The sequence below is a fragment of the Pseudophryne corroboree genome, chromosome 1 (genome assembly GCF_028390025.1).
Source record: "Pseudophryne corroboree isolate aPseCor3 chromosome 1, aPseCor3.hap2, whole genome shotgun sequence".
NCBI classification, from domain to species: domain Eukaryota; kingdom Metazoa; phylum Chordata; class Amphibia; order Anura; family Myobatrachidae; genus Pseudophryne; species Pseudophryne corroboree.
The window spans coordinates 196,453,738-196,597,916 of NC_086444.1; positions in this window are offsets into that span (position 1 = coordinate 196,453,738).

Here is a 144,179-nt window from a genome sequence, read left to right on the forward strand (position 1 = left end):
AAATCACCCCCATGGAACAAAAAAAGGCCCAAATTATGTGATTTTAGTTTTGTTTGTCAATTTTTGAAAACAAAAAAACAAAACCAGTCACGGCGTTGTGGCAAAAACCAAATACAAAGCCGGATGATGAATCAGAGCCAAATCCAAATCCAGCAAAAATGGTCCTGTGCACATCTCTAGCAATATTCTAATATCACATTGAGTTTGCTAGCATTGTATGCCTAGGGATGTGCTGTTATGATACATTGCCTTTAACTCCTGCTTGGGGTATTCAGAGTTTAATGAATTATTCCTGTAGTTTAGCTGGTCATTCAAAACTTCGGATCAGTGCTACCATATGGTCCCTACTGTTCTGCACATGTGCACTGATGTTGCTTGCTAACTGGTAGCTGCATTAGAAGAAGAGATGAGCGGAACCGAACCTTACCGAACATCACGTCCCGAGCCCGGATCCGAGTCCGGCTCGGGACTTCCCGCCAGACTCGGAAACCAGAACGAGGCAAAACGTCATCATCCCGCTGTCGGATTCTCGCGGGTTTTGGATTCCATATAAGAAGCCACGCGTCGCCACCATTTTCACTCCGGCATTGGAGAGTGTAGCGAGAGGACGTGTCTCTTTCCTCACTCATTGTCTGTGCGGGAAAGTGGGGTGGCGATTCCAGTGCTGTCTTGTGCTGCTCAGTCCAGTGTAGTGTCTTATGCAGCAACAGTGCAGTCACAGTGGTGGTGTCCTCTGCTGCCATATGTCCAGTGTAGCTGTTTAAGTCCAGTGCAGTGTTGCTGTGTTGTCCTGCATCAGTACAGTGGTAGTGTCTTGTGCTGCATCAGTCCAGTGACAGTGGCGGTGTCCTCTGCTGCCATATGTCCAGTGCTGCTGTATAAGTCCAGTCCATTGCAGTGGTGCTGTGTTGTCCTGCATCAGTCCAGTGGTCGTGTCCCTCAGTCCATCAGTCCAGTGGTACTGCCGTATATGTCCAGTGATACTGCCATATATGTCCAGTGATACTGCCGTATAAGTCCAGTGATACTGCTGTATAAATCCAGTCCAGTGGTACTGCCGTATATGTCCAGTAATACCTCCGTATATGGTGAGTGGTACTGCCGTATAAATTCAGTCCAGTGGTACTGCCATATAAGTCCAGTGGTACTGTCATATAATTCCAGTGATACTGCTGTATATGTTCAGTGGTACTGCCGTATAAATCTAGTGGTACTGCCATATAAATCCAGTCCAGTGATACTGCCGTATATGTCCAGTGATACTGCTGTATATGTCCAGTGGTACTGCTGTATAATTCCAGTGATACTGTCATATATGTCCAGTGGTACTGCCGTATAAATCCAGTCCAGTGATACTGCTGTATACGTCCAGTGGTACTGCCGTATAAATCCAGTGGTACTACCATATAAATCCAGTTCAGTGATACTGCCGTATAAGTCCAGTGATACTGCCATATATGTCTAGTGGTACTGTTGTATATATCCAGTGATACTGCCGTATATGTCCAGTGGTACTGCCATATAAATCCAGTCTAGTGATACTGCCGTATATGTCCACTGGTACTGCCGTATAAGTCCAGTGGTACTGCCATATAAATCCAGTCCAGTGATACTACCGTATAAGTCCAGTGGTACTGCCATATAATTCCAGTGATACTGCCGTATATATGTCCAGTGGTACTGCTGTATAAATCCAGTGGTACTGCCGTATAAATCCAGTGATACTGCTGTATATGTCTAGTGGTGCTGCCATATAAATCCAGTGATACTGCTGTATATGTCCAGTGGTACTGCCGTATAAGTCCAGTGATAATGCCATATAAGTCCAGTCCAGTGGTACTGCTGCATAAGTCCAGTCCAGTGGTGCTGCCATATAAGTTCAGTGGTGCTGTCTAGAGATGAGCGGGTTCGGCTCTCAGAGAACCAAACCCTACCGGACTTTGCCTTCCGAGTTCGGTTCCGAGCCCAGCTCGGGTTTTTCCCGCCTGACTTGGAAACCCGAACGCGGCAAAACGTAATCATCCTGCTGCCGGATTCTCACGGGATTTGGATTCCATATAAGGAGCCGCGCGTCACGGACATTTTCACTCCAGTCTCGGAGAGTGTATTGAGAGGACGTGTCCTCAGTGTTCAGTGTCTGTGTGGGGGCGGGAAAGTGGGGTGGCGAGTCTTGTGCTGTGTTGTGCTGTCCAGTGTAGTCAGTGTATAGTGCTGCATCAGTCCAGCCAGTCACAGTGTTGGTGTCCTCTGCTGCCATATATCCAGTGTAGCTGTATAAAGTGGTGCTGTGTTGTGCTGTCCAGTCCAGTGTAGTCAATGTATTGTGCTGCATCAGTCCAGCCAGTCACAGTGTTGGTGTCCTCTTATGCCATATATCCAGTGTAGCTGCTAGTTGTATAAAGTGGTGCTGTGTTGTGCTGTCCAGTCCAGTGTAGTCAGTATATTGTGCTGCATCAGTCCATCCAGACACAGTGTTGGTGTCCTCTGCTGCCATATATCCAGTGTAGCTGTATAAAGTGGTGTTGTGTTGTGCTGCATCAGACCATTGGTAATGTCCTGTCCATCAGTCATTCAGGTGACGATATACGCTGCTGCTGTATGTCCACTGCTGCTGTATAATAATTATAACAACAACCACAAGTCCCTTACAGTGTTTTTGTGTTGTGCTGCATCAGACCAGTCGTAGTGTCCTGTCCATCAGTCATTCAAGTGACGATATACGCTGCTGCTATATGTCCACTGCTGACGTATAATAATAATAACAACAGCAACCACAAGTCCCTTACAGTGTTGTTGTGTTGTGCTGCATCAGACCAGTGGTAGTGTCTTGTCCATCAGTCATTCCAGTCATTCCTGTACCGCATATTGTCTCATATAACTCCCAAAAAATAATGGAGAACAAAAATTTTGAGGATAAAATAGGGAAAGATCAAGAAGAACCACTTCCTCCTAGTGCTGAAGCTGCTGCCACTAGCCATGACATAGATGAGGAAATGCCATCAACGTCGTCTGCCACGGCCGATGCCCGATGTGATAGTAGAGGGCATGTAAAATCCAAAAAGCCAAAGTATAGTAGAAAGAACCAAAAAAGAAATTGAAATCGTCTGAGGAGAAACGTAAACTTGCCAATATGTCATTTACGACACGGAGTGGCAAGGAATGGCTGAGGCCCTGGCCTATGTTCATGGCTAGTGGTTCAGCTTCACATGACGATGGAAGCCCTCATCCTTCCGCTAGAAAAATATAAAGAGTTAAGATGGAAAGAGCACAGAAAAGAACTGTGCGTTCTGAGATGGTATCACAAATCCCCAAGGAGTGTCCAAGTGTGTCGGCGGTTGCGATGCCAGACCTTCCCATCACTGGACGGGAAGAGGTGGCTCCTTCCACCATTTGCACGCTTACTGCAAGTGCTGGAAGGAGCACCCACAGTCCAGTTGAGGAGGACGTTGACGATGAGGATTCTGATGGTGATGTGGTTTGTTTAAGTCAGGCCCCGGGGGAGACACCTGTTGTCCGTGGGATGAAGAAGCCCATTGTGATGCCTGGGCAAACTAACAAAAAAGCCACCTCTTCGGTGTGGAATTATTTCTCCACAAATCCGGACAACAGGTGTCAAGCCATCTGTTGCCTCTGTCAATCTGTAATAAGTAGGGATAAGGATGTTAACCACCTTGGAACATCCTCCCTTATACATCACCTGCTGCGCTTTCATCAGAAGTCAGTGTCAAGTTGTGAAACTTTGGGTAAGAGCGTAAGTAGTCCACTGACACCTAAATCCCTTCTTCCTCCTGTACCCAACCTCCTGCAAGCCACACCACCAACTCCCTCAATGTCAACTTCCTCCTCAGTCAGGAACGTCAGTAGTCCTGCAGGCAATGTCACTGTCAAGACTGAGGAGTCCTCTCCTAACCAGGATTCCTCCATAGGATCCTTGAGTGGTACGCCTGCTGTTGCTGCCGCTGCTGTTGTTGCTGCTGGGAGTCGATCATCATCCCAGAGGGGAAGTCGGAAGACCACTTGTACTACTTCCAGTAAGCAATTGACTGTCCAACAGTCCTTTGTGAGGAAGATGAAATATGACAGCAGTCATCCTTTTGCAAAGCGGATAACTGAGGCCTTGACAGCTATGTTGGTGTTAGACGTGCATCCGGTATCCGCCATTAGTTCAGTGGGACTTGTTTGAGGTACTGTGTCCCTGGTATCAAATCCCATCTAGGTTCCACTTCTCTAGGCAGGCGATACCGAGAATGTACACAGACGTCAGAAAAAGAGTCACCAGTGTCCTACAAAATGAGGTTGTATACAGTGTCCACTTAACCACAGAGATGTGGACAAGTGGAACAGGGCAGACTAAGGACTAAATGACTGTAACAGCCCACTGGGTAGATGTATGGCCTCCCGCAGCAATAACAGCAGCGGCACCAGTAGCAGCATCTCGCAAACGCCATCTCGTTCCTAGGCAGGCTACGCTATGTATCACCGCTTTCCTTAAGAGGCACACAGCTGACAACCTCTTACGGAAAGTGAGGAACATCATGGCAGAATGGCTTACCCCAATTGGACTCTCCTGGGTATTTGTGATATCGGACAACGCTACCAATATTGTGCGTGCATTACATCTGGGCAAATTCCAGCATGTCCCATGTTTTGCACATACAATTAATTTGGCGGTGCAATTTTTTTTAAAAAATGACAGGGTTTTACAGGAGATGCTGTCGGTGGCCCGAAAAATTGCGGGCCACTTTCGGCATTCTGCCACTGCGTGCTGAAGACTGGAGCACCAGCAAACACTCCTGAACCTGCCCCGCCATCAACTGAAGCAAGAGGTGGTAACAAGGTGGAATTTAACACTCTATATGCTTCAGAGGATGGAGAGCAGCAAAAGGCCATTTAAGCCTAAACATCCACCTACGATATAGGCAAAGGAGGGATAATGCACCTGACTCAAGTGCAGTGGAAAATGATTTCTGCCTTGTGCAAGGTTCTCCAACCCTTCGAACTTGCCACACGTGAAGTCAGCTCAGACACTACCAGCTTGAGTCAGGTCATTCCCCTCATCTGGCTTTTGCAGAAGCAGCTGGAGAAACTGAAGAAGGAGCTAAGACGGAGCGATTCCACAAAGTATGTGGGACTTGTGGATGGAGCCCTTCATTCGCATTGCCAGGATTCAAGTGTGGCAAATCTGTTGAAATCAGAGCACTACGTTTTGGCCACCGTGCTCGATCCTAGGTTTAAAGCCTACGTTGTATCTCTCTTTCCAGCAGACACAGAGGTGCAAAGGCGGTGATGCAGGGCAGTCAGGAGTGAAAGCTGACATCTGGTCCGGACTGAAGGACCTGCCAACGATTACTGACATGTCTACTGTCACTGCATATGATTCTGTCACCATTGAAAGAATGGTGAAGGATTATATGAGTGACAGCATCCAAGTAGGCATGTCAGACAGTCCGTATGTATACTGGCAGGAAAAAGAGGCAATTTGGAGGCCCTTGCACAAACTGGCTTTATTTTACCTAAGTTGCCCCCCCTCTCGTGTGTGTACTCCGAAAGAGTGTTTAGTGCAGCCGGTAACCTTGTCAGCGATCGGCGTAGGAGGTTACTTCCACTAAATGTGGAGAAGATGATGTTCATCAAAATGAATTATAAAGTCCTCCGGGAAGGCCTTTACCAGCAATTGCCTCCAGAAAGTACACAGGGACCTGTGATGGTGGATTCCAATGGGGACGAATTAATACTCTGCGAGGAGGATGTACACAGTGAAAGGGGTGAGGAATTGGAGGATGATGATGAGGTGGACATCTTGCCTCTGTAGAGCTAGTTTGTGCAAGGAGAGATTGATTGCTTCTTTTTTGGTAGGGACCCAAACAAACCAGTAATTTCAGCCACAGTCGTGTGGCAGACCCTGTCGCTGAAATGATTGGTTTGTTAAAGTGTGCATGTCCTGTTTATACAACATAACGGTGGGTGAGAGGGCCCAAGGACAATTCCATCTTGCACCTCTTTTTCTTCTTTGCATCATGTGCTGTTTGGGGACTAGTTTTTTTTAAGTGCCATCCTGTCTGTAACTGCAGTGCCACTCCTAGATGGGCCAGGTGTTTGTGCCTCACACTTGTATCGCTTAGCTTAGTCATCCAGCTACCTCATTGCACCTCTTTTTCTTCATTGCATGAGGTGCAGTTTGGGGCCTAGCTTTTAAAAGTGCCATCCTGTCTGACACTGCATTGCCACTCCTAGATGGACCAGGTGTTTGTGCCGCACACTTGTGTCACTTAGCTTAGTCATCCAGCAACCTCGGTGCACCTCTTTCTTTGTTTGCATCATGTGCTGTTTGGGGCCTAGTTTTTAAAAGTGCCATTCTTTCTGCCACTGCAGTGCCACTCCTAGATGGGCTAGGTGCTGCACACTTGTGTCGCTTAGCAAAGTCATTCAGCTACTTCGGTGCAACCTTTTGGCCTAAAAACAATATTGTGAGGTGTGAGGTGTTTGGACTGGAAATGAGTGGAAATGAATGCTTTTGAGGTTAATAATACCGTAGGATTAAAATTACCCCCAAATTCTGTGATTTTAGCTGTTTTTGTGTTTTTTTCAATAATCATCCAGATCCAAAAACAAAACCCGAAAGGGTGGTTTTGGCAAAACCAATCCAGATCCAAAACACGAGTGGGGATCCAGATCCAAAACCAAGACAGAAAAGTTCCCGCCGCACATCTCTATAAAAGATGCGGCTGACTCTAAGCAAGTGGAAATCCACATCTATTTTCCAGCAAACAATGCAGCTGCAGGTGCAGACAAATTGCTATGTGAGTTTGAATAAGGACTATTGTTTGACTAGAGCAGACGAGTATGTGCAGACATGTAAATGTTCCCTCAGGTGCTCCAGTGTCCCAGTACATCATTCATTTTCTCATTATCTTTGGCCTGTCTGGATTAGTAAAATAGTCCTCTGTACTCTAGGGGTAGGCCTATGGCTCAGTTAATGATCAATGAGAAGTTAGTCTATGGGGTATATGCAATTCCGGGCGAATTGCGGCACTTTTTCGCCCGTTTTTAAATTCTACACAATTCGACCGTCGAACTCCGGCAGGTGGGTGCCGGAATTCGACATATTCAATAAAAAACGAATTCGACAGTCCCGCTGTCGAAAAACGGCCGATTTGACGGATTTTGATTAGATTTTAAAAATTTTTTAAAAACGGTAAAAAAACAGAAAAAAAATTGCGTGGGGTCCCCCCTCCTAAGCATAACCAGCCTCGGGCTCTTTGAGCCGGTCCTGGTTGCCAAAATACGGGGAAAAAAATGACAGGGGATCCCCCGTATTTTAACAACCAGCACCGGGTTCTGCGCCTGGTCCTGGTGCAAAAAATACGGGGGACAAAAAGAGTAGGGGTCCCCCGTATTTTTTGGACCAGCACCGGGCTCCACTAGCTGGACAGATAATGCCACAGCCGGGGGTCACTTTTATACAGCGCCCTGCGGCCGTGGCATTAAATACCCAACTAGTCACCCCTGGCCGGGGTACCCTGGAGGAGTGGGGACCCCTTCAATCAAGGGGTCCCTCCCCCAGCCACCCAAGGGCCAGGGGTGAAGCCCGAGGCTGTCCCCCCCATCCAAGGGCTGCGGATGGGGGGCTGATAGCCTTGTTGAAAATGGAAGAATATTGTTTTTTGCAGAAGAACTACAAGTCCCAGCAAGCCTCCCCCGCAAGCCGGTACTTGGAGAACCACAAGTACCAGCATGCGGGGGGGGAAACGGGCCCGCTGGTACCTGTAGTTCTACTGCAAAAAAAATACCCAAATAAAAACAGGACACAGACACCGTGAAAATACAACTTTATTTCACACATGCCAACACATACATACTTACCTATGTTGACACGCCGACTCTGAGCTCGTCTCCAATGTCGACGTCCGGGGTACCTGAAAATAAAATTATACTCACCTGATCCAGTGTCCGGTTCTTTTATTGTAATCCACGTACTTGGCAAAAACAAACAAACACATTAACCCGAACCAGACGGACTGAAAGGGGTCCCATGTTTACACATGGGACCCCTTTCCCCGAATGCAGAGACCCCCCGTGACTCCTGTCACAGAAAGGTCCCTTCAGCCAATCAGGAAGCCACACGTCGTGGCACTCTCCTGATTGGCTGTATGCGCGTCGGAGCTGTCAGACGCGCATCGCACAGCTCCCTCCATTAGTTTCAATGGTGGGAACTTTGCGGTCAGCGGTGGGGTTACCCGCGGTCAGCCGCTGACCGCGGGTGACCTCACCGCTAACCGCAAAGTTCCCACCATTGAAACTAATGGAGGGAGCTGTGCGATGTGCTGTCTGCCAGCTCAGACGCGCAAAGCCAATCAGGAGAGTGCCACGAAGTGGCGCTTCCTGATTGGCTGAAGGGACCTTTCTGTGACAGGAGTCACGGGGGGTCTCTGCATTCGGGGAAAGGGGTCCCATGTGTAAACATAGGACCCCTTTCAGTCCGTCTGGTTCGGGTTAATGCATTTTTTTTTTGTGCCAAGTACGTGGATTACAATAATAGAACCGGACACTGGATCAGGTGAGTATAATTTTTTTTTCAGGTACCCCGGACGTCGACATTGGAGACGAGCCCAGAGTCGGCGTGTCAACATAGGTAAGTATGTGTGTCGGAATGTATGTAATAAAGTTATACTTTCACGGTGTCTGTGTCCTGTTTTTATTTGGGTATTTTTTTTGCAGTAGAACTACAGGTACCAGCGGGCCCGTTTCCCCCTCGCATGCTGGTACTTGTGGTTCTCCAAGTACTGGCTTGCGGGGAGGCTTGCTGGGACTTGTAGTTCTTCTGCAAAAAACAATATTCTTCCATTTTCAACAAGGCTATCAGCCCCCCATCCTCAGCCCTTGGATGGGGCGACAGCCTCGGGCTTCACCCCTGGCCCTTGGGTGACTGGGGGGGGGACCCCTTGCTTGAAGGGGTCCCCACTCCTCCAGGGTACCCCGGCCAGGGGTGACTAGTTGGGTATTTAATGCCACGGCCGCAGGGCGCTGTATAAAAGTGACCCCCGGCTGTGGCATTATCTGTCCAGCTAGTGGAACCCGGTGCTGGTCCAAAAAATACGGGGGACCCCTACTCTTTTTGTCCCCCGTATTTTTTGCACCAGGACCAGGCGCAGAGCCCGGTGCTGGTTGTTAAAATACGGGGGATCCCCTGTAATTTTCCCCCCGTATTTTGGCAACCACGACCGGCTCAAAGAGCCCGAGGCTGGTTATGCTTAGGAGGGGGGACCCCACGCATTTCCCCCCCCTGATTTTTACACCATTCAATTTAAAAAAAATAAAAATAAAAAATAATATTTTTAAAAATATATAAATAATACTTGTGCCTCCTAAATAGACAAACCAAGTATCTAATCCCTCCTAATATAAATAGATATGCTATTACCCCCCCAAAAAACACAAAAAAAAAACATGTTTTTAAATTTTTTTATTAGATTCCGCCAGCAAAGTGTGGCGGATTGAAAATGACGAATTTACTGTCTAAAAGCACTGTTGTCGAATTTACAATCTTCATTTGAATATACTTTTGTCGAAATGCCGCATTTGTACCATTGCAGAAATGTCGAATTTGACAAATGTCGAATTTCAAAAAGTCGAATTTGGAATGGCCGTTTTTTTTGCGAAAAGTACTGTATTGCATTGTCAAAAAAATTTTTTTGGGCGAAAATGTCCCGTTTTTCGACATTTTCGGGAATTCGACCGCAATTGCATATACCCCTATTCCTCTTATGCTGTAGCTAGGAATTTCTTGAGAAGGAGCAAAAAGGCTCTAAAGGCAGTAAAGAAGGCTACAGTATATTCAGAAAAGTAAGATGTCTTAATAAGTCTAAATTCTTTCTGACTTTATGTCTAAATATGCAATCAGTATGTTTTACTGAGAGACGGGATGATGTCTGTCAGTATACCAACAGCGGAATCCCGGCTGCCGGAATCCCGGCAGCGAGGCATCAAGTCCTCTCACAGGCTCTCACAGGCTTGCGGGCTTGCTACGCTTCGGGCCCGACGGCTCGCCACAGTTTATATTCCCACTCAGTTGGTGGCGTAGACCCACCAACCGAGTGTGACTACCCATCAGAGGTCGGGATTCCTGTGCGGCGGTATTTCACCGGCTGTCGGAATTCTGGCATTGGTCTTCTGTACGCCGGGATCCTGACAGCTGGTATTTTAACTGCATCCCCTAAACATTCTACACTTCTATACAAAAGGTGCCAGATTCAGTGGCATAGAGACAGATACTGGTAAGTTATACTACTAGTCACTCACCAATAAAAATGCTCTGTATTCTGTATTGCGCTGCCAGGGACTGGACAATGTATTACACATCTGTAATTCAGCCCGGCAATAAAGAAGGGTTATTCCTGGGCTATTACCGGATCAGGTACAGTGCGAACGGGTTTCCCGGGTCAATGCTACCCGGTACCCGTTCACTGCATAAGGAGCGGTGGCGCAGAGATGATCTCATCTCCTAGCGCCGCCTCCGCACCCAATGACGCCGCAGCCCCCGTCTCAGATGGCAACCCGACCCGGCAATATGCCGAGTCGGGAAGCCAGTTCTCAGGGTCCAATGCCATTAGCGATCTGAAAGCGGTATTAGTTACACAAAAGTAATCTGACACATTTTAATGGTAACTTCACCACTGACTTGAAAGTATGACATCGGACAAATTATTCACCTTATAAAGAGATAAAAGGTCTCCTCTAAAAGATGTCAGCCCATTAAACAATCATCTTACCTAAGATATTGGATTTTTGCTTGTTACGGTACACATGGGATGCCTGAAAGGCTTATACAGAGCCATAATTCTTGATAAGCAACACGGATTACAGAGCACTTTATGCTGTTGTAAATTGCTGGGGAAACTCTTAGTACTGCACCTAATAAAAAGAAGTAGCATTGATGCTAAATACAAATGCATAGGTAGTTAGGACAGCCAGCTTCCCTGCTTGGTTAGACATGGAAAGGATTGTATAGATCTGGCCTGCAATGAGGTATGTATTTTATAGCACTAGAACCATTCAATCTCAGTTTGGGAATATAAATCACTACAAACAATGCTGGTAACATGTGACTGGTGAGACCTCCATGGAACCCTCGCAGCTAACAGATGCTGCGCTGCGGTGGGCCCTTCTACAGTGCTCTTTAGCCCTGGATGCAGGTAGTGCCCAGTGTCCACTCTGCCGGTGGTGTCCTGGGAGCGGGGTTGCCAGCGCCTGGTGGTGTCCTGGGAGCAGGGTTGGCGACGCCCGCTGATGGTGTCCTGGGAGTGGCGTTGCCAACGGGGGGCCAGGGAGCGGGGTTGCCATCGCCCGGCAATGGTGGCCTATAAGCAGCGTTGCCGGCAGTGTCCTGGGAGCGAAGTTGCCGGTGGTGGACTAGTAGCTGGGGGGTGTATGGAGAATGTAGCCGCGGTGCCCTCCACAGTGTGGCACTCTGGCTGCATATCCCGTGTAATCGTTGGGCCGGCCATGCGGGTAAGATTCCACCGCAGGCTTCTCTTTGTGAATATTGTTAAATATCACCCCCATAGAAAACTATGGAGATAGATGTTGCAGGGTTCGCAGACAGAAGCTTGGAAAAATATTTCTCCTGCTTCCTGCATTACATATCAGTAACAATTAATTCTGCCCTTAAACATAAATAAACAGCAGATTTCACATATAGATGGCAGAACCGATTAATAAGTAGGTCCCATAATAGGAAGTGTTTTTACTGTACATGATGGGTAATGTACCCAAATTTCTAATCATAATAGACTGATAATTCAGACAAAAGGGGGAAATTTCCATAGTGTTAGCTCACTGTGACCTTGGACAAGTCACTTTTTTTCCCTATAGCCTAAGTAGACTGGCTATGGAAACTATGCCTGTAAGAGCCTATGTTTAGTACTATTGAAACTTTTTATAGCAACAAAAGGGTCGATCCAATTGTGGCACGAGCCACCGGGTGGCCGGCTAAAGAAATGGGCGTCTATCGGAGCTATTCACTTGATTCTTTTATAGAAACCCATTAGCCGTGGCAGTCACATTTTTTATCTCAGGAGGTGCAATAAACGCCCATTGCTGTAGTCGCTCAGCGAGGGGGCGCAGGACAAAGTGTATGAAGAAAAATATGAAGATATTGGTTCGGAACTGTGCTGTTGACCAAATTAACATTTATGAATCTTAACATGAGCATGAAATGTTTGCTATATCAACTACACCCCTTTTTCTCCAAAACCCCCGGTCAACCCGGAATTTTGAACCAGGCTTTAGGATTTAGATGCCCAACCAGGCTTTAGATGTTATTAAAAGTGGACTTTTTTCATGCTCACAAAGATGAGGTCACAAAAGGGAACAAAAGGGAGGGGTGGAAACTGCACACAGCATTGCAGCAATGATGGTTGACGAGTAACAGTGTGTAGCCCAGAGTTCCTGTTTGTTTGCAGCTTTCTGCTATTTTATACAGCCACTGAGAGCATGATGCAGCTTCTCACCCTGTGTCACCTTCTGCAGGGTTGGAGGAGGAGAGTGCAATTCTTGGCTGAGAGGGATAGAACTTGACGCCAGTATTTGCAGCGGAGGATATCATCCAGCATCACATCTGTCATGACACTGAGCAGCATGATAGAACAGAGAATGTGGGGCAGAGACTGCAGACATGGAGAAGTTTTCATGCTGCCCGTGGAAGCTTTTCAAGAGGAGCAGTGTATGTCCCACTTCCATGTGTCATGTTCTACTAAATATTGGATTTATTGGCATCAGCACTGAACAGGTCTACCACCAACTTCTGCAAGCCCATCGCCCCCATCAGATTAGTGATTGCCCTGTGGTAGTATGCTACCCCCAGAGAGTACCACACACTCATTGGCACAGTCTGCAAGATCACCTACCAGGTCACGCGGGCATTTATGGAAAACCTGCACCAGCTCTTCATTTGAAAGAAAAATATTTGATGTATGAACTGCTGCGCAATATGTGCGCTAAATAGACACACCTTTATACATGACCCCCACGTAGGTGCAAGTTGATGATTGTAGGTGCAGGTTGATGTGAAGAGGACATATTTTTTAAGTTCACCAAAGGGTCTAATTCAGACCCGATCGCTGCAACAGTTGACAGGCAGAGGCGGTCGCGAGGCTGAAGTGGGCATGCCAACAGCGTTAGAATGCCGTTTGAGCTGCGGGTAGCCGCCTGCCAGCGCAGCTAGGCTGCGCAGGTAGGGAGCTACTTGGCGGGTGCGAAAGCATCACCGACGTGCGCTGCTGGGGCCTGACATGCGGCGTGGACTAGCCATGTGCTGGGCGTCCCCCCGCATGTCAGAGAAACTGATCGTAGATGTGCTAAATTTAGCACATCTACGATCAGGTCTAAATCACCCACCAAATATCACATATATAGCTACGGTGGGTGTGGTATTGAAAGTCGACAGTAACTAGGTCGACAATGTCTAGGTCGACCACTATTGGTTGACAGTAACTAGGTCGACAGGGTGTCTAGGTCGACAGGGTCTTTAGGTCGTCATGTTCTAGGTCGACAGGTCAAAAGGTCGACATGAGTTTTAATGTTATTTTGGTGTTGTTTTCTTCGTAGAGTGACCGGGAACCCCAATTAGTGCACCGCGTCCCCTCGCATGCTTCGGGCATCCGAGTTGTTCGCTCTGTAATTTTCTTCGCATCCCAGCGATTTTACGCTAATTGCACATGCGCAATGTTCGCACTGCGACTGCGCCAAGTAAATTTGCTATGCAGTTAGGTATTTTACTCACGGCATTACGAGGTTTTTTCTTCGTTCTTGTGATCGTAATGTGATTGACAGGAAGTGGGTGTTTCTGGGCGGAAACTCGCCGTTTTATGGGTGTGTGTGAAAAAACGCTGCAGTTTCTGGGAAAAACGCGGGAGTGTCTGAAGAAACGGGGGAGTGTCTGGGCGAACGCTGGGTGTGTTTGTGACGTCAAACCAGGAACGAAACTGACTGAAGTGATCGCAGTTGCCGAGTAAGTGTGGAGCTACTCAGAAACTGCTAAGAAGTGTCTATTCGCAATTCTGCTAATCTTTCGTTCGCAATTTTACTATGCTAAGATACACTCCCAGTAGGCGGCAGCTTAGCGTGTGCAAAGCTGCTAAAAGCAGCTAGCGAGCAAACAACTCGGAATGACCACCATGGTGCCTTCGCTTCGCTCGGCACAGATTACCATTCCAATCGTAGTCCACGTGGATCGTTAAGTATGAAAAGGTTCAAAAAAAGAAAAAAATTGTGAAAAACTCATGTCGACCTTTTGACATGTCGACCTAGAACATGTCGACCTAAAGACCCTGTCGACCTAGACACCCTGTCGACCTAGTTACTGTCGACCAATAGTGGTCGACCTAGACATTGTCGACCTAGTTACTGTCGACTTTCAATCCGGATCCCAGCTACGGTACCTGTAGCAACACCAGTGCTGCAAGTATGGTACAGTACAGGTAAGAAATTGCCAGCAGGTACACAGTACCGCCAGCCTGACTGCCATGTTTGCAGTCTGTGTGTGAGCTCTGTTGTGTGTGAGGGGAGGAGGGTGCAGCGTGTGCCTCTCCTCCCCTCAGTGTTCAGTGTCTCCAGCGGTGGCATGTGTATCTCTAATGAGTTGCCGGTTCATTAGCCTGCAGACTGGCAGCTGCGGCTTCTGATTGGCTGCCAGACCGCAAGCTTTTATTAGCTCACAAACCGGTGCCTGATTGGAGATACACGCCGCAGGAGACCTGACTGAGGGGCAGGGGAGGCGCGTGCCACGCTCTCCTCCCCTCACACACAGCAGCCCGCGGCAGCAGCGGTGAACAGGGTAGGGGTGTACGTGTACCTGGGCACTGTGGGGGTGGGGGGGGTTTACCTGTAGCTGGCATTGGGGGCATATGTGTATCTAGCACCGGGGGCATGATTATTTACCTACATATGGTGATTTATCTTGTCAAAGCCAAATGTCTGTGACTTATTGACAGTCAATAGCTGATTATCTACTTACATATAGTGATTTGATTTGACAGTCAATAACTGATTATCTACCTACATATGGTGATTTATCTTGACAGTCAATAGTTGATCAGTTACCCACATATGGTGATTTATTTTGACTACTAATAGCTGATTATTTGCATACATATGGTGATTTATTTTGACAACCAATAGCTGATTATCTATCTAAATATAGTGATTTATCTTGTCAAAGCCAAATGTTTGTGACTCATTGGGGGAGATTCAATTCTTTTCACCCCTTTCCACACTCGTTCTGTTTCTGCCCTCAGGGACGTTGTATCATTATTTCAGCTCGCTACCCCCGGAGTAGTGAGGCACCCAACCCTTTACACAGTAAACCTGATTACTATGGGCGCAATTTGCGCGATAACGGAGATCATTTTACAAAGGAAATTGGGCGTGATATATCATTTGAATCTCACCCATTATATCAGTCCAGACTCCCTGGATGGTATCTGTGATTTATTATGTCAGTCCTGATGACTTATCCTTATATTTAGAGAGCCTTTGAGCTTCACCATTTTTTTTTTTGAGCCAGCGTTGAGCTCCAGGTGTACCAAATCCCGTATTTTTTTTCACACAGGTTAAGTAGAGGTGTGGATCCTCTCTGATAGAATTTCAGCACACCAATTCTTTACACTTCAATTTCATGTGTGCATAGCACTCGAGTCATTTTCTTACCAGAAAGCAGAAGTGGTATACTTGCCCCCATATCATCACACACCACCCTCATTTTAACACTCTCTCATCCTCTTGACAGTTACTCTGGCTGAGGCGATTCACCTCTCTCAGTACACCAATTACTGTCACAACAGAAAGCAGAAGTGTTCACACTCTCTCATTTGGAAAAGACACGGTTTTTGTCAAGTACAAAAAGCAGAAGTGTTTCTCCCATTCTTGAATTAACTTCCCACAGCCATACTATCCTGAATACTTTCAATACTGTCTGATCTCGTAAGCTAAGCAGGTAAGGCCTGGTCAGTACCTGGATGGGAGACCACCTAGGAATACTAGGTGTCGTGGGCAATTTTTCAAGAAACAAAAATCCCATACATACTACCATAAGATCCAGCTTTAGATCCTGTTACTATCAACAGAGATTGTCACTTAAAGATATCACATAGTTATAAACCACTCAGTGGTCAATCAGATTCCTTTTCATTAATATAAGGATCCACAATACATTCCACAGATTTTCACCTGCAGTTAATTTTGCAACTTCAAACTTATGTGTTAAAAAGGCAATCAAGTTTTTATATAATTGTTCAAAGACAATGTCAGATTTTATTGGGGAATCAATTAAAGGTTAAGTTTTATATTATTGCCACATTCAGAATTTTCTCATTCATTTCACTTACTTTATTATTACATAAGAGTGCTCCCAAAAATATTTTTTTGTCTGTCTTTCTCACTTTAAATTGTAGTTGTCTACAATATAATTGGGAGCACCACCAATCGCATACTGTTCTTTATTGAAGCTAACAGTTTGGATATTGGTCATTATATAATTATACAATTATTGACATCAATTATTGCGCTCGGCTAGTGCGGATCCACAATCCCTTGTAGCACCGGGGGCATGTGTACCTGACACTGCGGGGCATATGTGTACCCGGCACTGTGGGGGCATATGTGTACCTGGCACTGTGGGACATATGTGTATCTGGTACTGTGGGGCATATGTGTACCTGGAACTGGGAGTATATGTGTATCTGGCACCGGGGGCATATGTGTACCTGGCACTGGGGGTATATGTGTACCTGGCACTGTGGGGCATATTTGTACCTGGCACTGTGGGACATGTGTATCTGACACTGTGGGGCATATGTGTATCTGGAATTGGGGGCATATGTGTACCCGGCACTGTAAGGAATATGGGTATCTGGCACTGTGGGGCATATGTGTACCTGGCACTGTGGAGCATATGTGTACCTGGCACTGTGGGCATATATGTATCTGGCAGTGGGGGCATATGTATATCTAGCCCCCCATATGTGTATCACACCCCCATTTTCATTGGCCACACCCATTTATTGGTGCGCCTTTGGCACGCGCACACATTACCACTAAGGTATTTTTTCTACTTGCACCACTGAGCAACACGTACCATCTACAATTTGACCAAACAGAATTAAAATATGTCCTTCTAACTAATCAACATCCTGCACCTATAGGGAATGCCATCATGCACAGTAGGCAAATACAAGCAGCAGATCCCTGCACACAAGATTACTTACTATAAAGAAATAACACACAACATTAAACATCAAGTGGCAAATATCAACATTGTTTCGCCAGACAAGTAGGAGATCCTGGGCGACACTGTGGGCGGGATGTATTGCCACCCGAGTTCGGCAGCCATGTGGGATGCTGGCCGAACTCGTACTTTTTTTTAAAGGGGCAATCACTTACAAGGCATGGTTTTGCCTGGTAAGTAATTGCCCCTTTAAAAAAAAGTCACGTACGGCCGCCAAACTAGGGCGGCATTACGACACGCCTTATATTTAAAACATACACACGCATAAAAAACAACAGTTAAGGCATATTTCAAGGGTTAACCTAACTGGGCCCACAAGGTGGCCAACAGGCAATGTTAAAAATCAGCTTAAACCCATAAACCTGGGCTCTTAGGCTGCCTTGAGGATACAGTTTGGGAACCAGTGCCATACATCTTAATGTAAACACTATTTTACATTTTTAAAGTGTAAACATGTAAAATACTCTAATATAACTGTAAAAGTGCCAGTTGGCAGAGTAACAGCAATTTTAAGTTAGGCATGTTTAAGGCGATTGCCTATACACTGTACATTTAAGTGTATATTGGTTAGAGTTTGTTGGTGCGGGACTACTAGTGCTAGGGTTGTAGTAATTGGACGCCCTATACTGGCCATATGTGTGTTCTGGGTAGGCTGGGGCCTGAGTTATAAGTTGTGTTTGGTTCCCTAAAGCACAACCAAACATGCGCTCGTATAAAGTCATTTGTCTGTCCTGCATAGCCATTAGCTGCAACGTAAATGACTGTTATATTTGCCTTTCGAATTCCAGAAATCTCTCCACTCAGGCATTCACCTGGACCTGCATGTCAGACTCCAGTTCACGGAGATACTCGAGGATTATAGACATCATTGCTTTAGCCGCTTACTCAGGCTTGTTTGGCTTCTTCTTCTATGGTAACGCTGGTGTCACTGATGCTCGATTCCATCATACTGTTCTCTGTGGTATAATCACACTCAGGAGCAGAGGTGTAGCTAGGCGCCATGGTGCCTGGAGCAAGCCCCTACAGAGATGAACCCCCCCAAACTCTCAATGAAAATAATACACCAAAATTGCCCCCCTCCCCCGACTTTTGGCCCCGTCACCCCGCGCATGCGCTGACTGACTCCCGGGCCCAAATCCCAGAAGTCAGGCTGCCGCTGCACATCACAGAGGACAGCTCTTATCGGAAATGAATCTCCGCAATGCTGATTGCATATGTAAGTACATATGCGATCAGCATCGTGGCAATGGGCAGCGATGTACATTAGTACATCCCACCCAGAGAGAGATGCTGCAGCAGCGGGGGCAGAGAGTAGTGCTGCAGGACAAAAGTAACCCTACTGCACTGCTACAAGCTGACAGTGAGACATATAAAAAGGGCTGGCAGAGCTCCAGCATGTGCCGGCTGTCAGTGTCTCCTGCTGTTGCCTTTGGCCTGTCTTGTTCCCTACCTAGTCTCTGAGTCCGAGTCACTGTGCGCCCCTCTGCTCTTCCTCTTCCTGCTCTGCGGCTGCCAGTACAGTGGGCCATGGAAATGGGGGGTGATGGGTGGCAGTGCGCCCTCTAATTTTTCAGCGCCCGGAGCTCGCGCTCCACCGGAGCCACCCTCGCTACACCCCTGCTCAGGAGCAGTAATGGTGGAGGACATTGTGAGGATGGCAGGGTAGCCTGTGTTGCCAGTGTCTTTTGACTGTTCTCCATCTGGCTGGAGCAGGATGGTGCACTTGACAAGGACAGTTCTATGTGGTTTTTAAGTGATGTATTTCTAAATATGCTGTAGCACAAATCATCAAAGAACCGTACCTTATGTGCTGCTCTACTTTTCTTGTGGTTGTGCTTGCGCAAGGCCTTTAACTTATTTACCACCTGCTGTTGTAACCAATTTATTCCTTGGACGCCAGCATCTGAGAAATATACTGGTAGACAACCGCATCTTTGACAGTGCCAGCCATCTGGCGTCTTATTTCTTCCTCACCCCTTACGAACAGTAGCTGTCTTATCTCTGCCTCAGTCAAGCTAGTGAAGGACATGCTGCTGTGGGTCAGGCTGTGGTTCAGGATGTGGGTCAGTCTGTGGTTCAGGTTCTGGGTCAGTCTGTGGCTGTCTTTCTGCCTACATGTACACACTACATGATTTGTCATGCAGTCATTATACCTGCAACCACTCTGCACGACCATAGTGCAGTGTGTACACACAAGTCATTGTTTGATTAATTGTGTGGTCGCATTTTTCCATCTGATATGCTGCACATTAGATGGCAGCAGTAGCAGATTTTACCTATGGGCTGTAGGACTGCAGCCCCCAGTAAAATCTGCAGCCTCAGCTCAGTGAGCCAGAGGCAGTCCGTGAGACTGCATTGGCTACACTGTGATTGGCAGTGACTTCCTATTGGAAGTCCTATCTGCCAATCACCCACAGGACAGGCTGTACCATTGGGTGGTGTTTCCTCCCACTGGGACTGGCAGTACGGGCAGCAATTAGCAGGGCAGTAGAAAGCCTAGCTGGGCCCAGGTACTTTTCAGGGGGCGTGATGTAATCACAGGAGGCATTTTTTAAGCACCTCCTTGGCTGTACTGCACCCCCAACACAGCAGCATGTGCTGGGCTGAGGAGACGAGCTACAGCTGCTACTAACAGATAAACAGGGGGGACCTGGGTCCCTCCTTCAGACCTGGGCCTGGGTAATTAGTACCCCCTTCTCGGGTGCCACTGGTGATTAGCAGAAAGCTGGCTACCTGAAGTAAACTATTCCCTGCCTTTCATCCCTAGACGGCTTCTATGGGCTGCAGCCGATGCAGTCCATTGTTGCCGGGGTTTTGTGCATGTGCAGTAGCGTCGCTGCTACCGGAGGAAGTGAGAGACAAGCATCGACTCAGGTACAGTACTCTAGGGGGTTCGTGTAATGAGAGAGGACTACATTATAGATTGGTCCTTCATTGCCTTTGGTATAACTATAAGTGCCATCATGCTCTACCAGTCAATTAGGGAATCTTGGGACTTGCAGCAGCAGATTTATAGGTTTTGTGTAAATGTACTGCTGCACAGAGCTTACTTGTATGTTATTTGTGGACCTTGAGCTCTGCAATATATTATTACTGCTGCTTCAGTTTTCTATTGTGCGGGCTGCATCCACAATGTACATTCTTGTACAGTCACTGCTGCCCCATCACCAGAAGGATTAGGGATGGAAATCCGGTGACTGGGATCCTGGAGGTCACTATACCGACACGGGTTCCCGGCCGTCAGAATGCCAGCAGCGGGGCGAGTGCTAGAAAGGCCCTTTTGGACTTGCTGCGCTCGCCACGCTGCGAACTCGGTGGCTCGCTACGCTCGCCACAGGTTCTATTCCCACTCTATAGGTTCTATTCCCACTCTATAGGTGTTGACACCCACGAGTGGGAGAAGACCTGGTGCTGGCACAGCGTCTATTCACAAGTGACAGAGGGAGAGGAGGCATGCCAGCAGCTCATAGAACACTGGGCATGCCCCCTCTGTGATGATAAAAAGGGGTGTGTCTCGCAATCGCGGCTCTGACGTGAGGCCCCGCCCCCTTTCACATAGGCGTGCGACAAGGTCCCGCTTTGTGCTTTTCAAAAGTTGGGAGGTATGGTATTCAGTGTCTGCTGCCTCCCATTACCAGATATAGGGGGTCATTCAGACCTGATCGCACGCTAGCTTTTTTCACTGTGCTGTGATCAGGTCAGAACTGCGCATGCACCGCAATGTGCAGGTGCGTTGCACGGGTACAAAGCGGATTGTTGCTGTACGATGGGTTTTACGAAGAATCCATTCGGACAGCCGATCGCAAGGAGATTGACAGGAAGAGGACGTTTGTGGGTGGCAACTGACCGTTTTCTGGGAGTGTTTGGAAAAACGCAGGTGTGTCCAAGTGTTTGCAGGGCGGTTGTCTGATGTCAATTCCGGTCCCGGACATGCTGAAGTGATCGCAGCGGCTGAGTATGTCCTGGGCTATTCAGAAACTGCAAAAGATCTTTTTGTACCGCTCGGCTGCACAAGCGATCGCACCCTTGCACAGCTAAAACACACTCCCCTGTAGGCGGCGACTATCTGTTTGCAGCGCTGCAAAAAACTGCTAGTGAGCAATTAGGTCTGAATTACCCTCATAATGTACAGCAGCGGCGGCCCCTAATGATGTACAGTACACAGTTCATTCTTGCCTACTGACGATTTTTGGGGTAGTCCCCCGCACCCCCAGAAGAGTGGGCAACCCTCCCACATTCTGCCCACTTCGTAGTAAAAGTGGGCAAAACAGTAACAGAAATCCAGTCCCACGCGGAGGTGGAGGGGGGGGGTCGCCTAGTGATGCGATTCTATGTTAATTGCGTCATTAAGGCCCTGTATCCTATTCAAATTAGTGCAAATTACGGCACTTTGCCATGAGTGGCCGGGCCTGATGACTCAAAAGCTCCGGCCCCGCCCCATCACAGCCCACCTGCTAGGTAAGTATGATACACGCCCTGCTGCCTCCAATCATCACAGATAATGTACAGTATACAACACAACTCATTCTATTTGTGAGAACTAAAACTCTACAAAGTGACCAGTTGATCAGTCAGTTGAAATGTAATTTTTAAATTTTTATTTATTTTTAACATGCCCGCCAGTAGTACAATTTTTATGCTATCGGGTGCTGTGGGGTGATAGGCCAAAGCTATGTCTAGGGAGCCCAGAAACCTTGCTCTGGCTCTGGGCATATATGGCGCAGTGTGATTGCATTAAACATGTAACATGGTGTCATACCATCGATCATGTAGTGTTTAAGCCAATTCGATCTATCAATACATTGTATTGGACCGTCAAGAGATCACCATGTTGTGTAACCAGTCTGCCATTCAGAGCTTGGCGTTATCCTATTGTTCAGTTTTTAAAAACATTTTCATTCTCTGTTCCAGATTACTCATTTTAAAACAGTGGATATTACACCAGCACTTTGTTGATTAATAAATCCAATAAACTATATCCCTACAGCCAGACATTAGAGAAACTTGATATATGAATACCCTGGATGAAGTCGTTGTTTCCTAATAAACAACAGAAAATACATTTCAGTTTGCAAAATTGCTATCTAAATGAAGTTTTCTGTAAGGCCATTACATCCATAACCAGCTGCAAATTCATTTCAGAACTTATATTGCCACCTTGTGGCAGAACTTGTGTAGTGTACTTTTTCTGGTGAGCAGTGCTCACTGCAGGCGCCAGCTGCTATTGTATGAGAAATGTGATATGTGAGGGCATTGAAGTAGGAAAGTGTGAACAAAGGGGGTCATTCCGAGTTGATCGCTCAGTAGCTGTTTTTAGCAGCCGTGCAAACGCTATGCCGCCGCCCACGGGGAGTGTATTTTAGCTTAGCAGAAGTGCGAACGAAAGGATCGCACAGCGGCTACAAAATTATTTTGTGCAGTTTCAGAGTAGCTTCAGACCTACTCAGCGCTTGCGATGACTTCAGACTGTTCAGTCACGAACACGCCCTGCGTTCGCCCAGCCACGCCTGCATTTTTCCTGGCACGCCTGTATTTTTCCGAACACTCCCTGAAAACGGTCAGTTGACACCCAGAAACGCCCACTTCATGTCAATCACTCTGCGGCCAGCAGTGCGACTGTAAAGCTTTGCTAGACCTTGTGTGAAACTACATCGTCCGTTATGAAAGTACGTAGCACGTGCGCATTGCGCTGCATACGCATGTGCAGAAGTGCCTTTTTTTTGCATCATCGCTGCGCCGCAAACATTTTCTGCTGGCGATCAACTCAGAATGACCCCCAAAGTACGCAACTTCTTTTTAAATGAAAATATACGAATAAAAAAAGTACAGCGCCACTTGTGGGATACAATTCTAGTAAAGCCTGTACGGAATAGTCTATAAGAGTGCAGTACCATAAAACACACAGTCCCAATGATATTCGGGCGTCAGCGGAAATACAGTACAGATATAATACTGTGATGTGTATAGAGAATGGGGGATGGGGGTGCGGTAACCCGTGGTGTTCAAAAATCAATATATATACTTATGGTACGTTTTTTGGAGAATGCAAGATGCAAGAACCAATGATGCTAAAAATAGACAATTTAATTCATAGAAGAGTACAGAATATATAAAAATAATTCAATAAAATATATATAAAAATATATCTATAAACAATTTTTAAAAAGCAGGGTGGTCCTCCCTTCCTGCTTTTACCACTCTGCTTTTTAAAAATTGATTATATATATATATTTATTTTTATATATTTTATTGAATTCTTTTATATATTCTGTACTCTTCTATGAATTAAATTGTCTATTTTTAGCATCATTGGTTCTTGCATTTTGCACTCTCCAAAAAACGTGCCATAAGTATATATATTGATTTTTGAACACCACTGGTAGCTGCACCCCCATCCCCCATTTTATATATATATATATATATATATATATATATATATATATATAAATCACAGGATGTTGGCACTCTCCATATCCCAGACACTTGCTGGGGTGTCACTCAAAGTTCATGAGACAAGAGTAAAGATCCCTTCTCCATGAATGCATACAATCTTGAAAGGAGTGCACTCACCAGACGAATCACGTAATCAATCAGGATTTAATGTAGCATAGACATAATAATCACACCGACGTTTCGGTCCTTACTAGACCATTTTCAAGGTTCAAATGATACATACATAGTTCACCCTTTTATAGCCACAATAATAATCACAGTGTGATATATAAAACCCGGAATATCCGTGCACAACAACATATATTAAAAGACAGACTGGTGTGTAATACACAGTGTATGGACAGAACCCCCACCTTTTTGCACCACTAAATCCATTGCACATAATACTTAATTTTAACAAACTTACCCAGCCGCGCTGCAATCCACCGCCGCTGGTGACACGCACGCTAGCGGAAGCGGAAGTAACAGCCCGGCTGTAGTGAAACGCAAACACGTGTAAAATCACGTGATTTGCTGATCAGAGCATCACGGAAGCATATGATCTACAAGGCAACCAAATGATACGCAAGGACGCATCAGATGACTCACGGTCTCTTAGTAACCACATTAACAATATTGTACCATATCCATATATAAAGGAAAAGATTAGTAAAACAGCATTCATTTAAGTCATCAATACTCCCTGATAATGATTGGTGTGGAGTAATCAGACTATCATTAGGTCAAGTGATTAGACATCATAGAGTATCCTGCGTATTTGAACATTGCAATGTTTTGACAAATATAATACATATGGATCGTATAACAGGACTAGTCTCACTGATCAGAACACACTACCAAAAATGAAAACAAAGAAAGAAAAAATAAAAAATAAAAAATAAAAAAGGAAAAAATTTAAAAAATGCCCTTTAGTGGAACCACCACGAAATAACTATTACATGGTTTACAAGAAGATACTTAGGTGTACTGAGTCATTCAGACCCTTAGGATGAACAGTCTCCAGTCTATGGATCCAGTAAGCTTCCCGGCGTAATAAAATCTTCGCTCGATCGCCGCCCCTGGGTAATGGTGGTACTCTGTCAATCACCATATAGCGTAAAGCTGTTAATTGGTGCTTGTGTTGCACAAAGTGTCGGGCTACTGGTTTATCAGACCCGCCCATTTTTAGTGCTTGTCTGATATTCGAGCGGTGATTAGAGATCCGTTCTCGAAAGGACCTGATAGTTTTGCCCACATAAACTAGTGAGCATGGGCATGTCAATATATAAATGACATAGTCAGACGTACATGTCAAGCGATGTTGTATAGATATCCGTTTTCCATCATGTGGGTGTGGGAAAGAATTGCCTGTTAGCATACCCCTACATGTCGTACAATTTGGGCATTTATAGCACCCAAGCTTCTTTGGGGGTAGCCATCCTTCCACCTCCTTCACCACTGATTGGTCCGGACGCATCAACATATTACGTAGGTTTGGTCCACGTCTGTAGGCTATTAGTGGTTGTTTCGGGAGTACATCTTTGAGGGTATTGTCAGTTGCCACAATCCCCCAATTCTTTTTCATAGCAGTTCTCGTGGCAAAGCTACCTGTGTCATAAGTCGTCAAGAACACAAACGGTTTTTCCATCTTGCTTGTGGATTTTTTACCGCCCTTGAAGCGGATTTCAGCTTTGCGTAAACATTTCTCAACCACATTGGGGTGATATCCCCTCTCGAGGAACCGATGTTGCATCTCCAACAATTGGTCATTAAGGATCTGAGTGTCCGAGTTGTTGCGCATGACCCTAATGAATTGGGAAATAGGTAAGCTCTCTTTGAGTGGTTTTGGGTGGTAGCTGCCATAGTGTAGTAGTGTGTTCCGATCAGTGATCTTCCTGTATAACTTAAATCCATAACCCCTGTCAGTGGTGAATACAGTCACGTCCAGAAAATTAATACTATTAAGATCACATTCCATAGTAAAACGAATCGGTGTGTCTAATTGATTGAGGTGCGTCACCATACTCTCCAAGGCAGCTTTATCACCAGACCATAGCAAAAACACGTCATCTATGAACCGTTTATAGTAACCGATACTACCACCAAACATCTGGAATATATACTGTTGTTCATACTCTTCCATGTATGAATTGGCATACGCCGGAGCTATGTTACTTCCCATCGCGGTCCCAGATGTTTGGAGGTAGTATCGGTCACCAAATTTAAAGTAATTACATGTAAGAGTCATCTCTAGCAGTTCCAGCAGGAACTCAATCGGTGGATGACAATGGTGACTGCTTAGCAATGCTCTTCGGACTGCGGCCATACCTGCCTGATGAGGTATGACCGTATACAGTGAGGATACATCCATAGTGACTAGCAAAAAGCCTTCAGTGTCGACCACAATAGATTTTAACTCATTTATGAAGTCACCAGTGTCTTTGATGTAACTCTTTATTTTTTTCACACATGGTTGGAGGTAGGTGTCAAGATATCGTGCAACTGGTTGGAATAATGACCCCCGGGCAGAGATGATGGGTCTGCCCGGTGGAGTTTCCATATTCTTGTGCACTTTCGGCAGTGTATATATAATAGGGCATATAGGGAAATCTGTGTGTAAGAAGGATGACACAGTTTCAGTAATAATGCCCATATTTAATGCACCCTCTATCACCATATCCAACCTCCTTTTAAATATTGCAGTAGGATCACTATCCAGTATCCTATATGTGTGATCGTCACTGAGTTGGCGTATGATTTCATCATTGTACACCGTTGTATCTTGGAGCACCACTGCCCCACCCTTGTCTGCTGGGCGTATAGTAATGGTAAAATTTTCTTTTAGTTGTTTTAAAGCCATATTTTCTGCCTTGCTGAGATTAGGCCTACCCTGGGTGGAATTTTTCATACATTCAGTAACCGTTTGATCCATCATGCGAGAAAAGGTTTTTATATTGATATTATTAGATGATGGATCATAAGTACTTTTCTTTCTGAACTGGGAATCGGCTATCTCACGTTTATTGGAGGCAATTTCTCTTTAAGTCTAAGATTGCGAGCTAAACAATAATTATCAATCCTCCACCTCATAGGATCAAAATGTACAGTGGGGATAAAAGACAAACCACGTGAGAGAACCTTTTCCTGGTCCGAACTGAGGGTAACTGAAGACAAATTAATTACTTCGCCCGTGGATTTTTGGGAGGTTTTTTTGTTGTATTTTTTGTAGGACCCCCTCCTTGGGTGGGGCCTTTTGTGTCTATTTGTATAGGGTCTAGTTGTGACCGTGTAGCCACCCGAGAAAAAGGTTGACGTTGATAATTTCTAGAGTTGGAGTTTTCTCTCTCAGAACTGGAGGCAGTAGAATATTGATCAAATTGGTATTGACCCCTCCTGGATCTAAAATCTCTTGTTTTACGAGAGGGAAAATCATTCCCTACTAACCAGCCATACACCCTATGGTCCCTGTAGTCTTTTTCTACTTTCTCCAGTTTACTCCGCTTAAAATTGATCAAATCGGTTTTATATTTGTCAATCTGCGTGTTTAACTTAGAAAGCCAATCCTCAGATTTATCAATACGGAGTACACCCTCCAATTGTTCTTTATTAGTACTCAAGTCATTTCTAACCTTTTTGAGTTCAACTCCAACCTCCTCAATCACTAATAATAGTAAATCCAGTGAGCACTTGTTCAGAACTCCACACCATCGGCTACAAAAAACAGGATTATTGCGGCCGATGGTGGGGATATTCCGAACACGAAACCCACGTGGAATTTGTTTCTTACGAAAATAGTCAGACAAAAACTGACCATGTAGTAATAGATCAGTTTCACGCTTATTAAGATTCAATAGTTTATAATAAACGTCAATTGCCTTTTCTCCCGGTATGGTATTAAAATCAGCAAAATTAAAGAGAAGGCGTTCTGCATCATCATCAGTATAAGACACCTGACCATATTCCGCATTAGACAATAATTCTGGATTAACAAGGTTTTCCATCAATAAACCCTGCCCAGGTAACTAGACGTGAGTGTATCAACCAGAGACTTATGGGAAAAAAACTAATACAAAAACACAATAGCTATATAAATAGAAAAAAGAGAAAAAAAAGAAAAAAGGAAAAAATGTAGAAGTTATAAATAAGCACTATCAGTCCTGGCAGGTATCTTGATGTCCACCAATCATGGAACAATTAGTAAGTATCCAAAATCAAATAAGGGCAATAGCAGCATCCATTGGAAAAAATATATAAATCCAGCTTAAATCGGGGTGCACAACAAAAAAGATCCAGATGACCTCCACTAGGGAATGAGCATGAGGAAATAAATATATATAAATCACAGGATGTTGGCACTCTCCATATCCCAGACACTTGCTGGGGTGTCACTCAAAGTTCATGAGACAAGAGTAAAGATCCCTTCTCCATGAATGCATAAAATCTTGAAAGGAGTGCACTCACCAGACGAATCACGTAATCAATCAGGATTTAATGTAGCATAGGCATAATAATCACACCGACGTTTCGGTCCTTACTAGACCATTTTCAAGGTTCAAATGATACATACATAGTTCACCCTTTTATAGCCACAATAATAATCACAGTGTGATATATAAAACCCGGAATATCCGTGCACAACAACATATATTAAAAGACAGACTGGTGTGTAATACACAGTGTATGGACAGAACCCCCACCTTTTTGCACCACTAAATCCATTGCACATAATACTTAATTTTAACAAACTTACCCAGCCGCGCTGCAATCCACCGCCGCTGGTGACACGCACGCTAGCGGAAGCGGAAGTAACAGCCCGGCTGTAGTGAAACGCAAACACGTGTAAAATCACGTGATTTGCTGATCAGAGCATCACAGAAGCATATGATCTACAAGGCAACCAAATGATACGCAAGGACGCATCAGATGACTCACGGTCTCTTAGTAACCACATTAACAATATTGTACCATATCCATATATAAAGGAAAAGATTAGTAAAACAGCATTCATTTAAGTCATCAATACTCCCTGATAATGATTGGTGTGGAGTAATCAGACTATCATTAGGTCAAGTGATTAGACATCATAGAGTATCCTGCGTATTTGAACATTGCAATGTTTTGACAAATATAATACATATGGATCGTATAACAGGACTAGTCTCACTGATCAGAACACACTACCAAAAATGAAAACAAAGAAATAAAAAATAAAAAATAAAAAAGGAAAAAATTTAAAAAATGCCCTTTAGTGGAACCACCACGAAATAACTATTACATGGTTTACAAGAAGATACTTAGGTGTACTGAGTCATTCAGACCCTTAGGATGAACAGTCTCCAGTCTATGGATCCAGTAAGCTTCCCGGCGTAATAAAATCTTCGCTCGATCGCCGCCCCTGGGTAATGGTGGTACTCTGTCAATCACCATATAGCGTAAAGCTGTTAATTGGTGCTTGTGTTGCACAAAGTGTCGGGCTACTGGTTTATCAGACCCGCCCGTTTTTAGTGCTTGTCTGATATTCGAGCGGTGATTAGAGATCCGTTCTCGAAAGGACCTGATAGTTTTGCCCACATAAACTAGTGAGCATGGGCATGTCAATATATAAATGACATAGTCAGACGTACATGTCAAGCGATGTTGTATAGATATCCGTTTTCCATCATGTGGGTGTGGGAAAGAATTGCCTGTTAGCATACCCCTACATGTCGTACAATTTGGGCATTTATAGCACCCAAGCTTCTTTGGGGGTAGCCATCCTTCCACCTCCTTCACCACTGATTGGTCCGGACGCATCAACATATTACGTAGGTTTGGTCCACGTCTGTAGGCTATTAGTGGTTGTTTCGGGAGTACATCTTTGAGGGTATTGTCAGTTGCCACAATCCCCCAATTCTTTTTCATAGCAGTTCTCGTGGCAAAGCTACCTGTGTCATAAGTCGTCAAGAACACAAACGGTTTTTCCATCTTGCTTGTGGATTTTTTACCGCCCTTGAAGCGGATTTCAGCTTTGCGTAAACATTTCTCAACCACATTGGGGTGATATCCCCTCTCGAGGAACCGATGTTGCATCTCCAACAATTGGTCATTAAGGATCTGAGTGTCCGAGTTGTTGCGCATGACCCTAATGAATTGGGAAATAGGTAAGCTCTCTTTGAGTGGTTTTGGGTGGTAGCTGCCATAGTGTAGTAGTGTGTTCCGATCAGTGATCTTCCTGTATAACTTAAATCCATAACCCCTGTCAGTGGTGAATACAGTCACGTCCAGAAAATTAATACTATTAAGATCACATTCCATAGTAAAACGAATCGGTGTGTCTAATTGATTGAGGTGCGTCACCATACTCTCCAAGGCAGCTTTATCACCAGACCATAGCAAAAACACGTCATCTATGAACCGTTTATAGTAACCGATACTACCACCAAACATCTGGAATATATACTGTTGTTCATACTCTTCCATGTATAAATTGGCATACGCCGGAGCTATGTTACTTCCCATCGCGGTCCCAGATGTTTGGAGGTAGTATCGGTCACCAAATTTAAAGTAATTACATGTAAGAGTCATCTCTAGCAGTTCCAGCAGGAACTCAATCGGTGGATGACAATGGTGACTGCTTAGCAATGCTCTTCGGACTGCGGCCATACCTGCCTGATGAGGTATGACCGTATACAGTGAGGATACATCCATAGTGACTAGCAAAAAGCCTTCAGTGTCGACCACAATAGATTTTAACTCATTTATGAAGTCACCAGTGTCTTTGATGTAACTCTTTATTTTTTTCACACATGGTTGGAGGTAGGTGTCAAGATATCGTGCAACTGGTTGGAATAATGACCCCCGGGCAGAGATGATGGGTCTGCCCGGTGGAGTTTCCATATTCTTGTGCACTTTCGGCAGTGTATATATAATAGGGCATATAGGGAAATCTGTGTGTAAGAAGGATGACACAGTTTCAGTAATAATGCCCATATTTAATGTACCCACTATCACCATATCCAACCTCCTTTTAAATATTGCAGTAGGATCACTATCCAGTATCCTATATGTGTGATCGTCACTGAGTTGGCGTATGATTTCATCATTGTACACCGTTGTATCTTGGAGCACCACTGCCCCACCCTTGTCTGCTGGGCGTATAGTAATGGTAAAATTTTCTTTTAGTTGTTTTAAAGCCATATTTTCTGCCTTGCTGAGATTAGGCCTACCCTGGGTGGAATTTTTCATACATTCAGTAACCGTTTTATCCATCATGCGAGAAAAGGTTTTTATATTGATATTATTAGATGATGGATCTAGTGAGACTAGTCCTGTTATACGATCCATATGTATTATATTTGTCAAAACATTGCAATGTTCAAATACGCAGGATACTCTATGATGTCTAATCACTTGACCTAATGATAGTCTGATTACTCCACACCAATCATTATCAGGGAGTATTGATGACTTAAATGAATGCTGTTTTACTAATCTTTTCCTTTATATATGGATATGGTACAATATTGTTAATGTGGTTACTAAGAGACCGTGAGTCATCTGATGCGTCCTTGCGTATCATTTGGTTGCATTGTAGATCATATGCTTCCGTGATGCTCTGATCAGCAAATCACGTGATTTTACACGTGTTTGCGTTTCACTACAGCCGGGCTGTTACTTCCGCTTCCGCTAGCGTGCGTGTCACCAGCGGCGGTGGATTGCAGCGCGGCTGGGTAAGTTTGTTAAAATTAAGTATTATGTGCAATGGATTTAGTGGTGCAAAAAGGTGGGGGTTCTGTCCATACACTGTGTATTACACACCAGTCTGTCTTTTAATATATGTTGTTGTGCACGGATATTCCGGGTTTTATATATCACACTGTGATTATTATTGTGGCTATAAAAGGGTGAACTATGTATGTATCATTTGAACCTTGAAAATGGTCTAGTAAGGACCGAAACGTCGGTGTGATTATTATGTCTATGCTACATTAAATCCTGATTGATTACGTGATTCGTCTGGTGAGTGCACTCCTTTCAAGATTTTATGCATTCATGGAGAAGGGATCTTTACTCTTGTCTCATGAACTTTGAGTGACACCCCAGCAAGTGTCTGGGATATGGAGAGTGCCAACATCCTGTGATTTATATATATTTATTTCCTCATGCTCATTCCCTAGTGGAGGTCATCTGGATCTTTTTTGTTGTGCACCCCGATTTAAGCTGGATTTATATATTTTTTCCAATGGATGCTGCTATTGCCCTTATTTGATTTTGGATACTTACTAATTGTTCCATGATTGGTGGACATCAAGATACCTGCCAGGACTGATAGTGCTTATTTATAACTTCTACATTTTTTCCTTTTTTCTTTTTTTTTCTCTTTTTTCTATTTATATAGCTATTGTGTTTTTGTATTAGTTTTTTTCCCATAAGTCTCTGGTTGATACACTCACGTCTAGTTACCTGGGCAGGGTTTATTGATGGAAAACCTTGTTAATCCAGAATTATTGTCTAATGCGGAATATGGTCAGGTGTCTTATACTGATGATGATGCAGAACGCCTTCTCTTTAATTTTGCTGATTTTAATACCATACCGGGAGAAAAGGCAATTGACGTTTATTATAAACTATTGAATCTTAATAAGCGTGAAACTGATCTATTACTACATGGTCAGTTTTTGTCTGACTATTTTCGTAAGAAACAAATTCCACGTGGGTTTCGTGTTCGGAATATCCCCACCATCGGCCGCAATAATCCTGTTTTTTGTAGCCGATGGTGTGGAGTTCTGAACAAGTGCTCACTGGATTTACTATTATTAGTGATTGAGGAGGTTGGAGTTGAACTCAAAAAGGTTAGAAATGACTTGAGTACTAATAAAGAACAATTGGAGGGTGTACTCCGTATTGATAAATCTGAGGATTGGCTTTCTAAGTTAAACACGCAGATTGACAAATATAAAACCGATTTGATCAATTTTAAGCGGAGTAAACTGGAGAAAGTAGAAAAAGACTACAGGGACCATAGGGTGTATGGCTGGTTAGTAGGGAATGATTTTCCCTCTCGTAAAACAAGAGATTTTAGATCCAGGAGGGGTCAATACCAATTTGATCAATATTCTACTGCCTCCAGTTCTGAGAGAGAAAACTCCAACTCTAGAAATTATCAACGTCAACCTTTTTCTCGGGTGGCTACACGGTCACAACTAGACCCTATACAAATAGACACAAAAGGCCCCACCCAAGGAGGGGGTCCTACAAAAAATACAACAAAAAAACCTCCCAAAAATCCACGGGCGAAGTAATTAATTTGTCTTCAGTTACCCTCAGTTCGGACCAGGAAAAGGTTCTCTCACGTGGTTTGTCTTTTATCCCCACTGTACATTTTGATCCTATGAGGTGGAGGATTGATAATTATTGTTTAGCTCGCAATCTTAGACTTAAAGAGAAATTTGCCTCCAATAAACGTGAGATAGCCGATTCCCAGTTCAGAAAGAAAAGTACTTATGATCCATCATCTAATAATATCAATATAAAAACCTTTTCTCGCATGATGGATCAAACGGTTACTGAATGTATGAAAAATTCCACCCAGGGTAGGCCTAATCTCAGCAAGGCAGAAAATATATGGCTTTAAAACAACTAAAAGAAAATTTTACCATTACTATACGCCCAGCAGACAAGGGTGGGGCAGTGGTGCTCCAAGATACAACGGTGTACAATGATGAAATCATACGCCAACTCAGTGACGATCACACATATAGGATACTGGATAGTGATCCTACTGCAATATTTAAAAGGAGGTTGGATATGGTGATAGAGGGTGCATTAAATATGGGCATTATTACTGAAACTGTGTCATCCTTCTTACACACAGATTTCCCTATATGCCCTATTATATATACACTGCCGAAAGTGCACAAGAATATGGAAACTCCACCGGGCAGACCCATCATCTCTGCCCGGGGGTCATTATTCCAACCAGTTGCACGATATCTTGACACCTACCTCCAACCATGTGTGAAAAAAATAAAGAGTTACATCAAAGACACTGGTGACTTCATAAATGAGTTAAAATCTATTGTGGTCGACACTGAAGGCTTTTTGCTAGTCACTATGGATGTATCCTCACTGTATACGGTCATACCTCATCAGGGAGGTATGGCCGCAGTCCGAAGAGCATTGCTAAGCAGTCACCATTGTCATCCACCGATTGAGTTCCTGCTGGAACTGCTAGAGATGACTCTTACATGTAATTACTTTAAATTTGGTGACCGATACTACCTCCAAACATCTGGGACCGCGATGGGAAGTAACATAGCTCCGGCGTATGCCAATTTATACATGGAAGAGTATGAACAACAGTATATATTCCAGATGTTTGGTGGTAGTATCGGTTACTATAAACGGTTCATAGATGACGTGTTTTTGCTATGGTCTGGTGATAAAGCTGCCTTGGAGAGTATGGTGACGCACCTCAATCAATTAGACACACCGATTCGTTTTACTATGGAATGTGATCTTAATAGTATTAATTTTCTGGACGTGACTGTATTCACCACTGACAGGGGTTATGGATTTAAGTTATACAGGAAGATCACTGATCGGAACACACTACTACACTATGGCAGCTACCACCCAAAACCACTCAAAGAGAGCTTACCTATTTCCCAATTCATTAGGGTCATGTGCAACAACTCGGACACTCAGATCCTTAATGACCAATTGTTGGAGATGCAACATCGGTTCCTCGAGAGGGGATATCACCCCAATGTGGTTGAGAAATGTTTACGCAAAGCTGAAATCCGCTTCAAGGGCGGTAAAAAATCCACAAGCAAGATGGAAAAACCGTTTGTGTTCTTGACGACTTATGACACAGGTAGCTTTGCCACGAGAACTGCTATGAAAAAGAATTGGGGGATTGTGGCAACTGACAATACCCTCAAAGATGTACTCCCGAAACAACCACTAATAGCCTACAGACGTGGACCAAACCTACGTAATATGTTGATGCGTCCGGACCAATCAGTGGTGAAGGAGGTGGAAGGATGGCTACCCCCAAAGAAGCTTGGGTGCTATAAATGCCCAAATTGTACGACATGTAGGGGTATGCTAACAGGCAATTCTTTCCCACACCCACATGATGGAAAACGGATATCTATACAACATCGCTTGACATGTACGTCTGACTATGTCATTTATATATTGACATGCCCATGCTCACTAGTTTATGTGGGCAAAACTATCAGGTCCTTTCGAGAACGGATCTCTAATCACCGCTCGAATATCAGACAAGCACTAAAAACGGGCGGGTCTGATAAACCAGTAGCCCGACACTTTGTGCAACACAAGCACCAATTAACAGCTTTACGCTATATGGTGATTGACAGAGTACCACCATTACCCAGGGGCGGCGATCGAGCGAAGATTTTATTACGCCGGGAAGCTTACTGGATCCATAGACTGGAGACTGTTCATCCTAAGGGTCTGAATGACTCAGTACACCTAAGTATCTTCTTGTAAACCATGTAATAGTTATTTCGTGGTGGTTCCACTAAAGGGCATTTTTTAAATTTTTTCCTTTTTTATTTTTTATTTTTTCTTTCTTTGTTTTCATTTTTGGTAGCGTGTTCTGATCAGTGAGACTAGTCCTGTTATACGATCCATATGTATTATATTTGTCAAAACATTGCAATGTTCAAATACGCAGGATACTCTATGATGTCTAATCACTTGACCTAATGATAGTCTGATTACTCCACACCAATCATTATCAGGGAGTATTGATGACTTAAATGAATGCTGTTTTACTAATCTTTTCCTTTATATATGGATATGGTACAATATTGTTAATGTGGTTACTAAGAGACCGTGAGTCATCTGATGCGTCCTTGCGTATCATTTGGTTGCCTTGTAGATCATATGCTTCCGTGATGCTCTGATCAGCAAATCACGTGATTTTACACGTGTTTGCGTTTCACTACAGCCAGGCTGTTACTTCCGCTTCCGCTAGCGTGCGTGTCACCAGCGGCGGTGGATTGCAGCGCGGCTGGGTAAGTTTGTTAAAATTAAGTATTATGTGCAATGGATTTAGTGGTGCAAAAAGGTGGGGGTTCTGTCCATACACTGTGTATTACACACCAGTCTGTCTTTTAATATATGTTGTTGTGCACGGATATTCCGGGTTTTATATATCACACTGTGATTATTATTGTGGCTATAAAAGGGTGAACTATGTATGTATCATTTGAACCTTGAAAAATGGTCTAGTAAGGACCGAAACGTCGGTGTGATTATTATGTCTATGCTACATTAAATCCTGATTGATTACGTGATTCGTCTGGTGAGTGCACTCCTTTCAAGATTTTATATATATATATATATATATATATATATATATTATTAGTAAAACTACTACTACTACTACTACTACTACTACTACTACTACTACTAAATTGTATTAATATATAGCTTATTCAATAGCGTTTTACAATTGGTAAAATGCAGGCATCTAGAAAAGATGTTTTATGAAGAACATAAACTACTGCTTATATTTTGGGTAAATTATGGCATAAATTACCAATTTATCTGTCTCTTTTTGGTTTTTCAGATAATCATACAGCCAGACATGGTATGCAGTTAATTTCCCAACTGTTGGGATCCTGGCGGTCAAAATTCAGACGCTGGAATCCCGTCAGCGGAAACAATGCCGGCGGTTGAAATCCCGACAGATGCCCAGTATTCTCTCTAAGGTGGTGGTCCACGCCACTACCCGAGGGGGGAATAGAATAGTGTGGCGAGCGATGTGAGCCCGCGGGGGGACATGCTGTGCTCGATGTCGGGATTCCGTCATCGGTCTCCTGACCGCCAGGATCCCAACAGTTGGGAATTCATACTGAATCCCAGACAGGTAAAACAGGATTTGGTCAGATACTGTGGCTATCAGGCGCTTACAAAAAATGTATTGTTTATGTCCAAATTGAGGCTGTTTCAAAGTGATCTGTGAAAGTCATATTACATGGGTGAGCAGGGGTGTAACTAGAACTTTGTGGGACCCATAGCAAAATCTTGACAGGGATCCCCCCATAAAAAAAACAACACATTGGTCCCCACATGAAAAAAAAAAAAACAGGCTCACCCCCACACACAACTCCTGACTGGTGGTCACTAAGCTTTCTGTTCTGCAGTTGCCATGCCATGGTTCACTACTCGCAGGGTGGTCTAACCATCCTCCTTCCCTCCCTCCCACGAAGTCAGCAGCCGTGCCCAAAACCCGGGGTGCGCCAGTACCAATTAAAAAAAAAACACCAAAAGGGTGCAGTGGGATTGCTTGCACTGCCCCCAAGTGGCTGGTATGTTTTTTACATTTTATTGAAATATAATAGAAAATGCATCATTCTTGGATTTATTGCATGGTGAATCTGAGGGCAAATCTTCAGTTGGCGCTGCCGCAGAATCCGCTGTGCAGTATGTTTCAGCATTATAGATAAATCATATCCAGGCCTAAGGATAGTTTCATACACATATGATTACAGGTTTACATTACATTCGCTGTGGTTCTTAATGGCACACTCTGTGTGGTATATTTATTGATGTTCAGTTTTGGGTTTTGGGTGATTTTGCATTTGATTTGCAGTCGATTTGCATTTGGAGATTTTCTAAAGACAAAATCGAATACCCGCAAAACATCCATGTTTTTCCATAGAAGAAGATAGGATCCCCTGAGTTACTAACACTTGACTTGACATTCAAACACAAACTTGAACTTCAAATTCCCAAAATAATAGACTAATAACAGACAGGCGATTTTAGCTCCTGGACAACAATCCATTCCCTAAACCAGGGGTGGGGAACCTTTTTTCTACCGAGGGCCATTTTGATATTTATAAAATCCTTCGGGGGCCATACAAAAATTCTCAACTTAAAAAATTACCCTGCCCCCCAGTAGGTCTGCCCCTTAGAGGTACTGTGTGTGCGCGCCGGAGGCGCGTGCGCCAAAAAATGGGTGTGGCCAGTTAAAATGGGACGTGATACACATATGCCCCCAATAGTGCAGTGCCAGATCCACAATTGCCCCTCACAGTGCCAGGTATACAAATGCCCCTCACAGTGCCAGGTATACAAATGCCCCTCACAGTGCCAGGTGTACAAATGCCCCCCCACAGTGCCAGGTATACAGATGCCCCCCCACAGTGCCAGGTATATAGATGCCCCCACAGTGCCAGGTATACAAATGCCCCTCACAGTGCCAGGTATACAAATGCCCCCCCACCGTGCCAGGTATACAGATGCCCCCCCACAGTGCCAGGTATACAGATGCCCCCACAGTGCCAGGTATACAAATGCCCCTCACAGTGCCAGGTATACAAATGCCCCTCACAGTGCCAGGTATACAGATGCCCCCACAGTGCCAGGTATATAGATGCCCCCACAGTGCCAGGTATACAGATGTCCCCACAGTGCCCCCCCTCCCCCCCCCCTCCCGTGCTGCTTACCGCTCCTTTCGGCGGGACACGGAGTAGAGCGCGGCTATGTTGGGCGGCGGCGTGTAGGACTTGAAACCAGCCGCCGGTTCAAGAGCCAATCAGAGCTCGCGGACCGGCAGCCGCGGCTCCTGATTGGCTACCGGTCCGCGAGCTCTGATTGGCTCACGAACCAGCGGCTGGTTTCAAGTCCTAAACGCCGCCGCCGCCGCCACCCGTCATAGCCGCGCTCTCCTCCGTGTCCTGACAGCTGAGACACGCTGCCGCCGGACTGAGTGGCGGCGTGTCTCACTGAGAGAAGCGAGTGGGCCGGAGCAAACGGCTTCGCGGGCCTTATAAGGCCCGCGGGCCGGAGGTTCCCCACCCCTGCCCTAAACCTTCATTATGATGCCTATAAAGGGAGAGATGACGGATGCTATGCCAATGTTTTTGCACCTATGCGCATACACCAAAGCCTTATAGGCAGTGGTGTAACTATATAGGGTGCAGGGGATGCAGCTGCTATGGGGCCAAGCCGCTTGGGGGGCCCGAAGGCTCAGCAAACAACCCTACTGCACTTTTTTTTAGTGTAATTCGCCGGTATCTGGACCCGGACGTTTCCTTACTGATAGGAGGAGGGAGTGTGTCTCCACCTCAGCACTTTCCTCTGACCACCGTCGCCCTACTGATCCTTCTCCCGCCTGAGCTCCCCTCCACCTCACTTCCTGTGCTTGTCCCCACCTTGGAATTCATGCTTATCTCCGCGATGAGCAGACCTCAGCGCCGGGAATAAGAAGAAGTTAGTACTAGTGCAGGGAGCTGCAGGTGCCGTGCTGTACATCGCTCCCTGTCAGCGGCCAGCATCTGCTCTCCCTGCCGTTGTGTGCACCCTGCAGCCAGGAGTAAAATGAATCCTCTGAGTCCCACACAATAGAGGGAGATGGGGGGGGGGGAGGAATAATAAGAGTGATTTAAAAAAAAAAAAGTCAAACACACACAGCTCAGAGACACACAAACATAGAGGGCAAAGAAAACCAGATTTGGGGCAAAGGTGAACACATAGAAAATTAGAGAGAGATACAAAAAGAGAGAGAAAGAAAGGAATATAGATCAGCACTGCATGCAGTTCATGTGCAGCTGTGATTACTCAGAGACCGCTGTGGGCCTGTTATTATCTCTGCCCTGGAAGTCCACTGCCCTGCTTCTCTATATCCCCTCTCTACCGCTCTGAGTCTCTACCTATCTTCTCCATATCCCCCCTACTGCCCTGCGTCTCTCTATGCCCTCTCTACCACTCTACATCTCTCTATCACCTCCCTTCCAGCCTGCATCTCTCTTTCCCCTCTCTACCGCCCTGCATTTCCCTGCATTAGAAGCTGGATTTTTTCTGCATTAGAAGCTGCAGAGTAACATGTATAGGCGGCTTTACTGTGGTATAACGTGTATAAGCACCTCTACTGTGGTGTGAGTATAGAAGGCTCTACTGTGATGTAACGTATATAAGCGAATCTGCTGTTGCATAACATGTATAAGCAGCTCTCCTGTGCTGTGTAACGTGTATAAGGGCTCTACTGTATGGCACAATGTGTATAAAGGGTACTACTGTGTGCATAATGTGTATAAGGGACTCTACTGTGTGGCGTAAAGTATATAAGGGGTACTACTGTGTGGTGTAATGTGAATAATGGAAACTACTGTGTGTTGTAATGTAAATAACGGACACTACTGTGTGACTCTAGAAATAGCCCTTGACCAAGTGGCTCCAGCTACCCATCACACTCCACGGAGGCCTAGATGTCAACCGTGGCACTTTAAATTAACAAGACACTTACAAAAACTCCCACGGAAAGTTGAGCATCAGTGGCATAAATCTTGTATTCCAAGTTACTTCCTCAGATATAAGACTTTCTACTACTCTTCTTATCGTAATGTCCTGGACACTGCCAAACAAACATATTTCCAAACTCTAATATCTGCTCAAGCCTCTAACCCTAAACAACTTTTTAATACATTTAAATCACTTCTGAACCCTCTCTCACCCAATTCACGAGCCACTATCAAGGCGCAAGATCTTGTTTCCTTCTTCAAGGACAAGATTGATAAGAGCCGAGATGAAATGGTATGCTCTTAGTCAGCCAGAGACCTGCTCAATTCTCTACCTGAACCCTCTGGCACTCTCTCTTCATTTGATCCCACAAATGCAGATGAAGTGTCAACACGTTTCTCATTCTGCTACTCTACTACCTCTCCAATTGAGCCTATACCCTCACAAGTAAGTAAATCTCTGCCTCCTGTGCTCATCCCAACTTTAACTAACATCTGTAATCTCTCTCTCTCTACTGGTATCTTTCCTTCACTACTCAAGCATGCAGTGATTACTCCCATTCTGAAAAAGCTAAATTCTGACCCTAACTCTCTCTCAAACTACCATCCTAGCTCTCGGCTCCCATGCCTCTCCAAGCTACTTGAGAGACTTGCCTACACTCGCCTCACACACTTTCTTAATTTACACAACTTTTCAGACCCACTTCAGTCAGGCTTTCATTCCCTACACTCCACAGAGACAACACTGACTATAGGAGTGAATGATCTAGTCACTGCGTAGTCCAAAGACCATTACTCACTTTTTTTTCTTCTAGATCTGTCTGCTGCTTTTGACACAGTTGACCATTCTCTTCTCATACAAACACTACAATCCCTAGGTCTTCAAGACACAGCCCTCTCTTGGTTCCTATCCTATCTAATCGCATCTTCATTGTTCGCTTCTCTGAATCCACCTCCTCTTCACTACCTCTTTCAGTTGGAGTACCACAAGGCTCAGTCTTAGGTCCTCTGCTTTTTTCAATCTATACCTCATCTTTTGACAAACTAATCAGCTCTTTTGGATTTCAGTTTAATCTGTATGCAGATGATACGCAAATCTATCTATCCTCCCCAAATTTGTCACCACCTGTATTGGTCCGTGTCATTGAATGCCTTTCTGCCATTTTATCTTGGATGTCATCTCGCCACCTCAAACTTAATATTTCCAAAACAGAGTTAATTATATTTCCACCTGCCAATAGTAGTAACCCACCTGATATCGCTATCACTGTTGAGAAATCAACAATCAATCCTACCCCTCAAGCTCGCTGCCTAGGTGTCATACTTGTCTCAAAACTGGTCTCAAATCATGTTACATGCATCTAAAAAAATATATCCAAAATTACGACCATACCTTACACAAGGCACTGCAAAAACTCTAATCCATTCTCTCATTATCTCCCGCATTGATTATTGCAATAGTCTTCTTACCGAAAAGAGACTTTCACCACTACAATCCATTCTGAATGCAGCTGCGAGGCTAATCTTTCTCACTAGACGTTCATCGGCTGCAGATCCTCTCTATCAGTCCCTCCGTTGGTTACCTGTATTCTACCATATTTAATATAAAATACTTTTACTCACACACAAGGCCATTAAACAAACTACACCAATGTACATCTCTTATCTCAAAATATCTCCCAACCCGACCTCTCCGCTCTTCACAAGATCTACGTCTCTCATGCACACTTACTACTTGCTCCCATACACAATTGCAGGACTTTTTCAGGCTGCACCTACTCTGTGGAATGTCCTGCCACGCACAATTAGGGCCCCCATACATTATTGCAATTTCTCCTATGGGATCGCATGTGATATATCACGTGCGATCCTTTTGCATGTGACATAAAGCATGCGATCCTGTCCCCTACTGCCGGAGCCTTCCCTGAGTCTGTGGTCGGACGTGCAGCACGTCCGAACTCTGACTCCGATCCGATGCGTACGGGACTGCGCATCGGATCGGATGTAAAGCACATCCGATTTGCCCATTTTTCACCCGATTTCTTGGCCCAATCCGTTGGAATTTGGTGTAAAGTGGCCATATTGGACAAGTGTATGGCCAGCTTAAGACTCTCCCCAAGTCTCCAAACCTTCAAACCTGAAAATCCATCTCTTCAGGCTAGCTTATCACATTCCAGAACCACTCACTCAACCTTCATAAGCTTTCCTATCCAATCCAATTATATCCCCACTGTACAGTCCGCACATACTGTATCCTCCACATATTTTCTCTTTATCTACTTTCCCTTCCTTCTGACCCTGATTCATCATTGCTATGAGCCCACCTAGAACCTTTGCAATCCGGTGGACAACTATGCAATAGATAGCACCTATCCTTGTGTATCAATGCCTATTCTAAAGGCCCCCATCCACTAGTGCAATATGGCCTGTTTTTATGTGATTGAGACTAATTGCTGAGACAGATTCCATGAAAAGTGTCACATTGCATGTCCTTTTCGTGCGATTGCGATGCGAGGCGCGCTCCCGTGTGCCTCGCAATTGCAGATCACACGGGCTGACCGTGATATTTATCTCATTCACACAGAAATAGGATTAATAACGTTAGATCGCATGAGATAAATCACATGTAAAAAATACACTCAAGTAGCAAATCGCAATCGCAGGGCTCCCGGGAAGCTCCCAGCGAGACTGCAGGAAAAATGGATCCAACTCATTGCTGAGATAAAACTCCCTAGTGGATGGGGGCCTTTAGCTTGCGAGCAGGGCCTTCCTACCTCTATAGGAGAAGGGATGGGTGCAGATGCACTATGCAATCATTACTGTAAATTACAATATACAGGTTGAGTATCCCATATCCAAATATTCTGAAATACGGAATATTCCGAAATACAGACTTTTTTGAGTGAGAGTGAGATAGTGAAACCTTTGTTTTTTGATGGCTCAATGTATACAAACTTTGTTTAATACACAAAGTTATTAAAAATATTGTATTAAATGACCTTCAGGCTGTGTGTATAAGGTGTATTTGAAACATACATGAATTGTGTGAATGTACACACACTTTGTTTAATGCACAAAGTTACAAAAAATATTGGCTACAATGACCTTCAGGCTGTGTGTATAAGGTGTATATGTAACATAAATGCATTCTGTACTTAGACTTAGGTCCCATCGCCATGATATCTCATTATGGTATGCAATTATTCCAAATTACGGAAAAATCCCATATCCAAAATACCTCTGGTCCCAAGCATTTTGGATAAGGGATACTCAACCTGTATAATATATAATAAGAGGTTGTAAGCATATAATTGGCCATTGATATGGGCTGGCCCACCGCATCGAGGTCATCTCTTTCAAGCAAGTCCCTAACACTTTTAGGGTTCACATCGGGGTGCAGGGCACCCCCAAATCATCCCAGCCACGAAACCTTCCAAGGCATCACACTAGTAGAAAATAGTGAGGTGTAATAAAGTATAGGATAAGCAGAAGTAGTTACTCAGTGTAGAAAGTGTTTTAAAATTTAAACCTCTATAACTGTTTGTTATTACCCAGTTTTGTTTTCTCATTGTGTACAATTGTAAAACAGAACGTAATTTGCTGTACTATATAAGAAACTGTTAATAAATAAATAATGCCGTGTGGTGTAATGTGAATAACGGACACTACTGTGTGATGTAATGTGAATAACGGACACTACTGTGTGGTGTAATGTGAATAACGGACACTACTGTGTGATGTAATGTGAATAACGGACACTACTGTGTGATGTAATGTGAAAAACGGACACTACTGTGTGATGTAATGTGAATCACGGACACTACTATGCGATGTAATCTGAGTTGGTACTATTCTGTGGCCACGCCCCTTCTCCATTAATTCACACCCCTATATTTTTGGGGTGTGCCTTCGCCGTGCACTGACCCTATTTAAAACATGGGGGGCGCCCAAAGGAAATTTTCGCCCTGAGCTCTACAAGGTCTAGAACTGGCCTGGTCACCAATTTATGATTTTTAAATATTTTTTCTTTTCAAATGTAACATGCCCCCAATTCAGTACAGGGGAGGGGGCACTGAAACACCATTGCTCCAGGCACCATGGCACCTAGCTACACCTCTGATTGGAGGACTCACATTAATGTCTCATTCAGTGTGATTTTATTAAAACCTGTAAACTGTCCTGTGCCGTGACATACAAATGTGAATAAAAGGCCTAAATAATTAGCAGAATTTGCAATCCTTTGGATTGCATGCTGGGGGTTGCCCATCGCTAGGCAAGACCGTCCAGCATGCTGACTGCCGCCTCCCCCCGTTCATCAAGCAGAAATTGTGAATGCATCGCAGTTTCTGCTTGTTAGCAGAAACTAAGGCTCCTGCCAACACAGCTTAGCTGCGGCCGCAGGAGTTCCGCCGCCATGTTGTCGATCGCGGCGACTACATGTGATGTCACGCAGCTACTGCGACCACACCTCTGACATGCCCCCTTTGTCCGCCTCCACCCCCTGTTCGCGCCGCACCACAGACAGAGGCGATCGCATTTTCTGCACCCCTGTGCAACAAGTGCGGGCACATACACAGGACGGGCACTGTGCATGTGCCCACATATTTCTCTCAATATTTGCGGTTGGATCGCACACTGCGATCCAACCTGAATTAGGCCCAAAGTCACTTATTGTTGCGCCCTTTTAATAATCACTAATAGGCCTATTACACGTTTTATGTAATGGTTCCATTCATTATTAGGGCCTAGGAAACTTAAAGTTTTCTGAGTTTGCCTGCGGAGACCAGTGCCATCTTCAGAGCTTGCTGGTTGGTACTTTATCTCCGTCCACTTTACCTGCACCTAAGGCTTAGTAAGTAGACCGTTACTTCTGTAGCAGCGCGCGCCGGGGCCGAAAAAAGCGTCCACAGTCCGTCCCTGCCCTCCAGTGAATGCTGATTCTGCATGCTGCAGATAGCTGAATCTTGTGAGTCTGACCCTGACCCACCGGCCGGGGTTGCACCAAACTCCAACTTGCCTCCGGGCTACTAGAATGAACTGTCTTACGCCCCTGGCAGTATACCAGGTGGATGCCATAGAACTGCCGTTTGAATTAATATTACTTATTATAACTTATGCAAACATTTCACTGCAGCTGTTAGTCAGCAGTTTGTCTGACAAGGAAGTTGTGAAACTTCTTGTAGTCATCTAATTGAAAGCATGACTTCCTTGTTCAAGAATTCCCATGCAGCAATTCTACCCAGAAGAGATGTGTCAAGGAGCTATATACTATATAAATACTATATACTATTACTAACTACTATATTTAAAGGAAGGTTTGGTTTCCTCTTTACTATGTAAATGTATACATGCACTTACATCATTCAGCACAAAGCACATTATTCCCCACGTTTCCTTACACCATCATGAGAGAGATTATAATATTAATTTAAATATTTATTTTAATTGAATATGTCATTTGGACCAAATCATAAATTAATATAAGGATGACAGATTTGTATGATTTAGGAAAGGAATAGCAACCCTATATTTGTATCAAGTTTGATTTAATTTAAAGGATTAGGGAAATTGTGGAATTATAATGCCGTAGTTGGCATTGTATATCCGAAGGAGTGCTGCCCATACTGTATACATGGTATTGATAAAGACAATTTCTGTTTTCCCGTGAGGGCACCCAGGTACTTTGTAACTGTCTGTGGAGTGTCGGTCTGCTTTTCCCTTAAATACATTAGTACTAGAGATGAGCGGGTTCGGTTCTCAGAGAACCGAACCCTTCTGGATTTTGCCTTCCGAGTTCGGTTCCGAGCCCAGTTCGGGTTTTCCCGCCTGATTCGGACACCCGAACGTGGAAAAACGTCATCATCCCGCTGTCGGATTCTCGCGAGATTTGGATTCCATATAAGGAGCCGCGCGTCGCAGCCATTTTCACTCCAGTCTCGGAGAGTGTATTGAGAAGACGTGTCTTCAGTGTTCAGTGTCTGTGTGGGGCGGGAAAGTGGGGTGGCGAGTCTTGTGCTGTGTTGTGCTGGTCAGTCCAGTCCAGTGTAGTCACAGTGTTGGTGTCCTCTGCTGCCATATATCCAGTGTAGCTGTATAAAGTGGTGCTGTGTTGTGCTGTCCTGTCCAGTGTAGTCAGTGTATTGTGCTGCATCAGTCACAGTGTTGGTGTCCTCTGCTGCCATATATCCAGTGTAGCTGTATAAAGTACTGCTGTGTTGTGCTGTCCAGTCCAGTGTAGTCAGTGTATTGTGCTGCATCAGTCCAGCCAGTCACAGTGTTGGTGTCCTCTGTTGCCATATATCCAGTGTAGCTGTATAAAGTGGTGTTGTGTTGTGCTGCATCAGACCAGTGGTAGTGTCCTGTCTCATCAGTCATTCCAGTGATGATATACGCTGCTGCTATATGTCCACTGCTGCCGTATAATAATAACAACAACAACAACAACAACAAGTCCCTTACAGTGTTGCTGTGTTTGTGCTGTATCAGAACAGTGGAAGTGTCCTGTCTCATCAGTCATTCCAGTGACGAGGCAGTCACAATGGTATACGCTACTGCTATATGTCCACTGCTGCCGTATAATAATAATAACAACTACAAGTCCCTTACAGTGTTGTTGTGTTGTGTTGTGCTGCATCAGAGCAGTGGTAGTGTCCTGTCTCATCAGTCATTCCAGTGATGATATACGCTGATGCTATATGTCCACTGCTGCCGTATAATAATTATAACAACAACCACAAGTCCCTTACAGTGTTGTTGTGTTGTGCTGCATCAGACCAGTGGTAGTGTCCTGTCCATCAGTCATTCCAGTGACGATATACGCTGATGCTATATGTCCACTGCTGCGGTATAATAATTATAACAACAACCACAAGTCCCTTACAGTGTTGTTGTGTTGTGCTGCATCAGACAAGTGGTAATGTCCTGTTCATCAGTCATTCCAGTGACGATATACGCTGCTGCTATATGTCCACTGCTGCCGTATAATAATTATAACAACAACCACAAGTCCCTTACAGTGTTGTTGTGTTGTGCTGCATCAGACAAGTGGTAGTGTCCTGTCTCATCAGTCATTCCAGTGACGATATACGCTGCTGCTATATGTCCACTGCTGCGGTATAATAATTATAACAACAACCGCAAGTCCCTTACAGTGTTGTTGTGTTGTGCTGCATCAGACCAGTGGTACTGTCCTGTCTCATCAGTCATTCCAGTGATGATATATGCTGCTGCTATATGTCCACTGCTGCCGAATAATAATTATAACAACAACAACAACAACAACAACCACAAGTCACTTACAGTGTTGTTGTGTTGTGCTGCATCAGACCAGTAGTATTGTCCTGTCCATCAGTAATTCCAGTGATGATATACGCTGCTGCTATATGTCCACTGCTGCCGTATAATAATTATAACAACAACCACAAGTCACTTACAGTGTTGTTGTGTTGTGCTGCATCAGACCAGTGGTAGTGTCCTGTCCATCAGTCTCTCCAGTGACGATATACGCTGCTGCTATATGTCCACTGCTGCCGTATAATAATTATAATAACAACCACAAGTCCCTTACAGTGTTGTTTTGTGCTGCATCAGACCAGTGGTAGTGTCCTGTCTCATCAGTCATTCCAGTGACGATATACGCTGCTGCTATATGTCCACTGCTGCCGTATAATAATTATAACAACAACCACAAGTCCCTTACAGTGTTGTTGTGTTGTGCTGCATTAGACCAGTGGTAGTGTCCTGTCCATCAGTCATTCCTGTGCCGCATTTTGTCTCATATAACTCCCAAAAAATAATGGAGAACAAAAATTTTGAGGATAAAATAAGGAAAGATCAAGAAGAACCACTTCCTCCTAGTGCTGAAGCTGCTGCCACTAGCCATGACATAGACTATGAAATGCCATCAACGTCGTCTATCAAGGCCGATGCCCAATGTGATAGTAGAGGGCATGTAAAATCCAAAAAGTCAAGGTTCAGTAAAAATAACCAAAAAAATAAATTTAAATCGTCTGAGGAGAAACGTAAACTTGCCAATATGCCATTTACGACACGGAGTGACAAGGAACGGCTGAGGCCCTGGCCTATGTTCATGGCTAGTGGTTCAGCTTCACATGACGATGGAAGCCCTCATCCTCCAGCTAGAAAAATTAAAAGAGTTATGCTGGAAAGAGCACAGAAAAGATGAAGGGGATGAAGAAGCCCATTGTGATACCTTGGCAAACTACCAAAAAAGCCACCTCTTAGGTGTGAAATTATTTCTCCACAAATACGGACAACAGGTGTCAAGCCATCTGTTGCCTCTTATCATAATAAGTAGGGGTAAGGATGTTAACCTAGGAACATCCTCCCTTATACGCCACCTGCTGCGCATTCATCAGAAGTCAGTGTCAAGTTGTGAAACTTTGGGTAAGAGCGTAAACAGTCCACTGACACCTAAATCCCTTCTTCCTCCTGTACCCAAGCTCCTGCAAGCCACACCACCAACTCCCTCAATGTCAACTTCCTCCTCAGGAATGTCAGTAGTCCTGCAGGCCATGTCACTGCCAAGACTGAGGAGTCCTCTCCTAACTGGGATTCTTGAGTGGTACGCCTACTGCTACTGCTGCCGTTGTTGCTGCTGGGGTTGATCATCATCCCAGAGGGGAAGTCGGAAGACCACTTGTACTACTTCCAGTAAGCAATTGACTGTCCAACAGTCCTTTGTGAGGAAGAGGAAATATGACAGCAGTCATCCTTTTGCAAAGCGGATAACTGAGGCCTTGACAGCTATGTTGGTGTTAGACGTGCATCCGGTATCCGCCATTAGTTCAGTGGGACTTAGAGAATTGTTTGAGGTACTGTGTCCCCGGTATCAAATCCCATCTAGGTTCCACTTCTCTAGGCAGGCGATACCGAGAATGTACACAGACGTCAGAAAAAGAGTCACCAGTGTCCTACAAAATGTGGTTGTATCCAGTGTCCACTTAACCACGGACATGTGGACAAGTGGAACAGGGCAGACTAAGGACTATATGACTGTAACAGCCCACTGGGTAGATGTATGGCCTCCCGCAGCAACAACAGCAGCGGCACCAGTAGCAGCATCTCGCAAATGCCAACTCGTTCCTAGGCAGGCTACGCTATGTATCACCGCTTTCCTTAAGAGGCACACCGCTGACAACTTCTTACGGAAACTGAGGAACATCATGGCAGAATGGCTTACCCCAATTAGACTCTCCTGGGGATTTGTAATATCGGACCACGCCACCAATATTGTGCATGCATTACATCTAGGCAAATTCCAGCACGTCCCATGTTTTGCACATACAATTAATTTGGTGGTGCAGTTTTTTTTTTAAAATGAGAGGGGTGTGCAGGAGATGCTGTCGGTGGCCAAAAAAATTGCGGGCCACTTTCGGCATTCTGCCACCACGTGCCGAAGACTGGAGCACCAGCAAACACTCCTGAACCTGCCCCACCATCAACTGAAGCAAGAGGTGGTATCGAGGTGGAATTCAACACTCTATATGCTTCAGAGCATGGAGGAGCAGCAAAAGGCCATTAAATCCTATACATCCACCTACGATATAGGCAAAGGAGGGGTAATGCACCTGACTCAAGCGCAGTGGAGAATGATTTCCGTCTTGTGCAAGGTTCTCCAACCCTTCGAACTTGCCACACGTGAAGTCAGTTCAGACACTGCCAGCTTGAGTCAGGTTATTCCCCTCATCAGGCTTTTGCAGAAGCAGCTGGAGAAATTGAAGGAGGAGCTAACACTGAGGGATTCCGCAAAGTATGTGGGACTTGTGGATGGAGCCCTTCTTTCGCTTTGCCAGGATTCAAGGGTGGTCAATCTGTTGAAATCAGAGCACTACATTTTGCCCACCATGCTCGATCCTAGGTTTAAAGTCTACGTCAGGCCTGGCCAACCTGTGGCTCTCCAGATGTTTTGAAACTACACATCCCAGCATGCCCTGCCACAGTTTTAGCATTTCCTAATAGCAAAACTACGGCGAAGCGTGATGGGACTTGTAGTTTTACAACAGCTGGAGAGCCACAGGTTGGCCTGGCCTGGTCTACGTTGTATCTCTCTTTCCAGCAGACACAAGTGTGCAGAGGTGCAAAGACCTGCTGGTTAGTAAATTGTCAACTCAAGCGGAACGTGACCCGTCAACAGCTCATCCTTCAATTTCTCCCGCCACTGGGGCTGCAAGGAAAAGGATAAGATTTCCTAGCCCACCCGTTGGCGGTGATGCAGGGCAGTCAGGAGCAAAAGCTGACATCTGGTCTGGACTGAAGGACCTGCCAACGATTACTGACATATCTACTGTCACTGCATATGATTCTGTCACCATTGAAAGAATGGTGGAGGATTGTATGAGTGACAGCATCCAAGTAGGCATGTCAGACAGTCCGTATGTTTACTGGCAGGAAAAAGAGGCAATTTGGATGCCCTTGCACAAACTGGCTTTATTTTACCTAAGTTGCCCCCCCCTCCACTGTGTTCTCCGAAAGAGTGTTTAGTGCAGCCGGTAACCTTGTCAGCGATCGGCGTAGGAGGTTACTTCCACTAAATGTGGAGAAGATGATGTTCATCAAAATGAATTATAAATTCCTCCGGGAAGTCCTTTACCAGCAATTGCCTCCAGAAAGTACACAGGAACCTGTGATGGTGGATTCCAGTGGGGCCGAATTAATACTCTGTGAGGAGGATGTACACAGTGAAAGGGGGGGGGGGAATCGGAGGATGAGGATGAGGTGGACATCTTGCCTCTGTAGAGCTAGTTTGTGAAAGGAGAGATTGATTGCTTCTTTTTTGGTTGGCCCCAAACAAACCAGTTATTTCAGCCACAGTCGTGTGGCAGACCCTGTCTCTGAAATGATTGGTTTGTTAAAGTGTGCATGTCCTGTTAATACAACATAAGGGTGGGTGGGAGGGCCCAAGGACAATTCCATCTTGCACCTCTTTTTCTTCTCTGTATCATGTGCTGTTTGGGGACCAGTTTTTTTTTCTCGCCATCCTGTCTGACACTGCAGTGCCACTCCTAGATGGGCCAGGTGTTTGTGCCGCACACTTGTGTCGCTTAGCTTGGCCATCCAGCTATCTCATTGCACCACTTTTTCTTCTTTGCATCACGTGCTGTTTGCGGCTTTTTTTTTTAAATCTGCCATCCTGCATAGCTATCATTTACGTTAGCAAATTCCTCTGCAGTTCACGTTCATTGGCCCTCATTCCGAGTTGATCTCTCGCTAGCTACTTTTTGCAGCCGTGCAAACGCATAGTCGCCACCCACGGGGGAGTGTATTTTCGCTTTGCAAGTGTGCGATCGCATGTGCAGCCAAGCGATACGAAAAAGTTTTTTGCAGTTTCAGAGTAGGTCTGAACTTACTCAGCCCTTGCGCTCACTTCAGCCTGTCCGGTCCTGGAATTGACGTCAGACATCCGCCCTGCAAACGCCTGGACACGCCTGCGTTTTCCCTACCACTCCCAGAAAACGGTCAGTTGACACCCATAAACGCCCTATTTCTGTCAATCTCCTTGCGAACGGCTGTGCGAATGGAATCGTCGCTAGAAGCATTGCACAGCAACAATACTGTTTGTACCCAAACGACGCGCCTGCGCATTGCGGTGCATACGCATGTGCAGTAGTAACCTTATCGCTGCGCTGCGAAAAACGGCAGCAAGCGATCAACTCGGAATGAGGGCCATTGTCCATAAATTCTCTTGACTCTGCCAATCTGAATCCAGCTCACATAATTACTTGCACAGGATATTGGTCAAGGCTTTTGTAGCTACCTCTATTTTGGTCTTCTTTTTCTTATGAGCCAGGACTGTGTAAACTGAAACACAGAAATAATTTCGACCATCTCAAAGGTAACAATGGGATATGGCACAGAAGTGTAAATTGGTCAAATAGATTTATAAAAAATATGAATACATCTGTGCTTGCGGTTACCATACACTAGTACAATTTGAACGCAGCAACATGTACAGTTTAATAATAACACCCTATTACGTCACATAATATCATAGTCATTACTGTTAGTATACTACATAAAACTATTGTCATATACTATATGTTAAATATGTCTCTGACAGTGATAATACAGGAAACTTACTGTTTGAGCGTAGGGTAGGCTAGTCTCCCTGGGTCTGTGGTAGGGAATCGTCCCCCTTGCACTGCGACGATGCTGTCACATCTGTGGCCTTGTTTGGATCGATGATGATGGTGACATCCAAAATCACCGTCTGGATCATCAATAAAAAGGATCTGCAATGATGCCAGGCTCTGATGGCTGCACTCTAGAGATGATAGAACTGCGGCTGATGGTATAGCCAGCATCACTAGATGAAGATAGGGCAACGGGATTGTTAAGTGCTGTATGGTCAAACACGGTACTGCACAGTTCATATAAGGGCCACACCATCCTTCCCATACCACTGGGATTTCGATTGCGGTCATGGACCTTGGTATATTGTTTCTTAAGGGACTTTAGTTTGTTAAGAACTTGCTGTTGTGTCTTCACAATACCTCTGCTGGACAGGATCTTTGCAATGTTGCCATAGATCATGGCATCCTTAACAGTGCCTGTTATTTGTGATTTTATTTCCTCCTCACCCCTCACATGTAGTAGTTCCTGGACCTCCTCCTCCTTCCAGTGAGACATTATGAGCAAAATGGCAGTCTCTTCACTGGCACCCTCTGGCACACATACATGCACAGCTCTGTGTACCATTTGCACGCTGGCACTGCCACACTTCACAGCAAAGCTTTCTGCTTCCTCTCATGCAGCTGTGGCATCTGTTCCTCTCTGGTTGCCACTGATGAGGTCATCAGCAGGCATCAGGTGGCCCTTCCTGACCAAAGAAAAAAAATGTATGCATCCAAAGAGCAAATTCCTGGGTCGCGCCTGTCAGGCTTAACCCGGGAAGCCAACCCGGGAAGAAAGACCCAGTCAAATCCCAGGTCAATTGCAGGGTTGGCGACCTGGGAACACGTTCCCAGGTCAGTGCCTTTCAGACATACCAAAATCCCTGGTTGATGCGCGTTCATGTGCAAAATCCCGGGAATTTGGAGCATGTCTGAAAGGGGTGTTAGTAGCAGAGTACACCCAAAAAACTCTAATACATATACAAAACTAACATGGAAAGAACAAAAAATCCAGCGCTATAGGAATGCAACAGAAATAAAGTCCCACGTGGTCTACAGGTTTATCTTTCTCTATTTCAGACCAACACTTACAGAGTGGTTCTATCTTGCATGCACATAAAGGTATCTTTAATATATCGGTTTAGAAACTTCAGCTGTATGCACATGGATCTCCCTTTAGTATGACACTTACATTAAAATTCTGCCTGCATTCATGTAAAGGTATCTTTATCCTCCCTTTCCTTCACTTAAGGTGAAGAAATGGTACAGAAACGGTCAGCAGGCAGATCTCCAGATAGTGGAATTTTTTAATATAAAAAATATAGAAAGATTTATCTTTAAAATCACTTCACAGACATCAGGATACCAGAGGTATCAAGCAAATCTAACAAAACCAGCTGCAGGCAGGTAAGTGTGAAACATCCAAAAAAACTTGAAAAACTCTGATACAACTAGATCCTAGAAGATAGCAACTGAACGGCTTCAACGCGTTTCATGGAGTCCTCTCCCCTTTGTCAAGGAGTTCCGTTCTCTACACATGTCCGGGTTTTTATACCTAGTAAACCTCAATCACCTAACTCATTAGGGTCAGAGCAGGGCTGGCTCCAGGCATGTTCGAATTGAGCGGACGCACAGGCCACCACTCTTAATGGGCTCTGCACGCTGGCACTGCCATATTGGAGCCTGAAGCCAGCCTGCTAAACTGCTCAGTGTGCGCTATATGCGCTGTGCGTTGCCAGCGTCTGATGTCAGACACCGGCGCCGCACAGCACGCATAGCGCGCACTGAGTAGTTCAGCTTTAGTCCGCCCGCGGCCTACAGCACTCCCCCTCCCTCATCGCCGGCAAAGATACTGTGGGGGCATATCTGGCACTCTGGAGATGTGTATCTGGCACTGTGGGGGCATTTATGTATATGGCACTGTGGGGGCATATCTGTACCTGCCACTGAGGGGGCATTAATGTACCTGCCACTGTGGGGGCATTAATGTACCTGGCACTGTGGGGGCATTTATGTATCTGGCACTGTGGGGGCATTTATGTATCTGGCACTGTGGGCATTTATGTATCAAGCACTGTGGGCATATATGTATCTGGCACTGGAGGCATATATGTATCTGGCACTGTGGGGACATGTGTATCTCACACTGCTGGTGGGGCATATCATGTGTATCTGGTACTGATGGGGGCATATTATGTGTAGCTGGCACTGCTGGGGGGCATATCATGTGTAGCTGGCACTGCTGGGGGCATATCCTGTGTTAGCTGGCACTGCTGAGTGGCATATTATGTGTATCTGGCACTGCTGGGGGGCATATCATGTGTATCTAGCACTGCTGGTGTGCATATCATGTGTATCTGGCACTGCTGGGGGGCATATCATGTGTAGCTGGCACTGCTGGGGGGCATATCATATGTAGCTGGCACTGCTGGGGGGCATATCATGTCTATCTGGCACTGTTGGGTGGCATATCATGTGTAGCTGGCACTGCTGGGGGGAATATCATGTCTATCTGGCACTGCTGGGGGGCATATCTTGTCTATCTGGCACTGCTGGGGGGCATATCATGTGTAGCTGGCACTGCTGGGGGGCATATCATTTGTAGCTGGCACTGCTGGGGGGCATGTCATGTCTATCTGGCACTGCTGGGGGGCATGTCGTGTCTATCTGGCACTGAACTACTGTAGACATTATGTGTATCTGGCACTATACTGTAGACATTATGTGTATCTGGCACTATACTAGAGACATTATGTGTATCTGACACTATACTAGAGACATTATGTGTAAGGAACACTACTGTGGCTGTTATGTGTAAGGTTGCTAATTGTGTGCATAGAGGTGTGAAAATATATTTATTTGTAGTTTGATAATATGAAGTTGTAAGGCCATGCCCACTTTTCCAGGTGCGCACGCGCCTTTGGTGCGCGCATGCTAGGCGCTTTCAAATTTTCTCGCTTAGGGTGCTAGTAGGCCTGGAGCCGGCCCTGGGCCAGAGATTATGCCGCATGTGTATTAGTTCCAAATTTACAATATTAAACAAATACAAAACACTTAAAATACACCAACTTTGTTTGATTCTTTGCTTCAGTGGGTCCCGCAATTTCAATTGGCAGTGTGATATACGCTAAATATAACTATGGACAAATGTTCCTATAATAAATATCTGAAAATGCGTGACGTCTTTGCAATAAATCATTACATAATATACACATTATAAAAGAGAGGAATATAGTCTCTTTGCTATAAAAAACATTAGGGATCCAATCTCGTTAGTGTCAGCAGCCCCGATCATGTGACACCTTTACACCAATTGGAAGCAGTGTATACCGAAGATTCACATACATTATTAGAAGCTCTACCTGTACCTATAGAGCATTATAAAAACTAAAGCATAAAATATGGATCTTTTTTGGTCTTTTTTACCCCCGTTGAGACCTGCATCCGTCAAAACCAAAATTGCCCTATTCTTAATTGGGGCCATTCGCTCCCCTATAATTTACACTCATGGTTGCGTGATTTAATCTTGGGAAGAAAGCTCATGCACAATATAAGTACTGATTGAAACAGAAAAGCAATCTTTGCACACGAACCATGAAAATATATGTCTGTACTTAAATACATATATTTCTAATCCTGCTCCGATCACGTGACGCTTTTCCACCAATCCAATGATAGGAATGTTGGGGGTCATTCTGAGTTCATCGCTAGCTGCATTAGTTCGCTGTGCAGCGATAAGGCAAAAAAAGGCACTACTGCGCATGCGTATGCGCCGCAATGCGCACACGCGTCGTACTATTGCAACAAACGATGTCGTTTCACACAAGGTCTAGCGAAGCTTTTCAGTCGCACTGCTGGTCGCAGAGTGATTGACTGGAAGAGGGCGTTTCTGGGTGGCAACTGACCGTTTTCAGGGAGTGTTCGGAAAAACGCAGGCATGCTAGGAAAAACGCAGGTGTGGCTGGGTGAACGCTAGGCGGGTTTGTGACGTCAAAACAGGAACTGAACAGTCTGAAGTGATCGCAAGTGCTGAGTAGGTATTGAGCTACTCTAAAACTGCACAAAAAAAAGTTTGCCGCCGCTCTGCGATCCTTTAGTTCTGCTAAGCTAAAATACACTCCCAGTGGGAGGTGGCATAGCATTTGCACGGCTGCAAAAAAATGCTAGTGAGCGAACACCTCGGAATGACCACCCTTGTGTACTATCCCGTCTGTGATTTTCTTTAGGAAAGCCGTAATTCAATACTATGGGTTATCCAAAGCTTATTATTCCTCAGTGAATACTGCGGTAAGTATTTAGACAATTTTCACACAGGTCCTTTTCCATCCATTCATATAAATTTCATGCATGTGTAACCCATGATCACTTCCATTTCTTCAGGATAATGGAAAGCTTTTGATATGGAAGACCTTATCACTGTTATTTAATTTGAATCTCCTATATAATAGCCCAATCTGTGACTCTGTGCCTGTGTGTCTAATGCTGGGCGTGGCTAGGAGCTCTCATTGGGTTAGTGGCAGGTCTATCACACCCAGTCCACAGCTGATTGGGTGAGAAACGCCCTCCCACACAGGTTACATCCAATGGGAGGCTCTGCCCTTTGGCTGCTGTGTGTTCCCAAAGCAGGATTAACAATGGGGCTGATGGAGCTGCAGCTCCAGCTCCACACCCCAAAATAGGCCCACTGCATCTGCAGCAACATACTCTCCATCAATTTACACATAAAAATCGTGTCAAATTCGAAAAAGGATGCGTGGCCTTGGGTGCAGTGGCGTGGCCTCGCCCCTTTTCCTATACTTTCAATGGAAGTTTGGAGAGCCAAAAATCGGTACAGACCATAAAAGAAAGGTACTGTACCTGCCAAAAAGGTACAGCTGGAGGGTATGCCACTGCATCTGCAGCAAGTCTCTGCGCTGTAGATAGGGGGAAAAAATCCTTTTACTGCAGCGTCCTATGTCCTGCTGCCAGTCCGCCTGCCCCCTCCGGCATCAACAATCCCCACTCCCTAGCCGCAATGCAGGTGGAACAATAGCTGCTGTGCTCACCGGCATAGATGTGTATGAAAGCGGTTCAGCGGAAGGCTTTCATAGCCCTCCCTGCGCCGCATAGTCTATGAGCCCCGGAGCCTCCTCTGCGCGTGATGTCACAGAAGTGCCCAGATCCCCAGAGGCCCTGACTCCGCAACACTGCATCTGGGCTGCTGGCCTGGAAGCCCCGAGATGGCTAAAGTAACGGATAGAGTGGGTGACATTGCGGAGGGTAATGTCTGGACGCTGAATCAATGTAAAAGGTGACAGTGCTGTGCAGTGTAGTGCAGTGGTGCTGCAGTCACTGACACTGCACAGCACTCTCACCTTTTACATTGATTCAGCCAGTCAGTCAGTTCTGTTAGCCAGTCACTATTGTTAGCGCTGGTGTACCAACGCGTTGCATTACAGGGAAGTACACGCACTAAATAAACTACAGCTCCCAGCAGCCCTTAGTGCCAAAGCATTCCGGCCCTTAGGGCTGCTGGGAGCTGCAGTTTATTGAGTGCATCTTCTTCCCTGTAATGCGGCATGTTGGGACACCGCCGCTAACAATAGTGACTGGCTGCTTGGCTGCTGTGCGAGTCTCAGAGAGAGCCACTGCCAAAGGGAGGACAGCAGCTTAGCTGCTTCCAGGAGAAGAAGCAGGAGAAGCATTACCCACCCCTCCCCCACTCCAAGTACCTCCGGGACCCATCCACGGCATTCCCACAACCCCCCCTCCACCACCCGAGGTGGCTCCAGAACCCCTACCCCACCCGCAGCACCCCCGCACCCGCCCCTCCCCCACCCACCGCACCACCCCATCCGCCCCTCCCCCACCCATGGCACCCCCGCAACAGCTGCGGACCACACCCGCGGCACCCACGCACCCTCGACCACCCGCGGCACCACTGCACCAGCCCCCTCCTCCACCCGCGGCACCCTCGCAAGGAAGTAATATCCTCAAAAAGGAAGAAGAAAGGGAACAAAATATAAACCATTATAGACAAACAACCGAATCAATGCCTTTACTCATCAAATAAACCATTTTGTCTCAAACTCCATATTTAGACCATTGGGGGATAGCGTTCTTAGGAGGTAATTCAGACCTGATCGTAGCAGCAAATTTGTTAGCTAATTGGCAAAACCATGTACACTGCAGGGGGGGGGGGGGGCAGATATAATATGTGCAGATAGAGTTAGATATGCAAAGATACACTGTTGTTCGTATTCTTTAATATTTCTAACATGTTCATTCATGCAGTCTTTAAGCATTCTCCCCGTTCTGTCCACATATTGAGTGCCACAATGGCATTCTTAAAGATAGATGACATTCTTACTCCCACATGTGATAAAGTCCTTTATAGGAAATATTTGTTGAGTTTGATTTGATACATACTCTGTTATCTTCTTTTCCTCAGATTTACAGTTTTTACTAGTGATGAGCGGGTTCGGTTCCTCGGAAACCGATCCCCCCCGAACTTCACCCATTTTACACGGGTCCGAGGCATACTCGGATTCTCCCGTATGGCTCGGTTAACCCGAGCGCGCCCGAACGTCATCATCCCGCTGTCGGATTCTCGCGAGATTCGGATTCTATATAAGCAGCCGTGCGTCGCCGCCATTTTCACTCGTGCATTGGAAATGTTAGGGAGAGGATGTGGCTGGCGTCCTCTCCGTTTATTCATTGTTGAGTTGATGCAAATATTTGTGCTTGCTTATATCATTGTGGGGACTGGGGAGCAGCTTTATATTAATATAGGAGGAGTACAGTGCAGAGTTTTGCTGATCAGTGACCACCAGTTTTATCCGTTCTCTGCCTGAAAAAAATGCTCCTTATCTGTGCTCAGTGTGCTGCATATATCTGTGCTCACACTGCTTAATTGTGGGGACTGGGGAGCAGCTGTATTATATAGGAGGAGTACAGTGCAGAGTTTTGCTGACAGTGACCACTAGTATACGTTGTCTGCCTGAAAAACACTCCATATCTGTGCTCAGTGTGCTGCATATATCTGTGCTCACACTGCTTTATTGTGGGTACTGGGGACCACCAGTATAATATTATATAGGAGGAGTACAGTGCAGAGTTTTGCTGACCAGTGACCACCAGTATACGTTGTCTGCCTGAAAAACACTCCATATCTGTGCTGCATTGTGTAGTATATAGTAGGAGTACAGTGCATAATTTTGCTGACCACCAGTATATAATATATAGGAGTACGGTACAGAAGGCCACTGCTGTACCTACCTCTGTGTCGTCAAGTATACTATCCATCCATACCTGTGGTGCATTTAAGTTTTGCACAGTTTGCTGACCACCAGTATATAATATATAGCATTACGGTACAGTAGGCCACTGCTGTACCTACCTCTGTGTCGTCAAGTATACTATCCATCTAGATTCTATACCTGTGGTGCATTTCAGTTGTGCAGTTTGCTGACACAGTGACCACCAGTATATATAGCAGTACGGTACGGAAGGCCACTGCTGTACCTACAAATGTGTCGTCAAGTATACTATCCATCTACATTCTATACCTGTGGTGCATTTTAGTTTTACAGTTTGCTGACAGTGACCACTAGTATATATAGCAGTACGGTACGGAAGGCCACTGCTGTACCTACCTCTGTGTCATCAAGTATACTATCCATCTAGATTCTATACCTGTGGTGCATTTCAGTTGTGCAGTTTGCTGACACAGTGACCACCAGTATATATAGCAGTACGGTACGGAAGGCCACTGCTGTACCTACCTCTGTGTCGTCAAGTATACTATCCATCTACATTCTATAGCTGTGGTGCATTTCAGTTGTGCGCAGTATATATAGTAGTGGACATTGCTATTGATACTGGCATATAATTCCACACATTAAAAAATGGAGAACAAAAATGTGGAGGGTAAAATAGGGAAAGATCAAGATCCACTTCCACCTCGTGCTGAAGCTGCTGCCACTAGTCATGGCCGAGACGATGAAATGCCATCAACGTCGTCTGCCAAGGCCGATGCCCAATGTCATAGTAGAGAGCATGTAAAATCCAAAAAACAAAAGTTCAGTAAAATGACCCAAAAATCAAAATTAAACGCGTCTGAGGAGAAGCGTAAACTTGCCAATATGCCATTTACGACACGGAGTGGCAAGGAACGGCTGAGGCCCTGGCCTATGTTCAGGGCTAGTGGTTCAGCTTCACATGAGGCTGGAAGCACTCATCCTCTTGCTAGAAAAATGAAAAGACTTAAGCTGGCAAAAGCACAGCAAAGAACTGTGCGTTCTTCTAAATCACAAATCCCCAAGGAGAGTCCAATTGTGTCGGTTGCGATGCCTGACCTTCCCAACACTGGACGGGAAGAGCTTGCACCTTCCACCATTTGCACGCCTCCTGCAAGTGCAGGAAGGAGCACCCGCAGTCCAGTTCCTGATAGTCAAATTGAAGATGTCAGTGTTGAAGTACACCAGGATGAGGATATGGGTGTTGCTGGCGCTGGGGAGGAAATTGACAAGGAGGATTCTGATGGTGAGGTGGTTTGTTTAAGTCAGGCACCCGGGGAGACACCTGTTGTCCGTGGGACGAATATGGTCATTGACATGCCTGGTCAAAATACAAAAAAAATCAGCTCTTCGGTGTGGAATTATTTCAACACAAATGCGGACAACAGGTGTCAAGCCGTGTGTTGCCTTTGTCAAGCTGTAATAAGTAGGGGTAAGGACGTTAACCACCTAGGAATATCCTCCCTTATACGTCACCTGGACTGCATTCATCAGAAGTCAGTGACAAGTTCAAAAACTTTGGGTGACAGCGGAAGGAGTCCACTGACAACTAAATCCCTTCCTCTTGTAACCAAGCTCCTGCAAACCACACCACCAACTTCCTCAGTGTCAATTTCCTCCTTACACAGGAAAGCCAATAGTCCTGCAGGCCATGTCACTGGCAAGTCTGACGAGTCCTCTCCTGCCTGGGATTCCTCCGATGCATCCTTGAGTGTAACGCCTACTGCTGCTGGCGCTGCTGTTGTTGCTGCTGGGAGTCGATCATCATCCCAGAGGGGAAGTCGTAAGCCCACTTGTACTACTTCCAGTAAGCAATTGACTGTCCAACAGTCCTTTGCGAGGAAGATGAAATATCACAGCAGACATCCTGCTGCAAAGCGGATAACTCAGGCCTTGGCAGCCTGGGCGGTGAGAAACGTGGTTCCGGTATCCACCGTTAATTCAGAGGCAACTAGAGACTTGATTGAGGTACTGTGTCCCTGGTACCAAATACCATCTAGGTTCCATTTCTCTAGGCAGGCGATACCGAAAATGTACACAGACCTCAGAAAAGAGTCACCAGTGTCCTAAAAAATGCAGTAGTACCCAATGTCCACTTAACCACGGACATGTGGACAAGTGGAGCAGGGCAGACTCAGGACTATATGACTGTGACAGCCCACTGGGTAGATGTATTGCCTCCCGCAGCAAGAACAGCAGCGGCGGCACCAGTAGCAGCATCTCGCAAACGCCAACTCGTTCCTAGGCAGGCTACGCTTTGTATCACCGCTTTCCAGAAGAGGCACACAGCTGACAACCTCTTACGAAAACTGAGGAACATCATTGCAGAATGGCTTACCCCAATTGGACTCTCCTGGGGATTTGTGACATCGGACAACGCCACCAATATTGTGCGTGCATTACATCTGGGCAAATTCCAGCACGTCCCATGTTTTGCACATACATTGATTTTGGTGGTGCATAATTATTTAAAAAACGACAGGGGCGTGCAAGAGATGCTGTCGGTGGCCCGAAGAATTGCAGGCCACTTTCGGCATTCAGCCACCGCGTGCCGAAGACTGGAGCACCACCAAACATTCCTGAACCTGCCTTGCCATCATCTGAAGCAAGAGGTGGTAACGAGGTGGAATTCAACCCTCTATATGCTTCAGAGGATGGAGGAACAGCAAAAGGCCATTCAAGCCTATACATCTGCCCATGATATAGGCAAAGGAGGGGGAATGTACCTGACTCAAGCGCAGTGGAGAATGATTTCAACGTTGGGCAAGGTTCTGCAACCCTTTGAACTTGCCACACGTGAAGTCAGTTCAGACACTGCCAGCCTGAGTCAGGTCATTCCCCTCATCAGGCTTTGCAGAAGAAGCTGGAGACATTGAAGGAGGAGCTAAAACAGAGCGATTCCGCTAGGCATGTGGGACTTGTGGATGGAGCCCTTAATTTGCTTAACCAGGATTCACGGGTGGTCAATCTGTTGAAATCAGAGCAAAACATTTTGGCCACCGTGCTCGATCCTAGATTTAAAACCTACGTTGTATCTCTCTTTCCGGCAGACACAAGTCTGCAGAGGTTCAAAGACCTGCTGGTGAGAAAATTGTCAAGTCAAGCGGAACGTGACCCGTCATCATCTCCTCCTTCACATTCTCCCGCAACTGGGGGTGCAAGGAAAAGGCTAAGAATTCCGAGCCCACCCGCTGACGGTGATGCAGGGCAGTCTGGAGCGAGTGCTGACATCTGGTCCGGACTGAAGGACCTGCCAACGATTACTGACATGTCGTCTACTGTCACTGCATATGATTCTGTCACCATTGAAAGAATGGTGGAGGATTATATGAGTGACCGCATCCAAGTAGGCACGTCAGACAGTCCGTACGTATACTGGCAGGAAAAAGAGACAAATTGGAGGCCCTTGCACAAACTAGCTTTATTCTACCTAAATTGCCCTCCCTCCAGTGTGTACTCCGAAAGAGTGTTTAGTGCAGCTGCTCACCTTGTCAGCAATCGGCGTACGAGGTTACTTCCAGAAAATGTGGAGAAGATGATGTTCATCAAAATGAATTATAATCAATTCCTCCGTGGAGACATTCACCAGCAGCAATTGCCTCCAGAAAGTACACAGGGATCTGAGATGGTGGATTCCAGTGGGGACGAATTAATAATCTGTGAGGAGGGGGATGTACACAGTGAAAGGGGTGAGGAATCGGAGGATGATGATGAAGTGGACATCTTGCCTCTGTAGAGCCAGTTTGTGCAAGGAGAGATTGATTGCTTCTTTTTTGGTAGGGGCCCAAACCAACCAGTCATTTCAGTCACAGTCGTGTGGCAGACCCTGTCGCTGAAATGATGGGTTTGGTAAAGTGTGCATGTCCTGTTTATACAACATAAGGGTGGGTGGGAGGGTCCAAGGACAATTCCATCTTGCACCTCTTTTTTCTTTCATTTTTCTTTGCATCATGTGCTGTTTGGGGACAATTTTTTTGAAGTGCCATCCTGCCTGACACTGCAGTGCCACTCCTAGATGGGCCAGGTGTTTGTGTCGGCCCCTTGGGTCGCTTAGGTTAGTCACACAGCTACCTCATTGCGCCTCTTTTTTTCTTTGCATCATGTGCTGTTTGGGGACTATTTTTTTGAAGTGCCATCCTGCCTGACACTGCAGTGCCACTCCTAGATGGGCCAGGTGTTTGTGTTGGCCACTTGGGTCGCTTAGCTTAGTCACACCGCGACCTTGGTGCGCCTCTTTTTTTCTTTGCATCATGTGCTGTTTGAGGACTATTTTTTTGAAGTGCCATCCTGCCTGACACTGCAGTGCCACTCCTAGATGGGCCAGGTGTTTGTGTCGGCCACTTGGGTCGCTTAGCTTAGTCACACAGCGACCTTGGTGCGCCTCTTTTTTTTCTTTGCATCATGTGCTGTTTGGGGACAATTTTTTTGAAGTGCCATCCTGCCTGACACTGCAGTGCCACTCCTAGATGGGCCAGGTGTTTGTGTTGGCCACTTGGGTCGCTTAGCTTAGTCACACAGCTACCTCATTGCGCCTCTTTTTTTCTTTGCATCATGTGCTGTTTGGGGACTATTTTATTGAAGTGCCATCCTGCCTGACACTGCAGTGCCACTCCTAGATGGGCCAGGTGTTTGTGTCGGCCACTTGGGTCGCTTAGCTTAGTCACACAGCTACCTCATTGCGCCTCTTTTTTTCTTTGCATCATGTGCTGTTTGGGGACTATTTTTTTGAAGTGCCATCCTGCCTGACACTGCAGTGCCACTCCTAGATGGGCCAGGTGTTTGTGTCGGCCACTTGGGTCGCTTAGCTTAGTCACACAGCTCCCTTATTGCGCCTCTTTTTTTCTTTGCATCATGTGCTGTTTGGGGACTATTTTTTGGAAGTGCCATCCTGTCTGACACTGCAGTGCCACTCCTAGATGGGCCAGGTGTTTGTGTCGGCCACTTGTGTCGCTTAGCTTAGTCACACAGCGACCTTGGTGCGCCTCTTTTTTTCTTTGCATCATGTGCTGTTTGGGGACTATTTTTTGAAGTGCCATCCTGTCTGACACTGCAGTGCCACTCCTAGATGGGCCAGGTGTTTGTGTCGGCCACTTGTGTCGCTTAGCTTAGCCATCCAGCGACCTCGGTGCAAATTTTAGGACTAAAAATAATATTGTGAGGTGTGAGGTGTTCAGAATAGACTGGAAATGAGTGGAAATTATGGTTATTGAGGTTAATAATACTATGGGATCAAAGTGACCCCCAAATTCTATGATTTAAGCTGTTTTTTAGGGTTTTTTGAAAAAAACACCCGAATCCAAAACACACCCGAATCCGACAAAAAATTTTCGGTGAGGTTTTGCCAAAACGCGTCCGAATCCAAAACACGGCCACGGAACCGAATCCAAAACCAAAACACAAAACCCGAAAAATTTCCGGTGCACATCACTAGTTTTTACACATATTACAGCTTCCACAGCGGTAAAACCCCTTAGATATTATTCGGGTTTGCCTCTATTTGTAGGGCACTTTTAAGTAACACGTTCTTTTAAGTTATCCGTTTTTCTGTATATAAATCTAGGAACCTCCATTATTTGATCTTTAAGTAATGGATCCCTAGTGTTACATGTCCCTATGTTTCAATGTTTCTTCACAATGGCATCCATTTGTTTGTGCTGTGATGTGAATTTACTAATGAATGTCACCCCTGCATTCCCTTTCTGTTAACCTACCACTTTGTTATTGTTACTGATTCCATTCTGATGGAGGCTGTTCATTAATCTGGCCCTCTGTACTGTGGAGGTATCATATCCTTTACTAAAAGGGGCCGGAGAGACTAACCAGCCACACGTGTAATAGTGGCCGCAGCACTGAAGGGGTTAACCCCTAGTGCCCGGCACCATTAGATGGACAATGGGCGCTTGGCGCCACTTTTAAACTGTGCACTGGCGCTACTCGCCATCTTTAAATGTATTGTGGGTGCTAGGTACCGGGTATTTAAAATATGTTTAATAATGTGTCATATGTTATATCGCTGCGCAGTGCGCAGTTGGAGAATGATGAACTGATGGACACGGCACTTATGAGGAAAGTACAAGGCATTTTGTTTCTAAAAAGGCCTTGAAAATAGTTTGTAAGACACTTTTTGCATAGGAAGTCGTATGGTAATTGTCCTAGCTCCAGACTTGCTATGTACAAGTAAGTGTCAATTAGCCGGCCTCTTGGTGGCCAAACCTCTTTGAAATGCAAACGAAGGTGGAAGGAAGACTGTTTGTTGTGTTGCAGCCTTTCCTGTTGTAATCCCAAACACTGGGTTTGCATGGAGATGGGAATGAGACAGAAACATTTGTATTTTGAAGCTATGTGATAAATGTATCAATGGCGAAGTGTAAACTCCCAGGTGGTAGGAATTAGAGTTTAAATTATACAAAACTTTGTTTGTGCCAGGAAGAGGGAAATTGTTTTATTTATTTATTTGTATTTTGTAAGATTTCCTAATTGGATGGAAATTACTCAGGGGGGACATGACCCCCTGTGGTACTGTGTGGAAAATTGACATAAAAAGGAGACCTGCGTGCCTCCAGAGTGTATTATACCATCTTCATTCTGCTGTAACATCTGCTGTATTGCTCAGCCTTTTTGAAGGCTGTATTTGGGCAAATAAAGATCTTCTGCCTAAAGACAACGCTTCATCTTGTGACCTGCAGGCCTATGCAAAACATAGCCCCATTCTCCGGCTGTCCCGGGAGCACCCCAACGTCTCCAAGTTCCGCCAGCTACCGGTAGAGGACTAGTGGGGATTCATCAATACCACACAGGTGTGGTAAGGCAGTGTGTCGGCACATACAGAGCAGAACAGTGGTTCCAAACGCCACGGCAGGTTAGGAGTTTGGTGGTGGCAGCATAAACCCGCCCACAGTGCAGTGGGTGGATTCAGTAACAGGCGGTTACTGACGGTAAGCGGGAATCCCCTATGTGGCCAGGTCCCGTGTGACCTAACCTTCCATTCTGTACACTGGGGACGGGACGCGAAAGCGGTGAGTGCTTTCGTACGAGATCGTCCGGTCACACTAACAAAATGTGACTCCATTATATCATCTTCAATGTCAAAAGTCTCATCTGTTGTACAGTTACATCTTAGACATCTAAACTGACTGTTTGGTATACTTTTTATCCAGTTGGAGTGGAGGCTACTATTATAGTTTATATATGAGTTGCTGTCAGTTGGTTTTCTATAATTTCTAATTAGCAGCCAATGTCCTTCTGAATAGCTAGTGAGATCTAAGAAGTGTATTTCACTTTTAATGATCTTAAAACTGAGTTCTATATTCTTATAATTGGAATTCATATATGCACAAAAGGAGTCCAAAGTTGATCTGTCACCACTCCATATAAACACAATATCATCTATATATCGGGCCCAGAGCTCTAGGCTGGCACCCCACTGGTGACCAGTCCATACAGACTGGTCCTCCCAGTGTGCCATGAAAAGATTGCATAACTAGGTGCTGGCCTGGTGCCCATCGCAGGTAGAGCTGTTAATATTGTATGGGAATCTTTGGTATACACTGCTTCCGATTGGTGTAAAGGTGTCACATTATTGCGGCTGCTGACACTAACCAGATTGGATCCCTAATGGGGTTTTTTTTATAGTAAAGAGACTATATTTCTCTTTTTTTATAATGTGTTGATTATGTAATGATTTTTTGCAAAAGGAGAGGTCACGCAGTTTCCAGTGGTGGAACTAGCGAGCGGTGGGCCCAGGTGCGACAAAATGCTTTGGGCCCCCCCCCATCCCATCCAAGTCCACCCCCTCACCCCTGGAGAGGATCTGGTGAGGGGGACCTGCTCAGGGCCAGAGAAATGGATACCTAGCAACAGTGCCGTAACTAGACATTTTAGCACTGTGTACAAGAAACAGCATCGGAGCCCCACCCCTGCATGCAAAACAGGGGCAGTGCGAGCCGTAGGCGCGCGCAAAAATACATAGTGTCGTGGCTTCGTGGGGAAGGGGTGTGGCCACAAAATAATACCAATTCATAAAACAGTGCACAGTAGTCTCCATTATTCAAATTACGCCGCACAGTAGCACCACTACACCAGGTAGAGACCTTTTTACACCTTACGGCGGACAGATTCCTCTTTTTATACATTATGGCAGACAGCGTCCCTTTTTACACATTACGGCAGACAGCATCCCCCTTTTTACACATAACAGCAGACAGCGTGCCCTTTTTACACATAGCGGCAGACAGTGTGCACTTTTTACACATAACGGCAGACAGCGTCCCCTTTTTACACATAACGGCAGACAGCGTGCCCTTGTTACACATAGCGGCAGACAGCGTACACTTTTTACACATAACGGCAGACAGTGTGCCCTTTTTACACATAACGGCAGACAGCGTCCCCTTTTTACACATTACGGCAGACAGCGTCCCCCTTTTTACACATTACGGCAGGCAGATTCCTCTTTTTACACATTACGGCAGACAGCGTCCCTGTTTTACACATTACGGCAGACAGCGTGCCCTTTTTACACATTACGGCAGACAGCGCCCCCCTTTTTACACATTACGGCAGGCAGATTCCCCCTTTTTACACATTACGGCAGACAGCGTGCCCTTGTTACACATTACGGCAGACAGCACCCCCCTTTTTACACATTACGGCAGACAGCGTGCCCTTGTTACACATTACGGCAGGCAGATTCCCCCTTTTTACACATTGCGGCAGGCAGATTCCCCCTTTTTACACATTGCGGCAGGCAGATTCCCCCTTTTTACACATCACGGCAGACAGTCTCCCTTTTTGCACATGAAGAAAGAGAAAGAAAGAAAGAAAGAAAGAATTATACTTACCCTCTCCGCTGGCTCAGGCTCCTCGGTGCAGCTTCTGGCAGATCACGATTCCCGGGCAGGAGAGAAGGAGGAGGAGGGAGGTGGAGGAGGGAGCCGCAGTAGCGCTGTGTTATTGGTGGAGGCGCTGCTGCTGCTGTCCCTCTGCCGCTGTGAATGGCTGGGATGCGCTTCACAGCGGCGGAAGACAGCCTATAGTGAAGCAGAGGGACAGCAGCAGCAGCGCCTCAACCAGTAACAAAGCGCTGCTGCGGCTCCCTCCTCCACCTCCCTCCTCCTCCTTACCCCCGTACCGCTGCGCTCCTCTCCTGTGTCCTGCGGGCGGCGGTTGCCCGCAGCGGCATGTAATAAGTCAGTTTGACTCATTACATGCTTTGGGCCCCTGGACAGTGGCGGGCCCCAGTGCAACGCACTGGTTGCACTGCCGGTAGTTCCGCCTCTGGCCGTTTCATATATTTATAATAGACACATTTGATGTCTTGATACAGGCCCATGAAGGGCCAAAACGCGTTGACCAGCCGAGAGTGTGGACCATCATTGATACCATATGGGTATGAACTGACATTTTCTCTTTTTATATATTCAGGTTTTTTTTTAGGACTTTTATTATTTACCATCTTTTTCTGAGATCTGCGTGTTTCTATCCATTGTCACCTTTGGACTTTCAGTCAACTTGTATGCTGTTTGTTTTTTATCCTGTACCTCAATTATGTGAGGTTTTTTAATAAACTTTTTTTATATGGATTTTTGCTGTTAAATTCGTGCATGGTGTTCATCACTGAAAGTTCCATATACGAGGATGTCTAGTGTGGTGACTGTGTACTTGTTGAGTCTCCGAAAGAAACCCAGATACGTTTGAATACAACTGACCTTTCCGTGAGTAGGGTACTCCCCATATCAATAATAAGCATATTCCCCTGAACACAAAAAGAAACCTTTATGTGCTTCAACTCAGCTTGTTGTTGTGTGAGTGGGGTATGCCTTACCTGCTATTTAAGGGTCCTATTGCATGCTGGGGTTCCAGACACTGTGGTGGATAAAGATACCATTATATGTGTGACACATCTCTTGAAGTGTGAGTTAGGGTACACCCCTTGATTGAAATAGCCCACCATCTATTGACCATTCCGTTTGTGCATAACACAATAAGAGAGACTTTAGTAGTTTTCTTGATAAAAACTTTATTACACATATATACATTATTGTCTTTTTCACATATAGACAACACCTTGCGAGAAGACACCTGGTAAAGGAAGAAAAGACTCCTACATTGCTCTACGGAGATCCTTCCCACCAACAACAGGGATGTATTTTTTGTCCTAAAATTGTATTTTTGTAATCTTCATTGTTAAAGAAGCACCTTCCATTTGAGTCCTACAAATTGTTGTGTAATGTGTTACTGATTTTTTTGGTAATGTTTTATGTGTGAGTTGTAAACTCGCATCCTGTTACATTGCCCGAGTTGTATGTTTGCAATAGTAAAACATCTGGATGCGAGTTTTGCCATTGCGATTTTTTGGACTGCAGGAAAATTTGATTTTGCATGTTTCCGCAACCCATTACACTGGTTGACTTTGCAAAATTTGGCATTTAGCGCTAAAGTCGCAAATTTGTGCAAAATCGCACTCCATCATATTTAGCCCTTAGAGTTTTTCTGAGACTATACTCCAAAAGCTGGGATCCCCTTTTGGAGGACACTGGCAGTGTCTCTCTACTATGCCCAGAACCAGAGATATCAGCCTTCCAGCAGATGGTCCTTGCCCCAGCTCCACACGCCTGGTATGCAGTTTTATATTTTCGTCAGTGTATTGCTCTGGCTCCTGAACTCTGATCCCCAAGTCCACAGTACCTCCTGAAGGGCGGGACTGTCTAGTTTTTTATCCCATTGAACGCTAAGAGATCTATTTCCAGAAACTGGAGATACTGTATCTGCAGTCAAGCAAACTGCCTTCCCACCGTAAAATTATGAATATTACGCCCACTCCACTATCCACCCCTCCCCTGCATATTAAACACACCCAGTACCACCATGTCACGTACCGGGGCCCCTTCATTCAGCCCAATGCTCCCTTCCATAGTTTAGAGTTATCCCTCCCACCCAATCTCCCACCATCTTTGCAATAAAGGAGTAATTAGCTGAAATTACTGCTACAGGTCCTACATGCTGAGCAGAAGACAGAACACCCCTTACCGCCCGCGGGACATCACAGCTGACGCTGATTGCACCCCTACTGCTGGAGGATGGGAAGGGGTCCTAGTGCATTGCTTTGCCCAAGAGCCTACACTTCCGCTAAGACGGCCACGTGTGTACATGAGTGTGTGTGTGTGAACCCCGGTGTGTGTGTGAGACTCTGGCGTGTATGTGACCCCCTGTGCAGTGTCACCCCCCCCCTTCCCACCAGAGCCAGACACTGCATCTCCCAGCAGCCCTTGATCCTCTCAGTAGCCCCGGAGCCTTCCAGCAGCCCCCGATTCTCCCAGCAGCCCTTTCCCCAGTGAGAAGATGGAGGGGAAACTACTGGGACAGGTATTTTGTTTTTCACTTGGGCCGCGGGTTTTCAGCGTTGAAAATACTGCACCCATTTTTTCAAAATTGGATACCGCGGATATCAAAAGCGCAAATACCCACAGTAATCCCAAATTGTGCAAGGTTTTTTACCTTGCTAAACCTTGGGCCCAATTGAATTTCCCCCCAGTATGTTTGGTTTCATTTTTGAATCATTAAAGTCTGCCATCAGAATTAATGACATTCTCTCCCCAGTTTTTATGTGGAATGTTTTAGAAACAGTTTGATAATTTACTCTGCTTTTCCAAAGTGGTTGTTTTCTAGTGCAGTCACAGTAAATATCACCATTGAGGAGGTCATCTGGAGACACGGGATGTAGTTAATATCCCGGCGTTCGGGATCCCGGCGGTAAGCATACCGCTGGATTCCGACCCCTGAGAATGCCGACAGCTCTGCCAGGACTATTCCCACTCGTTGGTGTCCACGGCACCCAGAGTGGGAACAGAACCTGTGGCATTCTGGCGGCCGGGATTCCGGTGTCGGTATACTGACCGCTGGAATCCCAGCCGCCGGGATTCCATACCCAACCTGGAGACACAATGTATATTAGATACATTTCTCTGAGATTACAGGATTTTTTCTGTGAAAAGCTGCAGACAGACACTTCCAGTAGCCAGCATTATATAATAGTGGTGACACCATCATTATGAAGAAATATGCACATTTCTCATCTTGATTTATGCAAACATTTCTCCTCTCTGGATTCAGCTCATTGAGACATGCAGACAGTGTTACGAAATTACCGGTGAGTAAGTTCTTTTACCAAGTGCCTGAAATTTGTGTCTAAACCTAAAATACAAGGGGATAAATTTACTAAGGTGGGAGTTTTTTTTAGAACTGGTGATGTTGCCCATAGCAAACAATCAGATTCTTTTATCTTCTAGAAGCATCTAGATAAATGTTAAGAAGAATCTGATTAGTTGCAATATCACCAGTTCTAAAAAAAACAAACCCCTACTTAGTAAATTTACCCCAAGGATTCCAATCTTAAAACATATGTTGAAACCTTCACAGATATATTTATATATATATAGTTAGCGTCCAGATTTTATATTTGGAATAGTCTGCATTTAATGCAATGTCTTTGTTTTTTTATCAGTTACAGATTGAGGGGAGATGTATCAAACCTTGGAGAGATATAAAGTTACAAACAAACAGCTTCTGGGCGGGATGTACTAACCTCCGCCGCCGCGTTAACTGCCGGCTTCTCCACGATCTGAGTCACCGCTCCGCTGGCCGCCGCTACCCCTTAGCTCCCCATCTTCTTTCTCTACTCCTCTCCCTCCTCCTCATTACCGCCGCGGCTACTGAGTTCTGCAATCGGCTTAGAGCTTGGTCTGTGCTGCGCTCCCCCTGGCTCCGTTTTCTGGGAGTGTTTGGAAAAACGCAGGCTTGTCCAAGCGTTTGCAGGGCGGGTGTTTGACGTCAATTCTGGGACCGGACAGGCTGAAGTGATCGCAGCGGCTGAGTAAGTTCAGATTTACTCATAAACTGCACAAACATTTTTGTACCGCTCGGCTGCACATGCGATCGCACCCTTGCACAGCAAATATACACTCCCCAGTGGGCGGCGACTTGCATGGCTGCAAAAAGTAACTAGCGAGCGATCAACTCTGAATGTCCCCCAATATTTTGAACAATGTGCCCAATTCGATGAATTTGAATACAGCATGGCCCCCGCTGTCACTCTGTTGCCGCTGGCTTTGAAATGTATATAGGCACTTGCCGATGCTGCCACCCACCGCTCGGTCTGTCGCTGACGATATCACTGGGTACACACATTGTCTAGTGCAGAGATTTTCAACCTTTTACAACTCACGGCACACTGAAAAGATTTAAATATTGCCAAGGCACAATCAAATATAATGGTGATGCATGGTGCAGTTGCATGTCCTATGATGTCATGTCGCAGCTTCCCCATAGGTAACGCCTGAGCCACATCTGAGAAAGCCAGAAGAGCCCAACACTGCCCAGGACAGAAATTAGAACTGGCTCTGCAACCACTAAACCCACCAGTATTGATCGTTCCAGGGCCTCAGTAGCGGCAAAACACTGACGGGCCTGACTGTGCTTCTATGGCGGCACACCTGGAGAATGCTCAGGGCACACTAGCAGGGCCGCCATCAGGGTGGTGCTGCGGGCACAGCTGTCCTGGGCCCGGCCTCTCTAATGGTGAGGGGAGGGCCCGAGCTGCTCATGTCGCTGCCTGCCCACCGCCATCCGTCCTCTGTCCTCCGTCTGTCCTCCTGCCCCTGCCAATGTCGCCCGTTGGCTATTGAAAATGTCCCTCTCAAGATGGCGCTGCTTCTGAGGAGACAGTTATTAAAGATACTAGAGGAGGCTCTAGTATCTTTAATAACTGTCTCCTTCGAGGTGGCGGCCATTTTGGAAGGGACATTTTCAATAGTTTTACTTAAAGAAGGCTGCTGAACAGTCGGCTGTGGCTCCAGTGGCTCCAGGAAAGGAGGGGGGGAGGGGGGGGGGGGAGAACAAGCAGAACCCCTGACAACAAGCAGCTTCCCAGTGTGCAGGTAATGGGGCAATACTGTGTGGGGCATAATATGGTGCTGGGGCAAAAGTCTGGGGACATAGATATTTTTTTTTTCTTAAAAAAATCAAATACATTATATATATATATATATATATATATATATATACATACAAGTTGTGCTTATAAGTTTACATACCCTAGCAGAATTTGTGATTTTCTGGCCATTTGTCAGAGAATATGAATGATAACTCACAAACTTTTCTTTCACTCATGGTTAGTGGTTGGGTGAAGCCATTTATTGTCAAACAACTGTGTTTACTCTCTTTAAATCATAATGACAACAGAAACTACCCAAATGACCCTGATCAAAAGTTTACATACCCCAGTTCTTAATACCGTGTATTGCCCCCTTTAACATCAACAACAGCTTGAAGTCTTTTGTGGTAGTTGTGGATGAGGCTCTTTATTTTCTCAGATGGTAAAAGCTGCCCATTCTTCTTGGAAAAAAGCCTCCAGTTCCTGTAAATTCTTGGGCTGTCTTGCATGAACTGCACGTTTGAGATCTCCCCAGAGTGGCTCAATGATATTGAGGTCAGGAGACTGAGATGGCCACTCCAGAACCTTCACTTTATTCTGCTGTAGCCAATGATAGGTCGACTTGGCCTTGTGTTTTGGATCATTGTCATGTTGGAACGTCCAAGTACGTCCCATGCGCAGCTTCCGGGCTGATGAGTGCAAATTTTCTGATAACATGCTGCATTCATCTTGCCATCAATTTTTACCAAGTTTCCAGTGCCTTTGTAGCTCACACATCCCAAAACATCAGCGATCCACCTCCGTGTTTCACAGTAGGAATGGTGTACCTTTCATCATAGGCCTTGTTGACTCCTCTCCAAATGTAACGTTTATGGTTGTGGCCAAAAAGTTCAATTTAGGTCTCATCACTCCAAATGACTTTGTTCCAGAAGTTTTGAGGCTTGTCTCTGTGCTGTTTGGAGTATTGTAAGCGGGATGCTTTGTGGCATTTGCGTAGTAATGGCTTTCTTCTGTCGACTCGACCATGCAGCCCATTTTTCTTCTATTGTGCATCTTGAAACAACCACACCACTTTTTTTTTCCGAGAGTCCTGTATTTCAGCTGAAGTTATTTTTGGATTTTTCTTTGCATCCCGAACAATTTTCCTGGCAGTTGTGGCTGAAATTTTTGTTGGTCTACCTGACCGTGATTTGGTTTCCACAAAATCCCTCATTTTCCACTTCTTAGAGTTTGAACACTGCTGATTGGCATTCTCAATTGCTTGGATATCTTTTTATATCCCTTTCCTGTTTTATACAGTTCAATTACCTTTTCACGCAGATCCTTTGACAATTCTTTTGCTTTCCCCATGACTCAGAATTCAGACACGTCAGTTCAGCACTGGATGAAAGATGCAAGGGTCTTTCAGGAGTCCAGAAACTCACTGACCTTTTATACACACACACTGATTACAAGCAAACAGATCACAGGTGAGGATGGTTACCTTTAGTAGCCATTCAAACCCGTTTGTGTCAACTTGTGTCATGTTATCAGGCCAAAATCTCCAGGGTATGTAAACTTTTGATCAGGGTCATTTGGGTAGTTTCTGTTGTCATTATGATTTAAAAAGAGTAAACACAGTTGTTTGACAATAAATGGCTTCACCCAACCACTAACCATGAGTGAAAGAAAAGTTTGTGAGTTATCATTCATATTCTCAGACAAAAGGCCAGAAAATTACAAATTCTGCTAGGGTATGTAAACTTATGAGCACAACTGTGTGTGTGTGTGTGTGTGTGTGTGTGTATATATATATATATATATATATATATATATATATAAATTATTTTTTGTGTGTGTGTTGGGGGCGGCCCTGCCTATTTTGCCAGTCGTGGGCCCCGTAATTTCTGATGGCAGCCCTGCACACTAGTGTGCCACGGCACAGTGGTTGAAAAACACTGGTCTAGTGGCTACCCAGCTTTAGGGTCAGTTATTTGATTGTGGTCAGGGCTGCACTTCTGTTTGTGCACACATTTCATGACTGCCAACCACCAGCTCTGGTTTTGCCTATTAGATTGACCATAAATAATTTGATATGGTCCCGGACCACCAACCCGTGTCACCCCTGCAAGTGGCCCGTGCCATGGCTCCCAGTTTGAGAACCAGTGCACTAGGGTGTAATTTACAGTGAGAAAATTGCCAACTCTACAGCATATACATGAAAATGTGCTTTTATTTCCACCCGTTAGTGGAGTAAAATGCCCACATCTGCTGAGCAGCCCTGTTGCCCTACAGTACTAAAATGAATCAGACATTGAGGCCTATTTATCCAAGGATTTATCCAAGGATGCAGACACACAAATGATCATGCTGGCTGGGTCCCGCACAGCTTTCTTTGCCAGGGGGCAGAGAAAGCTGAGCAGAGGCTGCAGATCGCAGTGCTGTTCTGTGATTTTGCCAGCCTGAGCTGGTGTTAATATCACAGGGCACACAGCAGTGTTTCTTTAAAAAAAATTTTTAAAGTAAATTCGGCCACATCGCATTTCCCATTATAACAATTAAAAGGTTTTGAACAGTTTTTCATGGAAATTGCTCCAAATGTTCTATAATGCATTGGAGTGATACTAAAATACATTGAAAAGGGTGTGAAAATACCCTTTTTTCACATTATTTTAGTAAAAAATAATGTTAATAAATAGGCCTCTCTGAATTGCAATGGAGTGCCTATATATTCTGACCTTTGGTGATATGCTGCCATCTTGTGGATAGCAGCAGTAGCTATCATTGTTGTATATTAAGTTGATCTATGAACAATTTGTATTGTGTATTATTTATTACCAAGGTATCATATTGTCACAGTCTGTATTAAGCATTTGTTCTATTTTCATGGAGTCTGCTGCTTAATTTCTATTAGTTTGTGTGAGTTTCCTCCAATTGTTCATGTTTTCCTATGCAGTCCACAGTCATAATAGTTGGTTAATTTGTTCATTGACTAAAGTTCGTAAATAAAAATTCCCTGAATGTACATCCCTGCAGAATATGCTGATGCTGTATAAATAAAACTAATAATAATTATATATTCATTATGTAATATGTCTGATAATTGTGGTTTTACAGCTGCCACACAACATTGTGCTTGTCTGCTCATGCACACGCAGAGAGGAGCCCTGTGAGGGGTCAGCTGGGGACTGCTGAGAGAAAAGGAGAGGCAGATGGTGAGTGGTAGTTGGTGAGTGGTAGTTGGTCTGAGGAAAGTGTGAGGAGGAGAACTGCTGTGGTGTCCATCTTATGAAGTGGAGACAGTGGTGGAATTAGCAGCGATGCAGCTGGTGCATTGCACCGAGACCCGCCACAGTGAAGTAGCTTGCAGTCAGCTTCACACTGATTGATTATATGCCACCTGCATCCTGACGCTGCTCTGCTTACCACCAATCCCAGCCTTTGACTCACAGGGAAATGTATTATACTCTCATGTAATGTGGCGAAACAGAAAGCAGTAGCATCTAGATGTATAAACGGGTGGTATTCATGTGACCGCCGGTCAGCTGACCGACAGTCACATGACCTCCTTCACCAGCCCGACGGGTCACTGTCCTGATGGTCGGCATGCCGACCAACAGGGACTATTTCCACTCGTGGGTGTCCACGACACCCATAGAGTGGGAATAGAACCCGTGGCGACCGCAGGTCGCCACCGAGCCCGCAGCGTGGCGAGTGCAGCGAGCCCGCAAGGGGCTTTCTGCACTCGCCCCTCCCCGCCGGTATGCTGCCGGGATCCCGGCGTCGGTAAGCTGACCGGCGGCCAGGAGACCGCCGGTCAGCCGTACTACACCCGTATAAACTTCTCGGATGTCAAAGTGGGTGGAAATACGTGCCAGAGCCCACAGTGCATCAGCCTAGTACTGATGCACTGTGTCTCTCCCCCATTGAAATCGACTGTTCATACATTGCCCCGCATATTGGCACTCTATCTTAAAGATGATAATGGTGCCCCTGTCACCTTGCACACACGGCAATGCTGTGTGGTATAATGTGAATCAGGGCCACCACTATGTGCTGTAATGTCAATTGTTGGCACTACTGTGTGGCGTGACATGAATTGTGGCCACGACTGTGTGGCGTGACATGAATTATGGCCACGACTGTGTGGCGTGACATGATTTGTGGCCATGACTGTGTGGCGTTACATCGATTGTGTCCACATTTGTGTAGTGTGACATGAATTGTGGCCACTTTTATGTGGTGTAACATGAATTGCGGCCATTTTTGTGTGGCATAATGTGAATCGTGGGAACTACTATGTGACGTAACATGAATTTTGGGCACTGTTGTGTGGCGCAATTTGAATTGTGAACACTGGTGTGTGGCATAACATGAATTATGGGCATTACATTACAGTACATATAATAATAATAATAATAATAATAATTTTATTTATATAGCGCTCTTTCTCCAACAGGACTATAATGTAACTGATTATTTAAATGTTGTATTAATGATGTGTATATAACTGTATACATCAGCTTCAATGATGCATCCAAAATGTTGCTCTTCTGCATTGAATTGTGCCCCCCTGAGTTGTCAGCACCTTGCCCAAAAAAGAAAAATCTGTGTTGGGGAGTAGGGTCCAATGCATATTGTTGCACCTGGGCCTACTATTTGCTAGTTCTGCCACTGGGTGTAGACATCAAGGCTGTGTGATATGCTCAAAGGGCAGCACCCAGGGACCCACAATTCTAGTGGCCTTCGAGCTGGGGTGGGCTTTGGTCACACAGAGCAGTGAGGCAGCATTATCTACATTAAAATGAATTTTATAGGTTGCTGCGCTGTAAAGAGCTGCTCAGGTTATGAGGGTAAGGAATAAAGTTAATTTGGACCGAGCGCTGTGTGGTGAATGTGAAAATAATGTGAATAATAATTGAACAAAAATTAAATAATAAAAAAATGAAATAAAATGATAAATGATAAATAAAATGAATAAATAAATAAATAAATAAATAAATAAATAAATAAGGGAAAAAGGATTGGGATTAATGCAATGTTTACAGCTCCTTTATGGATATATGGAGCCGAGTGACACTGTCTCTGCAGGAAAAGGATTCAGTCTTTTGTATTCAAAACTGTCCCTGTCTTACCCTGAGAGTTGCTTCCGATGGTTCAAGGGAAGGTATAGCCGTGACAGTTCCACTGTGTTATCTCCCGCTGGCCGTACTTGGTTGTTATTCCGCCTAAATCGCCGCGACCGGAAGTTTTTTATTTAAAAAATTAAATAAAAATAAAAATGAAATAAAATAAATGAAAAACTTTTATTTTATTTTATTTTAATTTTTAATTTTAATTTTTTAAATTTAATTTTTTAATTTTTATTTTACTTTATTGAAATATAATTTCCTTCCCCCAATCCCCCATTTCCCATCCTCAAATGCAATTTTTAACTTTGGGAATACTATAGAATATATTCCCTTATTTTACCATGAGGATGCCGCCGGAAACCTCACTTCCGGTTCCGGCCACTTCCTGTTTTTTAATAAAGTTTTTTCCTATAAAAAGCAAAACAACGATAGAAACTCCATTACTTCCTTGAGAAAGAATCCGAATAGGATTCGAAACGCGTTGGACAAAAGGAGCTGACACAAAGGACACTAGAACCGCTACCACCAGCCGTTTCACGAACAACCGGAAGCGGGGACCCGAACTTCCGGTCGCGGCGATTTAGGCGGAATAACAACCATGTAGCATTATCTACATGCCTTCCAGCCTGCAGCCAGACAGTGAATAGATGTCAGCATACTGATTGGTGGATTTTTTGTTTGTTTTTTACCGGCAGTGCTGTGCTGCTCCATTGAGACAGCAGACAGCTCCCAGGGCAATGTACCTGACCCACCTGTCTGCCCACAGCTGGCTCCAATGCTGTGCGGGTGAGCTCCAGTACCTGGGATCTCTCCCATGTTGGCTACTGTCTTAAACTCTCTTCTTTGCCATGCAGTGCTGCAACTAGCGTGCGGTGCACTATACAAGCTATAGAAGCGCATTGTGCTCCCAGTTAGCAGTATCAACATCCGCTTTGCCTTCCATATGTGGGGATTTGATGTAGCTTATAGGGGGGTGTAGTGCAGTGATGCCGTGTACCATATAGGGTATGTAATGTAGTAATGTATTGCAGTATATAGGGGCATGTAGTGCACTGATGTGATGTAGCATATAAGGGGATGTAGTATAGCATATGTGGTATGTAGTGCAGTGCATAGGGGCATGTAGTGTAGTGATGTAGTTCAGCGTGTAGGAGATGTAGTATAGTGATGTAGTGCAGTGGATAAGGGAATGTAGTGCAGTGATGAAGTGTTATGATATAGGGGGTCATTCCGAGTTGTTCGCTTGTTGACGATTTTCGCTATACTGCGATTAGTCGCTTACTGCGCATGCGCAAGGTTCGCAGAGCGCATGCGCTTAGTTATTTTACACAAAAGTTAGGTATTTTACTCACGGCATACCAAAGCTTTTTCATCGTTCTGGTGATCGTAGTGTGACGCTGGCGTTTCTGGGAAAAACGCAGGAGTGTCTGAAGAAACGGGGGAGTGTCTGGCCGAACGCTGGGTGTGTTTGTGACGTCAAACCAGGAACGAAACTGACTGAACTGATCGCAATGTAGGAGTAAGGCTGGAGCTACTCAGAAACTGCTAAGAAATTTCTATTCGCAATTCTGCTAATCTTTTGTTCGCAATTCTGCTATGCTAAAATACACTCCCAGAGGGCGGCGGCTTAGCGTGTGCAATGCTGCTAAAAGCAGCTAGCGAGCGAACAACTCGGAATGAGGGCCATAGTGCAATGTATGGTGACACACAGAGGGAGGAGCATGTAGTTGAACACGCTGGCGGGGCATGTGACACATAGGGCATTTGAGGCACATAGGGAAATATTGTCCAGTAGTATCCCCTTTTTTCAAAAGTTTTGATAATCTGATTATTTTAGTCTGATAGGTTTTTTTTTTTAAATTACTGCCTTGCCCCGGATGACGAAAATCCTAGTTTCGGCCCTGCAATGGGGATGACTGTCTCCGGGCTCCAAGCCTTGAAGGGGCACCTGCATGTACAGCAGCTACTGTGTGGTTCATAGCAGGATCCAAGTGTTACCTCTGCTCTTGGCTGGTACTGGTCAGCCTATGCTGCAGCAAGAAATGGTGCACCCATCTCTGCTGCTGGACTATGAGATGGTACCCACCGGTGAATGTTGATTCTGCATGCTGTATATGGCTGAATCTCGTGAGTTTGACTCCGACCGACCGGCTGTTGTCATTGTCACACAGCGTAGCTGGGTTCTTGCCAATTCACTGTGGGCTCTGGTCCCTGTAGACAGCACTACTTATGTAATAGAGAGCACTATATCTATATAATTCTGTAAGTCATGTTTATATATAATAAGATTTTAAGCCTACCGGTAAATCTATTTCTCCTAGTCCGTAGAGGATGCTGGGGACTCCGTAAGGACCATGGGGTATAGACGGGCTCCGCAGGAGATAGGGGACCTAAAAAGAACTTTGACTATGGGTGTGCACTGGCTCCTCCCTCTATGCCCCTCCTCCAGACCTCAGTTAGATTCTGTGCCCAGAGGAGATGGACAATACAAGGCAGGATTTAGAAATCCAAGGGCAAGATTCATACCAGCCCACACCAATCATACCATGTAACCTGGATCATACATAACCAGTTAACCGTATGAACAACAACAGTAACGGTCCAAGACCGATTTCAACTGTAACATAACCCTTATGTAAGCAACAACTATATACAAGTCTTGCAGAGTTTCCGCACTGGGACGGGCGCCCAGCATCCTCTACGGACTAGGAGAAATAGATTTACCGGTAGGTTTAAAATCTTATTTTCTCTTACGTCCTAGAGGATGCTGGGGACTCCGTAAGGACCATGGGGTTTATACCAAAGCATCCAATCGGGCGGGAGAGTGCGTATGACTCTGCAGCACCGACTGAGCAAACGCTAGGTCCTCATCAGCCAGGGTATCAAACTTGTAGAATTTAGCAAAAGTGTTTGACCCCGACCAAGTCGCCGCTCGGCAAAGTTGTAATGCCGAGACGCCTCGGGCAGCCGCCCAAGAAGAGCCCACCTTCCTAGTGGAATGGGCCTTAACCGAATTTGGTACCGGCAATCCAGCCGTAGAGTGAGCCTGCTGAATCGTATTACAGATCCAGCGAGGAATAGTCTGCTTCGAAGCAGGCGCGCCAATCTTATTGGCCGCATACAGGACAAACAGAGCCTCTGTTTTCCTAATTCTAGCCGTCCTGGCTACATAAATCTTTAAGGCCCTGACTACGTCCAGAGATCTGGAATCCTCCAGGTCACTTGTAGCCACAGGCACCACAATAGGTTGATTCACATGGAATGAAGAAACCACCTTAGGCAAAAATTGCGCACGTGTCCTCAATTCAGCTCGATCCACATGAAAAATCAAATAGGGGCTTTTGTGTAACAAAGCCGCCAATTCTGATACTCGCCTTGCCGATGCCAAGGCCAACAACATGACCACCTTCCAAGTAAGAAATTTCAACTCAACCTTGTTAAGCGGTTCAAACCAGTGTGATTTTAGGAACTGCAACACCACGTTGAGGTCCCACGGTGTCACTGGAGGCACGAAAGGAGGCTGGATGTGTAGCACTCCCTTTACAAACGTCTGGACTTCTGGAAGAGAAGCCAATTCCTTCTGAAAGAAAATCGAGAGGGCCGAAATCTGAACCTTAACAGAGCCTAATTTCAGGCCCATATCCACTCCTGTCTGTAGGAAGTGGAGAAAACGACCCAGATGAAAATCTTCCGTAGGTGCATTCTTGGTCTCACACCAAGACACATACTTTCGCCAGATTATTAAAGTAGGGATGACCTCTTCCGGAATCCCCTTTTTCGCAGGATTCGGCGTTCAACCGCTATGACGTCAAACGTAACCGCGGTAAGTCCTGAAATACACAGGGCCCCTGTTGCAACAGGTCTTCCCTCAGAGGAAGAGGCCAGGGATCTCCTGTGAGCATCTCTTGTAGATCTGAGTACCAAGCCCTTCGAGGCCCATCTGGGACAACGAGTATCGTCTGTACTCTTCTTTGCCTTATGATCCTCAACACTTTTGTGACGAGAGGAAGAGGAGGAAACACGTAGACCGATTTGAACACCCACGGCGTTATCAGAGCGTCTACTGCCACTGCCTGAGGGTCCCGAGACCTGGCACAATACCTCCGAAGCTTTTTGTTGAGGCGTGACGCCATCATGTCTATTTGAGGAGTTCCCCAAAGATGTGTTATGTCTGCAAAGACTTCTTGATGAAGTCCCCGCTCTAGTGGATGGAGATCGTGTCTGCTGAGGAAATCAGCTTCCCAGTTGTCCACTCCCGGAATGAAGACAGCCGACAGAGCGCTTACATGATTTTCCGCCCAGCAAAGAATCCTGGTGGCTTCCGCCATCGCGACTCTGCTTCTTGTCCCGCCTTGGCGGTTCACATGAGCCACTGCTGTGACATTGTCTGATTGAATCAGAACCGGTAGGTTTCGAAGAAGACTCTCCGCTTGTCGAAGGCCGTTGTAAATGGCCCTGAGTTCCAACACATTGATGTGTAGACAGGACTCCTGGTCTGACCAAAGTCCCTGAAAGTTTTTTTTTTTTCTTTTCTGTGTGACCGCTCCCCATCCTCGGAGGCTCGCGTCCGTGGTAACCAGGATCCAGTCCTGAATTCCGAACCGGCGACCCTCCAGCAGGTGAGCACTTTGCAACCACCACAGGAGAGACACTCTGGCCCCTGGGGACAGAGTTATTTTCCGATGTAAGTGCAGATGGGACCCGGACCACTTGTCCAGAAGGTCCCCTTGAAAAGTCCTTGCATGGAACCTTCCGAAGGGAATGGCCTCGTAGGCCGCCACCATTTTTCCCAGAACTCGAGTGCATTTGTGAACTGACACCCTTTTCGGTTTTAGCAGGTCTCTGACCATTTTCTGGATGTCCTGGGCTTTCTCTATTGGGAGAAAGACCTTCATTTGTTCCGTATCCAGTATCATACCTAGGAACTGTAGTCGAGTTGTCGGAATCAACTGTGACTTCGGTAGATTTAGAATCCAACTGTGTTGCTGGAGCACTCTCAGAGAGAGGGCCACACTGCTCAGCAATTTCTCCCTTGATCTCGCTTTTATCAGGAGATCGTCCAAGTATCGGATAATTGTGACTCCATGCTTGCGCAGGACCACCATCATTTCCGCCATTTTCTTGGTGAAAATCCTCGGGGCCGTGGAAAGTCCAAACGGCAACGTCTGAAATTGGTAATGACAATCCTGTACAGCGATTCTCAGGTATTCCTGATGGGGGGCATATATGGGGACATGAAGGTACGCATCCTTTATGTCCAGAGACACCATAAACTCCCCCTCCTCCATGTTGGCTATTATCGCTCTGAGTGATTCCATTTTGAATTTGATCTTTTTATGTACAGGTTTAGGGATTTCAGATTCAAAATAGGTCTGACCGAACCGTCCGGTTTCGGGACCACAAATAGGGGAACCTTGATTATCACTTGCTGTATACACAGCGTTTGAATTACAGCTAACACTACATCCCTTTCCGATGTGGAAGCTGGTAGGGCCGATTTGAAAAATCGGCGCGGGGGCACCTCCTCGAATTCCAGTTTGTACCCCTGGGGAACTATTTCCAACACCCAGGGATTCAGGTCTGATCTGACCCAGGCCTGACTGAAAAGTCGAAGACGTGCCCCCACCGGTGCGGACTCCCTCAGGGGAGCCCCAGCGTCATGCTGTCGGTTTTGGATCAGCCGGGGAGGACTTTTGGTCCTGGGCACCTGCCGAAGCAGGTGCTCTTTTGCCTCTGCCCTTACCTCTGGTGAGGAAAGAGGATCCCCGACCTCTTCTGGACTTGTGCGACCGAAAGGACTGCATCTGATAGGGTGTTACTTTCTTTTGCTGTTGGGGAATATATGGTAAAAAATTTGATTTACCTGCTGTAGCTGTGGAAACCAGGTCTGTCAGCCCATCCCCAAACAATACCTCACCCTTATAGGGTAGTACTTCCATATGTTTTTTGGAATCCGCATCACCCGTCCATTGGCGAGTCCATAAGGATCTTCTCGCCGAGATAGACATGGCATTGGCCCTAGAAGCTAGCAGTCCAATGTCCCTTTGAGCATCCCTCATAAATAAGACTGCGTCTTTAATATGGGCTAGAGTTAAGAATATAGTATCCTTATCCATATTTTCAAATTGATCTGTCAGCTCATCTGTCCAAGCTGCAATTGCGCTACACACCCATGCCGACGCAATTGTCGGTCTTAGCACAGCACCCGTATGAGAATAAATACATTTTAAGGTAGTTTCTTGCCTGCGATCTGCAGGGTCCTTAAGGGCCACTGTGTCAGGAGACGGTAGCGCCACTTTCTTGGACAAGCGCGTCAGGGCCTTGTCCACAGTGGGGGGTGATTCCCAAATCTCCCTGTCCTGCTTAGGGAAGGGGTATGCCATATAAATTCTTTTGGGGATCTGCGGTCTCTTTTCCGGAGTCTCCCAAGCTTTTCCAAAGAAATCATGAGATGTGGGAAAATTAATAATCTGTTTCTTTTCCTTAAACATGTGTACCCTTGTGTCGGGGACCGAGGGTTCATCCTCAATATGCAACACATCCCTTATTGCCACAATCATACACTGAATGGTTTTAGTCACCCTAGGGTGCAATTTTACTTCGTCATAGTCGACACTGGAATCAGAATCCGTGTCGGTAGTAGTGTCTTGTGTTAAGGGACGCTTTTGAGACCCCGACGGGCCCTGTGAGTCGGTCCAATCCGAGGATTGACCCCCTGATGTCCCCCCTAATTCAGCCTTATCAAGCCTTTTATGTAAAGATGCCACACTTGCATTCAACATATGCCACATGTCCATCCATTCCGGAGTCAGCACAACCGACGGGGACACACCACTCATTTGCTCCACCTCTTCCTTGGAGAAGCCTTCCGCTTCAGACATGTCGACACCACGTACCGACACCCCACACACACAGGGATTAACCTACAAGGGGACAAAACCCCAACCAGGCCCTTAGGAGAGACAGAGAGAGAGTATGCCAGCACACACCCAGCGCTTAATAACACTGTGGAAAAATATGACCAGATAGCGCTTTTTTATATAATAATATTCCAATTCCCACTCACTGCGTCGCCAATGTGCCCCCCTCCTCTTTTTTCCAGCCTGTGAAGTTCAGCAGGGGAGAGACCAGGGAGCCAGCGTTCAGCATGCAGCTTCTGTGGAGAAAATGACGCTGGTTAGTGCTGAGGATCAAGCCCCGCCCACCCAACGGCGGGCTTCGGTCCCAGTGCTTTTTTTATTAAAATGGCGGGGATATTCTTGGATTTACTGCCTCCGCAGCCTAATCCATCTTAACATGCTCAGAAGTGAGGAATATTGCTGCCCAGGGCGCCCCCCCCAGCGCCCTGCACCCTTCAGTGCTGCTCTGTGTGTGTATAGTGGGAGCAATTGCGCGCAGCTTACCGCTGCGCGCCTTACCTCATGAAGATCTGATGTCTTCTGCCGCCTGATGTCTTCTGCCTTCTCATACTCACCCGGCTTCTATCTTCGGCATCTGTGAGGAGGACGGCGGCGCGGCTCCGGGACGAACCCCAGGTGAGACCTGTGTTCCGACACCCTCTGGAGCTAATGGTGTCCAGTAGCCTAGAAATAGAGCCCAACCGTAAAGCCAGCCCTGCTTCTCTCTCCTCAGTCCCACGATGCAGGGAGCCTGTTGCCAACAGGACTCCCTGAAAATAAAAAACCTAACAAAATTCTTTTAAAACAGAAAACTCTGGAGAGCTCTCTGCAGTGTACCCTTTCTCCTCTGGGCACAGAATCTAACTGAGGTCTGGAGGAGGGGCATAGAGGGAGGAGCCAGTGCACACCCATAGTCAAAGTTCTTTTTAGGTGCCCTATCTCCTGCGGAGCCCGTCTATACCCCATGGTCCTTACGGAGTCCCCAGCATCCTCTAGGACGTAAGAGAAATATATATATTGGGATAAATTTACGCCCCTGGGCTGTATATGTAATGACTGATAAGAAGAATATAACTCGTTGATAAATCTGCCCCACAGTGTTATACTCCTGCAAGATATGCTACTGGACTTGCATTAGGGGGCAGATTTAACAACGAGTGATATTCTTGTTATCAGTCATTACTAATCTGAAATGGTGCTCCAGCCAATCAGCTCCTGTCATGTGTTTGAAAAATGGCAGGAGCTAATTGGTTGGAGCACCATTTAAGATTAGTAACAAGTGATAACAAGAATATCACTCATTGTTAAATTGCCTCTAAGTTCCATTGCTGTGACTGACTAGTGAGACACAAAAGCATAGAAAAAATTATCTACTAAAAATAACCCTTTTGTAATGAAAGAGGACTGTATTTCTAGGCTAGCCAACGTACAAAGGCCTCATCGTGCACGAACTGGCTGCATCGTCTGTTTATGGGTTGGTATAGATATCCCAGTGGACAGAATCTTGACGATCGAAATCCCAACGGATTTTGGTAAGTATTTTAAACCTAACCCTAATCCGTCCCCTCCCACAGCCTAATCCTAATCATTTTCTCCCACGCCTAACCCTAACCATCCCCTCCTGCAGCCTAACCCTAATCGTCACACATCCGTAACCTAACCCTATCTGTCCCCATCCGCTGCCTAACTCTAACCTCCTCCTAGTGAATAACTCTAAACCTATCCCTAACCCCAGTATACACTGTCGGTATCTGTCAGGGATCTGACTGTTGGGATGCTGTTGTCTGTATTCTGATTGTCGGGATCGGGAGTGCTGCGATATAAACTACATTCCCTGTTTATAAGAACTAAGCTATAACCATGTTACCTTACAAGGACCTTGTTTACTGTTACATATTTTACTTTAATGTTACATAGCGACTTTCCTGTCAGTGTGTGCGGTGATCCTCAGTGTTAATAAGTGATAATATATGCCACTAGCCCTATAGTGTATTGGAGATTGAAAGACACTGTGCTTATATTCATACTTTCTCTGACGTCCTAGTGGATGCTGGGTACTCCGTAAGGACCATGGGGAATAGACGGGCTCCGCAGGAGACTGGGCACTCTTAAAAGAAAGATTAGGTACTATATCTGGTGTGCACTGGCTCCTCCCTCTATGCCCCTCCTCCAGACCTCAGTTAGAATCTGTGCCCGGCCAGAGCTGGATGCACCTAGTGGGCTCTCCTGAGCTTACTAGAAAAGAAAGTATTTGTTAGGTTTTTTATTTTCAGTGAGATCTGCTGGCAACAGACTCACTGCTACGAGGGACTGAGGGGAGAGAAGCAAACCTACCTGCTTGCAGCTAGCTTGTGCTTCTAAGGCTACTGGACACCATTAGCTCCAGAGGGATCGAACACAGGGCCCGACCTCGATCGTCCGTTCCCGGAGCCGCGCCGCCGTCCCCCTTGCAGAGCCAGAAGACGGAAGAACCAGGAGAAAATCGGCGGCTGAAGACTCCGGTCTTCAATAAGGTAGCGCACAGCACTGCAGCTGTGCGCCATTGCTCCCACAGCACACCACACGCTCCGGTCACTGGTGGGTGCAGGGCGCTGGGGGGGGGGCGCCTTGGGCTGCAATAAGTATACCTTTTGGCACAAAAAGCACATAATACAGTGTATAACACTGTATATGTGCAAAAAACCCAGCCATTAACATTATAAAAAGCGAATAATTGAGCCGCACTGGGTCTGCAGACATACTGTACTGTATCACAGTTCTTTTATATACCACCCAAATAATCTATTTGTGGGGGAGATGTACCAAGCCTTGGAGAGGGCTCATAAAATAGAAATAAATGTTTCTATTTAGTAAAAAGTATGAAAATACTATGAAATTTACTGCTTGCTTTTGTGGCATATCACCCTGTGAACTGAAAGATGATGCCGGGACAGATCTTGCAGTAAAGGTCTGTCCCAGTGGATTTATAGGACATCAAACTTGCTTCTACAAAGCAAGGTAGATCATTGTGCATGTGAAATGCCGGCTGCTGCTGCTGCCTTTGTTATTCCTGGCCATATCAGGCACCAAACCAGTTAGTGTCCAGGACTAGTGATGACAGATCTGGGAGATGGGGGTCCTCACTTTTCAGCCCAGATACAGCTCAGAAGGTGGTGGCTGGGGAAGTGGGTCCAGCTCAGCGGGTGGTGGTGGTGGCTGGGGGGGCTCATTTTATAGTACTACTTTTGTGTGTTTTTTATCTATGTATTTTGTCACATACTCTTTATTCTTATACAGGGTCGGACTGGCCCACAGGGGTACCAGGGAAACCACCGGTAGGCCCCATTGCCTGAGTGCCCACTCCTTCTTCTAGGGATCAGGTTCCAGACTGTGCACTTGTATTATACATGGTAGATATGTTGCATTACACTGCACTAGACTATTGTGTATTTCAAGCCTCTGTGGAGACTGGCCACACCCCCTTTGTAGGCTGGCCACACCCTTAAGTATGGGCCCCTATCACAGCAGTCCCCCGGTGGGCCCTTCATGCCCCAGTCCGACACTGTTCTTAGAACACTTGCTACACTGAGTAACTACCTTTGCATACCTGTCCCACTTCAAGCAGGGCCGGTTCCGGGGCTTCTTGCGCCCCGGGCGGCATTAGGGGGCATGGCTTCATAAGGGGGCGTGGTCAGTTACGTCCCCTGTACTGTAGTAGGATGTGCGGTGCGCGATGACGTCATCGCGCACCCCACAGCAAAGGTCCTCTCCACGAAGGAAAACTAGACGCTAAGCGTCTAGTTCCCTTCGTGGAGAGGACCTTTACTGTGCGGTGCGCGATGACGTCAACGCGCACCGTACATCATTACAGTTAAGGTCCTCTCCAGGAAGGGAAACTAGACACGTAGCGTCTAGTTTCCCTTCACAGCGGGCAGCCTACGAAGGGAAACTAGACGCGTAGCGTGTAGTTTCCCTTCACAGCGGGCAGCGGCAGCGGGGGGCACCACAGCAGCAGCGGATCTTGCCATGGTGCGGCGCCCTCCGGAAGGCGGTGCCCCGGGCAAAAGTCCTGCTTGCCCGTGGCAAGATCCGCTACTGACTTCAATGCTATCTTTCACTAGTTTTCGCTGGGCTGGTTTGGGGGTGCCCTGCGCCCCAGATGTGAATCCCAGAGTATTAGGGACTTGCCCGACTCCGAAGCTGGCGGGGGCCACACTTTCTGACCAGGATATATATTAGGCAGTGACATGCGGTGGGGTGAGGCAGGTGAGGCAGAGCCTTTCCTATCAAAGTAACATATAAGTCAGAGTTTAGACTATATAAAGTATATGTAAAATGCAAAAAACATATTACAAATATCTTCTTTGTATTATTCTAATCATTTTTACAGTCAAAACTCTGGAGTAAAAAGTCTATGGCCTCACCTGCCTAAATCTTTCCCGCAAAATCTCTGATCAAAACTAACCAAACTCACCAAATTTCCAGGAGTATATATTGCTGCACCTGTGTATAATGCCAACATGAACCCATGGGTTCATATACTGTGTGTAAATCTGGCTCTGGTACTCTTTATTCTTATAACACTCTACACTGAGTACCTGCATACCTGACACTCTATAACACCATACCTCCCAATATCCAAAAGGCGGTATTCAATTCTTTTCACCCCTCGTTCTGTTTCTGCTGACAGGTATGGTATAATTATTTCACCTTGCTACCCCCAGGGTAGTGAGGCGCCCTAACCCTTTACGCAACTAAACCTGATTACTATGGGTGCGATATGCGCAATAACGGGGATCACTTTAGAAAGGAGGTTGGGCGTGATATATCATTTGAATACCGCTCATAGGGGGAGATTTAATTGTTTGAAAAGTCAGTTGAGTGTCTGTTTTTTCTTATCTCATAGACAGGAAAAAACAGACACCCAACCGACTTTTCAAACATTTGAATTCCCTCCATAGAGTGAAACCCGTTACACCATTGCGCGGCCGGCCGAAAAGGGGCATGGCTTGTGGGAAAGGGTGTGTGGCTAAGTGGGAGTAGCGCGCTTGTGAGCCACACCTCTGTATTTAGTCACTGTGGGGGCATGCCCAGCACTCTGTGAGCTGCTGGCATGCCCTCTGTCTCCTGTGAATAGACGCTGTACGCATGCGTACAGCATCTATTCACCGCTGCTCTGCTAAGCAGGTCAGCGAGAGACCGGAGCCTCCCAACTGCCCCTTCCCAACCACGGGACACTGCAGCCTGCGGGTGGGACAGCGGAACAGTCCCCAAAAAACTGGATTGTCCCGCGAAAATCGGGACAGTTGGGAGGTATGGTAACACTCCACTGCTATCTTTCACTAGTATGATGCCCTGGTTTTTTGGGGACAGGGCTGGCTTGGAAGTGCCTTGCACCCTGGATGTGAACCCCAGAGTGTTAGGGGCTTGCCCGACAGAGGTGACCTGGAAGTGGTGGGCAGGTCCATATCTTTGGCCAAATATATGCATACAAACCTCTGATGATATTTAATTACTAATAGCAATGATTGCATAGTGCATCTGCATCCATTTCTTCTATAAATGAGAGATTAGCCTGGAAGTCTTTGTTATAAAATTAGCATTATAAAATCAGCACGCTCATGCAGCTTCTCATTCATTAATTTTTTCATTATTGTCTCATTTTGGCTAATCATTTTTGTAAGATCATATGTTTCAGTTTGCAGACTCTTATCATGCTTAATATTTATATGTTTGAAAATAGTTTTTGAATCTGGGGACATGTTACTATGACACTGGGCCTAATTCAGACCTGAGCGCTAGGCTGAGTTTTCAGTACAGCCTGTGATCAGGTCTAAACATGTGTATTCACCGCAATGCGCAGGCGCGTCGCACAGGTACAAAGCTAATCGCCGCTCAGCGATGGGTTTGTGCGAAGAATCCATTCGCATGGGCGTTCGCAAGGAGATTGACAGGAAGAAGCCGTTTGTGGGTGGCAACTGACCGTTTTCTGGGAGTGTTTGGAAAAACGCAGGCGTGTCCATGTGTTTGCAGGGCGGGTGTCTGACGTCAATTCTGGTCCTGAACAGGCTGAAGTGATCGCAGCGGCTGAGTAAGTTCTGGGCTACTCAGAGACTGCACAAGATCTGTGTGTACACCTCTGCTACACATGCGTTCGCACACTTGCAAAGCAAAAATACACTCCCCTATGGGCGGCGACTATGCGAACGAAGGACTGCAAAAAAACCCTAGCGAGCGATCAGGTCTGAATTAGGCCCACTGTCATTGTGCATGTCTATATCTGTTGCTCTAGATATGTTTTTTTTATCCTTTGTTGCTCTTCTTTCTGAATTTCCTGCAATAACAGTGACCGGCAGCGGGGGAGTGTTTATTGTTGGCATGACAACTGCTGGGGAACAGAGCTGGTGATGTCATAGCGGCGTGTCGCTCAACTCCTTGGATGCGTGACCCGACTCCGAAGCTGGTGGGGGGCTGCACTTTCCAACCAAGATATATATTAGGCAGTGACGTGCGATGCGTTATAGCAGGTGAGTCCGAGCCTTTCCTGTCATACTAACGTATATGCCAGAGTTTTGACTATATAAAGTATAGGAAAAATACAAAAAATATATCTTCTTTGTATTATCCTAATCATTTGTATAGCCAAAACTCTGGAGTAAAAAGTCTATGACTGGTGATGCACGTTATCCTATCTTTAGGTCAACTACACTTGGGTTGACAGTCATTAGGTCGACCACTATTGGTCGACATGCTTTTTGTTGACATGTTCTTTGGTAGGTCGACATGGCAAAGGTTGACACATGAAAAGGTTAACATGACTTTTTCACAATTTAATTTTTTTTTTTTACAACATTTTCATACTTTACGATCCACGTGGACTACAATTGGGAATAGTAACCTGCGAGCAAAGCGAGCTATGCAAGGGGACATGATGCAATTGGGGTTCCCGGTCACTTTACGAAGAAAACGACACAAACCTTCCCTCATGTCGACCTTTTTCTGCGTCGACCCTTACCATGTTGACCTGATGATCGTGTCGACCTATTTCAGTTGTCGACCTAGTCACTGTCGACCAATAGTGGTGGACCTAATGACTGTCGACCTAGTTAGGGTCAACCCAGTGAACCACACCCAGTGTTTCAAAGTATGACAGGAAACTTATCACAGAGGAGCATATTTCACTGGTTCAGGAACCTGGAGGAAAGTACATTGAGCATATTACTCCTGAGTCAGGCAAAGTAAACAGTATAGCCACAGGAATCCTCACTCACTTTAAAGATGAAGGACAAGGAAGAATTCTTGACAGTGTGCGTGTCATCGGGAGTGATGGCATGAACACAAATACTGGCCGTCTTTGAGGTGTTATTACACTGATAGAAAATTGCTTGCAGAGAAATCTTCAGTGGGCAATATGCCTTCTCCATGTCAATGAATTGCCACTTCGTCACCTCTTCAAGTTACTTGATCGGCGAACAACTGCTGGCTCCGTACCCGAAGATCTTGCTAATAGAGGGGGTCATTCCGACCTGATCACTCGCTAGCTATGTTTTGCAGCGCTGCGATCAGGTCAAAACTCGGCAAAACGACGCATGCGTATGCACCGCAATGCGCAGGCACGTCGTACGGGTACAAAGCGGATCGGTACTGAGCGATGGATTTAACGAAGAATACATTCGCACAGCCGATCACAAGAACACTGACAGGAAGAAGGCGTTTATGGGTGTCAACTGACCGTTTTCAGGGAGTGGTTGGAAAAACGCAGGCGTGTCCAAGCGTTTGCAGGGCGGGTGTCTGACATCAATTCCGGGACCGGACAGGCTGAAGTGATCGCAGCGGCTGAGTAAGTTCAGATTTACTCATAAACTGCATAAACTGTTTTTGTACCACTCTGCTGCACAAGCGGTTGCACACTTGCAAAGCTAAAATACACTCCCCGGTGGGCAGCGACTATCTGTTCGCAGCGCTGCAAAAAATAGCTAGCGAGCGATGAATTCGGAATGACCCCCAGAGTCCCAAGGCCGCTCCATCATGCCAGATGGCTGACATCTGAGAATCGCACTCTTCACTTGTACATTGCCATGTTACGCCCTTCACAAAACCTAGTAACAATTACAAATAACATCATGAAGGTATGGCAAATAAGACATGCAAGCATACATAAAATACACTAAGCGCTTAGGTGAGTGAGACTGCAATATGATCGTCAGCCGCCTCTTGTATAAGGGGATTGCCAATCCCTTAATCCACAAAAGTAACAAAAGAAAACCAAGTGGCGCTTAACAATCATAAAGTATAAAATATTTAATAGAAATGCACATTAAATACAATTCAACAACCCCCCGGGGGTGTGTAATAATTATTAAAACATCACAATAATGTTATGCAGCAATGTGATAGATCAAAGTACCTAGTATTTGGTTAGAATACAGGTTACAAACATGAAAAATAACCACTGTTAGCACTAGAGTCTCAGGATTGCTCAGAGAGCAATGTATAAACACTTAAAGGTGCAGCTGCAGAGTAGTTTCCAACTGGGAGACTCACAGTGGCATGTCCACAGGGTGGTACCCGTGACCCGGGTTGAAGTGGATATGTTCACCAGGTATTTAGCAATGTAGACAGATATTTAAAAAATATGTATATAAAAAATAGTAATAAATGAATGAAATAAAATAAATGCACCTGTTACCGCTGGGCAGGAGCTTTCGATTCCTGCTCCCTGGTGTTGTCCCGTTAGCCAGGGAGATGATGTACACCAGAGCCTCAGCGGGATGAAACAGAATTGTGTTGTATGGGAGACTTGATTCAGGCGTCCTCACCGAGACACTGCTGCCAGTGGGAGCTCCGTGTCCCCTTCCACATAGATCGTTTGCCGTGTGGGAGACTTGGTTCAGGCGTCCTCACCGAGACACTGCTGCCAGTGTGAGCTCCGTGTCCTCTTCCACATAGATCGTTTGCCGATGGAGCCGGAATGACGGGGGCCCGGCCAGAAGCACCAATGAGTAGCCCGTCTAGCGCTCGTGTCACCCGTCAGTGTAGTAGCGGCTGTGACTGAGAGCCGCACGGGGTTGAGCCTGCGAGCCTGCGGGCTGTGGCGCTTGTGCTGTAGCCGTCGATCTAATTTCCCGTGCACGGCTCAGACGGCAATGAAAGTACACAGCGGTACCAGTCCTAGTGAATTTTCCTGAATACAGGAAAATTCACTAGGACTGGTACCGCTGTGTACTTTCATTGCCATCTGAGCCGTGCACGGGAAATTAGATCGACGGCTACAGCACAAGCGCCACAGCCCGCAGGCTCGCAGGCTCAACCCCGTGCGGCTCTCAGTCACAGCCGCTACTACACTGACGGGTGACACGAGCGCTAGACGGGCTACTCATTGGTGCTTCTGGCCGGGCCCCCGTCATTCCGGCTCCATCGGCAAACGATCTATGTGGAAGAGGACACGGAGCTCACACTGGCAGCAGTGTCTCGGTGAGGACGCCTGAACCAAGTCTCCCACACGGCAAACGATCTATGTGGAAGGGGACACGGAGCTCCCACTGGCAGCAGTGTCTCGGTGAGGACGCCTGAATCAAGTCTCCCATACAACACAATTCTGTTTCATCCCGCTGAGGCTCTGGTGTACATCATCTCCCTGGCTAACGGGACAACACCAGGGAGCAGGAATCGAAAGCTCCTGCCCAGCGGTAACAGGTGCATTTATTTTATTTCATTCATTTATTACTATTTTTTATATACATATTTTTTAAATATCTGTCTACATTGCTAAATACCTGGTGAACATATCCACTTCAACCCGGGTCACGGGTACCACCCTGTGGACATGCCACTGTGAGTCTCCCAGTTGGAAACTACTCTGCAGCTGCACCTTTAAGTGTTTATACATTGCTCTCTGAGCAATCCTGAGACTCTAGTGCTAACAGTGGTTATTTTTCATGTTTGTAACCTGTATTCTAACCAAATACTAGGTACTTTGATCTATCACATTGCTGCATAACATTATTGTGATGTTTTAATAATTATTACACACCCCCGGGGGGTTGTTGAATTGTATTTAATGTGCATTTCTATTAAATATTTTATACTTTATGATTGTTAAGCGCCACTTGGTTTTCTTTTGTTACTTATGCAAGCATACATACCTGGAATCAGAGGCGGATTTAGACCTCCTGAGGCCCTAAGCAAGACAAAGATTTGGGTTACCCCTTCCTCCAACAATCCATAGCACTATTGTATATGGGCCTAATTCATGATTGCATGCTGCGGGCCCAAGGTCACGCAAGTGAGCGATTACTGGCAGACTGTGCTTGTCTGTGTGGAAGTGCCTTTGTGATCTCGCTTGCAATGAGGGGTGTGTGCATCGATCTCTACAGCTACTGCCATGAAATAATATAGGGGGTCATTTCGAGTTGTTCGCTCGCTAGCTGATTGTCGCAGCATTGCACACGCTAGGCCGCCGCCCTCTGGGAGTGTATCTTAGCTTAGCAGAATTGCGAACGAAAGAGTAGCAGAATTGCGAATAAATAGTTCTTAGCAGTTTCTGAGTAGCTGTAGACTTACTCTTACACTGCGATCAACTCAGCCCGTTTCGTTCCTGGTTTGACGTCACAAACACGCGTTCGGCCAGCCACTCCCCCGTTTCTCCAAACACTCCCCCGTTTCTCCAGACACTCCCGCGTTTTATCCTGGCACGCCTGCGTTTTTCCACACACTCCCAGAAAACGGTCAGTTTCCGCCCAGAAACACCCACTTCCTGTCAATCACACTCCGATCACTTCAACAATGAAAATTCTTCGTTCGGATGTGAGTAAATCTACTAAGTTTTGTGCTAAAATACTTAGCGCATGCGCGCTGCGTACCATGCGCATGCACATTTTCGCCTTAATCGCTCCGTTGTGAAAATCGGCAACGAGCGAACAACTCGGAATGACCCCCATAGTACAATTATAAAGCACCACTGAGTCAGTGTATGAGAGGGTATTAGGACAGAGCTGTGAGTGCAGAGAGGGGTAGGACAGGGCTGTGAGTGCAGAGAGGGGGTATCAGGACAGGTCTGTGAGGGCAGAGAGGGGAGTATTAGGATAGGGCTAAGAGTGCAGAGAGGGGGGTATTAGGATAGGGCTATGAGTGCAGAGAGGGGGGTATTAGGATAGGGTTATGAGTGCAGAGAGGGGTAGGACAGGGCTGTGAGTGCAGAGAGGGGATATTAGGACAGGGATGTGAGTGCAGAGACTGGGATATTAGGACAGGGCTGTGAGTGTAGAGAGGGGGGTATTAGGACAGGGCTGTAAGTGCAGAGAGTGGGTATCAGGGTATCCTGTGAGGCCAGATCGCATATTTCAATTAACACAGTGACAGGCACAACTTTTATTTTACAATTAGAAGTTGGCAATGTATGCATCCATACTGGGACTTGTAGTCCCACATCCATAGTAGCTAAAATGGTGCACTTTAAACAGTACAAGCACTACCCAATGGGTTGCTCAGTACACCTCGGTGTCAGTCAGTGGTGCAAGTAGAAATAAATTCTTATAGGTACTGTGTATGCGCACGCGCCCAAAAAAAGGGTGTGACCAAATGCCACATGGGGCATGGCCAATGAAAATGGGGGCGTGATACACATATGGGGGGGCCAGATACACATATGACCCCAATAGTGCCAGATACACAAATGCCCCCACAGTGCCAGATATACATTGCCCCAGAGTGCCAGATGCACAAATGCTCCCACAGTGCCAGATATACATTGCCCCACAGTGCCAGATATACATTGCCCCACAGTGCCAGATACACAAATGCCCCCACAGTTCCAGATATACATTGCCCCACAGTGCCAGATACACAAATGCCCCCACAGTGCCAGATACACAAATGCCCCCACAGTTCCAGATATACATTGCCCCCACAGTGCCAGATATACATTGCTCCCACAGTGCCAGATACACAAATGACCCCACAGTGCCAGATACACATTACCCCCACAGTGCCAGATACACAAATACCCCCACAGTGCCAGATATACATTGCCCCACGGTGCCAGATACACAAATGCCCCCACAGTGCCAGATATACATTGCCCCACAGTGACAGATATACAAATGCCTCCACAGTGCCAGATATACATTGCCCCATAGTGCCAGATATGCATTGCCCCCACAGTGCCAGATACACAAATGCCACCACAGTGTCAGATACACATTGCCCCCACAGTGCCAAATATACATTGTCCCACAGTGCCAGATACAGAAATGCCACCACAGTGTCAGATACACATTGCCCCAGAGTGCCAGATACACGAATGCCCCCACACTGCCAGATACACAAATGCCCCCACAGTGCCAGATATACATTGCCCCCACAGTGCCAGATATACATTGCCCCCACAGTGCCAGATACACAAATGCCCCCACAGTGCCAGATACACAAATGCCCCCACAGTGCCAGATACACAAATGCCCCCACAGTGACAGATATACATTGCCCCATAGTGCCAGATATGCATTGCCCCCACAGTGCCAGATACACAAATGCCACCACAGTGCCAGATACACAAATGCCACCACAGTGCCAGATACACAAATGCCCCCACAGTGCCAGATACACAAATGCCCCCACAGTGCCAGATACACAAATGCCCCCACAGTGCCAGATATACATTGTCCCACAGTGCCAGATACAGAAATGCCACCACAGTGTCAGATACACATTGCCCCAGAGTGCCAGATACACGAATGCCCCCACACTGCCAGATACACAAATGCCCCCACAGTGCCAGATATACATTGCCCCCAGTGCCAGCTATACATTGCCCCCACAGTGCCAGATACACAAATGCCCCCACAGTGCCAGATACACAAATGCCCCCACAGTGCCAGATACACAAATGCCCCCACAGTGACAGATATACATTGCCCCACAGTGGCAGGTATGCATTGCCCCACAGTGCCAGATATGCTTTGCCCCACAGTGCCAGATATGCATTGCCCCAACAGTGCCAGATACACAAATACCCCCACAGTGCCAGATACGTATACATTGCCCCACAGTGCCCCCCCTGCTCACCGTTGCCTCTGTTTGTGCTGTGTGAGGGGAGGAAAGTGCAGCGCGCGCCTCTCCTGCCTCTCAGTGCTCGTGAAGTCCGGTCTCCGCAGCTCCGACGGCGGGTATCTCAAATGAGGCGCCAGTTCGTTACAAATCAGAGATCGCGGACTGGCAGCCAATCAGGAGCCGTGGCTACTGGTCCGCGAACTCTGATTGGCTAGCAAACCGATGCCTTATTGAGATTCACCCCGCCGCCGCAGCCGCCAGAGACCGGACATCACAGAGAATTGAGGGGCAGGAGAGGCGCTACGCTCTCCTCCCCTCACATAGCAGCCAGCGGGATGCAGGTATGGTGGATGGCCCGGCGGTAATTTCTTACCGGTACACTGTACCGCCCCGTGCCGCCATACTTGCAGCACTGGTGTCAGTGCAATGTGCCCATGGCTGCTTGTACTCTTCCCATATATTAATATAATACAGTCAGATCCCCAGAATTAGGGATGTGCACTTGAAATTTTTCGGGTTTTGTGTTTTGGTTTTGGGTTCGGTTCCGCGGCCGTGTTTTGGGTTCGACCGCGTTTTGGCAAAACCTCACCGAATTTTTTTTGTCGGATTCGGGTGTGTTTTGGATTCGGGTGTTTTTTTCAAAAAACCCTAAAAAACAGCTTAAATCATAGAATTTGGGGGTCATTTTGATCCCAAAGTATTATTAACCTCAAAAACCATAATTTCCACTCATTTTCAGTCTATTCTGAATACCTCACACCTCACAATATTATTTTTAGTCCTAAAATTTGCACCGAGGTCGCTGGATGACTAAGCTAAGCGACCCTAGTGGCCGACACAAACACCTGGCCCATCTAGGAGTGGCACTGCAGTGTCACGCAGGATGGCCCTTCCAAAAAACACTCCCCAAACAGCACATGACGCAAAGAAAAAAAGAGGCGCAATGAGGTAGCTGTGTGAGTAAGCTAAGCGACCCTAGTGGCCGACACAAACACCTGGCCCATCTAGGAGTGGCACTGCAGTGTTACGCAGGATGGCCCTTCCAAAAAACACTCCCCAAACAGCACATGACGCAAAGAAGAAAAAAAGAGGCGCAATGAGGTAGCTGTGTGAGTAAGCTAAGCGACCCTAGTGGCCGACACAAACACCTGGCCCATCTAGGAGTGGCACTGCAGTGTCACGCAGGATGGCCCTTCCAAAAAACACTCCCCAAACAGCACATGACGCAAAGAAGAAAAAAAGAGGCGCAATGAGGTAGCTGTGTGAGTAAGATAAGCGACCCTAGTGGCCGACACAAACACCTGGCCCATCTAGGAGTGGCACTGCAGTGTCACGCAGGATGGCCCTTCCAAAAAACACTCCCCAAACAGCACATGACGCAAAGAAGAAAAAAAGAGGCGCAATGAGGTAGCTGTGTGAGTAAGATAAGCGACCCTAGTGGCCGACACAAACACCTGGCCCATCTAGGAGTGGCACTGCAGTGTCACGCAGGATGGCCCTTCCAAAAAACACTCCCCAAACAGCACATGACGCAAAGAAGAAAAAAAGAGGCGCAATGAGGTAGCTGTGTGAGTAAGCTAAGCGACCCTAGTGGCCGACACAAACACCTGGCCCATCTAGGAGTGGCACTGCAGTGTCACGCAGGATGGCCCTTCCAAAAAACACTCCCCAAACAGCACATGACGCAAAGAAGAAAAAAAGAGGCGCAATGAGGTAGCTGTGTGAGTAAGCTAAGCGACCCTAGTGGCCGACACAAACACCTGGCCCATCTAGGAGTGGCACTGCAGTGTCACGCAGGATGGCCCTTCCAAAAAACACTCCCCAAACAGCACATGACGCAAAGAAGAAAAAAAGAGGCGCAATGAGGTAGCTGTGTGAGTAAGCTAAGCGACCCTAGTGGCCGACACAAACACCTGGCCCATCTAGGAGTGGCACTGCAGTGTCACGCAGGATGGCCCTTCCAAAAAACACTCCCCAAACAGCACATGACGCAAAGAAGAAAAAAAGAGGCGCAATGAGGTAGCTGTGTGAGTAAGATAAGCGACCCTAGTGGCCGACACAAACACCTGGCCCATCTAGGAGTGGCACTGCAGTGTCACGCAGGATGGCCCTTCCAAAAAACACTCCCCAAACAGCACATGACGCAAAGAAAAATGAAAGAAAAAAGAGGTGCAAGATGGAATTGTCCTTGGGCCCTCCCACCCACCCTTATGTTGTATAAACAGGACATGCACACTTTAACCAACCCATCATTTCAGTGACAGGGTCTGCCACACGACTGTGACTGAAATGACGGGTTGGTTTGGACCCCCACCGAAAAAGAAGCAATTAATCTCTCCTTGCACAAACTGGCTCTACAGAGGCAAGATGTCCACCTCATCATCATCCTCCGATATATCACCGTGTACATCCCGCTCCTCACAGATTATCAATTCGTCCCCACTGGAATCCACCATCTCAGCTCCCTGTGTACTTTGTGGAGGCAATTGCTGCTGGTCAATGTCTCCACGGAGGAATTGATAATAATTCATTTTAATGAACATCATCTTCTCCACATTTTCTGGAAGTAACCTCGTACGCAGACTGCTGACAAGGTGAGCGGCGGCACTAAACACTCTTTCGGAGTACACACTTGTGGGAGGGCAACTTAGGTAGAATAAAGCCAGTTTGTGCAAGGGCCTCCAAATTGCCTCTTTTTCCTGCCAGTATAAGTACGGACTGTCTGACGTGCCTACTTGGATGCGGTCACTCATATAATCCTCCACCATTCTTTCAATGGTGAGAGAATCATATGCAGTGACAGTAGACGACATGTCCGTAATCGTTGTCAGGTCCTTCAGTCCGGACCAGATGTCAGCATCAGCAGTCGCTCCAGACTGCCCTGCATCACCGCCAGCGGGTGGGCTCGGAATTCTGAGCCTTTTCCTCGCACCCCCAGTTGCGGGAGAATGTGAAGGAGGAGATGTTGACAGGTCGCGTTCCGCTTGACTTGACAATTTTGTCACCAGCAGGTCTTTGAACCCCAGCAGACTTGTGTCTGCCGGAAAGAGAGATCCAAGGTAGGTTTTAAATCTAGGATCGAGCACGGTGGCCAAAATGTAGTGCTCTGATTTCAACAGATTGACCACCCGTGAATTAAGGGCTCCATCCACAAGTCCCACATGCCTAGCGGAATCGCTCCCTTTTAGCTCCTCCTTCAATGCCTCCAGCTTCTTCTGCAAAAGCCTGATGAGGGGAATGACCTGACTCAGGCTGGCAGTGTCTGAACTGACTTCACGTGTGGCAAGTTCAAAAGGTTGCAGAACCTTGCACAACGTTGAAATCATTCTCCACTGCGCTTGAGACAGGTACATTCCACCTCCTATATCGTGCTCAATTGTATAGGCTTGAATGGCCTTTTGCTGCTCCTCCAAGGATGCATCGGAGGAATCCCAGGCAGGAGAGGACTCGTCAGAATTGCCAGTGACATGGCCTGCAGGACTATTGGCATTCCTGGGGAAGGAGGAAATTGACACTGAGGGAGTTGGTGGGGTGGTTTGCGTGAGCTTGGTTACAAGAGGAAGGGATTTACTGGTCAGTGGACTACTTCCGCTGTCGCCCAAAGTTTTTGAACTTGTCACTGACTTATTATGAATGCGCTGCAGGTGACGTATAAGGGAGGATGTTCCGAGGTGGTTAACGTCCTTACCCCTACTTATTACAGCTTGACAAAGGCAACACACGGCTTGACAAATGTTGTCCGCATTTCTGGTGAAATACTTCCACACCGAAGAGCTGATTTTTTTGGTATTTTCACCAGGCATGTCAACGGCCCTATTCCTCCCACGGACAACAGGTGTCTCCCCGGGTGCCTGACTTAAACAAACCACCTCACCATCAGAATCCTCCTTGTCAATTTCCTCCCCAGCGCCAGCAACACCCATATCCTCCTCATCCTGGTGTACTTCAACACTGACATCTTCAATCTGACTATCAGGAACTGGACTGCGGGTGCTCCTTCCAGCACTTGCAGGGGGCGTGCAAATGGTGGAAGGCGCATGCTCTTCACGTCCAGTGTTGGGAAGGTCAGGCATCGCAACCGACACAATTGGACTCTCCTTGTGGATTTGGGATTTCGAAGAACGCACAGTTCTTTGCGGTGCTTTTGCCAGCTTGAGTCTTTTCATTTTTCTAGCGAGAGGCTGAGTGCTTCCATCCTCATGTGAAGCTGAACCACTAGCCATGAACATAGGCCAGGGCCTCAGCCGTTCCTTGCCACTCCGTGTGGTAAATGGCATATTGGCAAGTTTACGCTTCTCCGACGACAATTTTACTTTAGATTTTGGAGTCCTTTTTTTACTGATATTTGGTGTTTTGGATTTTACATGCTCTGTACTATGACATTGGGCATCGGCCTTGGCAGACGACGTTGCTGGCATTTCATCGTCTCGGCCATGACTAGTGGCAGCAGCTTCAGCACGAGGTGGAAGTGGATCTTGATCTTTCCCTAATTTTGGAACCTCAACATTTTTGTTCTCCATATTTTAATAGGCACAACTAAAAGACACAGAGGTAGCTACAGCCGTGGACTACCGTACTGTGTCTGCTGCTAATATAGACTGGATGATAATGAGATGAAATCAATATATATTATATCACACTAGTACTGCAGCCGGACAGGTAGATATATTTATTATGTAATGACTGATGACGGACCTGCTGGACACTGTCAGCTCAGCAGCACCGCAGACTGCTACAGTAAGCTACTATAGTAGTATGTATAAAGAAGAAAGAAAAAAAAAAAACCACGGGTAGGTGGTATACAATTATGGATGGACGAGCGACTGCCGACACAGAGGTAGCTACAGCCGTGGACTACCGTACTGTGTCTGCTGCTAATATAGACTGGATGATAATGAGATGAAATCAATATATATATATATATAATATCACTAGTACTGCAGCCGGACAGGTAGATATATTTATTATGTAATGACTGATGACGGACCTGCTGGACACTGTCAGCTCAGCAGCACCGCAGACTGCTACAGTAAGCTACTATAGTAGTATGTATAAAGAAGAAAGAAAAAAAAAAAACCACGGGTAGGTGGTATACAATTATGGATGGACGAGCGACTGCCGACACAGAGGTAGCTACAGCCGCGGACTACCGTACTGTGTCTGCTGCTAATATAGACTGGATGATAATGAGATGAAATCAATATATATATATATATATATAATATCACTAGTACTGCAGCCGGACAGGTATATATATTTATTATGTAATGACTGATGACGGACCTGCTGGACACTGTCAGCTCAGCAGCACCGCAGACTGCTACAGTAAGCTACTATAGTAGTATGTATAAAGAAGAAAGAAAAAAAAAAACCACGGGTAGGTGGTATACAATTATGGATGGACGAGCGACTGCCGACACAGAGGTAGCTACAGCCGTGGACTACCGTACTGTGTCTGCTGCTAATATAGACTGGATGATAATGAGATGAAATCAATATATATATATATAATATCACTAGTACTGCAGCCGGACAGGTATATATATTTATTATGTAATGACTGATGACGGACCTGCTGGACACTGTCAGCTCAGCAGCACCGCAGACTGCTACAGTAAGCTACTATAGTAGTATGTATAAAGAAGAAAGAAAAAAAAAAACCACGGGTAGGTGGTATACAATTATGGATGGACGAGCGACTGCCGACACAGAGGTAGCTACAGCCATGGACTACCGTACTGTGTCTGCTGCTAATATAGACTGGATGATAATGAGATGAAATCAATATATATTATATCACACTAGTACTGCAGCCGGACAGGTAGATATATTTATTATGTAATGACTGATGACGGACCTGCTGGACACTGTCAGCTCAGCAGCACCGCAGACTGCTACAGTAAGCTACTATAGTAGTATGTATAAAGAAGAAAGAAAAAAAAAAAACCACGGGTAGGTGGTATACAATTATGGATGGACGAGCGACTGCCGACACAGAGGTAGCTACAGCCGTGGACTACCGTACTGTGTCTGCTGCTAATATAGACTGGATGATAATGAGATGAAATCAATATATATTATATCACACTAGTACTGCAGCCGGACAGGTAGATATATTTATTATGTAATGACTGATGACGGACCTGCTGGACACTGTCAGCTCAGCAGCACCGCAGACTGCTACAGTAAGCTACTATAGTAGTATGTATAAAGAAGAAAGAAAAAAAAACCACGGGTAGGTGGTATACAATTATGGATGGACGAGCGACTGCCGACACAGAGGTAGCTACAGCTGTGGACTACCGTACTGTGTCTGCTGCTAATATAGACTGGATGATAATGAGATGAAATCAATATATATATATATATAATATCACTAGTACTGCAGCCGGACAGGTAGATATATTTATTATGTAATGACTGATGATGGACCTGCTGGACACTGTCAGCTCAGCAGCACCGCAGACTGCTACAGTAAGCTACTATAGTAGTATGTATAAAGAAGAAAGAAAAAAAAAACACCACGGGTAGGTGGTATACAATTATGGATGGACGAGCGACTGCCGACACAGAGGTAGCTACAGCCGTGGACTACCGTACTGTGTCTGCTGCTAATATAGACTGGATGATAATGAGATGAAATCAATATATATATATATAATATCACTAGTACTGCAGCCGGACAGGTATATATATTTATTATGTAATGACTGATGACGGACCTGCTGGACACTGTCAGCTCAGCAGCACCGCAGACTGCTACAGTAAGCTACTATAGTAGTATGTATAAAGAAGAAAGAAAGAAAAAAAACCACGGGTAGGTGGTATACAATATTATATATATATTATATATATATATATATATTAAACTCACTGGTGGTGATTATTAAACTGGTGGTCAGGTCACTGGTCACACTATCAGCAACTTGCAAGTAGTACTCCTAAGCAGACAATCACAATATATATTATACTGGTGGTCAGTGTGGTCACAATGGCAGTGTGGCACTCTGGCAGCAAAAGTGTGCACTGTACGTTATATGTACTCCTGAGTCCTGCTCTCAGACTCTAACTGCTCCCCACTGTCAGTGTCTCCCCCACAAGTCAGATAATACAGTCACACTATCTATCACTTCAGCAAGTAACTACTAGTACTCCTCCTAATGCTCCCCAAAATTACTACTGTGTCTCTCTCTACTGTCTCACTCTCTTCTCTATAAACGGAGAGGACGCCAGCCACGTCCTCTCCCTATGAATCTCAATGCACGTGTGAAAATGGCGGCGACGCGCGGCTCCTTATATAGAATCAGAGTCTCGCGATAGAATCCGAGCCTCGCGAGAATCCGACAGCGGGATGATGACGTTCGGGCGCGCTCGGGTTAACCGAGCAAGGCGGGAAGATCCGAGTCGCTCGGCCCCGTGTAAAAAAAACTGAAGTTCGGGCGGGTTCGGATTCCGAGGAACCGAACCCGCTCATCCCTACCCAGAATCTTACCCGACACTTACCTATCCCACTTTCCAGCCTCATTGGACAGCTAGATGATGATCCCCCATTCAGTGCTGGCATCTATCACCCTGCCGGCAGGACACACGAGGGGGTGAGGGTGAGTCGGCAGGGGGTGGTTGGTGTTCATGGGCGGGGGTATGGGGTTGCTATCATATCTGGACTCAACATCTGATGGGGGGGTGCTATTATCCACAGCTGCGACCTCCACCAGCGGGGGTCAGGTGGGGGAGCACTGTCAGCGGTGGCTGTTTTTTTGAGCGGGGGAAGGGGGTGTCATAAAGTGTGGGAGCGCGGTGGTGTCATGTGTTCAGTGCGCATATGCTGGCTGGCATTTTTGAGGGAGGGACCAGCCACAGCATGGACCGGAGCTCCAGCAGAGGCGGGCGGTTAGCACACACTCACACACACTGCCACATACACAACACACACACTGCCACATACACAACACACACACACCAACCCATCCAGTCCCAAACACTAAGCTAGTGTGACCTCCTGTATGCACTTTGTCACTACCCAGGTAGGCTACTTCCAATCTCACGTGGTGCTCCTGAGTCCCAACACTGCTAAATAGCCTGAGCGGCGGCAGCTGTGCGGCGGTGGGACAAAGGGCGGGTGCCCGTGCGGGAGACAGGCAGCAGGCATGTAAGAAGGAGGGTGACGATGCCTGCAAACCCCGCCTCCTTCCCTACCACTGCTCTGAGCTAGTGAGTGCTGCTGCAGCGCTGCTCAGCGTATGAATGTAGTGACAGGGCAGTACACAGGAGGCTAGCTCAGATGTACAGTATTGTCTCTTGCAGCGCTGCTTCATCACCACGGGTGGCCGCGGCCGGGCCCCCTAACACTCGCCGGGCCCTAAGCGAGTCTCTGTGTTGTCTAGCAGTAAATCGGTCCCTGCCTGGAATGCTATACAATACTCACGATACTTACCTGATCGAGCAGGACGAAAAGTCGATGAGGTCATCCTGACTAATACTTACTTTTTGCATCCAGAAAATGTACTCGTTAGCATTATTAGCATGCTGTTCGATGAACGGTGAGATATCAAACATTTGGCTGTGAAAAGAATTATGAATACTAGAGCCCAGGAAGATGCACAAAGTGTGAGACAGTTCCAAATTCCTACACTTAGGGGGTCATTCCGACCCTTTCACACGCAGCGGTTTATTGCTGCGGTGCGGAATGCGCATGCGCGATGTTGCCCAGCGACAGGGGTCGCCAGGTTACGTCACGACTTACAAAGGAAGCGGTCGCAGAGCCGACCGCAAAGAAAATTGACAGGAAGAAGGCATGCCAGGGTGGATCCGGACCGTTTGGAGCCGTTTTCGGAGAGTGGTGAGTAAAATGCAGGCGTGTCCAGAAGAACGGAGGGTGGATGTCTGACGTCAAAGCCGGCTCCATCATCGCAGGGATCGTCGCACAGGGTAAGTAGGTATAGGGCTAGTCACCTTTTGCTTGAAATCTTTTTAGCATAGCAGGGCTGCACAAGCGTTCGCAGCCCTGCTAAGCTAAAACACACTCCCCATAGGCGTGTAATAGTTGAACGCAGCAGCAGCTAAAAGTTGCTGGCTGCGATCAACTCGGAATGACCACCTTAATTTCAAAGTCAAAGACTATACTAAGATAATAGACAGGGAAACAAGTGACTCCACCTCCGCTCCTCATGTCTGAGGAAGAACTGATGTTATCACTCATGGACCCAGTTGCATTTGCATCATGGGGTATATGTCAGTTTCCATGCCACACAGGCCGTTGAGAGGACTGTGATGCTGGTTAACATGGCAACAGCGTCTGTATGTGTATTTAGTGCAAGAGAACAAGAGACGGTATGATCAGAAATACTCTAAAATCAAGAGAGGAAATGCCAAAATTTACAAAAAAATCTTATTACAAATATGCTACAAAATAACTTACCATCTCTTTCTTCATGTACAGATGACACATGTACATGTACTACATGTAGAAACATTATTTCTGGCTCCATGGTTGGTTGGTTGGTTGGTTGGTTTGTTGGTTGGTTGGATATATTCTGAAAATATCTTCAGAAAAAATAACTAAGATCTGCTGGCCAGTATTACCAGAATTCCACCAAATTATGGTCAAATCTACATGATTTTTCAAGTCTACTTATGTAGCATATTTTAGTGTCTGGAAATGCTTTCCACGCTATGTGAGACAAGATGTGTGGCGCAGCGCGACCCACTGGTGGGATTGCTTATGCGGACCAAATTTCAAAACTTTGAGGCAATTATGGGAGCTGACAATATTGACCTAGGATGACGAACCTTCGGCAATGAATTACTACCATTTTCACTACACCCTAATTACCCTTATGCTGCGCCAGAGGTACAAACAAAGCTGCTCCCCTTAAGGAGTCCCCATATATATAATACAGTATCTGTATTATATATATGTTATGGTACACTAATAGGATTGCCTTAGTATTAGTATAAGTTTAGACCTGCACTTTGTTTGATGGATGAGATTATAACTTTTTAAACATCTGACACCAATTTGCCCATAAAGGGGGTTTGAATAGCATGTATGCCACAATGAGAATCACTTCTGATGAAGCTGGGTGACCAATGGCAAACACAGGATTTCTAGAGGAGGGTTTGCAAACGCATTTCTACAATCTCCAACTTTGCGGAACAACTGAGCAAAAGCAGGTGTTTGGGCAGAGGGGGAAGGGGGGGGGTGGAGTAATGACCCTGGACATTAATGTAAACATTGGTCTGTTTATAGACTGGAAACTCTATGAAATACAGTATTACTATGTAACAATATAAATGGTCTATAGTATAGGCTGTAGCAAACATTTAAATAGTATAAATAAGTGGTCAGGAAAAGGTTATACTTTCCATAATAAATAATGGAACCAGTACTGCACTTTCTAAGCACACGTTCTCCCACCTCATGGTAAGGCTCCTGTCACTTCTTCTGATAGCTACTCTCTGGTCCAGTGCACTGATTGAGGATTCAGATTCACAAAAACAACAAACTTGGTTGAAGAAGCTGCTACCACTATGCATGTGCACAGGCTTGGACTGGCCCACAGGGGTACAGGGGAAACCACCGGTGGGCCCCACTGCCTGGGGGCCCACCTCCTGCTCTAAATATCAGGTTCCAGACTGTGCACTTGAATTATACATTATACATATGTTACCTTATACTGGACTATGGTGTATATTCTACAGTGCATTGCTGTTACTAATCTGTTATTAATCTGGTACATTATCATGCATGCAGCAGCTTAATATACTGTATATATTTATGATGGGGCCCAGACGTTGCACTCTCTAATGGTTAGTCAGACTAATGAGGTGGCTGGCCACACACCCTCTGCAGACTGACCACACCCCTAACATGGGCCCCTACCACTGCATTCCCCCCCGGTGGGCCCTGAATGCCCCAGTCTGCACTGTCCATGCATGTCACCCTTCCAGTTTATGGAGTAATGTCAAAAAGTTGAGCGTGTGAGGAAGCAAACAAGACGTGTAAAATAGTATATTTTTTCAACATTCACGTCATCTTTTTCGTTAAACAGAGCAGCACATACTGATAAATCTGTAGGACAATGTACAATACACATCTTTGTGGATCGTAGCATATATCTATAGGACATCAACATGGGCATTATAATGTTACACCATAATGGCGAATGATAGGTCTAGAGATAAAAAGCTCAAAGTTCAGATTTAGGAGGTGCAGTAAGGCAGGTTTGGACTGGCCCACAGGGAACAGGGGAAACCACCCGTGGGCCCCACTGCCTGTGGGCCCTCCTCCTCCTCTAGGGATAAGGCTACAGACTCTACCCAAGTGCACTTAAATTATGCATTATATTTATGTTACATTATACTTCACAAGAATATGGTTTATTATACATTTACCAAGGGGCACAGAACATGTACACTGTAATGGTTAGCCAAACCTCTGTGGTGGTTGGCCACTCTCCCACTGGAGCCTGGCCACACCATTAAGTATGGGCCCCTACAACAGCATTCCCCCGGTGGGCCCTTCATGCCCAGTCCAACACTGCAGTAAGATTTGTGAGCCTAATTCAGATATGACTACTGGGCTGCGTTTTTTGCTGCCCTGCGCTCAGATAGTTGCCGCCTACAGGGGGAGTGTATTTTCGCTGTGCAAGTGTGCGATCGCATGTGTAGCAGAGCTGCACAAACTGATTTTGTGCAGTCTCTGCGCAGCCCAGGACTTACTCTTCCAGTGCGATTGAATCCTGTTGAACGAGGCCGGAGCTGACGACAGACACCCTCCCTGAAAACGCTTGAACCCGCCTGCATTTTTCCGGACACTCCCTGAAAACTGTCAGCTGCCACCCACAAACGGCCTCTTCCTGTCAATCTCCGTGCGAACGCCCGTGTGAATGGATCCTTCGCACCATCCCGTCGCTGATCGGCGAAGCCCATTGTAGCCGTCCGACGTGCTGGCGCATTTTGATGCATAGGCATGCGCAGTTCAGATCTGATCGCCCGCTGCGCGAAAGCACACAGCAGCAATCATATCAGATCTGAATTAGGCCCTATATCAAGGTTACAGATACATGTTAGTTTTACTTTTGTGTTATAATTATTTGAAATAGCAGTTCTCTTAGAATAACCTTGGTAAAACACTTTTATAGAAAGAGAAGCTTCTGCTCTTTGAAACTAGACAATTTGTGTTCCTATAGGGCAGGGGTGGGGAACGTCTGTATAAGGCCCGCAAATCCAATTGATCCGGCCCGGCCAGGCTCACCTAACCGAGGGAGATGTTGGGTGCCCGCTGAGATTGTGTTACCAACAGGCACCGGCTCTTTCCCCTCAGTGGCAGCCGAAAGCCGGAGCTCACTCCTGAGCTCCGGCTCTGACAGTGTGTGGCTGTGCGCTATGAGAGAGACGTCGTGATATCTCTCCCATAGTTCCGAGGAGCGGACTGCCAGGCGGTGTGCAGCAGTCCGGAAGTAGGAACGGGGCTGGTGAGTATTGTGTTTTGTTGTTGTTTTATTTATGTTTGTGTGTAAGCGGCGCTACTAGAGGGGGCACATCTAATGGGGCATAACAAGTGACTGGGGGCATATCTAATGGGGCATAACAAGTGACTGGGGGCATATCAAGTGACTGGGAGCATATCTAGTGGGGCATTAAAATTGACTGGGGGCATATCTAATGGGGCATAACAACTGATTGGGGGCGTATGTACTGGGATATAACAACTGACTAGGGGCATGTCTACTGGGGCATAACAACTGACTGTGGGTATATCTACTGGGGCATATGTACTGGGGCATAACAACTGACTGGGGGCATATGTACTGGGGCATATCTACTGGGAGCATAACTACTGACTGGAGGCAGGCTAATTTTTAAGTTGATAATTTTTGTATGGTCCCCGAAGGATTTTATAAATATCCAAATGGCCCAGGTAGAAAAAAGGTTCCCCATCCCTGCTATAGGGGCTGCTTCAGTAAGGCATAGCACTGGTTTTGCCTATTATATTGACCATAAATAATTTTAATTGGTCCTAGACCTAGACCACCAACCCAGGACACCACTACAAGTGCCTAGAGACAACACAGTTTGGGAACCACTGTGGGAATAGATGTTCTTTGTATGAAGCTCATTTTGCAATAATCCTTCTGCAGTTCCAGGACTTTGGCGCTGATTTCTTTTTTGGTCCAGTCATGTGCCGCGGCTCTCAGGACTCTGCAGGCCAGTCGTTGGTCAAGTCCTAGGAAGCAGGTCAGATTCTGTACCGCAGATCACATCCAGCACTGTTTCATCACTTTTTCTTTATTGATACTGGTTTTTAAGTGAAAATAGATTAAAACTGTACGATATTATCTCCACTGTAGTTGTTTAGAATGTAATTAACATTTGTTTACGGGTCTCATAGCACTTGTATTTGTCTATTTTGCACAGAAACAAAGTCTGTGTCACTGGAACCCTTACCACAGCTCAGAGTTATCACATACGTCCTGAGGTGCCAGTAATCCTTGTGGGCTGGTATTTAGTTTGCCGGCTGTTGGGATCCTGGCGCCAGAATCCCGACACCTGGCATACCGACAATTTTCTCCCTCTTGGGGGTCCACGACCCCCCTGAAGGGAAAATAAATAGAGTGGCGAGTATAGCGCACCACCGTGCCCATAGCGTGGTGAGCGCAGCGAACCCACAAGGGGCTCATTTGCGCTCACCCAGCTGTCGGTACGCCGGCTGACGGGATTTATTTTTTTCTTATTTTTTGGTCAGATAATTATTATTTTTTGTAAATTATTTCAACATCTAACTGGAACTTTTTTTGTTATTTTCCCCATAGCTCACTTTAAATTTTTTATAAAGGAGAACATTTTCTGAAAGCAATTACAGAGCAAGACCATTTTCCTTACTATGTAAGCTGCAGAACTAGGTGTTCTGTTAGTTGCTTTTCTTTGTACCCTTGTATGCCTTACTGCCATGTTTTGCTAATCGCACAATGTAACCTATGTAGTGCGCCCAACATGGCTCCCTTGCCTGGTACTCTCTTAGGATAAACAATACATGGTTCTGAACTCTCCTAATATTTTTGTCTCCCCAAATATGTGTAATTTCTTCACTTTTTTAGAGGATTTAATAATAAAATAAAGACAACTTCAATCAAAGTATATTTAAAAAATAAATGTCTATTTTTATTTTAAGTAAAATGCTGCCTGTTTTTTTCTTCTTCTCCTTCTTCTTCTTCGTCTTCTTCTTATTACTATTATTTGTAAATATTATTATTATTTACTCTGCTAAGATTGGTCCAGTACTCTTACAAACTTGTCCTATAAGAGGAACAAGATGACGTAAGCCTCATGACTCATGAAGAGTCATCCTTCAGCACTCAGGAGAAAAAAAACCCCCTTGTGGAGGAAACCTCTGGGGACCCATGGCTGAAGGACTGCCCGTCCCTCTAGGCATTAAGAGACTATTCAGAGTTTGCCCAGACCACCCGCCCAGACATAAAGGTCCCGCTGGCACCTGTAGTCCACCTGTAAAGAAAATATTAAAATAAAAACACCACACCATCTTTAAAAAAAAGTTTATTAGTCAGGGTCTTCACCTGGGGGCGGCGGCCTTTAAGCTCTTTTGCACGGCCGCCGCCTCCCCAGGGCTTCCGGCGTCTTCACCTGGGGGGAGCCACCGCCTCCCCAGGGCTTCTGGCGTCTTCACCTGGGAGGCGGCGGCCTTTAAGCTCTTTTACATTGCCGCCGCCTTCCCAGGGCTTCCGGCGTCTTCACCTGGGGAAGGGGGGGAGCGGCTGCCTGTAAGCTGTTTTGCATAGCCGCTGCCCATCCAGGACTTTCAGGCATCTTCTGTCTTCAGGAGCTTTTCTCTGCTCCTCCTCTGCCGTCGGACTGACGCCACTGCCTCACGCTGACTTATATAAGTCAGCCGGTGGGGGCAGGGTGCTGACTCAGCGAGTCGTGATTGGCTCGCAACGGCCATCTTGAATTTAAAAAATTATGCTGAGGCGCCATTTTTGAAATTGGTACCGTTCCGCTGCCAAACTCTGGCAGGCAGGGATCTCGGATCCCTGTCTGCCGCTAATACTCTCACCGCCACTGCACCTCCGTCACCTCCTGCCGACCGCATCTCCGCCGCCACCGACGCCCGCACCTCTGCCGCACCCACATAGTCATGACAGCGGATCCAGTGACGGATCCGTTGGCCAGTCACTGTGGCCTCACTGACAGGGGCGTGCTTTCATGGGTTGCCGCTTTTTCATGTACTGTATTTCCAATGGACTTTTAATGCCCATGACTAGGCCCCGCCTGCGCCCGCCCCTCGCTCCCACACTTTTCCCCATTCTCAACGGGATGCACCACGATCGGTGTCTCCCAAACACATTTAAACAGGGATAATGATTAGGAAAATATAAAGCAGATGCTTATGACACATGAATATGTGTCATAAGTATCTTCTTTATATTATTTTAATCATTAATGACAGGGGAGGCACTGCTTCCCCTGCCTCCCCTGACTGCACGTCCCTGCATTTACCTCAGATGTAACCATGACCAGCATGGCTACATCTGTATATAGTATTGGATAAAAACAAAAGTAATGATTAAAGCACAACATAATTCTCTGCACATTAATAAAAACGGATCAGCCTGCAATACTGGCATACTGCGATTTAGGCAGGCAGAGAGAGAGAGAGAGAGAGAGAGAGAGAGAGAGAGAGTAAAGTATTTAATTTGCAACATTATAGGCTCACCAAACAACTCCAAGGAGATGTCATAGGTGTGGCTGCACATAAAGGATTAACCTGTAATTAGGAACATTATAGGCCTATCTAGACAGTGCGCTTCAAATTTCTCCAATTGCCCAGTTGCAGGCACATGTGGTTGTTAAGTAATGGTGCTGTCCCAGTAGGTGTGAGATTTTGTTTTAATCCAATACTATGCTATCCCCAAATTCATATGTTATATATTATAATAGTCATGCTAAAAGTCTGCCGAACTAAGCGGCCCCAATATTTGTTTAGTCACTAACCTTCTGCCAATGTGATATGCCATCCCAGGTCTCTGAAGGCATATGTGAGAGACAGCAACTGCACAGTGCTGATAGAGGCAGTTGCCACTATGACATCAGCATGACCTCACACACCCCACCAGACCAACCAAACACGGTTATTTCTGGTTTGAGGCCCCTGTTATGTTTTAATTGACTGACCTAAGGGAAGTGTGATTCATTGTTAAACAATCATTGTATCACAATATTGGAATGGTGTCATTAATGTAATGCCCTCAGATCTGTATATATATATATATATATATATATATATATATATATATATGAAAAACTATTCTGAGGGCACTAGTGGTGTTTGTTAACAACCACATGATAATAATGTGTAAGACAGCTGTATAGTACCAGTAATCTAAAAGTCTTTATAAAACACAAACTCCTTTAAATAAATAAAAATTATTTTATAGAACCACACATAAGAGCAGTTAAGTACAGATTAACAGCAGATTTTACATTGATGTATTGATAGATTCAACATGAACAGGACAAATAGCTTTTGTCAGATATTCATTCAGATGGTGATAAATGAAAAACAAAATTACACAGAACCCAGCGCATTTCGTCCCAAAGGACTTCTTCAGGGGCAAGTATCAATATTTATAGGCAAATATGATATACAGGAGTATGTCGCTAGAAGGCCAGTTTGAAATAGTCTGAAAACAGATCGTTTTCCATGTGGGAAATTACTACAGAATTAATTAAAATCGGATAAAAATCTTCAATTAATGAAGGTCCCTAACAGGAACTTTATATATGGTTACCTATGATTATATTGGACCAATTAAGCATATGAACAAAGGAAACACTATGGAAAAATTACTGTTTCCAATGGGCGATAAATTGGATTCGCTGAACCAGCACCATAAATAATAGCAGCCTGGTGTGTGTCTGTCAGAGTTCCAATATTGGGGGGGCAGCAATTCTCTTTCTGGCACAGGGCACCAAAAAGTCTAAAAGGCCCTGATTACCAGTGCCTTCCCCAGCTGGTCTCAACTCTTTTATTTTATTGTAATATTGTTCCCTTATCAATCCAGTGTAATCCAAACATTGGCACTCACACATAGTAACATAGTAACATAGTATCTGAGGTTGAAAAAAGACAATTGTCCATCGAGTTCAACCTATTTGTGGTGTCCTATGCAAGATGATTTGACTAAAATTTCTGACTGATGCTGCTGTCAGCCATTGCATTTTATCCCTATTTATAGTAACTATAATGCATGACTATGCACCATACCCCTGGATATCCTTATCCAATGGGAATTTATCTAACCCATTTTTAAAGGTGTTGACAGATTCCGCCATTACAACTCCCTCGGGCAGGGAATTCCAAACACGTATTGTCCTTACCGTGAAAAAGCCTTTACGCCGTATTGTGCGGAATCTCCTCTCCTCTAACCTGAGCGAGTGTCCACGAGTCCTCTGTGTTGATCTAACCAAAAACAGGTCCCGCGCAAGCTCTGTGTATTGTCCCCTTATATATTTGTAGATGTTGATCATATCCCCTCTTAGTCTCCGCTTTTCCAATGTAAACATGCCTAGTCTTTCAAGCCTTTCCTTGTATTCCATCGTCTCCATGCCCTTAATTAGTTTGGTCGCCCTCCTCTGTACCTTTTCAAGCTCCAGGATATCCTTTTTGTAGTACGGTGCCCAGAACTGTACACAGTATTCAAGGTGTGGCCTTACTAGTGATTTATATAACGGGAGTATAATACTCTCGTCCCTAGCATCAATACCCCGTTTTATGCATGCTAATATCTTATTAGCCTTCTTTGCTGCAGTCCTACTTTGGGTACTACTGCTTAGCTTGCTATCTATGAGGACACCTAAGTCCTTTTCCAGTACAGAATCCCCTAATTTTACCCCATTTAATAGGTAGGTGTAATTTTTGTTCTTGTTACCACAGTGCATTACCTTACACTTGTCTGTGTTGAAGCGCATTCTCCATTTGGCTGCCCATGCTTCTAATTTAACTAAGTCGTTCTGAAGAGACTCGGCATCCTCCTCTGTATTTATAGCCTTACACAATTTGGTATCATCTGCAAAAATTTACACCATGCTCTCTAGACCTTCTGTTAGGTCGTTAGTGAAAATATTGAACAATAGCGGTCCTAATACTGAGCCTTGCGGCACACCACTTAGCACTTCAGTCCAAGTTGATAAAGATCCATTAACCACAACGCGCTGCTTCCTATTATCTAACCAGTTTTTGACCCAAGTGCATATTGTGCTTCCTAGCCCTGATTCTTGTAGCTTGTATATAAGTCTCATGTGTGGTACAGTATCGAACGCTTTGGCAAAGTCTAAAAAGATTACATCCACGTCTTTACCCTGATCTAGGTTTGCGCTTACTGTTTCATAAAAGCCAAGTAAGTTGGTTTGACAGGATCTGTCCTTCATAAACCCATGTTGATTCCTTTTAATGACCTTATTGGTTTCAAGGAACTTCTGAATACTATCTCTTAGAATACCTTCCAATACTTTCCCCACTATAGATGTAAGACTAACTGGTCTATAATTACCTGGTTCAGCTTTACTTCCCTTTTTGAATATAGGCACTACTTCCGCTATACGCCAGTCTTTGGGAACCATACCTGATATAACTGAATCCTCAAAGATCAAAGATAGCGGTTTTGCCAGTTCAGAGTGAAGCTCCATTAGAACCCTTGGATGAATACCATCGGGCCCTGGTGATTTATTAATCTTTAAATGTTTTAATCGGTCACAGACTACTTCCTTGCTTAAATAAGTACCTATCAGTGTGATATTCTCATTATTGAGATTGTGTGCCAGTCCCTGAATTGGGTCCTCTCTAGTGAATACTGTTGAAAAAAACTCATTTAGTGTGTCCGCTATGTCATTATCATTTTTGCTTAAGACTCCCAACTTGTCTTTCAAAGGGCCTATACTCTCCTTTTTTAATCTCTTGCTATTAATGTATTTAAAGAATTTTTTGGGATTCGCTTTGCTTTCCTTTGCTACTAGTTTTTCAGTTTCTACTTTAGCCGCTCTTATTTCCTTTTTGCAATTTTTGTTACATTCCTTATAGTGCTGAAATGACTCTGCTTCCCCGTCAGATTTGTATTTTTTAAATGCTCGCCTTTTCTTGCCCATAAGTTCCTTAATCTTTTTGTTAAGCCACATCGGTTTATGATTTTTATTCCCTTTTTTGCTACTCATAGGAATATATTTGAGTGTATTTTTAGCTAGCAGGAATTTTAGTACCTCCCATTTCTCCGTAGTATTTTTTCCTAAAAACAAACCTTCCCATTCAATATCCCTGAAAAATACCCTCATCTTTTCAAAATTTGCTTTGCTAAAGTTTAAAGTCCTAGTTGAGCCAGTATAGGGCTGTTTGTAGAAACTGATATTGAATGTGACCATATTGTGGTCGCTGTTTCCTATGGGTTCCCCTACTATAATACCCGATACCAAATCCTGATTGTTTGTTAATACCAGGTCTAAGATTGCATTGTACCTAGTTGATTCCTCAATTAGTTGGACTAGGTAGTTATCATTTAGTGTGTTTAAAAACATACTGCCCCTAGCAGTATCACATGAATCGTTTTTCCAGTTTATCTCTGGATAGTTAAAATCTCCCATCACTACTATGTCTCCTACTCCTGCTGCTTTTTCAATTCGCTTTAGTAACAATTCATCATCAGATGCGTTGATACCAGGCGGCCTATAGCATACACCCAATACTAACTTTTTTGTTCCTTTTTCCCCGCATGCAATTTCTACCCATAATGTCTCAACAGTGTCTACAGTCCCCTCCTGAATATCTTCCCATATATTAGGTTTTAAAAACGGCTTTACGTACAGACACACCCCTCCACCCTTTTTATTTAGTCTTTCTCTCCTAAACAGTGTATAGCCCTCTAGATTGACTGTCCAATCATGAGATTCATCCCACCAAGTTTCAGTAATGCCTATAATATCATACTGTTTGCTTGCTGCAAGTATTTCTAGTTCACCCTTTTTACCAGTAATGCTTCTGGCGTTTACATACATACAACTAAGATAAGTTGTATGTATGTATTTTCCCTTGCGTTAGGGACATCTTTCACCTTACTTGTCTGCCTGTAATGACTTGTAAGGTGATAGCTCCATGCACAGGCTTGGACTGGCCCACAGGGGTACAGGGGAAATAACCGGTGGGCCCCACTGCCTGGGGGCCCACCTCCTGCTCTAAGGATCAGGTTCCAGACTGTGCACTAGAATTATACATTATACATATGTTACCTTATACTGGACTATGATGTATTTTCTACAGTGCAGTGCTGTTACTAATCTGTTATTAATCTGGCACATTATCATGCATGCAGCAGCTTAATACATACTTACCTACTCTCCCGGAAGCTGTGGGAGGCTCCCGTTTTTTGGGGTAGCCCCCTGCACCCCCGGAAGAGTGGGCAGGTCTCCCGCATCCTGCTCGCACCCTAGTGATGCGAGCAGGATGGAGGGATAACCTCCCGCATTCGCGGGTCCGTCGGGTGGAGAAGGGGTTAAAATGACGCAAATCGTGTCATTTTAGCCCCGCCCCCTTCCCGCGGACCCGCAAATCTCGGCATTTCCCGATGCGGGGGCGGGGCTTAGTGATGTCAGAGTCCGCCCCCGCCCCCCGAAGACACTGCAGCGTCTCCTCTCCGGGCTTCTCCCGGAGAGGAGAAAGAAAATGTAGGTAAGTATGGCTTAATATACTGTATATATTTATGAAGGGGCCCAGACGTTGCACTCTCTAATGGTTAGTCAAACAAATGAGGTGGCTGGCCACACCCCCTCTGCAGACTGGCCACACCCCTAACATGGGCCCCTACCACTGCATTCCCCCCGGTGGGCCCTGCATGCCCAAGTCCGACACTGCATGTGTAGCAGCTCTGCTCTGTCCCTTACACTGCATGATGTGGCTGCTGCTCTAGTAATTGTAATACATACTATTGCTATTTTTCTCATAATTTCCCCCCTGCGTTTGCCTATGGTGACTGAGCCCTGGGAAACACGTTAAGGACACGAACTGCCATTGCTTTCACTCACTTCCACCTAAAGGAGGATCCGGATATGGACTTTTTATGATCATCATTGTGTACGGCTACCTTCAGAATGCCCCACTGCACTTCAGCAGCACCTATTTATTTATTACCAGTTATTTATATAACGCACACATATTCCGCAGTACTATACAGAGAATATTTGGCCATTCACATCAGTCCCTGCCCCAGTGGCGTTTACAATCTGTATTCCCTACCACATGTAAACGCACACACATACACGCTAGGGTTCATTTTGTTGGGAGCCAATGAACCTACCAGTATATTTTTGGATTGTGGGAGGAAACCGGAGTACCCAGAGGAAGCCCACGCAAGTACGGGGAGAATATACAAACTCCACACAGTTAGGGCCATGGCGGGAATCGATCCCATCACCACGGTGCTGTGAGGCAGTAATGCTAACCATTACACCATCCATACTGCTCATCTACAGTATATGGAAAGCCAGTGTTTCTTCCTACACAGATGAACCTCAGTCTGCATACCTAGAGACTGTGTTGAGCGCTGCCTCACCGTGGATTGGGTAATACCAGCTGCTTTTATTCTAAGTGCTTATTTACTGGAGACTTTGAAATTACCACAAAAAAGTCCGGGATCCCAACCTGTGGATTATTTTGTAATTGGCATTATCCACTAATGGTCTTCAATTCTCAGATATTCTCTTTTTAAATGTATCTTTTAATAATGTTTCTAATTTAATTTTATCCATCCTATGCATTTATTTTAGATTAACAGCATAGCGCCGGTCTTCTATAAATACTCCTGTCACCTTGGTCTGTATAGCAGAACAGCAGTGCATAGATGCTGTGCGCAGCTCAAAGACCATCACCCCGCAAAGTCACGCCCCTTTTCCCAAGGCCATGCCCCCTTTCAGGTGCGTAAAAGTCCCGACTACCTCTTCATTGACGTTGGGAGGTATGTCTCCTATATAATAGCCCAGATCTGTGACTCTGTGCCTGTGTGTATAACGCTGGGCGTGGCTAGGAGCTCTCATTGGGTTAGCAGCAGGTCTATCACACCCAGTCCACAGCTGATTGGGCGGTACAAATGTGAAAAGGGGGCGTGGCCACGGGTAAAGTAGCGTGGCCACGCCCCTTTCCCTATACTTTCAATGGAAGTTTGGAGAGCCAAAAATCGGTACAGACCATAAAAAAAACGGTTCTGTACCTGCCAAAAAGGTACAGTTAGAGGGTATGCCACTGCGTCTGCAGCAAATCCTTTTACTGCAGCGTCCTATGTCCTGCTGCCAGTCCGCCTGCCCCCTCCGGCATCAACAATCCCCACTCTCTAGCCGCGGCGCAGGTGGAACAAAAGCTGCTGTGGACACCGGCACAGATGTGTAAGAAAGCGGCGCAGCAGAAGACTTTCATAGCCCTCCCTGCACCGCATACTCTCTGAGCCCCGGAGCCTCCTCTGCGTGTCATGTCACAGAAGTGCCTCCCCACCACAGCCGCGTCCTGATCCCCAGAGGCCCTGACTCTGCAACACAGTACCTGGCCTGCAGGCCTGGAAGCCCCGAGATGGTTAATGTAAAGGATAGAGTGGGTGATATCGCAGAAGGTAATGTCTGGATGCTGAATCAATGCAAAAGGTGGCAATGCTGTGCAGTGCAGTGGGTGTGCAGTGTCACCGACACTGCACAGTACTCTCACCTTTTACATTGATTCAGCGAGTCAGTCAGTTCTGCCAGCCAGTCACTATTGTTAGCGCTGGTGTCCCAACGCATTGCATTACAGGGAAGTAAACGCACTAAATAAACTACAGCTCCCAGCAGCCCTTAGTGCCAAAGCATTCCGGCGCTAGGGGCTGTTGGGAGCTGTAGTTTATTGAGTGCATCTTCTTCAGGGATGTGCAGTCAGGGGAGGCAGTGCCTCCCCGGTCATTAATGATTTAAATAATACAAAGGCTAAAATATATTGTATTATTTAAATCATTTATTTCTCTAACGTCCTAGTGGATGCTGGGGACTCCGTAAGGACCATGGGGAATAGACGGGCTCAGCAGGAGACATGGGCACTTTAAGAAAGAATTTATATTCTGGTGTGCTCTGGCTCCTCCCTCTATGTTCCTCCTCCAGACCTCAGTTTGAAACTGTGCCCGGACGAGCTGGGTGCTGTTCAGTGAGCTCTCAGTGAGCCGCGCCGCCGTCCCCCTCGCAGAGCCGGAAGACAGAAGCCGTGTGAGCATAAGAAGCAAGAAGACTTCGAAATCGGCGGCAGAAGACTCCGGTCTTCACTGAGGTAGCGCACAGCACTGCAGCTGTGCGCCATTGCTCCCACACACACCTCACATACTCCGGTCACTGTAAGGGTGCAGGGCGCAGGGGGGGCGCCCTAGGCAGCAATTGGGACCTCTTTGGCAAAAGTTTAGCATATATACAGTTGGGCACTGTATATATGTATGACCCCCCGCCAAAAAATTGTACATTGAAGCGGGACAGAAGCCCGCCGCTGAGGGGGCGGGGCTTCTGCCTCAGCACTCACCAGCGCCATTTTTTCTCCACAGCTCCGCTGAGAGGAAGCTCCCCAGGCTCTCCCCTGCAGAGACACGGTACAAGAGGGTAAAAAGACAGGAGGGGCACATAATTAGGCGCAAAAATCACCATAAACAGCGGCTACTGGGTTAACATTAAGTTACTGTGTTATTCCTGGGTTATATAGCGCTGGGGTGTGTGCTGGCATACTCTCTCTCTGTCTCTCCAAAGGGCCTTGTGGGGGAACTGTCTTCAAAAAGAGCATTCCCTGTGTGTGTGGTGTGTCGGTACGCTTGTGTCGACAAGTTTGATGAGGAAGGCTATGTGGAAACAGAGCGGGAGCTAATGAATGTGGTGTCTCCGCCGACGGCGCCGACACCTGATTGGATGGATATGTGGAAGGTTTTAAATGATAATGTTAATTCCTTGCATAAAAGGTTGGATAAAGCTGAAGCCTTAGGACAGTCAGGGTCTCAGCCCGTGCCTGATCCTGTGTCGCAGAGGCCGTCAGGGTCTCAGAAGCGCCCACTATCCCAAATTGTTGACACAGATACCGACATGGATTCTGACTCCAGTGTCGATTACGATGATGCAAAGTTACAGCCTAAATTGGCTAAATCCATCCGTTATATGATTATAGCAATTAAGGATGTGTTGCATATCACAGAGGAAACCCCAGTCCCTGACAAGAGGGTTCATATGTATGGGGAAAAAAGGCAGGTGGTGACCTTTCCCCCTTCACACGAGCTAAATGAGTTATGTGAAAAGGCTTGGGAATCTCCAGATAAAAAACTGCAGATTTCCAAACGGATGCTTATGGCGTATCCTTTCCCGCCAACGGATAGGTTACGCTGGGAATCCTCCCCTAGGGTGGACAAAGCTTTAACACGCTTATCCAAGAGGGTAGCCCTGCCGTCACAGGATACGGCCACCCTCAAGAAAGCAAGAGGGTACCCTGATATCCATTTATACACATTCAGGTACCTTACTGAGGCCAGCGATCGCGTCGGCCTGGGTGTGTAGTGCTGTAGCAGCATGGACGGACACCCTGTCTGAGGAACTTGATACCTTAGACAAGGATACTGTATTAATGACCCTGGGGCATATAAAAGACGCTATCCTATATATGAGAGATGCTCAAAGAGACAATAGTCTGCTGGGTTCTAGAATAAATGCTATGTCGATTTCTGCCAGAAGGGTCCTGTGGACTCGGCAATGGACAGGTGATGCCGACTCAAAAAGGCACATGGAGGTTTTACCTTACAAGGGTGAGGAATTGTTTGGGGAGGGTCTCTCGGACCTGGTCTCCACAGCTACTGCTGGAAAGTCAAATTTTTTGCCATATGTTTCCTCACAACCTAAGAAAGCACCGTATTACCAAATGCAGTCCTTTCGATCACAGAGAGGCAAGAAAGTCAGAGGTGCATCCTTTCTTGCCAGGGGCAGGGGCAGAGGAAGGAAGCTGCACAACGCAGCTAGTTCCCAGGAACAGAAGTCCTCCCCGGCTTCCACTAAATCCACCGCATGACGCTGGGGCTCCACAAGCGGAGCTGGGCCCGGTGGGGGCGCGTCTCCGAAATTTCAGCCACAAGTGGGTTCACTCCCATTTGGATCCCTGGGCAATAGAGATTGTGTCTCAGGGATACAAGCTGGAATTCGAAGAGATGCCCCCTCACCGATACCTCAAATCGGCCCTGCCAGCTTCCCCCCTCGAGAGGGAAATAGTGTTAACTGCAATTCACAAATTGTATCTTCAACAGGTGGTGGTCAAGGTTCCCCTCCTTCAGCAAGGAAGGGGTTAATATTCGACCATGTTTGTAGTACCGAAACTGGACGGTTCGGTCAGACCCATATTGAATTTAAAATCCCTGAACATATACCTGAAAAGGTTCAAGTTCAAGATGGAGTCGCTCAGAGCGGTCATCGCAAGCCTGGAAGGGGGGGATTTTATGGTGTCTCTGGACATAAAGGATGCGTACCTTCATGTCCCCATTTCTCCACCTCATCAGGCGTACCTCAGATTTGTGGTACAGGATTGTCATTACCAATTTCAGACGTTGCCGTTTGGTCTCTCCACGGCACCGAGAATATTTACCAAGGTAATGGCGGAAATGATGGTACTCCTGCGGAAGCAAGGGGTCACAATTATCCCATACTTGGACGATCTCCTCATAAAAGCGAGGTCAAGAGAGCAGTTGCTGATCAGCGTAGCACGCTCTCTGGAAGTGTTACGACAACACGGCTGGATTCTAAATATTCCAAAGTCGCAGTTGATTCCTACGACTCGTCTGCCTTTCCTGGGCATGATTCTGGACACAGACCAGAAAAGGGTTTATCTCCCGATGGAGAAGGCTCAGGAACTCATGACACTGGTCAGAAACCTATTAAAACCAAAACAGGTGTCGGTGCATCACTGCACTCGAGTCCTGGTAAAGATGGTGGCATCATACGAGGCCATTCCCTTCGGCAGGTTCCATGCGAGGACCTTTCAATGGGATTTACTGGACAAATGGTCCTGATCACATCTTCAGATGCATCGGTTAATCACTCTATCCCCCAGGGCCAGGGTGTCTCTCCTGTGGTGGCTGCAGAGTGCTCACCTTCTCGAGGGCCGCAGATTCGGCATTCAGGACTGGGCCCTGGTGACCACGGATGCAAGCCTCCGAGGGTGGGGGGCAGTCACACATGGAAGAAATTTCCAAGGTCTGTGGTCAAGTCAGGAGACTTGCCTTCACATCAACATCCTGGAACTAAGGGCCATATACAATGCCCTACGTCAAGCGGAGACCCTGCTTCGCGACCAACCGGTTCTGATTCAGTCAGACAACATCACCGCTGTGGCTCATGTAAACCGACAAGGCGGCACAAGGAGCAGGGTGGCGATGGTGGAAGCCACCAGAATTCTTCGCTGGGCGGAGAATCACGTAAGCGCACTGTCAGCAGTGTTCATTCCGGGAGTGGACAACTGGGAAGCAGACTTCCTCAGCAGGCACGACATCCACCCGGGAGAGTGGGGACTTCATCAAGAAGTCTTCACGCAAATTGCAAGTCGGTGGGAACTGCCACAGGTGGACATGATGGCATCCCGCCTCAACAAAAAGCTACAGAGGTATTGCACCAGGTCAAGAGACCCTCAGGCAATAGCTGTTGACGCACTGGTGACACCGTGGGTGTTCCAGTCGGTCTATGTATTTCCTCCTCTTCCTCTCATGCCCAAGGTGCTGAGAATCATAAGAAAAAGAGGAGTGAGAACAATACTCATTGTTCCGGATTGGCCAAGAAGGACTTGGTATCCAGATCTGCAAGAAATGCTCACAGAGGACCCGTGGCCTCTGCCTCTAAAACAGTACTTGTTGCAACAGGGGCCCTGTCTGTTCCAACACTTACCGCGACTGCGTTTGACAGCATGGCGGTTGAACGCCGGATCCTAGCAGAAAAAGGCATTCCGGATGAGGTTATTCCTACGCTGATAAAGGCTAGGAAGGACGTGACGGCTCAACATTATTACCGTATATGGCGAAAATATGTTGCTTGGTGTGAGGCCAGGAATGCCCCTACGGAGGAATTCCAGCTGGGCCGTTTCCTTCACTTCCTACAGTCGGGGGTGACTTTGGGCCTGAAGTTGGGTTCCATTAAGGTCCAGATTTCGGCCCTATCCATTTTCTTTCAAAAGGAACTGGCTTCTCTACCTGAAGTTCAGACGTTTGTAAAGGGAGTGCTGCATATTTAGCCCCCTTTTGTGCCTCCAGTGGCACCTTGGGATCTTAACGTGGTGTTGAGTTTCCTGAAATCACACTGGTTTGAACCACTCAAAACGGTGGAATTGCAATATCTCACGTGGAAGGTGGTCATGCTGCTTGCCTTGGCTTCGGCTAGGCGTGTGTCAGAATTGGCGGCTTTGTCACATAAAAGCCCCTATCTGGTTTTCCATGCGGATAGAGCAGAATTGCGGACCCGCCCACAATTTCTGCCGAAAGTGGTTTCATCCTTTCATATAAACCAACCTATTGTGGTGCCTGTGGCTACTACTGACTTGGAGGATTCCGAGTTACTTGATGTGGTCAGGGCTTTGAAGGTTTATGTAGCCAGAACGGCTAGGGTCAGGAAAACAGAATCTTTGTTTATCCTGTATGCTTCCAACAAGCTTGGGGCGCCTGCTTCAAAGCAAACTATTGCTCGCTGGATCTGTAACACGATTCAGCAGGCTCATTCTGCGGCTGGATTGCCGCTGCCTAAATCGGTCAAGGCCCATTCCACAAGGAAGGTGGGCTCTTCTTGGGCGGCTGCCCAAGGGGTCGGCTACTTGGTCAGGTTCAAACACTTTTGCAAAGTTCTACAAGTTTGATACCCTGGTTGAGGAGGACCTTGTGTTTGCTCAATCGGTGCTGCAGAGTCATCCGCACTCTCCCGCCCGTTTTGGGAGCTTTGGTATAATCCCCATGGTCCTTACGGAGTCCCCAGCATCCACTAGGACGTTAGAGAAAATAAGATTTTACTTACCGGTAAATCTATTTCTCGTAGTCCGTAGTGGATGCTGGGCGCCCGTCCCAAGTGCGGACTTCTTCTGCAATGCTTGTATATAGTTATTGCTTAAATAAGGGTTATGTTATAGTTGCATCAGGGTTGAACTGATGCTCTGTTGTTGTTCATACTGTTAACTGGGTAAGGTTATCACAAGTTATACGGTGTGATTGGTGTGGCTGGTATGTATCTTGCCCTGGATTATCAAAATCCTTTCCTTGTACTGTCAGCTCTTCCGGGCACAGTTTCTCTAACTGAGGTCTGGAGGAGGGACATAGAGGGAGGAGCCAGAGCACACCAGAATAATTTCTTTCTTAAAGTGCCCATGTCTCCTGCGGAGCCCGTCTATTCCCCATGGTCCTTATGGAGTCTCCAGCATCCACTACGGACTACGAGAAATAGATTTACCGGTAAGTAAAATCTTATTATCTCTGTTAAATGTGTTTGGAGGCACAGCTTTTGGTGCCTCCCGCTGTCAATGTAAAATGGCCGGAAACGGGGGGCGGGGCCCAGCATCAGGCAGCAGAGTCCCATTGAAAAAAGCCCTATAAGCGGCACTTAAAGAAGTGCCTCAATGACAGGGGCGTGCTGTCAGCCCATATGAAAGCACGCCCCTGTCACTGAGACTAATGATATTGGTCAGTGTCGGATTCCGAGGACACCAAGGTAATGCCCACCCTGTCATCTAGAACTACAGTGTATTTGTATTAATTATTTATATTGTATGCACCCACCCGTCCCCCAGCCCTTTCAGCAGCAATGCACAGCAGCCGACAGCTCTGCCCAGGGCCGGACTGGCCATCTGGCAGTTCTGGCAAATTCCAGATGGGCCGATGGCTAGATGGGCTGGTCAGGCAGCTGGCTGGAGGGTCTGGCTAATGGCTATTGTAACTGAATTGCGGTGTTTGCCGCACTTCCGGTTTCGCGGTGGAACCTCGGAGCAGGCTGAGCTGTAAACCGGGAACATATCTACAGCATCTGTTTCATCGGTGCCCGCCCGGCGCTTGGTCGGGGGATGCAACACAGAGACCACCATGACCAGTACTCAACACCCGGCTCCCGATACGGAATCTTGCTACACAGCTACTTTCTATGCCCTAAACTTCTTGAAATTAAAACGTGAGGCGCACACTCTGGTGAGGTGTCCCACGCCATATGTGCAGAACATCCCCTGGCTGCTATAGCTTGGTACAAGCTAAAGTACTAGCTCCACATGCACATTATCGTGCAGAGGGGTTTCTTGCTTGGTGAGCGAGGTGCTTTGATATTTGGCAGGTCTTTCATGCCGTACATTGCTAATCCTCATGTAAAGCTTAAAAACTAATTATATTTATATATATATATATATATTTTACACATTTGAATTGACAGCTGTGGTCACGCTGTTAACTGAGGTGCCTGCACTCACATCTGTTGTTCTACGGATCTTAATGTGCAAAGAACTTTGGACATTGATCGCACAACCACATCAGTACTTTTATATATATATATATATATACACTGCTCAAAAAAATAAAGGGGACACTTAAACAACACAATGTAACTCCAAGTCAATCACACTTCTGTGAAATCAAACTGTCCACTTAGGAAGCAACACTGATTGACAATCAATTACACATGCTGTTGTGCAAATGGAATACAAAACAGATGGAAATTATAGGCAATTAGCAAGACACCCCCAATAAAGGAGTTGTTCTGCAGGTGGTGACCCCAGACCACTTCTCAGCTCCTATGCTTTCTGGCTGATGTTTTGGTCACTTTTGAAAGCTGGCGGTGCTTTCACTTTAGTGGTAGCATGAGACGGAGTCTACAACCCACACAAGTGGCTCAGGTAGTGCAACTCATCCAGGATGGCACATCAATGCGAGCTGTGGCAAGAAGGTTTGCTGTGTCTGTCAGCGTAGAGTCCAGAGCATAGAGGCGCTACCAGGAGACAGGCCAGTACATCAGGAGACGTGGAGGAGGCCGTAGGAGGGCAACAACCCAGCAGCAGGACCGCTACCTCCGCCTTTGTGCAAGGAGGAACAGGAGGAGCACTGCTAGAGCCCTGCAAAATGACCTCCAGCAAGCCACAAATGTGCATGTGTCTACTCAAACGATCAGAAACAGACTCCATGAGGGTGGTATGAGTGCCCAACGTCCACAGGTGGGGGTTGTGCTTACAGCCCAACACCGTGCATAACGTTTGGCATTTGCCAGAGAACACCAAGATTGGCAAATTCGCCACTGGCACCCTGTGCTCTTCACAGATGAAAGCAGGTTCTCACTGAGCACATGTGACAGACTTGACAGAGTCTGGAGACGCCAAGGAGAACGTTCTGCTGCCTGCAACATCCTCCAGCATGACCGGTTTGGCAGTGGGTCAGTAATGGTGTGGGGTGGCATTTCTTTGGGGGGCCGCACAGCCCTCCATGTGCTGGCCAGAGGTAGCCTGACTGCCATTAGGTAATGAGATGAGATCCTCAGACCCCTTGTGAGACCATATGCTGGTGCTGTTGGCCCTGGGTTCCTCCTAATGCAAGACAATGCTAGACCTCATGTGGCTGGAGTGTGTCAGCAGTTCCTGCAAGACGAAGGCATTGACGCTATGGACTGGCCCGCCCGTTCCCCAGACCTGAATCCAATTGAGCACATCTGGGACATCATGTCTCGCTCCATCCACCAACGCCACGTTGCACCACAGACTGTCCAGGAGTTGGCGGATGCTTTAGTCCAGGTCTGGGAGCAGATCCCTCAGGAGACCATCCGCCACCTCATCAGGAGCATGCCCAGGCATTGTAGGGAGGTCATACAGGCACGTGGAGGCCACACACACACTACTGAGCCTCATTTTGACTTGTTTTAAGAACATTACATCAAAGTTGGATCAGCCTGTAGTGTGTTTTTCCACTTTAATTTTGAGTGTGACTCCAAATCCAGACCTCCATGGGTTAATAAATTTGATTTCCATTGATCATTTTTGTGTGATTTTGTTGTCAGCACATTCAACTATGTAAAGAACAAAGTATTTAATAAGAATATTTCATTCATTCAGATCTAGTATGTGTTATTTTAGTGTTCCCTTAATTTTTTTGAGCAGTGTGTATATATATATATATATATATATATATATATACTAGGTGCTTCATCGCGCCCTACGGGCGCTCTTCACACCGTCGCAAGGGGCTACGCCCCCTTAACCCTTGCATGCCTTTCTGGGGTTCAATATTTGTGTTATATGGAGTATCACCTGCATTCCTTTGTTAGTGGTTAAATATTGCACAATGAAAGGGTGTGCGATGGTGAAGGAGGCGCAGCCCCTTGCGACGGCGTGAACAGCACCTGCAGGCCACAATGTACAGAATGTAGCGGGTGCGGGGGGGTACTGCGGATGGTGTCTGCAGATGCTGCAGATGGAGGGGGGGCGGAAGTGGGGGTGGGGCCCGGATGGGGAAGGGTTGGGAGGTGCTGCGGGTGGGGGAGGGGCAGAGGAGTGGGGAATGCAGATGAGGGAGGGGTCCGGAGGCACTGAAGGTGCGGGAGGGGCAGGGGTGCCAAGGGTGGGGGAAGGGCTGGTGTGGGGATGTTGCAGATGGGTGAAGGGTTCCGGAGGTGCTGTGGGATGGGAAGGGGCGGGAGTGCTGCTGGTGGGGTAGGGGTCCGCAGGCGCCATGGGTAGGGGAGGGGCAGGTACGGGTGTTGCGGCGGATGGGGAAGGAGGTCCGGAGGTGCTGCAGGTGGTGGAGGGGCAGGTGCGGGGGTGCCATTGGTGGGGGAGGGGTGGGTGAGGGGGGGACCGCGGATGGAGGAGGGTGTCTGCAGATGCTGCGGGTGGAGGGGGGCAGGTGTGGGGGAGACATATAAGGGGGGTGAATGGTGGAGGGGGCCTGGAGATTGCTGGGGGTGGTGAAGGGGCGGAGGAGTGGGAGCCGCGGGTGGTGTAGGGGGTCTGGAGGCACAGCATGTGGGGGAGGGGTGGAGTGCCGCATGTGGTGGAGGGGAAGGTGCGGAGGTGTGGTGCATTGGGGAGAGGTCTGGAGGTGCTGCGGGTACTGTACCTGCCAAAAAGGTAGTTGGAGGGTATGCAGTAACAGGGCCAGGACAGGGGTGACAGGGTCAGAACAGGGTTGACTGGGCCAGGACAGGGGTGACAGGGTCAGAACAGGGGTGACAGGGTCAGAACAGGGGTGACGGGGACAGGACAGGGGTGACGGGGCCAGGACACGGGCGACGGGGCCAGGACAGAAATGACAGGGACAGGATAGGGGTGACAGGGTCAGTGTAGGGGCGGCAGGACCAGGACAGGGGTGACAGGGCCAGTATAGGGTTGACAGGGCAAGCACAGGGATGACAGGGCCAGGATAGGGGTAGCAGGGCCAGCATAAGGGTGACAGGGCCAGGATAAGGGTGAAAGGGCCAGGATAAGGGTGAAAGGGCCAGGATAAGGGTGGCAGGTCAAGGCCAGGGGTGACAGGGACATGACAGAACACAGGGCACGGGAGAGATTGGTATTAGGGACAGAACAGTGGTGACAGACAGATGTATCTTACCGGAGTCACTGCTGCTGGCTGCTGCTGTTCCACTCCAACCTGTTGGGATCTGCTGCTGGTGGAGACTTGGCATGGCTGACTCTCTTAGGCTGTAGTACTGCTTCCTCTGCCCGTCCGCATCACTCCCCCCCTCCTCAGTCACACACCGCAGACCTCGCGCAGCTGCCGGGCACTGTGGTAAGGTGAGACTGGGAGTGACTGGTTAGCCCCCAGGAGATGCTGCGGCTGGAGGGAGGAGGGGGTCATAGCATGCACGTGGCGCGGACCTCACGGCTGCTGGGCACTATGGTAAGGGGAGACTGGAAGTGACTGGTTAGCTCCCAGGAGACGCTGCTGCTGGAGGGAGGAGGGGGTCAGAGCCTGCAAGCTGCGCGGACTTCTGCAGCGCTACCCGCCGGCTAAAGTGTGTGAAGGAGCTGGGCGCACCTCACTGTGGGTGGCAGCGCTGCAGCTAGCGATGGAGTTGCCGGGGCTGGAGATAACAGAGGCAGTACGGAAAGTGCACAGCGGCTGGTGACCCACAAAACTACAGCTAAGAAGCGTGGAGTGTGCCAGAAAGTGACGCTCCTCCCCACCAGAGAGACCCTGCTGAGTATGCTGATGTGGGGGTCAAGAATGGCATACCCCCTCACACACCCCCATACCTCCCAAATGTCCCAATTTTCGCGGGACAGTCCCATTTTTTGGGGTCTGTCCCGCTGTCCCACCCGCGGGTCGCAGTGTCCTGCGGTGGGGGGGGCAGTTGGAAAGCTCCTGTACTCGCTGTTCTGCTTAGCAGAGCAGCGGTGAATAGTGGAGACAGAGGGGTTACGGATTAAAGGGGGGTTCCAGCAGCCGAGCCGGATTAAGGGGGGGGGGGGCAGGCGGTGCGTACCGTTGGCCCCACAGTTTTAGGGGTCCCCCCGGCTCGAGTAGCTCTGTCCCAGCTCAGAAGCTCCCCCAGCAACAACGGCAGCATTGTGCTACAGTCAGCACACGCTGCTGCGTGTTGGCAGGTCTGTGGTGTTGCAGGGAGGCAGCAGTCTCCCTGCTTTCTTCTGCCTGTGCGGGTGTGTAGGGGGAGCGACCACCTCCTCTGGATTTAGCCCTAGCTGAGGGGCCAAAATTCCATAAAAAACAAAAAAAAAAAAAAACAAAAACCGGAATTTGCATAATGGGGCGTGGCCTCGCGTAGCGCGATTAGGCCACGCCCCCAACCCCACAGCAGGCACAGCAATGAGATAGGGCTCCCCTGTCTCAAGTACCCTGTGCCCCCCGGACTCATAATCAGCCCCTGGGGGCATGCCAGCAGCTCACAGAGCGCTGGGCATGCCCCCTCACTGACGAAAACGGGGCCCTCCCGTGAAGCCACGCCCCCTTTTCGCCGTGTGTGTGTGTGTGTGTGTGTGTGTGTGTGTGTGAAAGCTGGGAGGTATGCACCCCTGCCTGTGCCATGTCCATACTATCTGCTTCTGCAGCTGCTCCTAGTGTCCTATAGATTTGGCCAGATCTGTGACTCATTTGACTAACTCCGCCCACTGTTGTGACTCCGCCCAGCGTTAGCAAATGAATCACAAAATCACAGATCTGGGCTATTATATAGGAGATATATATATGCAATGAGCCGCCACTCCAATCCTGTATAGCCAAACATGACAATGTTCGATCAGATAAAAGCACACATGAAAGAACGGAGTTGCGACACTGAAAATGACTTCCTCAACACAATGTAGAAATGGTGACATGCACCTAGTTTATGAAAGTGTAGTCTACATTTCAGTTAATACAAACTTTTGTTAGGTTGTATTAACTGAAACATAGGCCTTTTGGCTAAGATCAAGTGTAGTATCTGTTCTTATCAGTGGAGAAAAACCGGGCTGGTCATCCCTACGGCATGGGGAAGTAATAGAACCCCACGTTGTATAGGGAGCCACCTGGCGAAGTATCTGCGGTAGAGAAACATGGGGTGGAGTACCTGTTCTTACACTAGGAACGTGAGAGGTCCTAGATGTGGAACGGAGAAACATCCTGTGGAGTACCGTGCCGGGGTGAGGAAGGCCTCTGGTCAGGGATGGAGAAAAACCGGGCTCAGTTCCCTACAGCGTTAGGTTGCAATCTGCCTGCGCTTGTTAGGGTAATGGCCTGGTCTAGTACCCACCCTTGACGGGGGCTGGCGAGTCTCCTAGTCGGGATGGGAGGACCGCCGGGCTTAGTATCCCTACTTCGTAAGGAGTCATAGAGGCCTTACGATGGATCGGGAACGGCCCGGTGTGTCACCCACTCTCGTACTGGGGGTTTACCCTGGCATAGAGCAGTACGAAGCTTGGTCTGGCTGAGAGGTCGGGGGGCTGCTTAGAAGCCCGGGGTGACATGTGCCCTTGGGGTGAAAACCCCAAGGGTGCCTTAACCTGCACTGGTCCTAACCTTTGCACTTTAAGAGCACTTGCACTGTCACTTCTTCCCAACTTCTGTTGCACCTCATCCTTTGCCCTGGCCTTTTGGCTAGGGCAAGGATAATTTTTTACCCCCCCCCGGCCTTTTGGCTGGGGTCTATTTATTTATTTATTATGCCCACATATGAGTTTTTGCACTTGCACCCGCACCTGCACAAACTTTAGCACTTTTATTCGTTTTTTGTAGTCTTTAGTGTGTCACGTTCACGTTTTTTGTTGGGGTTAAGGTGAGACCCTTCTGGGCCGCCCTCTCCTCTAAAGTTGCTGAGGTCCTCTCCACGGGGGGAGGACCAGATGCAGAAATCGGTCCCCAGGGGGACGCTTCGGCTAACCCTGGGGACACCCGAGGGTTCCCCTGCGCTTCGGCAAAGGGGGACCCACAGTCCTTTTTTTCCCTCAGGGCCTTTTGGCTCTGAGGGTTTAGAGGAGTAACGGGGCCCTTCTCCTCCGGGAGAGGGTCCAAGAACCTTCGCCCCCAGCACGTTTGGTCACAGACACTGGGTGATGAAGCACCGCACCTCGGGCTTCAATAAAAGAAAAAAAAAATCTGTTCTTATCAGTGGAGAAACACTGGGCCGCTTACACCTAACACTGGGGACTTTACATACCCCCATGTGGTCAAGGGAGCGGCCTGGTGAAGTATCTACTGTAGAGAAACATGGGGTGGAGTACCTGTTCTTACACTAGGAGCGTGAGAGGTTCCTAGATGTGGAATGGAGAAACACCCTGTGGAGTATCTGACCAGGGTGTGGCGGGCCCCTGGTCGGGAGTGGAGAAAAACTGGGCTGAGTATTCCTATCATCGTACAGGTCTGACACTGGCGATTGTTTAGGAACAGCCTGGTCGAGTATCTACTCTTGTACTGGGGGTTGACCCTGGGATAGGAGCAGTACGAAGCTTGGTCTGGCTAGAGGCCAGGAGCAGCTTAGAAGCCCGAGGTGACATGTGCCCTTGGGGTGAAAACCCCAAGGGTGCCTTAACTTGCACTGGCCCTTAAACCTTTGCACTTTAAGAGCACTTGCACAGTCACTTCTTCCCAACTTCTGGAGCACCACATCCTTTGCCCTGGCCTTTTGGCTAGGGCAAGGATAATTTTTTACCTCCCACCCCGGCCTTCTGGCTGGGGCTTATTTATTTATTTATGCCCACATATGAGTTTTTGCACTTGCACCTGCACTTGCACAAACTTTAGCACTTTTATTCGTTTTTTGTAGTTTGTAGTGTGTCACGGTCACGTTTTTCGTTGGGGTTAAGGTGAGACCCTTATGGGCCGCCCTCTCCTCTAAAGTTGCTGAGGTCCTCTCCACGGGGGGAGGACCAGACGCAGTTATCGGTCCCCAGGGGGACGCTTCGGCTAACCCTGGGGACACCCGAGGGTTCCCCTGCGCTTTGGCAAAGGGGGACCCACAGTCCCTTTTTTCCCTCAGGGCCTTTTGGCTCTGAGGGTTAGAGGAGTAACGGGGCCCTTCTCCTCCGGGAGAGGGTCCAAGAACCTTCGCCCCCAGCACGTTTGGTCACAGACACTGGGTGATGAAGCACCGCACCTCGGGCTTCAATAAAAAAAAAAAAAAAAAAAAAAAAAATAGACGATGCTTGAATACACTAGGTGCATGTCACCATTTCCACACTATGTCGAGGAAGTAATTTTGAGTGCCGCAACTCCCCTCTACATATATTCATTCTGCATAACAATTACACTGTGTATTGCAAAAAGCATTGCTAAATGGTCATATGACCTTTATAACTTTTACAACTTTTGACGAGGTGGCTGCTATACTTTTACCTAAAAAAGGGGGGTAGTTGTACCTGTTCTTTGATTTTAAAAAAAGGGATCTGTTATAAAAAGCAGATTTTCCAGAATACTGGCTTAGCTGCCCATAGCAGTAATGTGGCACACCAGTTTATTAAAAAGCGCAAAAAACAGCAGCAGAGGAGTAAAGAACTATGGAAGTACTAGGAACGCAAACCAGATGTTTGCCACACTTCTGGTTTTGCGGCAGGACACAAACCAAAAGTTAATATACTACATGGACTTTAAAGCGGTTGGAGCTAGCACTGTCTTCTGCACCTCCACATCATTGGAGCCTGACTGGGGGACGCAACACACAGAGACCACTGGCTCTCAATTCCCAGCTCTCGATACAGAACCTTGCATCGGGATATACTGTAGCTAACGGGAACTTTGCCATTCCAGGATGCTGGAGGTAAGCTAGGGAGAGTATAGTGTGAGTTACTGGGACTTTCACTTTGTATATTATCAGTCTGCAGTGATTAAACTTGGAACGCTGTGCAATACTGCTGTGTGGCGTAACGTGAATAAGGGACACTACTCTGTGGCGTATTGTGAATAAGGGACCCTACTGTTTGATGTAACGTGAATAATGGACACTACTGTGCAGTCTAAGGTGACTAAGGGGCTCTGCAGTGGCATCATTTGAATTAGGGGTACTATTGTGTGGTCACGCCCCTTCTCAGAGAGACTACACTTGTTTTTTTTCCAGTGCGCGCTCTCCCTACTTAAGTTGTGTAGGGGGAAGGGGGGGGGGGGCTTTAATACTCTTCATGTACACAGGGAACCAAAATGTGTAGTTAAGGCTCTGCTTTGATGTGCACAGATGTGTTCTCCTCTGTTTTCAGCACCCCTGCCCTAAAGAGGTTATACAATGAACACTACCTAATCTTCTACAACTGCTAAGCTAGGGCTTGGCCTATGGGAAAATGCCTTCCATTTTTTTTGTCTGTGACCTACACCAGTGAAGTGCCAGCTTTACCTGACAGGACCAACCACATACTAAATGTCGGATTATGGTACATGTGTGAAGCCCCTGCAGGATTAGCTCTGTTGTGTGAATTATAATACAGAGAATGATGTACACTTGTATGTTCTTCTCATATTATTCATATTTGTTAGAGCATAGACTAAAAGGTAGGAGGAGTCAGGAATAGTAATGGGCAGGAGTCTATGCCAGGAGCTAGATGCTGACGCCGAGGTGGGCCTGTGTGCTTTAAATGCCAGGGCCTGTTTTTAGTCCCAGTCCGGCCCTGGCTCAGCCTGTTAGCTGCTGCCAAATTGAGTAAATGGCTGCAGTCCGACCCGAGGGGTAGGAGGGGCTGCGATCCCCTCTCATCTCTCAATTGCTCTGACTCCACTTCCGGGAGCCCTGTTGCAGCATTCATCCCCGCAGCCTACAGTGCACTCACCAGCCAGCACGGTACAAGCGGAGGGGCTCTGTGATGAAGTTCTGGAGGATGAGGAGACCCACTGCACGTAGCAGGTTTGTTATTTCCGATTCTCTTACTGGCTGCGGCGTTGGACGCAGGTTGGCAGGGGTGAGTGACTTCAGTGTGACATGGTGATGCTGTTCTGAGGACCCAGGCTGTAATGTTTATGTTGTATTTTAATGTGCTCTCCCTAGTACCCTCTCCATGTAACCCACTTCCGGGCATCACACTCTCCCTGTTATCCTGTCAGTGTCACCCACTGATGTCACCCTCTCTCTGTCACCCACTGCTGTCACCCTCTCCCCAGCGTCACCCTCTCTCTGTCACCCTCTCCCCGGCATCACCTGGCGTTAACCTATCCCTCTCATCCAATGCTGTCACCCACTGCTGTCACCATCTCCCCGGCGTCACCCGCTCCCTGTCACCTCCTGCTGTTAGTGTCACCCTCTCTCTGTCATCCACTGCTGTCACCCAATGCTGTCAGTGTCACACTCTCCCTGGCGTCACCCTCTCCATGTCACTCAATGCTGTCAGCAGAGGTGTATCTAGGGTTCCTGGCGCCCCTGGCAAAGTAAGGGACTGGTGCCCCCCATATTCGAAATAGGGAAGGCGCATGTGCAAAAAAGGGGCATGATGTTGTCGAAAAGGGACATGACCACACATTATTACTCCCAATTCAAATTACGTTACATAGTAGTTACCCCTTATACACATTATGTCACACACTAGTGCCCCTTACACATCATGTCCACACAGTAATCCTTTTCACAATGTGAAGAAATAAGCAGTGCATGGCGCGGCCAAGGAGGGGCACCACCCGGCGATGCAACCTGTGGCCATGGGGTATAATGAAATATTAATGGCAGTGCCGTTTCTTGCGGCGGACGAGCTGTGCAACCGCACGGGGTGCCCGCCGCGGCACTTTTTGAGGACTTTGAAACTCTCCTCCCGAGTGCCCAGCTCGGGGGGCGAGGTCTCGCGGAATGACGTGTTTGCGTCGTGACGTCACAACGCAATCGCGTGATTCCGCGAAACCCCGCCCCCCGAGCTGGGCACTCGGGAAGAGGGAGAAGGTGGAGCCAAGCCGGCCAGCGGCGGCGCCGCACAGACGAGGGAGAGGCGGCTGAAGAGCGGGAAGAACCGCTTGAAATGTAAGTCAGCCCCTCTCCCTCTCTCTCTCTCTCTCTCTCTCTCCCTCCCCCCCACCATTACCTGCCGTACTGTGTAAAATGGGGACACCTGTCTGCCGGAATGTGTAAAATGGGGACGCAGTCTGCCGGAATGTGTAAAATGGGGACGCAGTCTGCCGGAATGTGTTAAATGGGGACTCTTGCCTGCCTTAATGTGTAAAATAGGGACACCTGTCTGCCGGAATGTGTAAAATGGGGACGCAGTCTGCCGGAATGTGTTAAATGGGGACGCAGTCTGCAGTAAAGTGTAAAATGGAGGCACATGCCTGCTGCAATGTGTAAAATGGGGACACTTTCCTGCCGCAATGTGTAAAATGGGGGCACGTGCCTGCCGCAATGTGTAAAATGGGGACACTTTCCTTCCGTACTGTGTAAAATGGGGGCACGTGCCTGCCGCAATGTGTAAAATGGGGACACTTTCCTGCCGCAATGTGTAAAATGGGGGCACGTGCCTGCCGCAATGTGTAAAATGGGGACACTTTCCTTCCGTACTGTGTAAAATGGGGGCACGTGCCTGCCGCAATGTGTAAAATGGGGACACTTTCCTGCCGCAATGTGTAAAATGGGGGCACGTGCCTGCCGCAATGTGTAAAATGGGGGCACATGCCTGCCACAATGTGTAAAATGGGGGCACATGCCTGCCACAATGTGTAAAATGGGGACACTTGCCTGTTGTACTGTGTAAAATGTGGGCACGTGCCTGCCGCAATGTGTAAAATGGGGACACTTGCCTGCCGCAATGTGTAAAATGGGGACACTTGCCTGCCGCAATGTGTAAAATGGGGGCACGTGCCTGCCGCAATGTGTAAAATGGGGACACTTTCCTGCCACAATGTGTAAAATGGGGGCACGTGCCTGCCGCAATGTGTAAAATGGGGACACTTTCCTGCCACAATGTGTAAAATGGGGGCACGTGCCTGCTGCAATGTGTAAAATGGGGACACTTTCCTGCCACAATGTGTAAAATGGGGGCACGTGCCTGCCGCAATGTGTAAAATGGGGACACTTTCCTGCCACAATGTGTAAAATGGGGGCACGTGCCTGCCGTGCTGTGTAAAATGGGGTCGCGTGCCTGCTGTAATGTGTAAAATGAGGACTTTTTTTTTTTTATCCTGTGGTGGCCATGATGATGAGATCAGATGAGGTCACGCCCATCTTAACAAAGCCACGCCCATTTTAACGAGGCCACGCCCCTTGCCGGGGGCGCGCACATGCTTTCACTTTTTATATCTATGGGGGGGGGGGCGCATTTTTTTTTATGTGAATGGGGGGAGTGGGGGGGGGGGCACATTTTTAAATCTCGCACTGGGAGCCAAATTGGCTAGAAACGGCCCTGATTAATGGCAGTGAAAAGGTATCTATGCACACTACCTAGTAGTGGTGATGTAGTGACAGTGGCGTAACTAGAAATTTTTCTCCCCCAAGCCAAAAAATCCTTCGGCGCCCACCCCCCATACCCCCCGTAATTGGCACTAGCAAAGGTAGAAAAATGCGCACGCCGCAGGCGCGCGCCGGCAAAAAGGGTGTGTGGCTTTGTCGAAATGGGCGTGGCTTTGCGTGGAGGGCGTGGCATTGCAGGAAAAGACTACCTTATACCCCAGTTTTGCAACCTGCACGCCCAGACGTTAGCCACCACAGGAAAGAAAAATAATCCTGATTCATGCCCCTTACATTATTTGTCATTTTTCCTCCTTATAGTGATGCCCAGTATACATTATTCCACATACTGCAATGGCCCTTAGACATTATTCCACACACAATAATGCACATGACACAATATGCACACACTGTAATGCCCCAGACACATTATGCCACACACCGTAATGCCTGTGACACATTATGACAGGAATCGCAATGCCCGTTATACATTATGCTACACACTGCAATGCCCCTCATACATTATAGCACATACAATGTCTGTGACACAGTATGACACACACCACAATGATCCTGAGACATTATACCACATACCACAATGCCCGTGATATAGTATACAACACACCGTAATGCCTGATACATTATGACATACACCGTAATGCCCATTACACATTAAGTTCTACAGTAAGGCTTCTAATTACTTTTAAATTACCTGCTCGTTGCCAGGGGTTTCATGCTCTTGGTTCCATGCACGGTGCCAGGGGTTTTCATGCTCAGGGTGTCATGCTCGTTGCCAGGGGTTTCATGCACTGGGTGTCATGCTCGTTGCTAGGGGGTAGTGCTTGTTGCTAGGGCCATGCTCCCAGTGCCACATATGCCCCCAGTGCCAGATATTCCCCCACAGTGCCAGGTATATGCCCCTAGTGCCAGATATTCCCCCACAGTGCCAGGTACATGCCCCCAGTGCCACATATACCCCCCCCCAGTGCCACATATGCCCCCTCAGTGCCTGCTCCCCCCAGTGCCAAATATTCCCCCACAGTGCCACATATGCCCCCTCAGTGCCTGCTCCCCCCAGTGCCAAATATTCCCCCACAGTGCCAGGTATATGCCCCCAGTGCCAGATATTCCCCCACAGTGCCAGGTATATGCCTCCAGTGCCAGATCTTCCCCCCACAGTGCCAGGTATATGCCCCCAGTGCCAGATCTGCCCCCACAGTGCCAGGTATATGCCCCCAGTGCCAGATCTGCCCCCACAGTGCCAGGTATATGCCCCCAGTGCCATATCTGCCCCCACAGTGCCAGGTATATGCCTCCAGTGCCAGATCTTCCCCCCACAGTGCAGGTATATGCCCCCAGTGCCAGATCTGACCCACAGTGCCAGGTATATGCCCCCAGTGCCAGATCTGCCCCCACAGTGCCAGGTATATGCCCCCAGTGCCAGATCTGCCCCCACAGTGCCAGGTATATGCCCCCAGTGCCAGATCTTCCCCCCACAGTGCCAGGTATATGCCCCCAGTGCCAGATCTGCCCCCACAGTGCCAGGTATATGCCCCCAGTGCCAGATCTGCCCCCACAGTGCCAGGTATATGCACCCAGTGCCAGATCTGCCCCCACAGTGCCAGGTATATGCCCCCAGTGCCAGATCTTCCCCCCACAGTGCCAGGTATATGCCCCCAGTGCCAGATCTGCCCCCCACAGTGCCAGGTATATGCCCCCAGTGCCAGATCTGCCCCCCACAGTGCCAGGTACATGCCCCAAGTGCCAGATCTGCCCCCCACAGTGCCAGGTATATGCCCCCAGTGCCAGATCTGCCCCCCACAGTGCCAGGTATATGCCCCAAGTGCCAGATCTTCCCCCCACAGTGCCTGGTATATGCCCCCAGTGCCAGGTATATGCCCACAGTGCCAGGTATATGCCCCCAGTGCCAGATCTGCCCCCACAGTGCCAGGTATATGCCCCCAGTGCCAGATCTGCCCCCACAGTGCCAGGTATATGCCCCCAGTGCCAGATCTGCCCCCACAGTGCCAGGTATATGCCCCCAGTGCCAGATCTGCCCCCACAGTGCCAGGTATATGCCCCCAGTGCCAGATCTTCCCCACACAGTGCCAGGTATATGCCCCCAGTGCCAGATCTGCCCCCCACAGTGCCAGGTATATGCCCCCAGTGCCAGATCTTCCCCCCCACAGTGCCAGGTATATGCCCCCAGTGCCAGATCTGCCCCCCACAGTGCCAGGTATATGCCCCCAGTGCCAGATCTGCCCCCCACAGTGCCAGGTATATGCCCCAAGTGCCAGATCTTCCCCCCACAGTGCCAGGTATATGCCCCCAGTGCCAGGTATATGCCCACAGTGCCAGGTATATGCCCCAAGTGCCTGCTCCCCCCCCCCATGTGTTGGAGGGACACGGAGCGCATTGCGCGTCTCTCCTGCGTCCCTCCTGGCTCTCCCCCGGGCTGGTCTAATAAAGGAAGTGCCGGTTCGTGAGCCAATCAGAGCTCACGAACGGCACTTCCTTAGACCGGCCGGGGGAGAGCCAGGGAGGGACACAGGAGAGACGCGCAATGTGCTTTCCGTGTCCCTCCAACACAGCAGGGAGGGAGAGGAGACCGCAGATTGACATGCGGACGCTCGTCCGCATGTCAATCTGTTCTAAGTCAGTGGCGCCCCCGCAGCCCCTCGCCCCCAAGCCACCGCGAGGACTGCGGGGGCAGTAGTTACGCCACTGTGTAGTGATATATTAAGAAAAGCATTCTAGTAGTTTATTTTGAGTTTCTTCACTGTGGGGCATTGCGGTGCCAAACACCGGCACCAACTCCTGGCTGCTGTGCGAGCCACCAGCCCATGCAATACCACTGCTAAGTGAGTCCACCCATTGGCTGGGGGTGGCACTGCTGGTCGGTGCCCCCTCCTCAGCTGGCGCCCCTGGCGAGTGCCATCCTGGCCAATGGGTAGATACACCCCTGGCTGTCAGTGTCACCGTCTTCCTGTCACCCTCTTCCTGTCATCCAATGCTGTCAGTGTCACCCTCTCTCTGTCACTCAATGCTGTCAGTGTCACCCTCTCTCTGTAACCCACTGCTGTCACCCTCTCCCGGCGTCAACTTCTCCCTGTGACCCTCTTTCTGTCATCCAATGCTGTCAGTGTCACCCTCTCTCTGTCACCCTCTCCCTGTCATCCAATGCTGTCAGTGTCACCCTCTCTCTGTCACCCTCTCCCTGTCATCCAATGCTGTCAGTGTCTACCCTCTCTCTGTCACCCAATGCTGTCAGTGTCACCCTCTCTCTGTAACCCACTGCTGTCACCCTCTCCCGGCGTCAACTTCTCCCTGTCACCCTCTTTCTGTCATCCAATGCTGTCAGTGTCACCCTCTCTCTGTCACCCTCTCCCTGTCATCCAATGCTGTCAGTGTCACCCTCTCTCTGTCACCCTCTCCCCAGTGTCAACCTCTCCCTGTCACCCAATGCTGTCAGTGTAACCCTCTGTCTGTCACCCACTGCTGTCCTCCTCTCCCTGGCATCAACCTCTCCATAATATTTATTTTTTATTTTATAAAATTGACAATATATTTGCTGCCTGCTCTTCGCAAGTTTAATCAGGCAGGTTGCAGGCATTGGCGGTGGCTGTATTGGACCTTAAATGCAAATTAGTGGCAAGGGGGCTGGGGTGGTTGACTGTGGTGATTTTGTAGGACATTGGCGTCTGTGGCGGTAGTAGCCATCAGTTTGTGGTGCAGTAGAGGGCATGAGCTCAGTGGTAGGGGTCAACAGTGGGCCTCGGCATACATTATGGGTGCAGTGCCTCACCAGCCACTGACCTCACCGCACGCCACTGATCTTCTTCCCTGTATAGCGGCGCATTGGAACACCGGCGCTAACAATAGTGACTGGCTGCTATGCGAGTCTCTGGGAGAGCCACTTCCAAAGGGAGGACAGAAGTTTAGCTGCTTCCAGGAGGAGAAGCAGGAGAGCATTACCTGCCCCTCCCCCACTTGCAGTACCTCCGGGCCCCATCCGCAGCACCCCCACACCCCGCCTCCACCACCCGCGGTGGCTCCAGACCCCCTCCCCCACCCGCAGATCCCCATACCCACCCCTCCCCCACCTGCGGCATCACCTCCCCTACCCCGCCCCCACCCTTGGCACCCCCGCAACCGCTCCTCCCCCACCCACAGTGTCTCCGGACCCCACCCGCGGTAACCACGCACCCTACCCCACCTGCTGCACCACCGTACCAGCCCCTCCCCCACCTGCGGCTTCCCCACAACCACCCCTCCCCACCCGTGGCACCCCCGGACCCCATCCGCGTCTTCCCCGCACCCGCCACTCCCCCAACCACAGCACCTACCAGGTAATTCATCATGCCCTGCGTGCGCAGTTTACGCCGTTGCAAGGGGCTTTGACCCCTTAACCATCGCACGCTCTTTGTCCGTGCAGTATTTAACCACTCACACAATTATGATTGGAGGTAATACTCCATATAATAAAAATATTGCACGCCACAAGGGAGTGCAAGGGTTAAGGGGGCATTGCCCCTTACGACGGTGTGAAGAGCGCCCGTAGATGAATCACCTAGTGTGTATATATATATATATATATATATATAGTGCATCCGGAAAGTATTCACAGCGCTTCACTTTTTCCACATTTTGTTATGTTACAATCTTATTCCAAAATGGAATAAATTCATTTTTTCCCTCAAAATTTTTTGGGTGATTTTTGCTAATTTATTAAAAATAAAAAAACTAAGAAATTACATTTACATAAGCCTTTGCCATGAAACTCAAAATTGCGCTCAGGTGCATCCTATTGCCACTGATCATCCTTGAGATGTTCCTACAGCTTAATTGTAGTCCACCTGTGGTAAATTCAGTTGATTAGACTTGGTGACAGATGATTTGGAAAGGCACACACCTGTCTAAATAAGGTCCCACACTTGACAGTGCATGTCTGAGCACAAACCAAGCATGAAGTCAAAGGAATTGTC